Source organism: Ammodytes marinus (genome assembly GCF_949987685.1).
Source record: "Ammodytes marinus genome assembly, chromosome: 4".
In the NCBI taxonomy this organism is placed as follows: Eukaryota; Metazoa; Chordata; class Actinopteri; order Uranoscopiformes; family Ammodytidae; genus Ammodytes; species Ammodytes marinus.
The window spans coordinates 24,078,215-24,221,293 of NC_137233.1; the positions used below are offsets into that span (position 1 = coordinate 24,078,215).

At 41.7% G+C, this 143,079-nt stretch overlaps 9 protein-coding genes across 16 annotated transcripts in view; 2 read left to right on the forward strand and 7 right to left on the reverse strand.

Moving 5' to 3' along the window:
- Positions 1-10,445: 10,445 nt before the first annotated feature.
- tada3l (transcriptional adaptor 3-like) lies at positions 10,446-14,256 on the reverse strand. Of its 2 annotated transcripts, none has more exons than XM_080025557.1 (9): positions 14,235-14,256; positions 13,615-13,865; positions 13,261-13,508; positions 12,953-13,058; positions 12,690-12,825; positions 12,136-12,239; positions 11,908-12,014; positions 11,088-11,279; positions 10,446-10,971 (listed from the first exon to the last, which is right to left on the reverse strand). In XM_080025557.1, exons 2-9 carry the CDS (start codon positions 13,822-13,824, stop codon positions 10,779-10,781), a joined length of 1,296 nt encoding a protein of 431 aa, XP_079881683.1. In that variant the 5' UTR covers positions 13,825-13,865; positions 14,235-14,256; the 3' UTR covers positions 10,446-10,778. The 2 variants fall into 2 exon arrangements, with proteins under 2 accessions (XP_079881683.1, XP_079881682.1); XM_080025556.1 differs by lacking the exon at positions 14,235-14,256 and adding an exon at positions 14,027-14,087.
- A 503-nt stretch (positions 14,257-14,759) lies between these two features.
- Positions 14,760-17,570, forward strand: arpc4l (actin related protein 2/3 complex, subunit 4, like). The gene is made up of 6 exons (XM_080025558.1): positions 14,760-14,876; positions 15,595-15,713; positions 16,120-16,231; positions 16,339-16,434; positions 16,761-16,931; positions 17,039-17,570. Exons 1-6 carry the CDS (start codon positions 14,874-14,876, stop codon positions 17,042-17,044), a joined length of 507 nt encoding a protein of 168 aa, XP_079881684.1. The 5' UTR covers positions 14,760-14,873; the 3' UTR covers positions 17,045-17,570.
- Positions 17,571-19,180: 1,610 nt separating this feature from the next.
- On the reverse strand, positions 19,181-37,742 carry pfkfb4a (6-phosphofructo-2-kinase/fructose-2,6-biphosphatase 4a). Of its 5 annotated transcripts, none has more exons than XM_080026315.1 (14): positions 37,623-37,742; positions 29,766-29,882; positions 27,604-27,700; positions 27,449-27,515; positions 27,269-27,343; positions 27,115-27,171; positions 26,899-27,020; positions 26,403-26,610; positions 25,948-26,094; positions 25,749-25,853; positions 23,537-23,666; positions 21,841-21,903; positions 21,662-21,726; positions 19,181-19,301 (listed from the first exon to the last, which is right to left on the reverse strand). In XM_080026315.1, the coding sequence occupies exons 1-14, from the start codon at positions 37,675-37,677 to the stop codon at positions 19,242-19,244; spliced, it is 1,368 nt and encodes a 455-aa protein (XP_079882441.1). In that variant the 5' UTR covers positions 37,678-37,742; the 3' UTR covers positions 19,181-19,241. The 5 variants fall into 5 exon arrangements, with proteins under 5 accessions (XP_079882441.1, XP_079882438.1, XP_079882440.1 ...); XM_080026312.1 differs by lacking the exon at positions 37,623-37,742 and adding an exon at positions 30,988-31,220; XM_080026314.1 differs by lacking the exon at positions 19,181-19,301 and adding an exon at positions 20,229-21,044.
- Positions 37,743-40,790: 3,048 nt separating this feature from the next.
- mapkapk3 (MAPK activated protein kinase 3) lies at positions 40,791-60,704 on the reverse strand. The gene is made up of 10 exons (XM_080026319.1): positions 59,999-60,704; positions 51,539-51,678; positions 49,061-49,125; positions 48,791-48,870; positions 48,539-48,665; positions 48,252-48,327; positions 47,978-48,102; positions 45,996-46,081; positions 45,747-45,827; positions 40,791-41,869 (listed from the first exon to the last, which is right to left on the reverse strand). The coding sequence occupies exons 1-10, from the start codon at positions 60,299-60,301 to the stop codon at positions 41,714-41,716; spliced, it is 1,239 nt and encodes a 412-aa protein (XP_079882445.1). The 5' UTR covers positions 60,302-60,704; the 3' UTR covers positions 40,791-41,713.
- A 1,068-nt stretch (positions 60,705-61,772) lies between these two features.
- Positions 61,773-97,134, reverse strand: dnah1 (dynein, axonemal, heavy chain 1; the record flags this gene model as incomplete). Its single annotated transcript, XM_080026603.1, has 77 exons — positions 61,773-61,894; positions 62,449-62,683; positions 62,798-63,004; positions 63,466-63,610; positions 64,369-64,499; positions 64,775-64,945; positions 65,777-65,953; positions 66,353-66,532; positions 66,637-66,807; positions 66,922-67,053; positions 68,485-68,643; positions 68,922-69,066; positions 69,180-69,376; positions 69,501-69,652; positions 69,803-69,998; positions 70,126-70,351; positions 70,747-70,907; positions 71,019-71,168; positions 71,487-71,606; positions 71,789-71,914; positions 72,194-72,325; positions 72,539-72,730; positions 72,848-73,015; positions 73,215-73,406; positions 73,499-73,684; positions 76,677-76,787; positions 76,919-77,110; positions 77,386-77,557; positions 77,659-77,867; positions 78,108-78,243; positions 78,642-78,838; positions 79,049-79,279; positions 79,528-79,706; positions 80,126-80,299; positions 80,412-80,569; positions 80,661-80,821; positions 81,001-81,141; positions 81,232-81,333; positions 81,460-81,618; positions 81,816-81,935; positions 82,069-82,263; positions 82,359-82,536; positions 82,640-82,794; positions 82,915-83,006; positions 84,657-84,843; positions 84,978-85,064; positions 85,295-85,444; positions 85,533-85,646; positions 86,139-86,244; positions 86,344-86,532; positions 86,616-86,729; positions 86,835-86,998; positions 87,175-87,315; positions 87,414-87,593; positions 87,697-87,802; positions 88,046-88,167; positions 88,292-88,456; positions 88,557-88,769; positions 89,245-89,498; positions 89,611-89,809; positions 89,964-90,119; positions 90,253-90,394; positions 90,559-90,641; positions 90,729-90,848; positions 91,017-91,242; positions 91,356-91,549; positions 92,742-92,892; positions 93,094-93,392; positions 93,694-93,905; positions 94,033-94,190; positions 94,316-94,550; positions 94,690-94,842; positions 94,944-95,076; positions 95,169-95,319; positions 95,403-95,586; positions 96,767-96,848; positions 96,958-97,134. 77 exons carry the CDS (start codon positions 97,132-97,134, stop codon positions 61,773-61,775), a joined length of 12,582 nt encoding a protein of 4,193 aa, XP_079882729.1.
- A 13,328-nt stretch (positions 97,135-110,462) lies between these two features.
- On the forward strand, positions 110,463-115,418 carry LOC307249539 (netrin-4). 2 transcript variants are annotated; one of them, XM_080026309.1, is made up of 10 exons: positions 110,463-110,547; positions 111,802-112,295; positions 112,389-112,709; positions 113,074-113,200; positions 113,564-113,752; positions 113,975-114,191; positions 114,275-114,402; positions 114,517-114,585; positions 114,702-114,872; positions 115,090-115,418. In XM_080026309.1, exons 2-10 carry the CDS (start codon positions 111,978-111,980, stop codon positions 115,224-115,226), a joined length of 1,677 nt encoding a protein of 558 aa, XP_079882435.1. In that variant the 5' UTR covers positions 110,463-110,547; positions 111,802-111,977; the 3' UTR covers positions 115,227-115,418. The 2 variants fall into 2 exon arrangements, with proteins under 2 accessions (XP_079882435.1, XP_079882434.1); XM_080026308.1 differs by lacking the exon at positions 110,463-110,547 and adding an exon at positions 110,731-111,273.
- Positions 115,419-115,862: 444 nt separating this feature from the next.
- chchd4a (coiled-coil-helix-coiled-coil-helix domain containing 4a) lies at positions 115,863-117,784 on the reverse strand. The gene is made up of 3 exons (XM_080026320.1): positions 117,628-117,784; positions 117,078-117,176; positions 115,863-116,966 (listed from the first exon to the last, which is right to left on the reverse strand). Exons 1-3 carry the CDS (start codon positions 117,647-117,649, stop codon positions 116,596-116,598), a joined length of 492 nt encoding a protein of 163 aa, XP_079882446.1. The 5' UTR covers positions 117,650-117,784; the 3' UTR covers positions 115,863-116,595.
- A 1,906-nt stretch (positions 117,785-119,690) lies between these two features.
- Positions 119,691-124,137, reverse strand: LOC307249543 (protein transport protein Sec61 subunit alpha). Its single transcript, XM_080026318.1, has 12 exons — positions 124,015-124,137; positions 123,065-123,132; positions 122,897-122,962; positions 122,711-122,789; positions 122,353-122,484; positions 122,084-122,193; positions 121,545-121,698; positions 121,287-121,447; positions 120,956-121,153; positions 120,591-120,782; positions 119,995-120,071; positions 119,691-119,891 (listed from the first exon to the last, which is right to left on the reverse strand). Exons 1-12 carry the CDS (start codon positions 124,019-124,021, stop codon positions 119,705-119,707), a joined length of 1,431 nt encoding a protein of 476 aa, XP_079882444.1. The 5' UTR covers positions 124,022-124,137; the 3' UTR covers positions 119,691-119,704.
- A 13,072-nt stretch (positions 124,138-137,209) lies between these two features.
- The window catches only part of LOC307249542 (inositol hexakisphosphate kinase 2-like), a 15,763-nt gene continuing 9,893 nt past the window's right edge, over positions 137,210-143,079 (reverse strand). For both annotated transcript variants that reach the window (XM_080026317.1, XM_080026316.1), the window contains 2 exons: positions 142,653-142,828; positions 137,210-141,061 (listed from right to left, as the gene is read on the reverse strand). In XM_080026317.1, the coding sequence (XP_079882443.1) occupies positions 140,420-141,061; positions 142,653-142,828 (818 nt within the window). In that variant the 3' untranslated portion in view covers positions 137,210-140,419. The remainder of the gene's footprint in view (positions 141,062-142,652; positions 142,829-143,079) is intronic.

Genomic DNA, 143,079 nt, shown 5'->3' on the forward strand with positions numbered 1-143,079 from the left:
GTGTTGAGAAACATTCTCTACATGTGCTCACTGTACTGAGCCCAATTCATAACACCTGGACAATTTAAAGTGTGAGGAGCTTGGTTACGTTTTGTAATGAAATGAAAAATGTTATTGGAAAGTGATTAGGAAGGCAAACAACCCGGGCTGGGGAGTCTGGTGCGTGATAAGGATTGAGATATTTGTGGATCAGTGTGAGTTTTCAGGGCTCTGTCACAAACAAGTGCTTATCCAGCAGCAGGCCTGTCAGCTATCAGCTGCTCTGATGGCCACACTGCTCTAACACCTCTCAGCCCCCTCTGGCACCTCTCTCTGCTGGGGCTAGTGATAATGAGATGAGCCAGAGGAGAGAGCACCATACAAGACCAATACTGGTGCTAAAGTTTATCAAAGTAAAGAGGGTTCAATTAGTTGACGCGACGGAAAAAGAGGGACACAACAACAGCCGGAACAGGTCTGAGTGCAGTGAAGTGATTAGGTGTAGAATTTATTCAGGGCATCTGTGGATTTAAATGTATGTGATCATCTGTATGTATGTGTGTGATTGATTCCATATATCAATCCCATTCGCACACTAGTAGACACATTCCCTCCGACCATCCATTTTCTCCAGCCCTGTGATGTGATCAGAGTTTGGATAAAGGTCCGTCGAAATCCCCTTTTTCAACAGCACCTATTCCACCCCTACATCCTCCCAAAAACCAAGAAGGCAGAGCCCAGGCTTGGTGTGTGTGTGTGTGTGTGTGTGTGTGTGTGTGTGTGTGTGTGTGTGTGTGTGTGTGTGTGTGTGTGTGTGTGTGTGTGTGTGTGTGTGTGTGTGTGTTTTCGTAACATGTACAGCCCAGAGGGTGGTTTTATTGGTCCCGTACCACATTTTCTTATCTCTGGCCAACATGCTCATACAAACAAGCGCCTCCACCTAAAACAGGATCAGCAGAGAAAGAGAGAGAGAGGAGAGGCCCAGCATCTGACAACTACTGACAGCTGAGCTTCCTCTCTCAGCGAGGCTTTCACATCCACAAACTGACACAGTCTGGCACACACACACACACACACACACACACACACACATACTGATCGATCCACTTCAGCCTTGCACATAGCAACTGAGTGGTCGTGCTGGAATTATACCAATTCTCTCTCATTCGGGGTTTGACATTGACTCTGTCAGACTGCGGCGTGGAGTTTTCTGTGTGGAAGAGGAGAGCTCTTATGTAACAAGTGCCGATGTTCAGTGTGCAAGTCTGTATGTGTGTGATGTTATTCTGGGTTCATGTGCTTGCCTTTTGGTGTACGGTCTCAGCTCAGACAGCCACAATGAAACCACTTTGTGTTTTCTACTGTGCACGTTCTGTGTGGGTTTGTGTGTGTGTGTGAGCGCGTGTGCGTGTGTGTGTGTGTGTGTGTGTGTGTGTGTGTGTGTGTGTGTGTGTGTGTGTGTGTGTGTGTGTGTGTGTGTGTGGGTGGGTGCGTGTGTTAGTATGTGTATGTCCCAATGTGTGGCCACGAACACACACACAACAGGAGAAGACAGTAAGCAACAGGTGTAAAAGAGAATTTTAAAAACACACAGTCAACCTCTTCCCCCCCTGTTTGACCTCTGAACTTTTGCTGTCACCACTGGCATACAGGGACAGCTGTGAAAAGGACTTACAGCATTATATCTGTGTTTCTGTGTGTATAAGTGCACTATAAGTGACAAGTCCACCTGTGGCCCGTGTTAACCAGTACATGAACTGTAGAGAACGTGTGTTGTTATTTTATGGTAGTAAGCAGCTGCTGTTATAAAGCAGCACAGATGACAACACAACTGTAGTATTTCAGATCCTTCACTTACTAGTAAAAGTAATAATACAACACTTTGAAAATATTTTACCATTAGGCAGAGCCGGCCCAAGCCTTCAGGGGGCCCTAAGCGAAATATGATTAGGGGCCCCCCCTCCAATGTTAGCGCTGCTGAAACTATAGATCTTTGTTAAATATCATTCACACACCCAGTGTTTTCCGCTAGTGCCTCCACTGTGCGGCTGTGCGAAAATATTAGACAGCCGAGATTCAGACCCTCCTAGGGGGGTCCGGGGGTATGCCCCCCCGGGAGATTTTTTTAACCTTTTTAAAGTGAAATGCATGAATCTGGTGCACTTTGAGAGGAAAATTAAGAGGCTAAATCTGAGAAATTTTGTGTGAACAAATAATTTGGAGACACTGGGTCAGATGAATTAGAAGCTATTGAAGAAGGACACATGGATTTTCCATAAAAATATTAATATAAAATAAAATATTATGGGTTGGGCTTGGAGCTCTTTTTCTTTAACGGGACATATTTCTCTGTAATATAGTGAATGCATTTAAATGCAGTGTGAGGAATGAAGCAGAAGAACTCTGTTGTCCAGCTACTGTATCTTTTTTTCCACAGACAAGGCTGACATAGGCTATAGACTATACACAGTGCATGGGCAACTGAGGGCAGCCCCATTTCCAATTGTTTTTAAATAAACTCAATACACACTGTGCATGGATGTGAACGTGACATGATCAGATAATTTCGGATTTCCTCCCAGATGAACTGATTACATTTTTAGGCTATTAATTATCTAGACCAAAACATTTTATTCCTTTTTTTGTATGATAACTCACATTCGCATAGTATGATGTTAATATCAAACACACAAACAAAAAAAAAAAAAATCTTTTTTTTTTTTTTTAGGGGGCCCCCCAGGCAGTCGGGGGCCCTAAGCGGCCGCTTAGTTCGCTTATGCCTCGGGCCGGCTCTGCCATTAGGTAAAGTAAAAGTACATTAAGTACATTGTGCAGTAAGATGGTCCCTGTCAGTGTTTTCCTTTTATATCTGATACACTGGATTAATATTTATGGTTTGAATAGTTTATTTGGCTTGAGAAAGTAGGAGGAACATAATATCTATAAGAAAATTGTGGTGGTGTAAAAAAGTAAAATAATCGCCCCTTACATGGAGTAGAAGCGTAAAGTAGCAACAAAATGGTGAAAACTCAGGTAATTAATTTGCAGTTAGTAAAAGTACTTATTCTACCACTGTCCGCTGTCACTGATAACTGCACTGCAGACAGACATACAGACAGACAGACAGACAGACAGACAGACAGACAGACAGACAGACAGCAGTGTGTGGGATGTTGAAGTGATCACATTAGTCACTTTCATTGATGACGCAGATTTGTTAATTTGTCAGGAGGGGGAAGGTCCTAAGTGAACAGGTCACCTTTATGCTGCAGCCTGATCCTCTGCAAATGACAAAGCAGCCCCTTTTCATTCTGGATTGGCGTTAATGCAACTGACTAATCCAAATTGCCCAGGCTAGACTTTGTCAAGGCTGGCTTTATCAATAATCCTGGACATCTGAATTCCACTTTCATGCAACAGGCCACAGGTCCCAGTTTTGTTCACAAATATAGTCAAGTCTTACTTTTGGTTCCAGGTGCCTCAAAATAATTTTGTTTTGATGTATGATTTTAGAATTATTCAATACTACATTACATGTCAAGTAAATGCGTTTTGTAAACAAACTACAGGCTCTGTAAATGTAAACATCCCCCCTGCCCTGAAACTGTTTTGTGCACCTTTATGCTATGCCTATTTGCTTTCTCATGTCCATTCAGTAAAGGCCAAAAAATATTGTTACATTTGGACACAGCTGGGCTAACTATTTCCACTCTCAATGCTAAGCTAGGCTAAACAGCAGCTGCTGTCAACTTCATATTTTCTATACAGACAAGAGAGCAGCTTGGAGCATCTCACTTAACTCGTCAAAAAATGAGCTGATAAGCATGTTTGCAAGAGCGTCAAGCTATTCCTTTAAGACTTAGCCAAGTTTCGAAGACCCATCTCTCTCCAGAAAAACACAATGACCATAAGTGAGATGGGATTAAATAAAATAAAGGCTGCCAATTGAAATATCATCCTTCAAGATAAGCTTGGCCATCAATGCGTCCGCATTTTCTTTTCTAATTTCCTGCATCGTCTCAAACTCTCTGACCAGGACCTCCTCTCTCCCTACCCCATCTCTCCTTTCTCCCATCATAGGTCTACTTTTTCGGAGTTCCCTCAGACCTCTCCTAATTTAGTATGTTCCACCAAACATGATTTGCCTTCTGGTGTAAAGGAAAAACTCACTAAGCTCCTTGTCCTCTGTGTGTGTGTGTGTGTGTGTGTGTGTGTGTGTGTGTGTGTGTGTGTGTGCGCTTGAGTTCAAGAGTGTGTGTGTGTGTGTGTGTGTGTGTGTGTGTGTGTGTGTGTGTGTGTGTGTGTGTGTGTGTGTGTGTGTGTGTGTGTGTGTGTGTGTGTGTGTGTGTGTGTGTGTGTGTGTGTGTGTGTGTGTGTGTGTGTGTTTCCATGCACCAGCAGTTATGTTCCCTGATCCTGGAGGGAGTGATCAGATTTTCGGTACAGCGTTAGAGGATCGTCCCTGGATTCACCAGCAGCTCTTTATAAGGACAAGGGGAAAAAGGCCTTGCTGCCTCTATATTTAGATGGGACTTTATTGGGTTTTTTCCCTCCACCCCCCTCCTGTGCTGGCCCTGCTGTTAGAAATCTCTCACCGAAGCCCATGTGGGCGGCGGGCCCTCCTCTTCATCGCAGCGAGGGGAGGGTGAGCTTGCCTGATAATGATCTAGGTGATAATAACAGAGCGGAGCAAAAAAAAACGAAAGAGAGATGGGGAGAGGATAGAGGGAGGATGACAGAGAAGTGGTGGGTGGTGAGAGAAGTATTTTTCATTTGCTCTTCGATGACTATTATCCACTGTGTCCCTAATGCACTGGCATGCACATACTCTCTCTAAGGGGCAGGGGCAAAACATTGAAAAAGGGCACCTTCTCCATGTGAACAAACATGCGACCCCACTGTGGTCAGGAGGCCCGTGCATGGTGAAAGGCTTTCAGATGAAAAAAGGTAGGGGCTCATATGCTATACTTGGGTGACCCTATCGCCTAAATGCCCCTTGTATGACCTTAGGGCGAGTGTAGAAGTCCCATTAGACGAGAGATACACTGGTTTGAATAAAGATTTTAAAAAGGGCATTTAGCAATTCTGAACTGAAGAGGGGACGGTGCCCCCTGCAACTCCTCTGTGCACCCTGCCCTGATGTCTTCTAGGACCTGCCATCCTAGCCTCAGAGGAAGTCCATGTGAGAGGGACATGTAATCCATCTAGACTCCAGACCGGCGGTGGCCCTCTCTGATGTCCCACAACCACTTGATAGGTCTCCTCAAAGTGCAACTACTACAATTTACCCACTACATCTGTATGGAGATATGTGCATGTATCTATATATCCATACATAGCCTTCTTATATGTCCCCTGTGCATACCTCTGCTATCTGCTCTTATCTCCAAAGGAAAGCATGTTTCTCAAGAGCTTTGACCTGCTGTGCTGTCCAAATTTCCTGACAATGACTAACGGTACTCTACCTCTCTCTCTCTCTTTCTTTCTTATCCTGGTTTTTGCCTGGGGATTCTGACAAAGTAGAGTCAAACACTAATGGCACAGAGCCAGCTCTCATTAGACGTGAAAACGAGATAAAAGGCGTTGGTGGACTAGGCATGACTTGAGCCTTTTAAAAAAAGACTCAGGAACCTTTAAACCTTGAGCAAACACAGGCTGAGAATACCCCTTCTGTGGCGCCTCATTACAGTGACTTGTGTTGTAGGTCTTTGGTGTAACAGCATTCACACCCTAATATCCTGATCTCACCAGATGTTGCAAAGAGCATGATCATAATCACTTATATTCCCAACCTTATTAGGCTTACATTACAACACAAAGAGATTACAGCCATGCTAGCAGTTCTCTTCATTTAATTAGGTGCAATGCTGCTTTTAGTTTTAGCTAAATGCTATTTCTAGCCTGGTAACGTGCCAACAAAGGCATAGTGTTTAGGAGCTGTAATTTCAACCACGGTCGCCATCTTAGTGTGGCAGGATAGTATGATAACAATTGCCAATACGCACCGAACACAAGGTTGCTGAGGCTGATGGGTAGGCCTATGTCATTTGTATTGGGCAAATAAAAAATTTGACCTGATGATGTCGTTGGAGAGGAAAAGTCAGGGGATCACCAAACTCATTAGGATGCATCCTTAGGGGAGGTATGAATGTACAAAGCTCCTGGCAACAAATCCAGAAGCAGTTGAAATGACTCAGAGAGGGCCTGTATGGCTAATGACTGCACTTGTCTTGGTTTGTTTTCTTTAACACTGCAGTCAATGGCTAGCCTGTGTGTGACGGTGCTTATCTCGTACACAATACCATGACAGGGGGCATGACTGAAAGGGTTAAAAAGGGGGGTCGGGCCAAGAACTTTTATCTTTACCTCCCCGATGAGCAAAAGCTCAGTCAGGTTGGGTTGGGCAAAGTCAAAATGATTTGCATATGAGCTGCCAAATTCAGGAGGCACACGAGAAAAGGCATCAACTGCCATGCAAATGAGAAGCAAATGAGATTCAAACCAGGACAAGGTAAAGGAGGGGTCGAAGAGGTGAGAGCACAGGGGAGTTTTTATGCATACCATATCATGTCACCATGCACCCATGCAGTCGCTTGCGCGTCCGACTGCGGGCCAAAAGGTCCGTCAAGTTTTACCACAACAGCAGCAGGCCTCAGGGGGGAGGACAAACCGTGACATCAGAATAGTGGAAGCAGCGCTACCCAAAACAATAGTTCTCTGTGAGGGAGTAGAGCCGAGGCGTGGCCTGGCTGGACACAGGGCCTTCTCAGTGGACCAGCGGGCCTCAGCAGCTGTTTCAACCTCTGTCTGTATCTCTGTCACACGCACAATTTCAATTCAGCATGGAAGCTGACATAGCATTAGGACAAAGGGTCGACAGATTTATGACAAATCCCTTTGCCCCCATGTATAACCGTTTGTGTGTGTGTGTGTGTGTGTGTGTGTGTGTGTGTGTGTGTGTGTGTGTGTGTGTGTGTGTGTGTGTGTGTGTGTGTCCATGCTCAATGCCAGCTCATGCAGGAACGCAGGGACGGAGGTGGAGTAGGAGGAGAGAGCCCCGGAGCTCTGGTCAAACAAAGAGCCAATGGACAGAAAGGCCCCCAGTGACAGGAGATGGGGAGTGATAGTAGAATGGCTGTGTATGTTTATGTACAACACACAGCCTGCTGCTTACATGATATCAATGTATTTACACCCTGTTTGTCTTGTGTTGATATGTAGAAAAAGCTTCCAGGCAGACATGAAGCCGCTGCATGTCCTGCGCCACAAATACTGAAGTTCAAGTTATTGAGCCAGACCCTCCAGTGGATCGCCCTCTTCTTAAACAGCTGTAAAGGGTTTACAGGCCATGACAAGGAGGAGTGAAGAAGCTCACCATGTAGCTGAATTTCACACGGTGAGAGGGGATAGACAGAGCCATGTGACCAAGTGGAGCTGAGGCTGAAATGTTAAGGGCCTCATTCAATACAATTCAATTCAATAAGAAAGAAAAAAACTTTTTGTCTATCAGATAGTGACAGAAATGCGCTTTCAGTTAATGGCTCAAACAACATAAATAGATAGACCATTCAGGGACAGGACATTTGGGTTGTCAAAAGGAGTGTGGCTAGCCTTTAAAGAAAGAGAAAAAACAGCTCAATACGGGATATGCAAACAGCAGATGAGCACCATTGAACGTGTATGAGCGGTGTACCAACAAAACCCACCTGCCCTTCGGTTTAGGTCTAATGACAACAAATGCAACAAAAGCGGCGTGTGATACGCCCAGCCTCGAGGGGTCGCCACAGCCATCCATTCAGCCGCTCATTCGCCTGTGAGGGGGGGAATCAATAGGTCTACATGTAATTAAAAGCTTTCACACACATCATGCACACGGGCTGACGTTATAATGAATTTGAGTAGAGGCCTAAACTGATAGGGTTTCACATGATGATTGGTCCTTTGTTCAAGACAATTTTATCATGAGTTTTAATTTCTTTAAACACTCTTCAGATGAGATGTATTCTGTAGTTGTGTTCTTTGTGGATTTGGTCAGTTTTTTACAAAAAGGTCTTGCCATCACTGTATAGTCTTTAGTACACATCTGTATGGACATGATAGGGAATGGTTACTGTGCAGATACAGGCCTGGCTTGTAAAAAAATAATAATAACCTAGTTTTTAAAAGCAGTACTAGGTTTTGACCTTACAAGAAATTTGCTTTGGTTTTTTGGTGCATAACGGTCACAACAAACCGAGCAAGGAAAATATAGTAAAGAAACTAAGTAGACAACGGCAAGACAAGAATCCTAAATATAAAATACTATACAAAAGGTGTAGATTTTTTAAAGGCTTGTGCTATTTCCTGGGCACATGTAGACCTAAAGGAATTTCAACTAACAACTGAGAAGATTGAGGAAAAAACACATTGGAAACTTTGAAATGGACTTTGACATTGGTGAGCATAATGATTTGAATTTATGTTCTGATCCCAGAGGGGGTAAGGTCGGTGCTGTGATGTGATAGATTGGGAAAGAGAAGTGTGTCAGAGTGTTGTGTTGTGTTGTGAACCGGGTGACCCTGACACACAGCTGCACACTGAGAGACACACAGACTCCAGCTTTATCCCGGGATCAAGATCAGAGAAGACTGGACACATGGTACACTCACACACACTGTGAGAACGTTGCTATGGAAATTCAGGGAGCGTAGTCAGTGAGTCAGGGGACAATGACTGCCATCTAGTGGTGGCTCCTTAAAACAGGAGCACTTTCAGGATTTTTTCTCAGAAAGGCTAAATGAACCAGAACTACAGTACTACTTCAATACTTTCATCAAAATATTAGAATAAGGACTTAAAAAAAATTAAACCATAAAAAAAAAATTTACCTACAGCTTCCATAAAACACTTTTAGAATATAAAACAATTACCACAGATGAATGCTCCCTCCTATTATTGAGATTATATCACTGAAATATTATTAATTAATTATTATACACATTATTATATGCTAATAAGTTAACAGTAGGGTGAGATGAACCTCTGGCTCAGTTAAATTCACAGAAAAAAATTTTTTTTCTCCAGGCTTGCTCGCATCCTCAGCTAAATACTTGTTTAAGTCCTTGGTTACAGACCAACATTTACTTCACATGGCTGTAAATGTTGACAAATATGCCCAGAGATAAGAATATCTATACAACTTTCATGAACAATACATTTGAGCATAATGGGGAACACTTTTTCACACATGGCTGTTCCATTAGGTTATTATTATTATTATTTTTTATTCTTTGATTTTTTATTTAACAAAAAAGCATTACATTTTATTGTTTGGTTTATGTATGTCCTGTGAAGAAGAAATTGACACTTTTTAGTTTTTGCAACAAACTCAGTTGCTAGCATGTGACTTGTTTGTGTTACATTTTGTTATGCGAGGGATCTAATATCTATCTCTCCCGAGGGTAGCTTTGCTGTAGTTCAACGTCTTCCAGTGTGAAGTAATTGGTACTTTGAGAACACTGCACATGTGTGTTTAATATCATGTGTATATCATCATCATTCATTACATAGTATAATGGTATCCTATGCAATGCTTATATTCTTAATTATGCATTTTATCCTGGAATATATTTAATCTCATACTGTATCAAAGATATCACCTCATTTTAGACTGTATATCCCCAACTATATACTGTGCACTATATGATATACTACAGTATATCCTGAATAACTTAGATTTTATTCTATTCTTATAATATTCTCTATCATTTCTCTTTTTGCCTGAACTGATTTTTGTGCTTGTGCTGCCGTAACATCCAAATTTCCACCGAGAATCAAGAAAGGATAATCTCTTTTTATAATAATTGCAAAATAATAAATATTACTAGATTCAATGGTGTTTCATGATGATAAGAATTATGTATTTTGCATTGTTTGAATCAGGGTCAGCAGTGTGTACTCAGATGTTTCTGACGCTGGTAACCCAATGTAATCCAGGAGGACCATCGGAGGAAAAGATTACAGTACACTTTAATGGTGTATTGCCATTGAATAGTAGCCTGGAAATCCAGACCTGCCGCTAGGCGCTGGCAAATTAAATGTATGCGCCTGTTGGTCTGGACACTCTCCATTGAAGCTCATTTAATATGTCAAGAAATCCTGAGCTACCAATCAAATCGTTCTTTCTGATATGGGCGGGCCAGAGGCAGAGCCCTATGTATGGTGCTTTGGGGTGGACGTAACCGGATGACAACAGTGCGCCACCGAAGCCGTGATAGTAAACAGAGATGGCTGTGGGTATGTTGTTCGAGTTTGAGACGGCTTGCTTTTGCCTCGACACTTAGCGATTTGGAAGACTGCACTCAAATCTTTAATTAGCACGTAAGAGGAATGTTCTGTCTCTATCGTTCTAGATATGGGTCTGGATTTCCAGGCTAATTTAATAGTGCTTTTCATACAAAAACGTACAAGAACTTCAAGTCTATCAGCGGTACTGATTTATTCATTCACGTGCATTGTTTTACAACATTACAATGGTAAACAAAACAAAAAAACTAAATTAAGATGCACTCAACAAAGAACAAAATCAATAAAAAGGGAAAAGGTCTCTGATGAAAACTAAATATTACAGATCAATTGAGCTTCGTGCTGTACATGAAATAAAACTACAACATAAATGTCACTATTTAAATCATACAGACCTACAGGTAACCATATCATACACACTCATAGAAACAGCTACTCACAGCTGTCCTGTCTGTGTCAATCTTCATTCTTCCAATCCTTTCTGGATAAAAACCAGACACAACAGTTCCTCCCCTCTATCCATCCAGTAACTTGAGGATACTTTCCCTCTCCTTCAGTGCTTTCCAGGCCTGGTCCTTCTCCTTCTTGGTTGGGGTGCGTTTCTTCTGCCTGGCTGCCATGATCCGTCGAAATCCCTCCATTACCTCGTTGTCAGACACCCTGACCCTCTGCCTGAGCTCCTGCTTGCGCATTTCCTCTTTCGCCAACCTGCGAGGCAACAGCAGATAAAAAGGTTCATGTCAGAAGCCGAAGGTGGATCACACGTGATTTAATATACAGTTTATATCATGGAACACATGTGTTTTGTTGGGTTGTGTTCTCACCGGAGCAGCTCCTGCTTACGGGCTCTGTTGTGAGCACTCAGGGCTTTGAGCTCTGCCTGTCTCTTCTGCAGCTCTGCCAGGACCTCGTCCTCAGAGTCTCCTCCGGGTCCAGGTCTCTCCTCAGAGTCCAGCAGGCCCTGGGCCACTAGCTCCTCTTTGATACGAGCCTCCAGGGAACGTGTGTGGGGAACACTGCAAAGGCACAAGGTATGAGGATTGGCATAGCAAGTCAAAAAGTTCAGGATGGCAACTTGATATCTACAATCAAATGTACAAAGTGGATAGAAGACACACAAGACATGAATATGACATGACACTTTTATCTGCACTGTGAACTTGCACTACTGTTGTGTTTTTTTTGTGTCTCAGTAGTTGCGCTCTTCACTTGTGTTTTTTCCTTTTGCATTGTTGAGAGGAGCCTGAGGCCTAAGAATTTAATTCCCAATGACTGCTGCTGTAATTGTTGTGCAAATGACAAATTAGCGTTTGAATCTCTTGAACCAAACACTCAAAGCATGTATCGCACCGTGGCCCAGGCCGACTCACAAAGTGTCATCATCTTTGAGGAAAAACTATTTTATAGATATGTTAGCATCAGAACCAACCAATCAAATCTATTCAAGAAAAGTGATTCAAATAATCTTCATTTTATTACTCCAAAACCCATGACACAGTCTGGTATAAACGCAGGTTGAACATATCCTGCTATTTAATATCCCAGATAACATATTTGGGGTCAGTGTGCCAATGTATCTAGCATTGAGGACTCATCTTAGAGCCAAGGAATGTCTCGTACATTCAGTAGATGTTGCACAAATACCTGAAAGCTTTTCCTTGGCTCCGTGGAGAAGTCCCGGCACCATCGTTAGCATCCTTCCCTGATATGTCTGGTATAGGAGAATCCTCCATGGGGGATATAATGTTCTCCTGGGAAAAAAAACGATAAAAAAAAAAATCACAGATTATGGTCAAGTTTGATTACAATATCTAAACTTGAGTGCTTTTTACCACTGAAACTGCAAGATCACAACATATTTTTTTTTTTTACCTCTACAAGGGCCTGGAGCAGACGCTGTGTGAGCGGACCAAAGGGACATCCGTCTTCTGGAGACTCATGTTGGGACTCTGACTTTTTCAGCAGGGAGTCCACGTCTACAGCATGAAGAGGAGTATGAATACAGTACTTACATCTACAGTCTGGCACTCTTATATCAAAAGGCACACTATTGCCTCATTTCCACGGGTAGGTGCGGTTTGGTTTGTTAGGGTAGTTTACGCATACTTTTTCATTTCCACTGTCAAAAGAGTAAAATGTTGGCGCACTGCTATTGTTTATTGTGTGGCGTTTTTACTCTTCATTGAATTCATTAGCGGGCTACACTGTGTCCCGCTGCTACGACTTCATGATAGTTATGTCGTAGCTGCCACGGCCAGTGTCGCTGAACGGCTTCCGCAATCTGGCATATACTCTGCCCACAAAGTAAGTGTACTGTTGGCAGTTGAAACGCAAACCAGATCTAGCGTTTCCGATGCGTTCTGTACCATACCGTACCAAAATGAACTGTACTGCTCAGTGGAAACGAGGCAAAGGCCATGCCTCACCTTTTGCATCCAGCTCAGACAGTGGACCCCCCATGAGGCTCTTTTTTTTGTCGTTGGCTCGTGCTCCTTCCCTCTGCTCCTCCAGCAGATCTTCCTGGGCCCACCGCTGAGAGTAGTGTTTCCCCAGCACCGGAATCTACAGTTGAGACAGACAGTACAAGGGCGCATCACAATTTTAAGATCAATACAATAAACAAAGCCACAACATTGGTAAATTTTTGAGTCAATAAGGTACAACAAATAACATTATGAACTTTTCATACTTTAAAATACTCTGCTTCGTCCTCCGGTGGTTTCAGAAGCTCCTCTAGCAACCGCGTCTCTTCATTTGTGATATCAGCACAATATGGCTCGACTGATGCCCAAAATCTGAAATAAAAATAAAATTAAAATATGAAGTACAAAAAATGTAGTAACACAGAACAAATTTATATTACCTTCACTCTTACAACAGCACACTTGTGTGAGCCTCACTAATTATATTGAATAAAGTGATTTAAAAGGAAAGCAAAGAAGAGAAACACTGAAGAAAAGCATATGCAGTATAGCAGAAGGAGCTGCTGTTGCTGACCTGTTAGGTGCGTCATTCTTTGGAGTGCGGGGAATGTCTTGTGGGTCGTCTGTGAACTCATACTCTTGGGCTTTGGGCTGCAGGTTTTTGGATTTGGGTCTGCCTGGACCGGGGCCCGGCCCGTGACCGCCTTTGCCGTCCAACTTCTGCTTCTTTGGCTTGTGGCGAGAAGAGGCTGCGGGGTCTGGGTCTTTCCCCATCTTCAGGAAGCGCTTATCTCCCTTCTTGTCCTGCCAGTCTGTGAGGATCTGAGACACAGCACAGGAGAAGAGTTACAAAAAGCAACTAACAAGGGAGGCTTTGTAAACAGTGGTATTATGTGTTGTTGTTTTTTCATCCTTGGTGGTGTCCCACCTGTCTCTGCTCCTCCAGGGCCCGGAGACGGCGGCTGGCTGAGGACAGCAGCGTCTCCAGCTCCAGCTGCAGGGTGTCCAGCTCCTCAATGCCGATGCCATCGTCCTCTGAGCGCCCGAGCACAGCGGTGTAGCGGGGACACACCTTCACATGCTCCACGGGCTTGAAGTCGTAGTATTTGAGTGGGGGGCAGTCCTTTAACTCACTCATGATGCAGTGTGGCAAATTACATCTGACAGTGTCTGTGTAAACTGATGCAGAAAAATGGATAGTGAAAAAGAAAAAAAATAGGATGAGACGTGGTAGCCTATTGGTGTCAAGCTGTGATTGTAACTATCTCTGTTATTCAATTTGTCTGACTCTCTATCACATGCACGTATTAAACACAACACACACTCAAGCACGCACGCACCCAAATGCACGTACACGCAGGTCTGCTTCATAGAGCGCGAGCTCGCTGGGCCCAATCTGCGTAAATTAATTTTACATTCTAATTACGGTAACCATGATTTTTTTACACAAGCGTTTCAAACGAATGAGTTTTAACATTTCATGACATTAAAAGCACTATACCTAGACTGACATATTTATCATTTACGTTTCAGAACAGGGATATTTACCGTCAGTGAATGGCGTCCATGATGGAAAATACCATTATGATTACAGGGGGGAATATATTTACATTAAATGATTGCCTATTTTCGAAAATATAACCAATTGAAGAATACAATTGGAGTTTTTAAAAAACACTACAAAAACAAAGAGCTTTTTAAACACTTACTTTGTGTCACTGTCAGAACAGACAGACCAGAAAGAAATGTTATGAATATGTTACCCTAATGCTAGAGTGGTATCACCGGAACAAACCATTGTGCGTCAAGGTGCATTAAAAAAAAGTGTTTGCCGCTTAACCCGTAAATTCAGTCAAATGTGGGTTGTAAATAAACACATTTTATTGAAAAGCATGTAACAATAATTCAAAACATCTCCTGAACGAACGGTCACTGAGCGACATGTCTCCTGTTTACAGAGCGGAATGGACACATCTTAGGGTTTGCTCGTTTTCTACACACTGTGCCCCGCCTGGGCGGAGTAATACGCGCACAATTAATTATTTCTGTTGTGTGGAGCCAAACCGCTTCCTCAAACGAAGAGCGAGTAGTCAAACCAGCGCACCCTGTCAGTGCTCGACGATGTAGGATTTACGGAAGAAGAGTCCCAGGCGTGGCTGAGGAACTTCCGTCTTTTACGGCACTAAAATGGTAAGTGTCTTGCTCTAAATGTGTCTTTATATTGTATTATTTAGCTATTTACCGCCGCTAACCGGGGCTACATTCGAGATGGGTTATGTTAGCTAGCTCCGTGCTTCTTTTCATATACTGGGTTTTTGGTTGTCTCCAATGAAAATGAGAGGACGGTCGGGCATCCTTACAAGGTTTTGCAGAAACTGAAGTGATCGAGCTGAGCTGTCTTTTCCTCTAGGCATCTTTTTTCTCTTCGTTACTGGGATAGGTAGCGTCACCAAAGCGCTATCATTAAACGGTGTAGATAAGATGTGTTTACTGTTTACCTTTGGCAGAGGTTCAGTGAAGATTAAGATGGGCGTTAATAATTTGGATGAACTTCAATCTATCACCCTCTATCAAATACAAGCAAAATCATTCATGTTTTTTGAAGGTACACAAGGCTTACTTGCATAGGTTACACACTGACTATAAGTGTGTGTTTCTTCATTAGATGAGCGGTAAAGGTGCTATCTTCACAATTTAAAGATGTCAAATTGAATTGGTTAGTAATCACTGAGTAGAAGACACTGTCTCCTTGCATATCATTTTACTTGCTGGTCAAACCTGTCCTCAGGAGGTGACCCTACATGTTGAGTCACACTGGGAGGTTCAGCTGGCCTGATCTAAATAACAAATGCATCGTCCAATAAATACCGATGCATCCGTTCACTAGTCTTATTGGTTTCCTCCTCAGACAGCGACTCTGCGCCCCTACCTAAACGCTGTGAGGGCCACCCTGCAGGCCGCCCTCTGTCTGGAGAACTTCTCCTCGCAGGTGGTGGAGCGTCACAACAAGCCCGAGGTGGAGGTCAGGTATGTTTAATGGCGTGTGTTTGGAATAAGCAGCCTCACTAGTTGCTCCCCAGCTTTTGCTTCTTTCCCTCTTGTTTCTCCAGCCCTTAAGCTGTTTGCAGACCTTCCACAGCTGTCACACAGGTGCAGACTTGTTCAAACTTGCTTAAGAAAATGTAGGAAGGGAAAAATGACACAAGCATGGGCGGGCAAGGCTTTGAGATTGGCTCGTAAGGGACTTGCCGCAGCCTGTTTGCAAGCATGTTCCCATATCAGTGTGAAGCTTCAGAGGTCTTCAACTAATCAATATAACTTCTGAGGTTCTGTGTACAAGCTTACTTATGAATTTCAGTATCTATTGAAAACAGTAGTTTAAAAGTGAGCAGGCCGTTTTTATTTTATTGGATGCATTGCGCTGTGGTTACAGGAGCAGCAAGGAGCTGCTACTTCAGCCCGTGGTGATCAGCCGCAATGACAAGGAGAAGGTCCTCATTGAGGGATCCATCAACTCTGTCAGAGTCAGCATTGCTGTCAAACAGGTGATTTAAAACAACAGAACTGTACTTAATTTTTGACTTTTTGGCATTTTCTAAATTTCTACTAAAGTCTAATATGAATTGAAAACAACCAAAATGATTCTCTGCAGGCCGATGAGATTGAGAAGATCCTTTGCCACAAGTTCATGCGCTTCATGATGATGAGAGCAGAGAACTTCTTCATTCTGAGGAGGAAACCAGTGGAGGTGAGAGACAGAGAGGGGGACGGGTTGTATTCGAATAGAATACACAAGTGACAAAAGAGGAATCAATTCATAATATACAGTGTGAGTCGCACAAGAACAGTAAAAGTAAAAAGATGAAGAACAGGGGAGAACCTGTTAAATGGAAAATATCGTCCGACTCGTCATGCACAGATGCTTTAGGAACTGTACTCAAAAGTAGAAAAAAAATTCAATATTTATTTCCATGATTAAAGGGACAGTAAGTGATATTTTTGTGGTATGTGATTTTTGGTATAGTTCCCTTCATAACAACTCGTCCATTCTTCTCTCCTGTGCTGTGACTACAGGGATACGACATTAGCTTCTTGATCACTAACTTCCACACGGAGCAGATGTACAAGCACAAGCTGGTGGACTATGTCATCCATTTCATGGAGGAGATCGACAAGGAGATCAGCGAGATGAAGCTGTCTGTTAATGCCAGGGCCCGTATTGTTGCAGAGGAATTCCTCAAGAACGTAAGCTAATTTTACTCTGGTTTAATGTATTGGATATGTATGTGTTTGACAGTTGGAATTGTGCCAAATTCTTGAATGGAAAGTAATTTGACTTCTTCCCTCCACAGTTCTGATGACGGTGTTGTCCACTATCAGGCACTATCCGGGAACACGCTCCGAGGGCCAATCAGCACAAGAGAAACTAAAGGAGTGAACAGCCAATCAGTGAGGAGATGAGAGGAACGACCAATCGGCAACGACTCCCTTTGCACCCGCCTCAAGCACTTCCCTGTACTCATGAATATCAATGACTGTATATAATGAAATATTTACCAGTTTCATTTTCAGCCACTGAGAACAAATCCCCAAACAGAGGCGGGTCCTTAAAAGTATTAATCGAGTTGATATCCATGGATACTGGGGAAGTGTGAACGCGTTGTTGCAAATAAAAAAATGACCAGCTTTTTGTATTTTGTGTATGAGAGTCTGTATGTTCTGTCTATGTTGTCTCCAAAATCTCTCTGTTAATGAAAACCCATGAAAGTTTGAGGAAGATAGTATGTGTGGTGTTTAACACAGATATGGAGGAAGAGCTGTCTGTAAAGAATCCATCAAACCCCATGTAGAAAATATCGAAAGATAATAAAACAGTTGTTTATACCTTTTGGCATTGCCTTTTTAAATATTTTCAATCATTGGGTGTCTTTCACAGTGCTACTGCCTTGCCTTTCAGGAAGTTGTGTTTAGCCATCAGTTTAGCCACATTATGCTGAGCTCATTTTGTTATTTCAGCTGTGAGGAAGGGGAAGTTATACCTTCATGCTACAGACAGTGTGTGAACCGTTTTTTGTTGCACAATATTTTTTGTAGTCCACAGAAAAGAAAGAGTCACTTTCCAAAGTTTAATTCACTTTTATTTCCTCAGGACAGGAGCATTTGATTGATAGTAACTAGCTGCTGCGCAAGGCATGTACTGAGGTAACTTGCTTTGCAACGACAGTGAAGTGTTAATGGTTGAAGTATTTTAATCAACTCAAACACTGCAATCATTTAGCAACTTTGGGGACTTTATGGCCTTTTGAATAATGAAAATGGCAAGATAATAGATTTTGGTCAGCTAATAGGCATTCTTTGCTTTTGACAATATATCTTCACTGTGCGGTCCCAGCTCACCCATTTCTATTCTTGTTAGTTGAAGTTTTTTATGTGGAAAAAATCCCCTGTTCACCCAAATGTGACTATATGCTGGTTTGTTGAATCACCAGTGAAAAAAACCCTACATACTTTGAGGTTTTAGACAGTTGACAGTTCGACATTTTTTTAGATTACAAAATTAGTTTAAAAAGCACTGGCAGATAATTTGAAACATTTAAATAATCAGGGCAACCCTAACAAATTATTAAACCCACGACGAGAGAGAACATGACAAGCTGGTTTAAATAAAAAAAATAACATCTTTATTAAGATGGAGGCAGGACGTACATTCTGGAGTCATTTCCCAAATAAACCTCTACAGCTTTGAGCTAATATTAAATTGCTCTCATTTTAAATAACTTTGGCACAAAAGAGCATGTTTTCATTTGCTGAAGAACTTTTCCATTTCCCGTCAGTATAAAATGTAAGGCACAGTTCTTACAATAGACATCTTATAAATAATGATTCAGTCCGATAATTAATTCACTGAATAAGCACTTCTAGTCAAAAATAGTGAGCATTTTAGTATAGTTTTCCACTTAGGTTTGTAACCCTTTTATATACTATCTATGTTTGTAACCTATATACTTCACAAAATCACTGAGGACACCTTCACATAAAACAATGATTGATTGCACAATATGGTAACATGTCAGAGATTAACCACATGGTTTATACTTTTAAAAAACATTACGGTAATCTTCAGTGTTCGTCTGCTGCTGCACAAATACACACACTGTAACCATAGTGAATAATATAGTGGCAAACTAGACAGGAGATGTTTAATTGATTAATAAATATTCACGACCAGCCTTTTTTAAATATGAACACTGAGGCCTAAACACGTCATGGTTTCAAATCCTTGAAAAAGAGATGGACATTGGGTTCACAGAGGTAGGTGTGTGTGTGTGTGTGTGTGTGTGTGTGTGTGTGTGTGTGTGTGTGTGTGTGTGTGTGTGTGTGTGTGTGTGTGTGTGTGTGTGTGTGTGTGTGTGTGTGTGTGTGTGTGTGTGTGACAGAGATGCTGAAAGGAGGCACATCACTTGACAGTCACCACTATAAGAAGATTACACAGACTGGAAAAGTGAAACAACCACGAGAGCCCTCCTGGAGCGACAGATTCAACACAGCAGGTCTTCAGAGGTGAGCAGGGACAGTGTGCAGGGCATCTTGAGGCGTACGATGGATGTTCACATTCTGGAAAGAGGAACGCAGCAGTGTCAGGTGCCTTCTGAAGAAATACTTATAAATACCATAGTTACAAGGACTCTAGAGAACAAGAAAGCTTTGCTATTGTGATTTAGTTACCATTAATTTTTATATACACAGTGGTATACTTTATGATATCCTTGTTGATTGTTGTGGTAACTTCTTGTTGATGCACTATAGCCTTTGTACAGCAGGTGTCATGGTTTCGAAGACAGTTAGTCATTAAAAATGTTTTTACTATTTCACTGATGATCTGATCTCTTTGAAACTGGGCTGTAGGCTTAAGGTTCCTTCCAAAACTCATTATGGTGCACAAATCCAGTCCCATTTCATGGCTGACGGATGCTGCCAGTAACAAAAAATGAGCCATCAGCAGCAGATGTTAATTTAGCATTTTTTTTTAGATGTGTTTATATATTTTTTTTAAACAAACCGTTGCAGCAGGGCTTGATAAACTTGGCTTCTCAAAATTACTGAGCCTTTGAACATGGCACCAGTATTATTAGCTGAGAATAACAATGGTTAATTTTGTTAAAACTCTCAAATCTGGGCAGAAAGAAATGTGACAGAGTTTTGTTCAGGCTAATGAATGGCAGCATTTTATCATGCACCCCCAGTGGAGCCTTTGCATATGAATGAACGGCAAAATCTCTGGTGAGTTTGCAGAGCAGAGTAAGCAGGAAGGGCACTGCACTCGACATTTGATCTGTAGATAGTATGAATAGGAAGGAAGCAATCAGCCTCTTTTGATCTCCACACATATAGCGTGAGTAAGAAATAGGCAGCTAGTTTATCTTCAGAATGACCTTCAGTTAAAACGTTTACAATCGTAGGACAAAGTGCTTTAATGTCAAACTTTCTAAAAAGAAGAACGAGAAGAGTGTGGTAAGGATAGACAAATCGGTTGGGTGGAGTTTATTGAGAAACATTCAACAGAAATATCTTCTTAATTCTGATCAGTGAAATGAATATATACTGTAAGAACCTTCACATTATTAAAAACACAACACAAATCAAACAAAGTAGATGTCTGTATTTCCATGATCTTCATTAGCCATAGTTAGGAATCCTAAAACTACACGTTAACTGTAAAAGAGGACATCTAATAAAGTTGCAAACATGGAGATGATTTCTGTGCAAAATAGAAAAGAAGCACAACCTTTGATTATGTTGTGCAATGCTGTACATAGTGTGTCCTGACCTTGACATCCACCAACAGAAATATAAAGTGATGAGACAAATTCAAATTGCTAAATCAGTTCAACAGACAAGAGATCAATGAGAAAAAATAAAACTACACAATCTCTGCTTCAAAAAATATTAAAGTAAAAGTTTGAAAAAAAAAAAAGGTGCTGAAGATTAATTGCTTCACAGTTGTAACAGCAACAATTAAAAGAAAAGAAAAAAAAATCTTCATGGGTTTTCATTCAGTCTCCAAAAATGGGAGAACACGCACGACACAAAGACCAGTGTCATAGGATTAATAATCAAAATAAGAAAACTGGATTCCAGTTAATAACCACCATCTTAAAAAAAACAAGCAGAGGGAAAAACAGAAGAGCGATTGAATCAGAGGAAGGCGTTTTGGCAGGTACATTGAACTTTAGAAGGGAAACGTGTGCGTAACGGCGGGGAAAGGTAGGTGGGTGGGTAGGGGTGAGGGGTGCTGCATCATTGGTGAGCTGGCACTGTAAGCAAAGCCTCCTTTGACATCCGCGACACTTCTACGTTCTGTTTGATAAAATAACACAAAGAGGGCGAGGGATGAAAAAACATGGGCGATATACACACACTGGGCTAAGACTCGGACACACGTGTTCGTCACCAGTGTCAGCTATATGTTACAAAGATTAATTTTTTTTAAATGCTCATAATGCTTTTTCTTATAAAATCATCATGAAAGCCTTGAGATTCACCAAAGGAGCTTTATTAAACATTACCATAACAGAGTCACTTTTAAGTGGTAATAAATGCTCCTGATATTTGAATAATTTTCTAACCCTAAGAGAACAAATATTCACAAAAATATTATAAAACTATTTTGCTAACATTTGCAATAATATATGATGGGTATATTTCACTTATAGCGATCAGTGACTACTTTTATCAAACCCTGGAACATAATACACTCAGGGGCATATTTATCTGAAAGGGTGTGTGAGGGTTAATCTTTGTTTCGGTTCTACTCCAATAAGAAAGATCTGCTCTTCTCATGCCTTTGCTCATGCTTATTGCCAGAGAAATATCACACGCGACGCCAAGATGTTCAAAACGTGAGACCAACATGTGTGTACACCATCTTCCAAAAAGTGGTCAGTTGTTTGCTGTGCGTGTGTGGTTATACCCACCTCTGGTCGTTCTCTGTGTGTGTTGACGGAATCCACATTTAAGCTGATGGACTCCACCTTACAGCCTGAGAATTCAGACAGGAAGTTGCGTTCATTAGTTCAGAAAGAGTGTTTTATTACAACTCATTAGAAATAGATTGAGTTTGTGCATTATTAGCTAATAGAAGACAGGTTCCTACCGTAGGCCACTGGTGTCAGCTTCAGCACAGTGTGCAGTGGACACTTCAGATATGGCAGCTCTTCTATGTGAAAACAAACACACATGAAACGGGCACTAAATCCTATACATCATGTACAGAGTCTTCTTTTATTCTATCTTTTCTATCTGACGGTAACTTGCAAACGTGGCGATTTCCACGGTGACATCAGCGTTGTCCCATTCACCAGCACTTTGTTTAGGTCACAGCCCACTTATCAGAAGAATGACTGTCACTGATTTCTATGTTCTTTTTAAGAAGTTTCGATTTCAGATATTTGTTTGAAGGGGGATTGCAAGTTAACATGTTGTAAACAGAACACATATTGCTGGTCTACAAAACAAATAAATACATTCTTATCCTGTTCTGAATTGAGTCTTTCTTTGCAATATTTTTCAGTATTAAAGCCACTACGAGTAACTTGGTCCCTTGGTGGCCCCTTTGGACAAAAGCGGTAGTATTTTTACGACGCCAGCTGTTGTGAAGCTGTTTTCTAGCTTGTGCCGGGCGTGCAAGATTAAAATAATCAGGAAGCAATATAGTGCATGTCCGTGTGTTGAAAGTGTGAGGGCACCGGACTCTTTTCGGCTCTGTGAGAGTGGTTAGTGACACAGCATCAACTAATGCCAGTAAGTGCTACACACACCTGATTGCAATGAGTTGATGCAGTGTCACCGAAGTACTCTCACGGAGCTGAAAGACTCCGTGTCCTCACAGAAAGCGAATGAACGAGAGACGGCAGTTAGTATGGATCACGATGAGGTAATGTGTTTATGTTGTTGTAAATAATGACTATTTCAGATGAATAATGGTCGACTCATCTGATGATGGTGAGGCAAAGTAAACTTTGTTTTAGTAGGCTATCGCTCATTAATTTAGGAGTAAACACTGCAGTTCGCTCCCGTGAAATCGTGTATACGTTGCTTGGCAACGCCCTCCCACTCGTCTACCACTCTCCCTTTTAGCTTTTCTTCATTGCATTTTCTTTTCTTTTTTTTTTCTTTGAAGGTTCAGCCCCGTTATCAGTCATTATGACGACAAATAACTGTCTCAAACAAGGCTCCCGCTCCCCTTCCCTCACCTGGAGGCATAGGCTTCTCAAATCGCATTGTAGCGCCACACTGAAATCTGCGACCAATACGGATATGTGACCAAAGAGCCTGCACGCGCGAACCGAACTGGGTGTGCGACCAGACCAAACGCAGTAATAAAAACTATATAAAAACGTCTTTCTTTGCACTGATGGTCTCGTTTGCTGTTAAAGGTCATTTATGATTATCAGAGGAAACATGAGGCTGTTTAAAAGATATTTAAATGTTACTCGGAGCTGCTTTAAAAAAGAAATGTTGTTAGGAGTATTTATACAGTACCTGATCCTGATACTTATCGCTATAGTTGAGATATGCTATAATCAATTGAGTTTTTTTTTTTTTTTTTTTACTAATGAAAGAAAGGGAAATCATCTTCTTATTTTTAAACTGACATATTCTCTACAGTGCTCTGGTCTACAACATGGAAATATGATCAATCAGAAAATAACACTATGAAAGTATTGACATGATGACAGCTGAACGTGTCACCATGTAAAAAACAGTTTATCCAGTAATTTACTCACAATGAGGCATAATACAATTGTTACAGGGAAAATGTAACCTAATGGTCCAGTTAAAGGACTGACCTGCCGTCTTGTCCAGGAAATAGGCCAAGAGGCAGCGCATGACGGCCTGGTGACACACCACCAGCACGTTCTCCTGCCGCTCCAGCTCCATGATGACTGGCTCTAACCGCTGCACCAGGTCCTCATAGGACTGAGACAGAAGGAACACATTAGACAGATGGAAAGCAGAGTACTGCTCTATTAGAAAAGCATTTCAATAAAGACAAACCATGATTTCATCTGAACATCATCATTATAAACTAAGACAGCAACAACTATCAGACATTTGTTTGTTTTTCCTCGATTGCAGATTTAATTTAACAACTTTGTATTTAAAGTTTAAAAAAAAGAACAAAAAAAAGAGCTGTAATTCTGTAAACAATATTTTCTACACTGTTACGCTGAATTATCAATCTCAGGTAAACAGAAGGACATGTCGTACAGGCTGTCTAGACCAACGCATGATTCCCCAATGCCCTTCATCAGCAGTGTCTGCCTGGGCAGCCTACTAATGCTAATACCCATCCTGGGTTAGATTAATGGATAGGTAATGGGATGTAAATACCAGTGGGACATCCTCTTTCTTTCAGTTTCTCTGTCACTCACTCACTAAAGGCGTGATTCCACCGCAGGAACTAGGTCACTATCAATAGACCTTCCAAACTCAAGGGGCGGCTCCTACACATGCATTTTAAATACCACTGCACGCAATTGGATAGCACTACAACCAATCAGAGCAATGAACAAGGTGAAGTATTGAGCCCTGTTCGTTTAGCGAACAGCAGGTTAACTGTTAAATTAAACTTCTGCCGTGGTCGGTCGGCAAAACAGAACATTCCTCTTGCTTGCTAATGAAAGATTTGAGTGCCGTCTTCCAAAGTGGAAGGCCAAAGCTGTCTCAAAGTCAAACAACATATCCACAGCCATCTCTGTTGTTTACCATCACAGCTTCCACTGCGCATGCACAGCAATGTCGTCATCCGGTTACGTCCGCCCAAGAGCACCATACATAGAGCTCTGGCCCACCCATCTCAGATATAACCAATTGAAATGTAGCTCAGAATTTTCTGACATATTTAATGAGCTTCAATGGAGAGTGTCCAGACCAACAGGTGCAGCAAATTTAATTTGCCAGTGGCAGGTCTGGATTTCCAGGCTAGCCGGCTCGCAGCATTTCACCCACAATGTTTAAATCTCCGCTTAGCGAGAGTCTAATTTCCTGGTTTGAATTGCGATTGAATAACAAACGATAAGGAACAGCACGACATGAGCGTCCTCCGTACTATCGCCCAGGCCACACATCATGCATCTAAAAATAGATAGAGAAATAATCTGCTGATTCTGATCACTGATTCCGTCTGAACTCAACATTTATTAAGTGTAGCCTATCAAAAAATTAAGTGGAGTGCAGATACTTGTACTGCTTCTCCATATGTCATCGGCCTGATATGCATAACCTCCCCGGGACTTCAGACTAGAGCTGCAACGATTAATCGATGATTAATCGATTACTAAAATAATCGCCAACTATTTTGGTAATCGATGAATCGTTTCGAGTAATTTTTTAATAAAACATTTCCAAATTCTCTGATTTCAGCTTCTCAAATGTGAATATTTTCTGGTTTCTTTAATCCTATTATGACAGTAAACTGAAATATGTGTTTTGGACATAACAATACATTTGAGGACGTCAACATCGGCTTTGGAAAATTTATCAAAATTTTCACCATTTTCTGACATTTTACGGACCAAAACACTAATCGATAAATCGAGAAAATAATCGACAGATTATCAAAATAATCGTTAGTTGCAGCCCTACTTCAGACGCGGGGGAAACACAATAACGGGCCACAGGAACCTTTAAGTTCCTGGAAGAGGAGTTTGTGGAACCCAAAGTTCCTGGTAGTTTTGGTGGAAAAGCGGCTAAAATGTCTTTGTTTGTGAGCTCTTTGTTAACTGTGATCTGTTAATTAGCCAAATGTGTCTGGAGAGGCTGCTTGCACAAGCCCAGGGTCATTAGCAGAGAGCGAGTGGCCAGTAGCCATCTGGATGACGTTTAACTGTGTTTGTGGTTATGAGTGAGTGAGTGAGTGAGTGAGTGAGTGAGTGAGAGTGTGAGAGATGTCCAAATTTCAAAACAGAGACCCACTGTCCACAAGCTTCCCGTGTTAAATACAAAAGACATTATTTAACAGTTACATAACTAGGTCCGCGTTACACTTTAGCCACTGACCTCTCCTTTGGGGTAGCGATAGCGATATTTGTCCTGGTCCCTCAGAGCAAACTCCAGGGGATAGTGGTCCTGGATCTCCTCATACATCATCTCCTCACACACACCCTAGAATGACACCATACACACATATTCAACTCCAGTAATACCGCACGCACATTAGCAAACAGTTGTGATTGGAAGTCAAAAGATTAGTACTCACTGCATCTATCTCGTTCAGGACCTTCCACTGCTCATAAGGCACACTGAGAGCCTCAGCTGTCTGAATGGTTCTCTTCATCTGACTGGTCCACACCTTCAGGTCACTGATGCCCTGTGACTGGATGAACTGGCTCAGCTTCTTGGCAAACTGCATGGAAGAAGAACAAAAAGGTTAAGTGGTTAAAGTGAGCTAGTTGCATTGAGAAAATAACTGTGAAAGATTTAACTTTTTATTTTATTTTAAAAAGGTAATGCAAGAGATAAAGTTTTGGCAGTTTGGATGCTGTATTACAGAAGATAGAGAGACAGGTTAGAAATGGAGAATGTTCCAGGCTGGAATCAAAACTCGGGACCACTGCAACAAAGACTTGGCCTTAATGGTAGAGTGGTTACTGGGTGCCCCTCGAAAGCATAGCTCGAAAACACCTAACTTGTTGAAAAACAATTTGGATATACCTCTTTGCCTCTGTGTGTGAGGCCTGAGTCTCCTCCAATTCGCCCGTGGACATTGAGCTCACTCTCTCCGTGGCGACACAGGTAGATGGAGCGCGGCGTGATGTGAATGTTCATGAGGTAGTACACGATCCGGCTCTGGACGTGGTCCAACACCCTGTTCACCAAGTAGCGCTGACCCACATCCATGATTTTAATGAAGGAGAGGTCCCTGAGAGGAATACACACACATACACACAATTAGGCCTTCTGGTCAACACTAGATGATGTGACTGAGCCACAACCAGGGAATAGATTCAATGCTTGTAAATCTATCCCTGCTTAAACCTATTGAGAAGAATTATGGTACATATTATACAACATGAGTGTCATCTATCATTTTAGCAACTGTGGAACGACTACAGCAAAAAAGGAAATCTTTTGTTACCATTGTTTAAATAAGCAGACCGGAGTGTGCTTGAAAATGCTAAGCTATATTCTTCTATTTGTTTTTGCTCACCTGTCCAGGACTTCATCCAGTGTCTCGTAGGAGTTTTCATAACACTTGATCCTCTTCATGAAGTCTTCCACTGCTTCTTCTGTGTTACAGTTGGTGTAGTCGGGGCTGCTCAGCTTCACTTGCTATACACACAAACAGAACAATGAGTGAGTACAACGTGGACACAAGTTCATTTCCTCTAGTGATAAAATAAAGCCTTCAACTCAACACACTCACCACTATGTTCTCCTGTATGACATCTGGGTCTTCACACACAGACTCCACAAAGAACACCTGGGTGAAGAGAAGATGAGTGACAAATCAAGCTCAGTGCATATGTCAAATGATAAATACAGTAGCCCCCTCCCAGAATTGTGAGCCAACAAGTTACCTTAAAGCCATTCTGCTCTGCAAACTGGATGATGGTTTCCCGCCTTTCTCTGGTAGTGTTTGTTGCATCAAAAACCTGTTTACACAAACAAAACAAGGAAGATAATATTTAAAGCATTACCTGCTGTATTTGACCTGCCTGAAACTTCTAAACCAATGCAACAAATAACATCTGACCCACCGCGACTTGGCCCCCTTCTTCTGTTAGATACTGCCGCACGTCGTTCAACGCTGCTGAAGCACACTGTCTGTGAAGATCAAAGGGACAAAAGTGTCACACATGGTTGATGGTTGAATAAACTAGTACAATGGTCTGAGACCAGTAGCAAGTCTTACCGTCTGATCTTCAACCCCTCCTCGTTGTCAGGACGGAAGAACTCGAAGGACTTGTAGATCTTCACACAATCTCTCCTGTACTGCCCAACATTGAACTCTAAGGGAAAGAAGGAAGCAAAGGAAGCAAGGATACTTGAGATCACTTTTCTCTGAGGCGCCAAACTCAGGACGCACTTCCTGAACCAATTCGCTTTAACCTCTAGAATCATTGGCTCTCATTTACTTACAAGTACTTGGAAATGTTCTCACTTGCCGTAAATTTAGTTTTTTGAGAAACAAACAACAGTCGGATATGACTTATGCATACCAACCATTTTGGTTCATACCACGGTACGTATACTGTATAAGTAAATCAGAACCATTTTAAACTGACGGGCATATGCCCGGTAATTGCAATCAGCATACTGACATGCACCCATTTCGGTACATGAGGAAATCAGTTTGCCCAGAGTGTCACGGATAAAGCGGTGTAGTTTAGCGTGGGGGTCAATAACGTAGGCAGTAAGCGTTGTTTTGCCTGAGACTGCGGCTCGGGTGAAAAAGAAATGGTTCTATATTAAACAGCGGCGGCTCGCCCATAGAGGGCGACGCCCTCCTTGAGCCATACCAGCAAAAAACAAAAATATAATAAGGATAATAATAGGCTAATGATGAAAAATATATATTTGTTTTGTATTTATAATCATAATTTATTATTTCAATACAGTTTTTACCTGCATCTAAGTCTGAATATCATTGTACAATCAGCGTCTGTGCTCTGTACCGTCACTCCGGGGCGATTTCGGGCTGGTTGAAAATCGCCCTGAGCGCTCTCATAGACTTCAATGTAAAACTTTTTTTTTTTTCAAACTGCAGGCTTCGCAATGTAATCTCTATGGGTTCCGGGGGTGCTCGCCCTAACATGTTGTCGTCATACGTACAGTAAACAATGAACCAATTACAGTGACTGATACAGTCACATGTTTGGTCTGCTACCCAAAGCGGTCATATTCAAGAGTCAAGACCAACATAACTAATATCAACTCAGGCTAGGCTGGCAAGCTACTTGATCATGTCATTAAAAGGACTAGGTCCTTTCCAGACAAAATGTAACCATCAAGCAAGTATCTACCAAGATGGATTGGGGGATCGTATAAACGAGGATTTTCACGGGGCTCGTTTGAACGGCTAACGAGGCTAGCAGGATGCTAAGGAGCTAACGCTCTGTTCTGCTGCCGCTGCATGATGATTATGGACTGTATACTGGCTTTTAATCCATCCTGATGGCAGCACAGACACCGCATGGATAACTTCGGGTGTCACCCCATGCATCATCTCTCAGAAAAGGTAAAACAAACATTAAACATCAATCTGCATATGGACGAGCCTGCGCCGTTCAACAGCTGATCCATAGACTGTTTACTCCGACAGCTGCTGTCCGTCCGAGGCATAGATCCGCCTACCAAGTAACGGTGCTGTAGACAGCATGGACATATAAAGAAAGGTAGACAGTAGTAACGCAAACCAATGTGATGATTGCACATATGCTATGCCAGCATCCATTTTTGTTTAATAAGAACACAACTGTCAAGTCAATCAGATTATTGTGATTAATTGTAGAGCAGGTCTCTTAACTTTTAAAGGAAGCCTATCTGAGGAGCACACTGGTAGATGACAAGTTATCTGTGATGGCCACAGCCGGATAATTAAATCATTTTAGAGCTAAAATAATTTTATTCAAGAAATTAACTAACTTAATGTCCAAAAATACTGTACAGTACAATGCTTGTCTAATGTTGCCAGAGTGGTTATGCCAGACGAACAGGAAAAACAAACTGTTAAATGCAATATGACATTGTCATATTAGCTATCTGATTTAGGTTAATTTTGGGTCATTTTACCCATCATGGCAACAATTGCCCCCCTGAGATTATTGTCAGGAGCCGCCACTGATATTAAAAATATGTAGTTGAAAAGGTGTGTTTATATTTTTTAAGACGGTCAAACCTTTATCATTTGTGTATGCGTATGGTCTTCTGGGGTTTTAAATTTGTTCTCAGAGTAAGAAGAAAGGCAGGTAGGAGAATAATGAGAACTCCTGGATTTGTTTGCACTGTATGTAAATAAGGGCCAAAGTTTCTACAACTGTGCCATATTCATCATACTATCATGAAAAGTCTTACCTCTAGTGGGCACTCCGATCCAGTTAAGATAGCGGGTCAGTTTCTTGGAGATGTAGGTCTTCCCCCTGGCAGGAAGGCCCACCGTCACTATCAGGGTGGGACAGTTGGTCATACATACTGCAATGAGAGAGGGAGAGGGGAAAGATGGCCTCAGTCACGTGCTGATCACACATGGTCATGGAATATGTCAAATTCAATGTAAAACGCTTCAGTTCCTGCAAGTAAACTTCTCAGGGTTTTGTTCAACAAGTATTTTCACAACGTCAACTATGCCACACTCACTTTCAAAATCTGCCTTACACCATCCATCTTAAATATGACATAATAAAATGATTATGTGAAGATGATGTTATATCAACAGTAGATTTTCCTTATTGCAGCAATAACAATTACATCACAGCACCCAGACAATGTTGTCAGTGAGGAGCAGAGGTCAGGGTGGCACCAGGACGTGTCCAAAGGAGTTGTGTAACACTACACTTTCACTCCTCCAGACATCTGGAGAGAGCTGCCAGCTAGTTTCCACACTCAGCTGCTATGTGTACGCAGAGATGACTGGGTCAGAGTGAGATCTTGACTTTCTCCGTGCCACTTCACCAAATGCATTTCCTTATAAGACATACGTCCACGTTTGAACACCGCCTTGCTATAAAAGCAGGGGGAAAATACTTTTGTTTTGCAAACTAACTCATGCTCTTTATTTCACCCAAACAAACCCACCTACTCGTCACCACAAGGTGATTGTTCACTGGCATTTCAGCACTTCTATAGGGCAAATCACTCACATGACTGCAGGGATACAATTCCTGTTTACCAACAGCTGGTGCTTGACTTGGCACACAACAATGAGATGGACACCCCTAGTACCAGTCATTTCTCCTCGATGCGAGCAGCCTTCCTCTGCGGGAGCATCGGGTCTTTACATAACTGCATGAACCAGATGGCTGCATGCACCTGAACCCTGTGAACAACAGTGGTCCCCGCGTTTAAAGCCAGAGCACGGTTAGCTAGCATATTCAGACAGATTGAATGCTAAAGGCAGGGGAGGGAGGGGGTTAGCGTTTAATTATTAAATTCAACACAGTGGGTATTGACAGTGTGAGCTCAAATGCGAACAAACCTCTGACGAAATATGCGAGAAATATCTGCTGATACTAATAAACCACGGTTGAATATATGTGAATACAAATGCTAACGAGTGACGCCACGTTGTTATACGCACCCTTTCTTTGAGAAATGTGCTTTTCAGGAAGGCCATTTTTACACGGCATCCAGATCTTCTTCAGCGGGTTTTGGGTGAGCTCCCGCGGGTTTGACGGTGTTTTGTCGTCCATTCCGTCTGGCGATGAGGTGGAGGCTGCCGCGACGGGAACACGGGGCCTTTTACCGGGATGCTGCTCTGAAGGTGACCGGTGTTTCATCCGCGCTGCTCAGCGGGGATGGAGATAGTCCAAATGCCCGGTGTCTTCTCTAAATATACTGTAGTAGGCTACTGTTGTCACGTGACCCGGACTGGCCACTGTGTCGACCGTAATGACCCCAGTACGTGCGCAGCAAAGCTTTTCAACGAACTTTACCGTAAGTAGGCTAACAATTGCTGTAGGGACCTAGGGACAATGCGAGCGACCGAGGACATTTCGGAGCGGGTAAAATGTAGCGAAATGCGCTAATTGGCTTACATTGTTTCAAATTGTTTGAGCTGCTGCTGCCCTTAGCATAGGCCTACATGACAGGTATGGTTGTAAGTAGACTAGGCTATATTCCTATTGAATTGTGATATTTGTTTTAAGACTTGTAGGCTACTAATTTAAAAGAGACTCTTTTTACAATCACATAGGCTACAGTTAGCCTATGGCACGGCACAGGTAGGCCTATAACTAGGCCTAATAGCCTATAATTTGATTGGCTGCCTGGAACGGGGTCAAATTATTAGTGACATTTTACCACTTTAACAATTATGTCTGTGAGTTTTGAAAATAGTCTATTGTCTTTTTTCAATCTATAGACAAAGATAACAGGTGTTATTTTTCTTTTAAGCTTTTAAAGCAGTATTAGCCTATTTATTTATTTGCCAATTTGAGGCATCACACCAGCCTTAACATAACTATTAGGCTATTGTTCTTCTATTTTCGTTTTTCTCATAGCTAGTATAGGTAGGCCTATAGGCCTAGGTGCAGTTTGGTCTTCAGTAACTTCTTAAGGAGCAGTCTTTCGCTGTTAAGTGCTATACCATTTTAGCAGGTGGCATAGGCTATAGGACTGTCTGCTGTGTGGTTCTGTACCATACAAAGAGTTTCTACAGTTTTTTCCACTAAAAACAGCTGCCTGCTATGGCTGGAAATGGGCTTGGTGAATGCAGTGAGAGTTAACCGAAAAGTTCTAAAAACATTTAGGCTAATCTATGAGCTAAGAGGCACAAAAACGCTCTTTTCATAGATCGGATCAGCAATCGTTAGGGACAAACTATTTAAACAACTTATTGGGGGCATTAAAGGTGAGCCCAGAAACATGTTCTGTGTAGGCTTATAAGAGCCCATAATGTAACAACGACCCATAATGTTATTTAAAAAAATGTAACCCTATAATAACTGGTCGATAATGTAACAAAATGCCCTAAAGTAAAGTAGACCGAGCAACATATTTTTCTCACTCCATAATGTAATAGGTGAAGCAGAAAGAAAACGTTTTTACGTTATGGGCTCAGCAGGGCCGGCGGTAGCCAGGGGCCAGGGTGGGCTGTGCCCACCCAAATGCAGTCCAGTGTTGCCAACTTTTCAGTAAGGAAAGTAGCTATTGGCTGTCCAAAAAGTCACCAATAACACCAGAAAAAAAAGGATTTGTCGCTTGTCGCTGTTTTGAAAAGAAAAAGTCGCCAGGGGGGCTGAAAAGTCGCTAAAAATAGCGACAAAATCGCTAACTTGGCAACACTGCCCAAATGTGGGCTGTGCCCACCCAATCAAATTTAATTTTTAATTTTTTAGGGGGAAGTCTAGGCCCACTAATCGGACAGACCTGTTCATTCGCTGTTCAAGAAAATGTCAAATAAAATTCAGACAATTAATTAATACTAAAGAATATACCATTACCATCCATTGCTTCTAATTGTATTATTGGGTGGGCAGGACAGCCTGCCTCCAAGTTACCCACCCGCTTATATCAGCAGAGCCGGCCCGAGGCATAAGCGAAATGAGCGGTTGCAGTCCCGACTGCCAGGGGGCCCCCCCCAATTTTTTATTTTATTTTTATTTTTTTTTAGTTTGTGTGTTTGTTATCAACATCATATTATGTAAATGTAAATTATCATACAATAAAAGGAATACAATGTTTTGGTAGATTAGTTAGTTAATAGCTTAATAATTGAATCAGTTCATCTGGGAGGTAATCTGAGGTTAACTGATCACGTCACGTTCAAGTCCATGGCATGCACAGTGTGTATTGATTTTATTTAAAAATATTTGAAAATGGGGCTGCCCTCAGTTGTGCATGCATGTACAGGTCCTTCTCATATAATTAGCATATTGTGATAAAGTTGATTATTTTCCATAATGTAATGATAATAATTGAACTTTCATATATTTTAGATTCATTGCACACCAACTGAAATATTTCAGGTCTTTTGTTGTTTTAATACTGATGATTTTGGCATACAGCTCATGAAAACCCCAAATTCCTATCTCAAAAAATTTGCATATCATGAAAAGGTACTCTAAACGAGCTCTTAACCTAATCATCTGAATCAACTAATTAACTCTAAACACCTGCAAAAGATTCCTGAGGCTTTTAAAAACTCCCAGCCTGGTTCATTACTCAAAACCGCAATCATGGGTAAGACTGCCGACCTGACTGCTGTCCAGAAGGCCATCATTGACACCCTCAAGCAAGAGGATAAGACACAGAAAGAAATTTCTGAGCGAATAGGCTGTTCCCAGAGAGCTGTATCAAGGCACCTCAGTGGGAAGTCTGTGGGAAGGAAAAAGTGTGGCAGAAAACGCTGCACAACCAGAAGAGGTGACCGGACCTTGAGGAGGATTGTGGAGAAGGGCCGATTCCAGACCTTGGGGGACCTGCGGAAGCAGTGGACTGAGTCTGGAGTAGAAACATCCAGAGCCACCGTGCACAGGCGTGTGCAGGAAATGGGCTACAGGTGCCGCATTCCCCAGGTCAAGCCACTTTTGAACCAGAAACAGCGGCAGAAGCGCCTGACCTGGGCTACAGAGAAGCAGCACTGGACTGTTGCTCAGTGGTCCAAAGTACTTTTTTCGGATGAAAGAAAATTTTGCATGTCATTCGGAAATCAAGGTGCCAGAGTCTGGAGGAAGACTGGGGAGAAGGAAATGCCAAAATGCCTGAAGTCCAGTGTCAAGTACCCACAGTCAGTGATGGTCTGGGGTGCCATGTCAGCTGCTGGTGTTGGTCCACTGTGTTTTATCAAAGGCAGGGTCAATGCAGCTAGCTATCAGGAGATTTTGGAGCACTTCATGCTTCCATCTGCTGAAAAGCTTTATGGAGATGAAGATTTCATTTTTCAACAAGACCTGGCACCTGCTCACAGTGCCAAAACCACTGGTAAATGGTTTACTGACCATGGTATTACTGTGCTCAATTGGCCTGCCAACTCTCCTGACCTGAACCCCATAGAGAATCTGTGGGATATTGTGAAGAGGAAGTTGAGAGACACCAGACCCAACACTGTGGATGAGCTTAAGGCTGCTATCGAAGCATCCTGGGCCTCCATAACACCTCAGCAGTGCCACAGGCTGATTGCCTCCATGCCACGCCGCATTGAAGCAGTCATTTCTGTGAAAGGATTCCCGACCAAGTATTGAGTGCATAACTGAAAATAATTATTTGAAGGTTGACTTTTTTGTATTAAAAACACTTTTCTTTTATTGGTCGGATGAAATATGCTAATTTTTTGAGATAGGGATTTTTGGTTTTTCTTTACTTTCTTGCCAAAATCATCAATATTAAAACAATAAAAGGCTTGAACTACTTCAGTTGTGTGTAATGAATCTAAAATATATGAAAGTCTAATGTTTATCAGTAGATTACAGAAAATATTGAACTTTATCACAATATGCTAATTATATGAGAAGGACCTGTATACTGTGGTCTATCCTATTTCAGCCTCGTCTGTGGAAACAACAGAGTTCTTCTGCTTCGTTCCTCTCACTGCATTTAAATGAATTCATTATATTACAGAAAAATTTGTCCCGTAAAAGAAAAAGAGCACCAAGCCCATCCCAGAGGACCCTGCATAATATTGTACTTCAAATTTATATTTCTATGGAAAATCCATGTGTCTTTCTTCAATAGCTTCTAATTCATCCGACCCAGTGTCTCTAAATTATTTGTTCACACAAAATTCCTCAGATTTAGCCTCTTAATTTTCCTCTCAAAGTGCACCAGATTCATGCATTTCACTTTAAAAAGGTAAAAAAAAATCTCCCGGGGGTATGCCCCCCCGGACCCCCCTAGCAGGGTTGTGACCTCGGCTGGCTACTATTTTCACCCAGCTGGACATCAGAGGCAATAGTGGAAAGACTATATATCTATATAGTGTGTATAGTATATAGCTCTGGACTACCACCATCCAGGTTGCCCAGTCCCGAAGCTTTCTCTTCAATCAGCTCAGGCTGCCTACAGTTAATACTGCGATAAAAAAAAAAGATAGATGCATTATGTTGTATATAATGTATATTATATGTTATTCATAAACATTTGGGGGAAAAAAACATGCAAGAATAAAATCTCCCCCACAGCAACACTCAAAGTTTATTTGCATATTGTGTTCTACACAAAATAAATGTGCCAAAAAGCAGACGCAGAGATCTTACAAGGGCAAAAAATGCGCGCGCTCGCATCTTCGGTCTCTCTGCCCAGTGTGCCCACCTAAAATTTCTACAGGCCCATCCTAATCTAACTGTCCAGAACCGGGCCTGGGGCTCAGCATGTTTACATGTTACAATATCGAACAGACCTACATTATGGATCATTGTTGTTAGGCTACATTATGGGCCCTTACAAGGCTATTTTTTCATTAATATTTTTTCCATTTATTAATATATTATTGTATACATTATTTTACATACAAATTGACTGTCCACATTTTCTTAGACACAGAAACTAACAATTTAGGCATCCGCTGACAGTGTCCAGTAGGTGGCAGCATTGTGCTCCCTTTTTTTCTGTGTGTGTGTATTGATCAGTCTATGGTGTTGACCCAGGGTCGTTCACTATAGGCCACAGTATCAAAACACCTGTCATGCAGTCCAACTCAACAGCACTGAGAGGTATATTTCATATATGTGATATCATGTTATGTGTTCAGATTTTATTGAGTGAATATGTTTCTGATATTCTGTTCATCTCAGTTGAACTGAGTGCCTTTCAGTACATTACAACAGCGTCATCACAAATATCCTAAGAAATTACAACTGAGATAAATCCATTCAACACCAAAATAGTTTCAACTGAACATCACACACCTTACAAAGACAGGACTTCATTGCTGAGGTGTTATTGGTTTGGATTGGGTTACACAGTGCCGGTATGCCTTACACAGTGGTAAGTCACTGTACACTTCCAGGTTATTATGCCTATCTGTCCATTTTCCTTATGGACTTTCTGATGCACTGAGTAAATCAAGCTTTAGAACTAGTCTTCTTTATTGAGTAACCGGGCCTGTGACCTAAATTTGGTGAGATGGAGGTTTTCTAATTAAAACACTCAAATTCCCTGCCTGCTGGCCTTGACTATAATATGTCGGATTCATCAGGTCCACAGATAAATGACACATTAACTCTTATAGGCTATGTTTAGTTTTTCTAGCTGCATATTAGACCTGCCTATCACACTGCAATGCAAAGCTTTGACAAACCTGTGGCACTAACTGTAAGGGCACATACTGTAAAAGTTGGTAAGGCAACATGTATAGTTTTTTAAAAACCTTATGTTATCTGCATAAAGCCTATATCCTGTTTGAAAACAGTCACAGGCAGGCAACCACTGATATTTGCACTGTATGAAATACGTGAGATAGTTTCCACTGAAGGTGTATGAGGCGTCTTGCATGCTGTGGGACATGAACAGGAAAGAGATCTGTGCTCCTCCTCCCTGCAGCTGCCAGGCTCTGATTGCTACCATCAGCCTTTAGGCTGTGCTAAACTGGACAAGTCATTTCCCATTATAGTAGTCTATAAGCCTATTCATATTACACTCAGCATGCTCAGAGAATGTCTTAACCCAAGAACCACCGTTCACTGTGACTTAAATGTTATGTTGCGTCGTAGCAGCCCCCTATGAGCAACAACATACACACACATAGTCAGATAACGTATGTCATCAATCTCCACAACTCTCCGTCATGATCTGTGTGTGTGTGTGTGTGTGTGTGTGTGTGTGTGTGTGTGTGTGTGTGTGTGTGTGTGTGTGTGTGTGTGTGTGTGTGTGTGTGTGTGTGTGTATTTTGAGAATAGGCTAATAATAGTAACTGAATAGAAACCTGGGAGATCAGCTGCTTCAGCCTGCTCGAAGCGAATAGATTTTAAATTTCGTCAGCAGCCCATAAAACATCCTCTGACTCTTCCACATCTGTGTCAAAGCACAACTGCTGGTCTTATAAAACGAGGCTGGGATCTATAAAAAACAAACACAGATTGCTTGTAGTTTCTATGTAGGGTAAAGGTCTTGATGACAGCGCCAACAAACCCACAGCACGTCGACTCTTGTTTACGTCTGCAAGTGCTGCTCACCCTGCGCCTCGCTGCACGACTTTTTCTCTCAGTCCGGATGCAAACATGTTAATTATGATTTAACCCCGCACATGGACGCGTCTGTTTCAGCAGTGTGTCTTACCCGCTCTGTCCTGGTTCTGTGTGAGCTTGGGTCGGCTGCAGCAGCCTCTCATCATGGGCGACTGTCTGATGGTGCGCGGTGCCTGGCGGTGTGTACGTGCGTCCAACAGCAGCCTGATGAGTGCTAAAGCTGATGCTCACTGTGCTCACACCCACCGTGTGTATGTGTGACCTCGGGCAGGGAGGGAGGCTTTTTCCAAAACTGGATGGGAGCGAGATAGCAGCCTCCCTGCCCATTGCACCCTCCTACACCCCACCCACCCTTTGACAGCTGGGAGACAATCACGCCTGAAGGGGCTTAAGTTGTAGGCTACTGTTTCCCCTTGACTCTGATGATCACATTTTACATTTGATATACAGTGTGTGTATGCTGTACCTAAAATATAAATGTGTCACACATTCAACATTACAATCCCAGACCTCATAGGAATATTCTGTAATTGTGTTATATTTAAATTATAGCCTAGGCCTATAGGCTACTGCTTAAATCATAGCCTAAACATAAAGTGGTTCATGTTAAGGATACCACACATTGGCTGTTGAATAGCCAATTGCAAAAATTGTTTTACATCCGTGCAGGAAGAGAACAGGAAGAGTTGAGAGGTTTTCCAGGTCTAACTTGGAGAACTTGTTTTTCTGCAGTGGCTTTAAACGTATTCACACCACTTTGACCCGGTCCAAGTTTGAATGGTAAACAACTTAGATATCTTAATAATGTCACTTAACAAATTAAGCATTTAATGCAATAATAATCTGAACAGATTCGCTCGTATCAAAGTGAAAGCAGATCTCCAAATATGAAACTGAAAGTGATGTCTAGCTTGATTGCATTCCGCCCATCACTTTGACACATTTAAATCATTACTGGCTCAGCGCAGCCTATGTTGTTCTATCACCTGTGTGTAATTATAGGAACTTTAGCTATCACAGAATATACAGTAACATCAGTCAATAAGAATATAAAGAATATAATCTATAAATATGCAATTAGTGATGGAGGCCACTAACAAAATATTTTCTTCTGTGTGAACAACCCAACTTAATCAATTTATTTAAAGTTGCAAAATAAATAAATAAAAAGTTAGATGTGAATGTCTGTTGCAGTTTTTAAGAACTAAATTTAAATGCTTAACATATTACAGATTTTAGATCATTTACACGTCTGTCTTACCCTGGGTTTATAGTGCTTTGATATGTAAATGTTTTGGGCAGAGGACAGGCACTCTTGATATGAGGCTATTTCCGTGTCAGTAATGACAGCATGTGATAATGATGACACTAATAGTCAAGCACATGTGGATGAAGGAAACAGTCAAACACACACTCACACACACACACACAAACATTGGGGAATGGTTGAGGCTTTCACACCATAAATGTCGCAACTTCAGCCAGAATTCAGTTTTTTATATATATATGTCTGTTTCCTGGTTTTCCATACTAACGCTCCTGTCATTTCAGACCCTGCCACTCCCTCCTGCTCTGCACTAGCTGTTAATTATATTCACCTGGCCTGCCTCATACTCACCTGCTCCTCATCAGCTAATCAGCCCTCAGTATATATCCCAGTCCTTTTCCCTTAGTCATTTGCCAGATTGTCTAGTGTGTTCACCTAGCTCTTCAGCGGTCTGATACTCTCCTGCATCCTACCTACCTACCTACCTACCTACCTACCTACCTACCTACCTACCTGCCTGCCTGCCTGCCTGCCTGTTCGTTCGTTCGTGGTTTGACTCACCCTTTGGACTTTAGATTTCCCCTTTTGCCTGCTCCCCTGGAATTGTTTGCCTCGCCTATTGACAACCTGGTTTGACAAACTACTTCTTATTAAATGCTCTTTCTCAACCTGAACTGTTTCTGTGTCGTGCTATTGGGTTTTCGCCTGCCATTTTGTGTAAACCTGACAATAAAGGTCAAGAATCCAGTGGATCTCAGGGGGGTTCAGTATACGGTCGGATGGCACTGTAACATACTGGGCAGACCTGTCTCCCTCAGCTTTATCCCAGAGCCTAGCATGAGATAACAATTTACATAGTCCTGTGGTGCATTACACTTTATTCAGTGTGAAGAAGTGGGATCTGAACATTACTTTTCATTTAAGAAACAAATATAGGGCTTTATAACAATGTAAAGGTCAGTATTCACAGCTCATTCTATTCCCGACACCACATTATTTCCTACATAGATAGCTGTGTCATCATTGTACAGTTTGGAAAGGTGTGCGCTCACATGCAGTGTTGTCATTGTCTGAAGACTTTATTACAGCAACAGCAGACCTCATAAATCAATAGTAGGCTACTGCACAGGCTGGGACTTGCATTCACACGTCACAGGCAGTGAACAGTTTTTATAACTCAATAGAACTCCCAGAAGAATAAACATATCAAACATGATACTCTATTAATAGTGCTAAAAAACCAGACCCAGGTCTGAACCTGACCTCCGACCCATGACTTAATAAATACTGCAATAAGCCTACTAAGTCTTGATGTCAGTGCCAAGAACTGTGGTGTTGGTAAACTGCCGCAGGGGGAGGATCAGCAAATTATATGGAATAACGCAAGTAGGAATTGCATAAGAGTGTTATGTCAACATCACAGTGAGCTGGATGCATGCTGCAATCATGACTGTGCTCACATACAAAATGGCTGTCAAACAGGAAAAATACCCACCTCCTTATGAGGAAACATGTCATTTGCGACATACTGTAAAATTCCACCCACATAAAATCTCTCAAACTGTCTTATTCGTATGGTCGTATTATTTTAGCCGTATTTGTTTTTACAAAGACATTGAGCGCCTAACACCAGTGGAGAGGTCCTTCCCTATTTGGGACACATGGAAGATGTCCCATATTTACAGCAGGGACGCCAAGTAGCTCTTATTATTACCTTGCCCTAACCTATTCCCTAAATACTACGCAGGGACCATGTGATTGAAGTGGGGGAAAGGTACTTACCTTGTATTCTTAACATAATGATGTTGACCTTTTCCAGTGGAGCATTAAGTCAGATGGCTGCATCCCGAACAACTATTCGACACCTTCTATTTATACCCGGCGTAACTAAGCCTGATAGGCCCCATAACAAAAACAATAGACCCAAGGTCCCATCGAAAAGAAAGAAAACATCCAGCACATGAACACTCCAGCTTTACTTTATACAGTTTTATTTACAACCATATGGACAAAAGCAATCTCTACGAGGAGAGGATGTGCCTTACAGACACACTTTTTATTGTTAAAAGCTGTAACGTCTTCCTCATGTTTTCATGTGATGCGAAACTGTGGCCTCTATTTACCAGAAGCATTTCACTCAACCCACATAAACACACAAGAACTTTCTGAAGTGTCACAACTCATCCATACAGCATAACCGACTATTGCCCCACTGCTGCTTACTTCAAGCCTTCTGTGCTTCCTCTCATAGCTCTATTAAGAGGACACAGATAAATCTACTGCCTGCTTGTACGCATCAGCACACTTAATTGTCGATTCAATCAAGAATACTCCCCTGGGGTTGAACCCCTGGGGTAGGTCATAAAGGGGGCTACATTTTATTGAAGTGTCAGACTTTGTTTTAATTCCTGATGGACAGGCAGCAAATAACTGACAATATTAAGACAACATTGGTAATAATAAATGTTTAGTTTCACAGTCTGTCTGTGGCTTGTCTGTCTGTGTGTATGATTTGGACACAAGTGCATAGTTACAAAGGTGACCTCAAATAGGAAACCCAGTATTCAAACACTGAACAACACATGATCACTGCAAATGCTTCACGTCTGCAAACAGATACTCTTACAAACATGCAAGATCTAAAAATGACATTGAACATAAAAATAACTTCAAAAAAGAGAGCTGGGATCAGAGGCTGTTGATTTCAACCTCTGACAGGTGAAGTCATGTCTTGATATGTCTCATAAATGTCAAGCGCTGACGTTCCTATGTCGTTCCTTAGTTTAACCGTACAATTCCTCAACATCCAGTCTCTCAAGAGTCCAGAGCAGGACTCCAGATGATCCTCTCCTGCAACCAACTTCTGAGCTGCTTTTCTTCACTGCCTGGATTTCCCCCACACAGTTCTCTGTGTCTCACTGACTCTGACAGACTGTGGACCCACCCTTGGTCCCTGCAGCGGCCTTCTTTCTTCTCTTGTTAAGCAGCGGGTTGTTGGAGGTGTCCAGGTCTTTGATCTTCACCTGGTCGTAGTCCACCCGCATGGTGGCTAAGGCGCTGGTCATCTCGTCCTGTGAGACACAGGGCAAAGGATCAGGTCGGTGTAGCAGAGTGTGAAGATGGATGCTAAAGACTACTCGGATTCCAATACAATGCAATGGGGACAGAAAGTATACCACAGTACACATCTGGCATAACCTTTCCTTTTCAAATCCTAATCTGTTTTACTGTTGAAAGGTTCATACTGGTGCTTTAGGAGTATTACCTGCAGCCAGTTACTGTAACTTTTCTGAGCATGTAAACTAGACTAGTCAATTGACCCTGCAGTACACGAAGGTCCCGGATCAACACGCTAATATCTGACGTATCACGCCATGTGTTTAGTAACAAGTAATAAGTCAATTTAGTAATAACGTGTTATATCTCATATGTTACCTTAAATTACTGCTCCTGGCCAAGACATTGGATACGTTTTGGATTGATTTAAAATATTATATGAAACGATATAGAGGTGCTGGAAGGTGGATTAACCTTTTGTTAGAGCAGGGCTACCTGTTTCCATGCAGTATTTATGCTTAACTAAGATAATCTACTTTTGTACTGACATAAATTTGGTATCAATCTTCCTTAACTCTTCACTCTCAGCAAGAAAGCAAATAAGGGTGTTTCCCTAAAAGACAAACTTCTCCTTTAAGTGTTGTTCTATAATACACAGTATTTCACCACATACAGTGGCTTGAAAAAGTATTCATCCCCCTTGAACTTTTCCACATTTTGTCACGTCACAACCACACACGTACATTTATTTTATTGGGATTTCATGTGATAGACCAACACAAAGTGGCGCATACTTGTGAAGTGGAATGAAAATGGAATATGATTTATAATTTTTTTTATAGATAAAAAACTGAAAAGTGTGGCGTGCAAAAGTATTAAGCCCCCCTGAGTAAATACGCTGTGGAACCACCTATCGCTGCAATTACAGCTCCAAGTCTATTTGGGTATGTCTCTACCAGCTTTGTATATCTACAGACTGACATTTTTGCACGTTCATCTTTGCAAAATAGCTCGAGCGTCAGATTCAGCATCAGATTGGATGCATAGTGTCTGTGAACAGCAATTTTCAAGTCTTTCCAGATATTCTCAATTGGATTTAGGTCTGGACTTTGACTGGGCCATTCTAACACATGACTATGCTTTTATCTAAACCATTCCATTGTAGATATGGCTGTATGTTTAGGGTTGTTGTCCTCATTGAAGGTGAACCTCCACCCAGTCTCAAGTGTTTTGCAGACTCGAACAGGTGTTTCTGCCCTGTATTTGGCTCAATCCATCTTCCCATCAACTCTGACCTATTTCCCTGTCCCTGCTGAAGAACAGGACCCCCACAGCATGATGTTGCCACCACCATATTTCACGGTAGGGATGGTGTTTTCAGGGTGATGTGCAGTGTGAGTTTTCCGCCACACATTACATTTTGCATTTAGGCCAGAAACTTCACATTTGGTCTCATCTGAATATGCTGTGTCCACCGACTGGTTTGTGGCAAGGGTTGGAGGAAGGTGCTCAGGTCAGATGAGACCAAAATTGATAGTCTGTAGATTTACAAAGCTGGTAGAGACACACCCAAATAGACTTGGAGCTGTTATTGCAGCAAAAGGTGGTTCTACAACATATTGACTCAGGGGGCTGAATGCTTTTGCACGCCACATGTTTCAGTTTTTTATTTATAAAAAAAAATTGAAAACCATGTTTCATTTTCATTCCACTTCACAATTATGCACCACTTTGTGTTGTTCTATCACATGAAATCCCAATAAAATAAATGTATGTGTGTGGTTGTTACATAACAAAATGTGGAAAAGTTCAAGGGGTATGAATACTTTTTCAAGCCACTGTATTTGGAATGTAGATAAATATAATGAAAAGTGGACAGGATAGAGAAAAACCTGTCGGGGAACATTTTTAACAAGTTGCGAAGAGTCCAAGCAATTACTGACCACGGTCAAGAGAAGCTGCAGAAAAATAAAGGGCTGTTAGAATATGAAGAATGTTAGAAGACCTGGGGTGAAAGAAATGTAAGGTTTATGGTTTGAGGCCAAATGCCAGTCCTTATCTATATGTCCTATGTAGAAATAATGGTACCTCCTGTTTTTCTGCTTTTTGAGAAGTGCAATGGGTGAAATTTTCACGCAACGTAGCATTGTCCAAAATGAACAGTGGCGTATTGAGTGGGTATCATTTTGGAGAAATAGTTTTTCTCGTACATATCGCTTCAAACTTGCTCATTCAGCTGTTGTGAAGGAATGTGCCATTCTGGCTCATGATTTGTGCTCACACTTACACCCACTGAAAAATATTTGATTGCACAAGTGAGACATTTTGTACAGTACTGAGGAATTAACCCCACAGTGACTTGATGAGAGCAAACGGCGTTCTGGGTCTTCAAACACACATTCATTTGTGTAAATCATAGACAAACACTTGCTGAACTCCTTTGGTCTACGTGTGTGTTAAACTGTGTGCGTGTCTGTATGAAATGTTAAAATGGACTCCTAGCATAAGACTAGATAGTGACATTTGCTTCCACCTAGTGGCTTCCAGGGCTCATCAACAGGGTAATACACCCAAAAATTTAATTTTTTAAACTTTTCATTAGTTTTTATTAAAGCAGTTCGGATGGATGTGAGTTTGAGCATTTCAGCACAATCATAATATCCCGCCTTCCTCCAATGCAGCCCCACCCCCTCATTCCTATCCCCGTTTTTTTTGTTTTGTTTTTGAAGAAACTTAATTTAGGCTACACAAGCAGACTTACTTGCTTAATACTGTCTCCGTGCACAAAGTGAGTTATATTGTGGCTGAAGAAACTGGTGGCTGTAGTAGGCTACCGGTACCGCGCTGATCTGCTTGTATCACTGGTTTCACTTCAGATATGTCGGCCAGAACACCACTTATGCTTATAATGAGACTAGGAGAGGAGGAGTAGGGTTTTATCCGCTCTTTATTTTCCTTCTTTCACAGGCACAGCCGCATATAGATCGCGGAAAAAGAACAAAGGCTTAAACTCCGCTCGTGAGGAGACGTTTGAACAGCTGTTGCGACTCGCGAATCGCAGCCGCTAATAACATGCACAAACTATAACTTATAACAGCGATCGGGACTACATGTACATACTCACACACGGGTGATTCACATTTACACTCAGATAAACACGAATGATGGCTTACTGTGGCAACTTGCTCACACACATCTCACCGAGGGAGAAGCGAAAGGAAACTTACTGAACTGGCTCTCTGGCCGACTGACGTCACGGCCCAACACTAAACAAAACACAGCTTAACACACTGTAAGAAATAACAAGAAATAACAACACTGTAACCTTTTCTACAATGGTCGCTACTCGCTAGGCTACTGTCTGCCGTGGAATCAAAACAAACCCTTTCGTTGAGGACGCGCGTGCACGAATGCGCGGTACACAAGCAGACGGCAAACAGACAGGTCTGTCGGCCAATTAAATCGTTCGGTCCGAACGATTTGATTGGTTGTAGTTTTCACCTAATATTATGAGACTGAAATAATTGTTTCTTTTTATTCCTGGTGGGTCTACCATGCATTTTAGAGTGTAAAAACCTTATTTATACCATTTTAAAGTCATTTAAAATAAGTGTAAAAACTCTACAAAGGTAAGAATAGCTTTAAATGAAAAATTGAGTACATTATGGGAAACGTAGGATTCCGCTCATTTGAAGCTTGCCCCTTATCAGGAACTGAAAGTCTCTGCTCCAGTGATTTCAAACAAATTCAAAACAAGTTTTAATTTGCATCTAAACTTCATGCATATGTAATACTAGATGTGGACTGCCCCTGTAACAATGAGGCTGACCTAGAGTAGTAGACAGGTTGTAATGTACATGTGTGACCATAGTGGGTCAGTGTTGTTCTGACCTTGACATCCTCCCACATCTCTCTGTCTTCAGTCAGGACCCGAGTGGTGTGGAGCGGAGTGGAAGGAACCACCATGGACTGCTGCAGAGTGACAACACACACACACACACACACACACACACACACACACACACACACACACACACACACACACACACACACACACACACATAAATATATAAGCAAACAGATGCACAGGCTAACAGGAAGCAGCACAGGAAGTACAGTATATTCTGTACAGATACTCACATTAATCCAGGGGTGGTTCATAAACTGAATGATGGTCATTCTCTCGTTAGGGTCTGTCTTCAGTAGCTGATGGATCAGATCTTTAGCTGAAAGCGCAAAGGCAGATATAATTACATTATTAAAGAAAAAAACATACACACATATATAGAAATCTGTACCTTGAGAAGTGTTTCCCTAGTCTCAGGGACAGACTGGCCTTCTAACACAGTTATCTCATGATAACTTTGGAGTGAAAAATAGACAGAATTGCAGTGTCATTGAAATTGGCTGGTAGGAGGAAGCTCCAGCTGGGGGTTGATCATCATGATCGTTTGTTGTAAGTCCTAAAGCCCTTTGAAACCTGGGCTGCGTTCCAATACCCATACTTTCAGCTATTTAGTATGGTAGAAAAAAGATTTAGGATATTCCAATTCTTGTGAGATTTAATATGATTAAAAGTAACCGGATGTCTACTACATCTAGCTGAGATCTTTTTGTGTTGAAATCAGCATGCTATTCGGGCGATTCTGACCCACAATTTAGTGTGCACTGGAAGTGACGTCACATCCACGGGGCCTCCATATGAAAACAACCGGGGGGGCCTCTGATATAAAAGCAAGAGGCAGGTTCCAAGTGCAATGTTATGATGAAACAAACAAGTAAAAGTATGTCCCAATTGTATGCCTACTGCATGCTAACTAGATTATTTTTATGGTCAGATGTAGTATGTACAATAGAAACAAGAAATAGTATGTGACTTGGAACACAAGGTTAGTAGTAAATATCAATATATGATATCAAAGTTGGTTCTCTCAACAAGCTTTTACAAAAATCTGATTGAAAATAGATGTTCATAAATAATATAAAACTTAGTTAAAAAACTGTTGTTTTACTGTCTTAACCGTTTGATAGGGCTGTGTGGGCATGAGCGTAACAAACGGTCTCCCTGGCAACAGTTATTGTTTTTATAAAAAGCTCAGGCACAGAACTGCCATGATTGGTTCAAAATACTTATTGTCATACTGTAAGAATCAGAGCATAGCCCGCCTCATCTAAACCAAATTTCTGCAAAATCTATCAAAGTTAAATGGAAATGTCTTTAATTTGGAATGATAAATATGCCAAACTCTGTTCAGATGCTTACTATGACTCCCCAAATTAAATAGTTAGGAGGATTTTGTGTATTTGGTTTACAGGGTGCTTTAAGCACCAGCAAAGCACTAATAAATACAGTCGTTGACAGTGGGAGATGAACCAGACTGACCTTCAGGGCACACTATACTTAGAGCAAAGGCAAACACAGTCCATAGTTTACTTAAAACCTAGCTAAAATTCATTGTCTGTTTGAAGAGACTGCACTTAGTAAAGAGGTGATGTGGCACCGCGATGTAAACTGAGAAAAGATCTAAGAGCCAAGTGCAGTGCTCCCCTCACATGATGTGTTTTTTCCAAGCTGTGGCTTTTCATGTAGTGAGGTCGTCCAGCAAACCTGCCTCTTTTTTGGTTTCCTGCTATTGGCAGGGGTGCTGATGCAGCTAAATACTACAGTATATGACAACTCTGTCCCATGGCGACAGGGTTCTTTGAACTAAGCCCTTTGGATCATGTTGTCAAAATTAACTAAGCGTCCACAAGAAAATGGCAAGTGAAAATTTGTAAAAGTTGTATTGTCTGGAAAATCTAAAGTGTCCATTGCCCCCATCATAAAAGACTTGAACTGAACAGACATTTTTGACAGACGGCTTGGTTACATTTTTTAAATGACGGCTGCTTGTCCTCTGCGGGAAAAGTTATTTTTTTCCTCTGACACTAAGTACTAGATAGCGATTCAATTGTCAAGTCAAATAAACCTCTGTCCTAAGACCCTTGATTAAGATTAGGAAAACTCTGTTAACAATCGCATGGAATATTAAACTTTGCATAAATGTGTGGTTGAAAAGACAGGTTCAATAAAACATACAGTACATAACCGGTTGTGTTATTGGGCGGGAGTGAGTCCTCACCTTCCTGTGATACCTCGGCCCACTCTGGGTTGGGGAATTCATACTGGCCCATCCTGATCCTCCTCTTCATCCCTGGAGAAATGGCCTGGCCCGTGTTGGAGTAAAATGGAGGGAAGCCACACAACCTACAGAGACAAATGTGGTGAGACGGACAGGGAAGCTTTAACAAAAAAAGAAATTCAGCTAATTTGGCTTTTAAGTATCTATATACAGAATGCATGACACAAAAAAACTAAAAAAATTGAGGTTACATCCACCCAAATCCAGGACTCACAGGATGTACATGATGACGCCAAGAGCCCACATGTCACAAGACTTGTCATATTTTTCTGGACCCAAAACCTCAGGAGCTTATCGACAAAACACACACACACACACACACACACACACACACACACACACACACACACACACACACACACACACACACACACATACACAGGAATAGTTACAAATTATAAATGAAGATCAGTGGCAAAAATGTACTTCTGTAAATATATTTCCTTATTAGAAAATCCGTGTATCCAATCATCCGCCAGGAAATAAGGGATAGCAACTTACCTACATAGTACGGTGTATAACATGGGGTCTGTAGAGGGTTGTGTAGCGTGGTCTCCTTAGCAAAGCCAAAGTCTGTTAATTTGAGGACCATGTTTTTTTCTAAATTGGTGTACAGCAGGTTCTCCGGCTGGTAGAAGAAGGAAGAAAAAATATGAAAACGTTTCCTTTACTGACCCAAAACTGGGTCAGTCAATACTGTATATTAATATATAATGTTCCATGACTCGGGTGGTGCTCTTAATCTCTCTGCACCTTGATGTCTCTGTGTGCGATGTCAATCTTGTGGAGAAAGTCAATGGCCGTGCCGATGTCCCTCATAATCTCAGAAGCCTCTGGTAAGAATAGAGCAAAAAAAAAACACTCTCTCAAACCAGAAGCTATTCCACTAACACAAGACACAGTGATCATGGTATAGAAGAGACATTTCTTTTCGGTTCTTGTCTGATTTTATCCAATGTGTATGCTTTATATTGCTCTCTCTGTGCCATGCTGTGATGCGTTTATAACACAGCCTATCCTCACCTCTCTCAGTGAAGGCCTGGTCTCCTCTAGCCTGGATGCGGCTGAACAGCTCTCCTCCCTCCATACTGGTGACACACGCACAAACGCAGACACACACAAACACAAATAAACACAATAAACAAAATGCATATATTAACCTCTAGGGCATAATGTCACCTGTACTGAATATCACACGCATCAACCGTTATTAATTTTAATATACATTTCTGAGCATTTCTGAAAACATGTGATCGGGGATCAGATGTACACAGTGTGAACTGTTTTCATCCTCTGCAGGACAAACGTAGGAAGAACCCTTTTTCAAAATGTTTTACCAAAATAAAAGTTAAATGTTTTCTACATTGAATTGAAGTAATTTCCTCTTAACGCAATACAGGGATGATACTGTGAAACAATTATGCGCATCTAATAGATAATTTTAAACATTACAGTAACAGCATAACAGGTGCAAAGAATGTGGTATTGTGCATACCAAAACAATAAGTCATTACCGCAATATGTTTCCTCTTTTCTGCCTTCTCTATACTGTGCCACTGGATTGGAATTCTGTAGAATTCTGTTGTGTTTTTTTACAGCCCAAACCAAGGTCTTAAAGGGAAATGATAACGGAAACGGAAATTCTAAAAATACTGCATGAAAGTCCACTTCGGTAGAACAGAGAAGATTGGATCAAAAATGCAAGAAGGGAAAAGTAGCCTCTTGTTGAGAACAACAATAGCGGTAAAGTGGCATGATACAGCATTTTCATTATAACAAGCAACTCTAACATTTGGTCCTGTAGGACCTGTATGGTCCAGACACCAAACGTGTTTCCGAAATCAGATGTTTGAGCTTTCCACTCCCCACTTTCACAATAAATTCTCCCTCCCGGTCCTCCAAAAAATGTGTGTGCTCATGGTGATATGGATGTACATTTGGTAAGAGTGACTGTGCTTTATGTGGGTTGTGAGCACACCGATGAACATATAGCTGATAAACAGAGATGCGTGTGTTACTGTGTTACCCTCGCTCACACAGGAAGCAGCTCTCAGCAGTGACACATTACTGAACACACACACACAAACACACACACACACACACACACACACACACACACACACACACACAAGGTCACTACATACACTGACACAAAAAACTGTTGCTGTGTCAATAAATGTGGTGATGAGAACCAGATAGTCACTATTGAAAATTCCCATGAACAGAGGACAGAGAGTTTCTCCCCTTTCCTCTCAATCTTTATTGTTTCTTTCCATTCACATGTGGACAATAAAAAGTACAAAGCTCAACTACCTGAATGCAAGTCGAAGCGCACACACACACACACACACACACACACACACACACACACAGTGCTTTAGCGGCGTCACTGAAGTCCCTTGGGCTATGATTATGAACGGGTTGCCATGACATGTGAAGCCCAGATGGAATCCCGGCCCTCCATCTTTGTCTCATGCGGCCTTATGACCGGCCTTTAGCGTGTGTTCAAATGTTCTGCCCTTAGTGGAACAAAGCCCGTTGCTTGTCACTGTTGACGCAAATGAAAATATACAAGCATGTGAGATGTATTTGGAAAATGTGTTTTCTTCATACAATACTAATCAGGAGAATAGCTTTAATTGAGAGACGTCAGCCTTCTCATTATGGTGGAACAACAACAAAAAAAATATTAGTTGGCAGGAGGAAAATGCTTAATGGAAAGTTAGTGTTAATATTAGAGGAAACATTCCCCAAAATAGTTTTCTTTTTACTAGACCTTCAAAGCTTTTTAATCCCTCATTCACATTAAAGTTAACACGTGGTTCACATCAGCCTATTCTTGAAACCTTTTCGGTTTACACTGAAGCACTTTGAGCTTGAAATGTTGGTTATGATGTGATTTGAAGTGTGTTGTTTTGCGGAGGTGTCACTGTCTTGTTGACAGAAGTATATGCTGTTCCAAGTCTTCATTCATGACAGAGCTTGTGTTCTTTATTTATCACAAAGCAAATACACAGCTTCCAGTGGAAACTGAGCAGAGTGACTGTAACTTCCCATTTTATGCTCAACTGTCGACACAAGTTCAAAAAAGCGTCTCCACCAATCCACTGCCTTCTTCTAGAGAGCTGTGCTCCTATACTGAGCTGTGACTTGTGGGGCTTCGTGATCACTGTAAGCTCCGTTTCCAGTGGAGACTGACTCCTCACTGTCCAATAGAAATCATTCATCTACTCAACTTCTCAAAAAGAAACTAACAATAACAATAACAACAATAATAATAATAATAATAACAATAATAACAACAATAATAATAATAATAATAATAATAATAATAATAATAATAATAATAATAATAATAATAATAATAATAATAATAATAATAATAATAATAATAAACACCAAATATGGCAAAATAAAAAGCATCTACATGGTTGTGGAGGCAAGTGTTCAGACAGGTCTTAGCATGTGAAACTTAGTAGTGTGGTGAGGTTTGAATCCTACCACTCCATAATGATGAGCAGGCACTTCTTCCCATGATGCATGTTCTCATACAGGCTGATGATGCGAACGATGTACGGCCCTCTCGACACTCGCCAGTGGAGCTCCACCTCTCGTCTGGCTTTGGGGCTGTCGTAGAGAATCTGGGAGACACAGAGAGAGACCATACAAATTGAATGAATGATTAGTAAACATCCATTTATTACATGACATGATGATACATTCAATATATTCATTTCTGTTTTTATACCAATTTCATCTATTTATGGTAGTGTTAAGAAAAGTGCTATACAAAATAATAATATAAATAACCCGAAACATGAACATGTCAATTTAGGCCATTTAAAATAAATGTAAAATATAAAAGTATTAATCAAGAAAACAATAGGTATATTAATCTGCTAGTTACATCGATGAGGTTGATATGAGAAAGACTCCTTATTTACACCGTTATGATAATCACAGCCTCTAACATGCCTAAAATCTACAGCCCCATCTTAAATATTATGCTCATTTGGTCAAGAATTTTTTTTTTCTATAACGTATATCATAAATTCATAAAAACTGTTAACATGTTTAAAAAATTATTACATTTTATTATTTTTTTAGTGTGGACCCAGTAAGAGAAAAAAAGTACTACTACTAACTACTGATGGCCTTTACTGACTCACCACACTCATATAGTCTTTAAGGCAGCCTTGTCACACAATAACATGTGTGCTTGACATAAGAAGATGCACGCAACACACACGCACGCGCGCACACGCAGACAGACACACACACACACACACACGCACACACACACACACACACACACACACACACACACACACACACACACACACACACACACACACACACACGCACACATGCAGCAGGTGGTGGACTTTGGCATAACATACATCTTTGGTCAGAATATATTCTTGGATGTGACAGTGATGGATTGGTCTCCTTCTGGTCACAAGGCCAGTTCACAGAGGCTGACTCATTGACGTCTGACACACACAAACACACACACACACACACACACACACACACACACACACACACACACACACACACACACACACACACACACACACACACACACACACACACACACACACACACACACACACACACACACTAAACCCATTTTCTGTAACAGGTGAATCAAAATGTGACAAGAACATTTTTAACATTTCTGCTTGAATTCTACCATTGGTAGGGGAGAGTGGCCTAAGTTGTGCATTTTGGAAGTTGTTCCACCCCTTGTTTCTAGAAAACCGTGGAAGAAATTGGAAATGTGACCACATATTTAAGAAGAGCCATCCATTTGACTCATCCTGTAAAGAAGGGAGACACAAGGAATAAGATATAAGCACATTTAAGCTAAAAAAAACTGTGTTTTGCCTTTCAAAGTAAAATTTCCATGATCAAGGTTTTTTGATTATTGTGTCTGAACAATTATAGACAAGTTTGAAAACATTTGACACATGTTTTAGTGCTTTGGTATGCTACATTTTGAGTCTATACAGTTAGCACGATGTCAGCCCTAAACTGCTGCATCATGCTCATTATCCAAAATTCTGGGGATGGGGTGATTTGTGCCAAAGGGCCTGGGTGAGTTATAAGTAAGTAAGTAAGTAAAATGTATTTATAAAAGCACATTTATGACAGTTTGCACTGTCCAAAGTGCTGTACATAGTGCATTCAGTAGGTAAACAATGAAGGTAAAATAACAATAACCAAAATAAAAGACGTAAAGCCCATACATCCACATAAACACAGATAGTAGTGCAGAGGTAAGATAGTTAATGGGGAGGAAACACCAGGGTGTACATATGGGTTTTGAGCCTTGATTTAAAGGCAGAAATGTAGGGGAATCACATTTGTCAGGTGGTAGTTGGTTCCACAAGCACGGAGCAACTAGTGCAAAGTACATTTCTGAGAGTTGTGCCAGTGGCATGGCTGTATACGCTGGTCACCAAAAGAAAGTGATTGTCTACAGTAGCTCAGAAGAGAGTGACATCTCAATTCCACTTAACGACACCACTGATGAGAGTTCAGATGGCCAGAAAGAAGATGATGGTGACTTTGTCATTGTGAGCTTTGCAGGTAAAACCATTAGATCTGCTAGGCCTTGTTTAAGAAAATTGTCCTTCAATCTTTGTCAACTATTTACTTTAAATAAACCTTAAATAAGTAATTGTCTAATGGATTTGTCTTGCATTACAGTTTATGAGATATATAGCAATGGCACAATTCACCCCATGGTATTCTCTCCAACCGCACAACTTACACCACACCGGGGGCAAGTTGTGCATCAAGACAACTTTTTTTCCGAAAGCTATATTTCTTCAACAGTTTATTCCAGATCCAAAGTTTTTATTGCCAGGGATGCACAACACCCTGAAATATATGTACATATTTGAGTTGGAGACTTTACTGTCAAGGCCTTACTTTAAAGTCACTTTGAGTGAAAAGTTGCACAACTTAGGCCACTCTCCCCTATAATAATTATAATTTCACATTTCTTGGAAACTTCAAATGTCAGAGCAGATGGAAATGTGGTGTTTTTTATTTTGCTAAAGGGAAAGAGGAAGTGAGGGCCGAGTGTTTCAGAGCAGCATGATGTTGAAATCAGAAGTTGAGGGTTTCCGGTGACTTATTTGTCTGATCCACTACTACGTGTGCCCTATTTTGTAAAACAAGGCATTGTGCAGGTTTGTTTTGCTATGTGCTTTATAGATTTTAGGGCTTTAATCAGAGCCCACAGCATGTGAGCTACTTTACTTAATTTCCTGCTAAGAACCAGAATTGGCTACAATAAAAGAGGACTGTGTCAAATCCACTTATACTAGAACCCTCAGAGAGAGACGAACACAGTAAATCAACGGATGGACTCTTTTCTTGTGTTAGGCGACATCGTGGAGACTAAATGCACTCTTGACCCTGATCTTGCTGTAAACCTGTCAGCCACTTCCTCAAACTACTCTAAACCAATAAGATCTGTCCATAGACACACACACACACACACACACACACACACACACACACACACACACACACACACACACACACACACACACACACACACACACACACATAAACACACACACACCCCTGATAATGTCACTGAGTTGACCAACTCTCACCTGCTCAGTCATCATTACACACAATGCACTCCATCCTTGGTGGCTGTCAGAGAGCGTCTGTAAATCTTGATAAAAAGGGTGGTTTATCTTTACAACTTCTAACAATAAAGCGCTGCTCATACTGTCCACCACAAAGTGGTCTAAGAAGTGGTAAACAGTTAAACAACTGGTGTTAACATACATTGTGTTCTCACGGTTGTCTACCTTGTCAACAATAACAGAATAGCATTAGCGTTACTAATGAAAATGCTAAGATGCTGAAGTTTAGTCCAGAAAATGTTTACCATGTTCTCTAGCTTGGTTTAACATGCATGCAAGCTAACACTTGCTTATTAGCACTTAACACAGAGTAGCCTACAGCTGAGAATGATGGACATGTCATTCATTTTGCAGAAGTGTTGGACTAATAGAACTTTAGGACATTGTCGTGTAAATTCAGACTTTAAAAAAAAGGAAAGACCGGGGCTCATGGCAATACAACTGAATGTTAGGTTATTGTCAGGTCTGGAATGGGTCATCCCTATATTCCCACAGCCCTTTGGTACCACAGCCTGTTGGTCCCACAGCCCTATGTTCCTGAAAGTAGCGATTAGTTTCAGGCATCACAGCTGGGTGGTTAGGGTAAGTGTGACACACATAGACACCCACAGGCACACAGACATACTATTCTATATTATATAGTTAGATTACTTCGAAATGTGGGAACCTAGGACTGTGGGACCAACCGGCAGTGGGAACATAGACACACTCACTGTTGCATTCATTCCAGATGTCCATAGAGCTTCAATACTGCTGCATGTCTCCTCCGTGCTACAGTCAAATCTGATAATGAGCTTGAGTTGCACAACAAGTAGCTGAATCCCTAGAGTCAGTGGCAACTTAAAGGCCCATCTCCATGAGACTAATTAACTTGTTTAACAGCACTGTTGCCTGCAGCCAACCTTCACCAGGCCTGAGTGCAGTATTCAGCCATGTTGTTTGAACAAATGAATGAGTTTTTATGGCAGTTTGGTTTCTGTGGTCCCAAAGGACACCCATGTGTCACCAGAATAGAATAGAATACTTTATTGTCATTGTACAATACATTGACAATGTACAACAAGATTAAAATGAGCTTTTCCTTTAAGGTGCATAGAAAGACAGACATCCACAAACAACATTCAAAATACTGTACATTATACCAATTAGTTATAAGGTGATATGCCAGTGTTTCTTCATATGAATATAAATGTGTAAAATATATAAATATGTAAATATTGCACTTCAAAGGTATTGCACAGGTAGTACGAGGTAGGAGGAGGGGGGTGAATGATGATGCGTTGGACATTGTGAGTGTTGTGGTTCAGTGCATGTTTGAGTTTAGAGTGGCTATTGCTCTGGGGAAGAAGCTGTCAAAAGGCCGGCCACAGAATTGAACACACACTAAAATGTTGAAGGGAAGATGCTGACTATGAACGGAAGCCTGTAAACAGACGTGTAGCTTTCCGATACACCTAGCTGGAACTGGAACGTTAAAATGAAACAATCGCCGCTCAAATATAGGCTTCCACGGTATAAACAGTCAAGAGGACTGCCCCTTACCGCCCAGGCCCCACTCCTGCCAGGAGTCAGACAAGTTCAAATCATTCTCAAGACTGTAATAGAATTACATTAAAAGGATCATGGCTCCCGTCCAGCTCTGCTGCAAAAGTGGATTAAACCTACACCCATTCATTACGTTTAGCACACTTTATTAAAAAGCCAGTGAGCTGGTCCATCACCCTCCTCAACCCCCTCCACAACAAACACTCCCTATTTGCCTTGAGATTAAAAAACATGCACACACAGGGATAGTCATAAATTAGCTAAAAAGGCAATAAAGCACAATGAAAACTTTGTCAGGCAAAGTTGTCACTTTTTCCTATAGCAAACCCACACACACAGCAGTCAGAGCTACAATAGATGACATCAGGAGTTTTTCCTCCGCTGGCTGAATACCCTGTTAAAAGGCCTGAGAGATGACAAAGTGGATTCAGAGGCAGAGAGTGGTGGGTTATTGGTGCTTTGGTCGCCCTGACCGGCTGATGGCTTTTCCCTGCTGCTGGAAGCTCTAATGTGTCATGCTCCAGGTGATGCTGTCAAACGTAACACAACTACATACAAAATAATTTTCACAGATTAACACAAAAATGTCTTAATATTATACAGTATAGGCAACAAAAACCTTCTGATATGAAACACTGTTGTGCTGTAGTGTGACGTAAACAACTCATTTGACACTGTTCTTCCTTAGTAGTAAATGTGTTATTCTTGGCGTTTTCTTTTTGTTTTTTTTAACTCCTTATTTTCAGAGGTGCAATGGCAAAAAGCTTGGCTTTTGCCTCTCAAATGTTGTGTCAATAACAAAGTAAAAGAGAAACATCTGAAAATATTATCACTTATCCTAATACACAGAGATAGACACCAAATGTGTTTTTGTCTCATCCTCTGTCTCTCTTTCTACCTCAGGGCCTGGGTACACAGCTCTGCCTATGACACCATTGCTGTCTGGTTTGGCTGCTCACACCCAGATGGTTTACAGTAAGCCAGTAAACCTCTCAGAGTCTGTGTCCCAGTGATGACAGGTGACAGCCTGGTGACCCCTGCCCACGTTTCCACTGCTCCCGGAACAAAATGTAACATGTCAGAAACCCACGTGCCTCTATGAAGCAGCGTAACATGGTGGCATATGGCTGGGTGGGTAACCGCACACCATCTGATACATAGATATAGATTCCACGAAAGCCAGCAGTGCCATGACCACATCCAGACCTGTCCACATGTCAGTGGGCGACATGTACAGCACATGTCCAACCCAATGTGAGACGAGCAAGGACAAGCTTCAGTGTTATCCTGAGTCCCGTCAGTGTGCGACAGAAATCTGACCCCAACTCTATAGAGGTCAAAGTTTGGGAATCTTGGCCACAGACTGTAAGGAGACCCACCTTCCAATACTCAGATCTTTCCAACAAAGAGACCAAACACATTTCCATCTTTGACACGTCACCCACCTTCATAACTTTCAATTGTTTCATGATCTAAATCTAAACAAATTATTAATTCAACCAAAGTCAATAATACTCATGAGGCCTGTTATTCCAAACTGATGAGCAGTTCAGACAATGGACAGTATCAGAAAGATTCCCAGTCACTGTCAACATATCTAAAATAAACTATGTGTTTAACACAAAGGTAAAAAAGGGCTATGTTTTAAAGCTATATCCGTAACTTCTGTTGCCCCCATGAGGAATTCTGAGTAATTACAACAACACTGTGTATCTACATGAGGTAGGCCTTCATGCATGGCTTTTATACCTTCTGCTCTACATCCAGTTTGTTGTATCACCAGTAGAATCAACAACTGAAACATTTCGTGGATGCGTCTTGAGCCTCACAGTGTCAGGGAGAGGCAGGGGCGTTGCACCAAATTCTGGGCCCCTATACAGGAAGTCCTGATGGGCCCTCTGAGAGGCGGTCTCTATGTTTGTCTATAGTCCAAAACGTATGAGTGACTGGTCCCTCTCTGAGCCAGATAACAACACAATGTTTCTATTGATGAATGACCAAATCATTACGCGTACTTGAACACAACCCCTGGTCTAATGACTCTTAATAAACATGCACACACACAGTGTTTCTCACAGGAATTTGGGAGACTGTGTCGTGGACCCTGGACCTTCTAGGGGGGTCCGGGGGAATGCTCCCCCGGAAGATTTTTTTTTAAATGTTTAAGTAAAATTCATTAATCTGGTGCACTTTGAGAAGAAAACTAAGGCTAAATCAACTGTTCCTATGTAAGCTATTTAGTACTATTTTCTGGAATAATTTATAGACACAGAATGACCAAAAAGCAGAAAGAAGAAATGTACATGTTTAAAAAATCCAGTCAGCTTTGGGAATTTTCCCTTCGTTTGTATTTATTAATGGCCCAATATAGGCCCCTGATCTTCGTAGCCCCGAACAATGTTATTTAAAAAATAGCAAAAATGTACTGACGAATGAAAGGCCCCTGATATATTTTTTTTTTTCCTAAATAAAATTTTTCGGGGCCTAAATTGAGCCAGTAAAAAAAATTAAATAAAAAAAATACGTTTTTATATTTTTTGGGTGCAGCCCCCCTCTGCCTTGGGCCCCCCAAGCCTGTTCGCAGTCCTACGGCCCTGAACGGAACTGACCATCGTCAGATGCTCATAATTACCGAGTAGAAGTTGAATGAGTCATAATACAATACAATGCAGCCTCTGAATGGGCGCATAGGCTACTGGAGCACTGTCAGACAGTAATATGTGTAAAACACATAGTCACTGTAGTAGTAACGTTCAGTTATTATAACTACAGTAGGAACCGTTGCTCTACAATGAACTGGCGACTTTTTTTTTTTTTTTCTTAAATGAACTGGCGACTTGATCAGAGTGTAGCGCGGCCAGATGACAGCTAACGTAGGCTCCAGCCTGCGCCCCGTCAAAGGTAATGTTATGAATAAACAAGTAGTAGGGTAGGCCTAATTGTTTCAGCCTCCCTCTGTAGTTTTACTCTCACCATTCTTAGAAAAACTGTTTTTGATGTCCTGGGCCCCTGCTCTGCTGCTCATAGCCTACTCTCTCCTTCTCATCTCTTTTCTGGTGTGCGAGCTTGTGCTTTTTTGGGGGCATCCTCGCCTGCTGGAGTTCACTTCGCTCGCGCTCACTTAATTCCAATGAGGAAGAACGAACCGCGGGGTGGACCAAACCATTTTTTAAGAAGGGGCCAAGGGGGTTATTGAAATGATTACAATTAGAATATTGTATGACTTGTGGCTTTGTTCTAATTCGGACTCATTCGTATGATTATATATTAGTTCACTGTATAGGCCTACACAATAATTTTGTCATAGATTCTACTGGGGGCTGTGTGGGCCCTAGCTGGCTGTGGGCCCTTATAATCGTCATAACCTTTACCCCCTTAACGACGGCGCTGGGGAGAGACACCAGTTTGTAAACGCTGCCATACTGAGAAATGCAGACAGTTTTGTAGAGCTGATAGGCTTAATCAACTTTGTGTTAACTTATTTGGCAAAAGGTTGAAAAAGACCGACAGTCATTTATATGAAAGTCACGCACTGTAGCTTTAATTTCATCATTTAGAAAACACTAAATGCAGAATTCTTCAGTTATGCTGTAAACGAATACACATCTTTAACTTGTATGGTAAAGTACTGCCTGGGCTATATAAAGTTTACATGCGACGTGAGGTGTGCAGCTAAACTGTGCTGGGGGGTTCTCCTCTACTAACATGGTTATAACATGTGTGTCAGGTGACAGTAGCCTACCTTGAGCGCGCACTTCTCTCTAGTCTTCTTGTTGAAGCACTGAAGGACTTTGCCATTGACCCCTAAGCCCAGGACCTGACTTGAGATCTTATAATCGTCCGTCACTGCGTTGCGCTTTATCTCCAGTTTGGGATACTCGGGTAAGGGGAAGTGTGTGGACTCGCCACCGCCCGCCGCGTCCCGTCCGTGGGCAGCGAGGGGGTGAGGCTGCTGGTCCTTCGGGTCGTGAGCCGGGGAGACCGGCTCTGCCTCAGCCTTTGGGGCTCGCACCGGGTTTTCATTTTCGTTTCCATTTTGGAGCATGTTCACACCTGCTTGTGGTTCACCAGCAGCAGAGAGAGTGAATGATTCACCGAAGTAATGCAATGACTCCCGCTGCCCTCCGGTAAATGCGTAAAGCTGGGTGGAAACCTTGAGCACCGCTGGCGCGTCTGGTTATCCTGGGCACCTCAGCCCGGTACGGACTCAACGTTCCCACAGTATCTACGATGTAACTTATAAAACAAATTACATTTGTTTAAACTTTAGCAAATACTTTTTCTGACTGGACTTAAATACACGCCTATTTATGATTAACTCCACAACGCCACCAAGTCGCTCTTAAAAAAATCCAAAATACAGAAGATCTGAATGTCACAACAACAAAAAAATCACATAGAGAGAAGTCTCTAACAGACAGAAGCCGTAGCCTTAGGATACTCTGTTGATCCCGGTGATCTCAGCTTCCCGGTGATTTGGAGTCCTTTGGTTGACGATCCAATGGCCAATCACTGTCACTGTTTGTTTAAGCACCACCCTCCTACAGTTCAGTCATATTTCTCCACTAGCCTCGTGTAGCCGCCTTAAAGGAGCAGGACGCACGCTCAGCTCAAAGTCAAAGGAAGTTGAGCTGGTTGTTGGCTTGTTATAAGCGAAGGTGGAGATATATGTGGATGTATTGTCCCAGACAGTTACAGCATAATATGTTAAAGGTGTAGTTAGTGATCCTGGAAAATGCTTGTTGTCAAAATCACTTTTTGTCAAAATCAGTGACTATCTCCTCATAATGAGCTACCTGTCTGAAGCTATTGTGTCATCATCCCTATGTTGGTCCCACAGCCCCATGTTCCTGAAATTGGCGATTCGGTTCAGGCTGGGTGGTTAGGGTTAGGGTTACGGTAAGGGGACAGGGATAGGTTAGACTAGGAATGAAACACACCCAATCAAACATACAGACATACCATTCTCTATTATAGAGTTTGATTACTTCAAAATGTGGGACCAACGGGCTATGGGAACATAGACACTCTCCCGTGGGTGCATGCTGAAATAAAATCCAGTGTGAATATACACAGCCATATGCTCTGTTGGGAAAGTTGCTAGCTACAGTGGCCCCCCTTTGTTTACTTACCAGTTTACAAGGGCTAGGCTGTGTATTAACACAGGATTATGTTTTTTTTCAGAACACACACAGTACGGAAAGGTAGCAGATAGTGAGGATATTTTGACTGATTTTGAAAATAATCATTCTCCAGAATCGCTGAATTCGCCTTTAATGTTGGATCCCCCTGACTGAGTTATTTTATCAGTAAATTATCGAACATAACAATATGACACTAGTATGGCATTGGGAAGAACAGTTTATTTAAAGGAGAGTTCCAGTGAGCTCAGTTTTGGTGTTATTTTTCAAGTGTCTATTTGATTCTTTCCGAGCTTCCACAGCTGCAATCACCATCACTGTGGGCTGTAAAACAAATCTGCAGTTTAAAGACAGGTGTTTTTTTTTTGTCTATGTTCAGTAGTCCAGTGCACAGATGAGAGCAACTCCCCGTTTGATCCAGTGTCCCTGTCTTTGATCTGTCGGCAGCTCCACGGCGATCACATAGTTGGTGGAGTGACCGGTTGTAGACAGAGTACCTACGAAAGCACACAAAAACAGTTTAGAGACATGACGAGACGACATTGTGACTGTTTGTACTTTTCCGTCGCTGTGCTGACTGAAGTTTGTCTATGTGTTCCCCCGAAACCAACACAAGTTGTTGGCTTTGGGCTGCGGGTGGAAAATCCTGAGCTGCACTTTCAGACGCATCGTGAAACTGGACACTTGCTGGTATCTATTTTGGGTGAGTAATAAAACCACAAACAGGAGACGTGCACAAACAGTGAGTAGCAGCTCAACACCCAGTCCCTCTGAAGAACAAGGTTAATACCCTGAATACAATGGATTTCACCAATCTGGAAGTAAGATACTTTGGGCCAGATCCACTAAGAATAGATTGCGTGCGCTACTAGCTCCATGATTTTCAGCGAAATAACACCCGCAATCTGCCCCTTGAGTGCAGTTTGAGCGCATTTCCCCCTTTGCACTTCCTTTGTGAATTGGACACTATCTTTTCTCTCATTTGCACAGGTTTAGCCTATCGCAAAAAGCGGCGCAATCCTTTAGTGGAACTGGCCCTTTGTGTACTAACCAGCACGTGTGATGGTCTTGTAGATGGGACAGACGTAGATCCCAGAAGTGGGAGGTTTACGATTGGGTTTTGGGGTCAGCCAGATGACTGACATTTCTGTGTAGAGCTCCTTGGGCCTGGACTCTGTGAGCTGACCTGCCTCGGTATCCCAGCGAGCCCCCTCCAGGAATAGACCGTGAATGTAGCAGCCTGTGTCTGGTTTCTCTGTTATCTCTGATACTGACTTCAATATTACCTGAGGAAGAAGAGATTTCACAAGAGATGAGGAGGAAACAGAAACCGATCTTAAAAGCAGTTCCAACACAAATTGACAGTATACTGTATGTCGATATTCAGCTTACTGTCTTACCTCAAAGTCAAATTCAATTGTGTCGATGGAGGTGCCGGTGCGACGGGCGTAATTCTGGAGGGTTCCAGTGAGAAAAGCCTGGGGGAAGAAGAAGCCGCTAATCCAGAAGACAGGTGGAATGCTACTATAGATCCATCTATGCATGAAATTAATCCTCTGAATCAGGTCTGACACCCAAGAGGCCAGAGGCTTCAGGGACGGGTAGGCCTGGAGGGAGAGAGACACACGGCCAGTCAAAAAGCTATGTATTCTTAGACAGCAAAGCAGGGGATTATTAGAGTGGGACAGAAATGTCACAAAGGTTCACATGGTGCCCTCTAAACTGAAATCACTCACAAATGTCAAATGTCCAAGTCACATCCTCAACTTAAAAACAATAAAACAGTTTGGATTACCTCATAATAATAACCTAAAAGAATGTGTAATTTTGTGGCTTAGTGTTTGTGGGTCAAGGTTTCTCTTAAAAAAATATCCAGGATGAGCCATCCTTCCTAGAACTTGCTAAATGTATTAAAGTACAAGAAGGTTTTTTGTTTAAAAATGTTGTGTTTTTTGTTTGTTTTTAGGATTTTCAGACAATAGATAGATAATACATTTGAATAAATGTTGCATGGTGTGATAAATCCGTTAGTATTCAATTGTCTCTGGTGACGGTTGTGTTAACTTGCCTTGGCCTTCCACATATTAGGCACCATGTTGAGGAACAGGCTGTTGGCCATAAGCTCCAGTTCTGATGACATCACCACTAAACCCTTCAGAGCCTTCACAATATCATTGAGACTCCGAGAGATGACCACCAACAACGTGTTATATCTGAGAGACAAAAGATACAAACACCAATTACTGAAGTCCTGTGATTTAAGGTCATTCATGTATCCTACTTTAAGCCAGCTATTAACAAAATTACAAGAGCATGTGCTCCACTCTTGTATATGCGTTTAATCAAGTTGTGCAAATTTTGCCTGAAACGACTTGAATATGAATTCTTATACTGTAATGGCCTGTATTGATGTAGTCAAAAATGTAAATGAGTAATAGGTTAATTACTAAGAAGTACATTTCCAGATGGAGTTCATGAAAATAAAATGAAATCTTTGAATAACAGGAACACACTGTACACAAAACTTGATCAAAATACGATCACAGACCCACATCAGAAGCTACAGCAGATTAGACACAAATTCATGTAAAAGTTCATTTTAAAAGTTAACCAGATAATTATGGTTGGTGGTAGTAACTTCTGAATGGTACAATTTCAGAGACTGGTCTCAAATTAGATTGGTTACTCTTTTATTTGCTATTTTGACCTTACAAATGAAATAATTTGACATTAACATTGGACAGAATTGAGATCCATTTTCCCCAGATGCTTTCAGTACAGCACAGTAAACTGTAAACATTTGATCCCCTGCTGGATGAGTATTATCTTTCAATGTTTTGCTTGGGAGTGTGTATCAAAGCACTGCTAACACAGACAGAACATGAAAAAAGTGACTCATACCACCTGATCATGAGTGATATGTGTTATTATATCAAGTGGACCTGCAGTGTGGTTTGGTCTGCTATGTTACCTGATGACCTCCTGGATGAGCACTGTGTTCATGGACTCTTCATAGAGGACAGGGTACTTTTCCATCACCTCCTGGATATTGAAAGGTTTAGGAATCTTTTCAAGGACGCTTCCCACTATCTCCTCCACTATCTATGGTAGGGAAAGGGGAAAACCATCAATGAAACATTACATGCCTCAGCCTGAGTCCAGGCATTTAGAAAAGCCAATGACAGAAGAGGTGATCCTGATGGGCTCCATTTTCTGAGCTAAGTATGATTGGCTAAAAAGTAATTAATGGAAGTACTAGTTGTGTTTTTTTTCTCTGTTGTCCTACATCTCTCTATCTACATGTTATAGGTATACATGTTACGATATGATGCAAGTGTTACTAAAAAGAGGAAATGCGAATCACTAGATATTTGTACCTCCTCCAAAGTTTTGCCCCCAGACGCTGCAGCTCGAGGCTGGAGACAAACCACGGCTCCCAGCAGGGCGAATGTCTCATTCTGGGCAAAGCTGATGTTAGCGTTGTCATGGAGACCGAAGATCTCAGGTGTATCATTGATGGGCAAACCACGAAAGTATGCCAAGTAACCCTAGGGTCAGAATTGAAAAGACAACAGGTGGTCACTTGTTGCTGACAACAAATGGCATCAATTAGTTTGATAGTCAGAATTGGATATGCACTGATTTATATGTGACAATTTGCATAATAAAGCATAAAACATTCAGTTGTGTTAATAAAATCTTATACACAACCTGCCCAGAAACCACAGTTTTTTTAACTTCCCTTCAGACTTTTGATTTGATAACATTAGAATTATAATTTTGACCTTTTTAGGATCTGCAGGCACCCTGAATCTACATGTGAAAAGCCTACACCTGTGTAACTGACAATATAAAGGGTTGACAACAAGTCTCACTTCCTACGAGTCTCACTTCTTGCATTTCCTTATTTGTGAAAGGAAGCAAGAACAGAGAATTTTTTCAAACCGTGTGATAACTGGCAATTCAACATTTGATCATGGCTTCTTTATATTTGAATGATCTGTGAATGATGGCACACAGGCCGGTGTGGCTTTGTCTTATAGAGGTGTTTCAACCTTTATTTGAGCACCCAATCTTTATGTATTTACTCTTTAATATAATGAATAACTGTTTTACTTTATTGTTTTCTTTTTTTAAAGAATAATCTTCCTATCCTAGTTGTATGTTGTTTAGTTACACAGATATCGTCAGAGATGACTGCCTTGCAATGTATCACCTATAGGAGACTCACCATTAAAGTATACTGGACACTGAGTTAGCCTGTGATTCCCAAATCTATACAATAAATGCAGTTTTGTATACGACCTGATGCAGAAAAAGGTCAAGTCTAATGCACTACTCTTATCACACTCTTTTGAAGGCTATTGCCTTTATCGCACCTTGACATCCAGAGTTGTGTCTATCTGCCGGTACACGCCAGACGCAGAGTAGAAGTAATTATCAACAAGCACATTGGGACAGTAGAAATCCTCTAGCACGCTGAGGAGACATCGTCTGTCCCAGTCGTCGGTCACACGGCCTCCATAATTAATCTGGCCTGCAGTGTATGTTAACACCTGGATAGGGGGAGGACAACATGGAGAGACAGTAAGTTGAAGTAAGATGAACAACACACACACACACACACACACACACACACACACACACACACACACACACACACACACACACACACACACACTGTCTGATACCAAAAGTTATGTTTCTTACTAAAATGCCTGTAAGCATAGATCTCAACTATCTAGTGATAATAAACATTTTACAACAACAATGAACTGTGAGCAATGGTTGTGTAATCAGAGTGGATCAGGATAAGGATCAGAGTGATGATAACAAACGAATAAGGGGGAAAAGAACAGCAAGATAAGGACAAAACATGAGAGGAAAGGTTGCAAAAAACTAACTTAACAGATATTTGGGTATATCTGTTAAGTAACCTGCCTTTTCTCCCTCACCTTGTATGGGGTGTCCTGGTACTCGTCCAGGAACATTTTGAGTTGGCTGATGCAGATGTTCAGATCCCCGTCTGTAAAATCGTATGGAATGTTAAAGCCCAGTGGGCCGAACTTCCTTCGCTCCAGAGCAATTCCATGGAAAAGACACAGAGACAGCAGCAAAGACTTGAGGTTTGCTACCTGGAGAGGAGAGGAGAAATAAGTCAAAAAGTCGGCAGATTTTCTAAGCAAAAGTATGAGGAGGTAATTATTCCAAGCAGTATTGTGATTGAAACTAGGCAGACCTTGGTGGAAGTTGAGATAAAATCATTGTTGAGCCTCATGTAAGTTTTCTGTAGATTTGCCTTGATTCCCTTGGGAGGCTCGATGGTCATCTTTGACCCGTTTTGGAGAATGGCCACTGGGAACTTATTGCTGGGAAGACTCGTGAGCCACATACGGAAGTCCTTGTGCACCTGTTTGAGGGTTAAGGGGGCCACATGATGACAGTGGTTGTAAAGTCAATAAAAAGGCCTGTCTAACATATATTATTACTACAGTGTATAGTGCGTGGTTGCATATGACCTGACCTTTATTGGATCGATGTTCTCAATCAGTTTTTCCAGGGAAGGCATCCAGCTAGGTGCCAGGTGACAGTTCTGTAAGAAAACCCACTGCCCTCTTTCCATGGCAGCATGCATCAATCTCTCAGCCAAGGGGCCCTGAAAAACACAAACAGCAGCAGAAGAAAAGACAGAAGTTAGAACAACACATGGTCAAAACAGTAAGATTGTTATGAGGCTTTTATTTAAGAGAAAATATTCACATTAATTGACCCTTATTTAAGGAGTGAGTAACATAATACTTTGTTTTAATGACTGCTGCATACAGTTATATATTTTTTGACATTCTAGCAAGGTATGAAATTAGCGGGGGCTCGGGGCAAAGTGCCCCTGAAAAATTTAAAATTACCTTTCAAATTCATCTGACAGGGGCTTTTATTCTCCCCATAAAATAGATAATAATTGTTTGGGGATGTTAACGGCATTTATATGCATTTGCAAAGCCAGAGTAGAAAATGGCCAGCTAGGCATCTGACCCACTTTCCTGCAATCACAACTCCTCTCAACTTGTATGGGAGTGCAGTTGGCATTACATTTAATTCTCAGTGATATTAAAAAGTCTTACATTTATTTAGAGAACCCTTGTGATAGGCTACACTAAAAGAGGAAACAAGGTATTTCCCAAAATTTGATAAAATTGGAAATTATCCACAATGCCTCCGAAATATATTTAAAGCTGGGGTATATGATTTGGGGAGAAAATAGCAGTTGGGATAAAGATTCGAATCCAATACCTCAACCGCTCCACTTGTTCTCTTTGGTCCCTCCCCTATGGTCCCTCCCTGACACGCTCTACACCAACAACGTCGGTGCCAAAGTGAATGGACAGTCCCAACAGCCAATAAGAACGGAGAATCGGAGCCTCGCTCTGATTGGTCAAAGTGTACGCTCATGTTAACTTTGACCAATCAGAAATCATATACCCCAGCTTTAACAGGGCAAAAAAAGCCTGTGGTAAAAAAGTTAATTTCATACCATGCATTCTAGAAGTTTTCAGTTCAATGTAGATAAAAATTGAGGAAAAGGTGATGCAACAGCGCAGCATGAGTCACAACTAACAAAATTGGAAGTAATGTGTTAAAATCCCATGTAAAACCTATCGAAGCGCTAGAGGGGAAGAGTATTGCTCGGATAAATGTTTGGTCGGCCACTAGGTTCAGGTTTGTGTACATTGAGACTGCCTTTATCATGAAGCCTGTATGTGATGTTAATATCACTGCGGCCTGAACTCGTTCATAGTGTCCTGGAATCTAGCATCTGTCAAAGTACTATGGTACATTGTCCTGGACTATGGTCAGAAATAGAGAAAACAATTAGCACCGAGGTGGCCATTCTTAACAAGACGAATGAGAATGGCCTCGTTCTTTGAGAAAGTGATTTCCTCCAAGGTCAGACAGTCAGACGGAGAGAGAGAGAGTGAAAGTGTGTGTGTGTGTGTGAGAGAGAGAGAGAGAGAGAGAGAGAGAGAGCTACAGAGAGAGACAGAGAGACATAGAAAGAAAAAATTCCCAGCGTCCTTCTGGTCCTGACCTGGCCCTGGCCCAGAGAGATGGAAGTCATTTTCTTGGAGAACTGCATGACGTCAGCAAACTTGTAGAGGTCAGCAGCGGGGTCAGTGCCAGGGGACAAGACAAAGATGAGGGGAGTGGAGAGGGACGACTCCTTGAAGACCACAGACAGGTCAGATGTCTGGTGAAGAGATGGAGAACGAAGAAGTAAAAGCTGTGAATACTGGTGGCATGCACTGTAGGGCTAACAAACATCTTCAGCTGGATTCAGAATTATGTTTATAATGTTTTTACAGCTGCAGACCAAGTCATATAGTAACAAAGTGAGCCATTGCTGTCATGTTATTATTACCACACTTCTTAGTCACTTACATACGTATATAAGAAAAATGTTGTGTGAAAACATACTAATCGTTCATAATATCAACAGTGAGGCAAGCTGGAGTAAAGAGACTCTACCTGATGTTCTATGAAGCGCTGTCCCATCTGAGCTGAGAGAAAGTCCTGCAGGCCTTGTATGAGACAGTCACCCCTCAGACAGCGCAGGGTCAACAGCTTCTGGAATGAGTCCAGCTTTGTGTCCCACTCTCCTGGGAGGGGCTCCCTGTAGGCAAACATCCACACCTTGTTAGATATTGGCAACTTCTACACATACTGTAACAGTAAAAATGAAGTAAACAAGTGTGCACATGTCTACAAAGTGGTTATCATGCATGCCTTTGAGGCTGGTTACTGTCAAAAATCCTCCTGAAACCCTGAATATGTTCCTGGAAGCTCTCAGCCAGGTTGCTGAAGTGCTCCAGAGCGCTGAGGCCCAGGATGTCCTGCCATGCACGCTCCGACAGCCAACTAACTGCCGGGTTGGTCAGCTCTTGGACAGGCATCCCTCCAGATAGCAGGAAGCGCCACTCAACCTGCCACAGCGACCCAACAAAGATTCATCAAACGCATCTGAATTAAGTTGACTTCCGTATTATATAAGATCTTACAGGTCATTAAAAAGTGGAGAGAGAGATGCCAAACTCCTCTGTTGCTCACCATATCAATTTGGTTCCGATTCATCATGATGCGAGCACACAGGAGGAAGGCGAACATGAGTTTGTGCTTCTCAAACAAGCTGCGGCACACGTTGCAGTACAGGCTGAAGGTGAAAAATTCATTGATGTTGGTGATCCTCTGCTCCACTGTGTCTGTGAGACACAGGTCAAGAAAGTCAGTGGATTTTTACATCTGGTTTCAATGATATAAGCCAGTCTTAATGATTTTTCCATCTGCACAGGCATAACTCTTTGGCTAATCTTGGAATCAGAGATGATAATAACTGTGGAATGTATTTGTACCTGCTCTCTCAGAGTTTGCAATGCCAGCCATGAAGATGCCAAGGAACCACTCTAGTGAGTACTGGTACATTGGGTCAACATTGGACAGGTCCGACACACAGAAGAAGAGGATCTGTGTGCGCACAGCCACCGGCACATACTCCAGGCGGGTGAGGTCAATGTCCTTCTCCGTCTTCTCTGCCGCCCTCACTTTTGCCTTCACGTCAAACCAGATTGTGTTAGTATAAAAACCTGACAATAGCAGCTGAGTATGAGTTTGATAGCAAAGTAGCATATATGAGGTTTTGGAAGGTGTTATATGTGAGAAAAGAAAATTGGCTGACCTGGATCTCTCCAGCTTTGATCTTGGAAGCCCCTAACACTTGGATGAGTTCCTCATTGTCCACAGGATTTCCCTCTGTGGAGCTCAGTCTGAACAGGATCTCATCCTCAATTTCTTTCAGCTCCTGTTTCATCTTGGCGTTGCTGATGATCAGTTGGTTCTTAGCCTCCTCCAGGTCTGGACGTTCCTCAGCCACCACCTGGCCCAGCAACTGGTCCTCTAGACCACTGCAAACAAGCAAAACGCATATTTACACAAACAAATAATTTTTTGTATAACCCTATTATAAATGTTACTTAGTATTGCATGCTTTGCACTTATAACATTTCAATAATAACACCACTTGTGTATTTTGGATCCAGTCCATCAAAAAAAAAAAAAAGTGAAAGCTATTAAATCAAATCTTAAGGAACATGTCACTTTATATCTTTTATAATACAGTTTTATTCAAGATTTTGGGTCGAAGCCAGGGTCCATTAAGAGGGGCAAAACAGTGTGTCTGCCAGATTTCCACATTGAAGGAGTAAACTTTGATCATAACCACTACAATTAACAACAACAAAATAAGATTGTCATTGAATAACTGAATTTAGCTTTTATCGGTTGTTACCGGATGTGTTACCTGGGTGACAGGGTGAAGTTAATGAGCGTGACGTTGGTGGAGACCTCTGGAGAGTAGTGTGGGTTAGGCAGCTTGGTGGTGATGTACATCTTGAAGGCTTCATGATAAGGGATGACTGAATCACCTAGCTTCAGCACTGTGCTGCCTTGTTGCTTGAATGTCTATGGGCCAAACATTTGAGACAAGCAGATGAGTGATCAGTAGCTATTTGCACAACAGTGCCATACAGTATATAGGTGATGGCTGAGTGTAATAGATGTGTGCGTCTTCACCTGTTGCAACAAGACAGGTTCTAGAGCAGGATCTAACTCCTCTCCTACATTCTCCAGCAGGCACGGTTTACCAAAGCGAATGGCATTCTCAAGGCTACGGAGGAAGTCCCGGTCACTAAGCTTCATAGCCTCCAATGCATTGTCTTTCTCCTGGATGACAACAGGAAGCAAGTATGAATGAGCAGTGTATCAAATACAAATACTGGAATATGGATGACCTAAAATAATGTCACCTCAACCATTTACCCATGGTGCATAACTACTGAACCTAGTTAAGCACCATATAAAACATCTGCAATGAATACTCTGCTCAACTCTTGATAGTAGCAAATAAAGCATAAATACAAACTAAAGATTTGATGTCATGTGATAAGTTAAAATCTTTATCTTGCTACTTAACATGTCTTTCTGTCTCACAGGCACCCTCTGCAGTTATGTTCAGATCAGCACACAGAGGAGTGCCCTCACCATGTTTTTGATCCAAGTGTTGGCCTGTCCCTGGGGATCAATGAATAGAGGCCAGCGCAGCGAGTACTGGGTAATCACACCATTCTCCACCGAAAGGTTATCCTTGGGCAAACCTGATATCTTTGTACATAGAAATTATAAAGTGTCATTACAATAAAGGTACATGACTAAGTCAGTTTAGGTATAAAAGCTCACTAAGTCAGTCTTATGGTCTGACTATTGCAATTATTATATTATAATAATTAAAATCTGTTTTAAGTGGCTTAACCCAGAAGGTCAGTTGGTGAAAGGTTGGTTCTGACCTGCCACGAGCGGACTTTGACTGGATCTCCTAGGGTACTGATCAGGTTGGGTGCGTCAGTGTGTGGAACACTTAGCTCTTTGAAACAATGCAGCCAGTCCTCTGCCATGGCTGCCCTGTACTCTCCCTAAACACAAAAACAATGCACCTTAATGTAGATCAAACAATAAAACTGTACTGACTTGCAAAAATACAGTATATGAACTGTAGGTATAGGAACACAGAGAAAAACTATGGCCAAACTACCAACAATTTTTTTTACAATACTAATGTTTTTAGGCATACTTTCATGCCCGGAATGTACGATTGTAATAGGTCAGATTTTGAGTTGAGTCAAGAAAAGTAAAATTTCTTTTTAATTTGGCAACTATCATGCCCCGCACGCGCTGACGTACAAGCCACTTACTGTGAAGGGTCCCAGGTATGCTATGTATCCTGCAGATAAAAGCACATCGCCTGCAACATTATTAACCATGTAATCCAGATGCTGCACGGTTTCCTTCCAACGCACCTTCTCATCTGCCAGTCCACCAATAAGCTGGAGAAGATAAATGCATCATCATCAATATGAGTTTTTTTGTTTATTTGTTTATTGTCTGCAAATATGTTGAAATTAATGATTTTTTTTCGTATCCTCTTCCTTACCACGTCCCTGGTCTGTGTAATGCACAACTGTAATGCTTATAATAATAATTTGCCTCCCCGGGATAAATTCCGTGCTGCCTTATTTAATCTTAGCCCTCATTCTGACCTTGTCTGCTCGGACGAGACGGGCCTCGCACAGTTGATACTTGTTTTCCAGCTCCTCTTTCTTAGCCACACAGGCCTGGTACGTGGCCTGCAAAGTGGCAATGCCGCCCTCCACTGCTGCCAGCTGTGCATTGGCATTATCCAGGATGATCTGCGTTGCAGCTAAATCCTCCTGGGCTTCCTGGAGAGCTAGCTGAACAAATATCAAATATTTAATGTTTAGATCACCTTTTAAGTTAGAAAACATGTACAGTGGTATCTTACACTGATAACCAAGATAATGGCTCAAATGTGGATTTCCAGTTTTTACCCTTTTAGGTTCCACAGCTCTGGCCACAAAGTGATATACGTGCATGGCTCGCACCCACTGGCAAATGGAGGTACAGGCTTTGGAAACTTTGGCAATGTTGGCTGGCTGGAACTCCTCATTATCTATGTAGGGCTGAACTAAATGTATGACACTGTCTGGGATGTTTTCCTGCAGAAGTGATAAGTGTCAAAAACAAACAAAAAAAGCTGCTTTAATACATACCAGAGATCTCAAACAAGAAATGACCAAAGTAGCATTAAAGTCTGAAATTTAGAGAAGCTTAAATCCAATCTGAAAGAGACAATACTCATGTGCTGGAGAGACAATGACACCATACACTGTAATTACAATGGCATTTATGTTCTACCTTATCATACTTGAAGAGACTCTCCAGAAACTTGGCAGGATCTTGTAGCAGACCCTTACCAGGTTCCCAGTAGTCATCGATCTTGGTGCCAGGCTTCTCTCCAGGTACCCTTTTGGGTTTGACACCCCTCATAATGCACATGGCTTCAATAACCAGCTTCACCCCGTTGGGAGGTCGCTGCATGGCTCGCACCTATAGGGAGAGAGAGTCATATTCTACACATTAACTTACAAGGCCGTACCATTTGAAAAATATATTGAGAAATTACCAACACAATCCCTGACCTCAGTGACATCATTCTTGTTGAGTGACTTGAGGCTGGTGAGGGCTAATTCCAGGGCTGGCAGAGCCTCATCCAAGTCTCTCTGGGCGTCTGTTGCGATGGCTCCTGCAAAACGGGCTTTCTCTGAAGCTTTGGCTTCCTCTGCTTGCACTGACTTCCGGGTCTCTTCTGCAACTACTGTGTCTTTCTGGCAATGTAAAGTAGAAGTTACATGCAAGGTCCATAGGTTATGAGTTGGCAAGCTTTCCATTAAAAAAAAAACATTGGCCTCCATTTTTGTTCCAGTATCACTAACTTTTTGTATTGTGGTCAAGAAAACAAAAGCATCTATTTCAACATTTGTATAAAGAACAAAAGACACTAAATGCAATTTATATTAATGTAGGGGAGAGTGGGGTGAGATGTGCCACTGTTTACTCAAAGTTATTTTAAAGTGAGACCTTGACAGTGAAGTCTCCAACTCAAATATGTACATATATTTCAGGACGTTGTGCATCCCTGGCAATAAAAACTTTTGATCTGGAATAAACTGTTTAAGAAATATAGCTTTCGGAAAAAAAGTTGTCTTGTGGCACAACTTGCCCCCGGTGTGGTGTAAGCTGTGCCACAAGAGAGAATACCATGGGGTAAATTGTGCCATTGATCAGAGGTGGGCAGAGTAGCCAAAAAATGTACTCAAGTAAAAGTAAGTTACTTTAAGATTATAATTACTCAAGTAGAAGTAAAAGTACTCATAAAAATAATTACTCAAGTAAGAGTAAAAAAGTATGTAGTGAAAAGACTACTCAAGTACTCAAGAGTAGTAGTAGTCACAAGTAGGCCTACTGAATTAGGCCTACTCCGGATTTATTTTTGAAATATACAGAGCAACACAAACGGTACAGAATAGACACGAACATAATATTAAACAGCAATGCTCAAATAAAGATATGTTAAATAACATTATTTTAAATAAAACAATAAATAAGGTCTTTAAAAATCAAATGAATAACCCTTGAACTCAAACAATAATAAATTAATTATCTGCCAAATTAAATATATCACCCTTCAAATAAAATTATAATAAATTAGGCTTGTCCAAAATTATATTAATTAAAACCAATACACTTATAACACTGTTGCAATTGTTTTGCACATACACATTTTAAAACTAATTCCTACAATATGTCACTGGCCCTGAGAAAATTATCTAGGTTGGGTTTAGCCCCAAAATTATAAAACACACTAAATTAAACTTCGTTACACATCAAAACCTGCTGGCACACTCACTTAACGTATGAAACTACAGAGTGGCTGAACAAAGAGACCACTCTCAGACTCTCACACAGCCAGACTGGGGCATGCGAAGTGAGTAGGCTACAGGGAGAACAGGACATGTGTCAAAGAAGAACAGTGTCTCTGTAATTGCGAGTGTGTGGGAGTCTGTGTCAATGCGATTGTGAGTGTGTGATTGTTATTTTGTGAGTTAGTGTGATTGAGAGCTTGCGAGTGTGTGAGTTTGTATTTGAGGCCAGGGGTGTGGCTATTGCTCCTCGGAATCAGCGGTTTCTTCCATTTTCTCGACTCACCCAGATAGTCGGTAAAATATGCGTTTAACCTACATGGCACGGCCACGGACACAACATCGGTGCGGAACCGGAGCCTTTAAAAAAGTCCGCGGACATTGTTCAGCCCATGGTTGAGCCCTATGACAACATGACAACACTTGTCATGTGACTGAAGTAGCTGCATTTGATTGGCAAGCTTTTGTAATGTGGTTTTTATTGGTTGAAATAGACACGTGATAGGGATGTTGGCTGAAGACGTCCCCGGGGAGAGAAATCACGAGAGAAATAGATCTCGCATGTAATAAATAAAATATATAAAAAAATAAGGTAACGACCGTCACGTAGCCAAATGGAACGGCGTAAAAGTACCGTTCTTTCTTCAAATATTTACTCAAGTAAAAGTAAAAGTATGTTGCAATAAAACTACTCCTAAAATTACAATTTATTCAAAAAGTTACTCAAGTATTTGTAACGGAGTAAATGTAGCGCATTACGACCCACCTCTGCCATTGATATATATCTCATAAACTGTAATGCAAGACAAATCCATAAAACAATTACTTATGTAAGGTTTATTTAGATTAAATAAAGTAAATATTGTACAAAGATTGAAGGTCAATTTTCTTAAACAAGGCCTAGCAGATCTAGGTGGTTAGGTGGTCTAGGTGTCTTAACTTAAGACACTTAAAAAAACAATCTCTGCCCATACAAAAAGTTCTGACTTGGATTACTTGATGGAGCGATCGATGTGTATAACCATCCGGTACGTATGGTCTGATGACGGGCCGTTATATTAATAATAAACAGCGTGCTGCACAGATATGAGACTGTTCACCGCGACCTTTACGTCAAGGCTACATTAAAAAAAATAATAAAATAGCTTAAGGATTCTCGTTGCTCTAATGTGGAAGTGGAATATATGATGCAAATTTGGCCAGTCGTATAAACAGTCGTATAGCCTACAAGTAGACTACGCTCCAAATCCTAAACGCGCACGGTGACGTAGGCAAGGTGCAATCGTGCCAAGGCCACGAGCAGTGTGACTACAGCCCAGCGGGGGGAGTGGGGAGGGGGGAATCGTGCTGAATCTTCCTGCAGCACGGAACAGGCAAACGGCCCTAGTGTGAGTGGGCCCTTACTTACTTATTTACTTACTTACTTATAACCCACCTAGGCCCTTTGGCACAAATCACCCCAACCCCAGAATTTTGGATAATTAGCATGATGCAGCAGTTTAGGGCTGACATCGTGCTAACTGTATAGACTCAAAGTGTAGCATACTAAGCACTCAAACATGTGTCAAATGTTTTCAAACTTGTCTATAATTGTTCAGACACAATAATCAAAAAACGTGATCATGGAAATTTTACTTTGAAAGGCAAAACACAGTTTGTTTCGCTTAAATGTGCTTATATCTTATTCCTTGTATCTCCCTTCTTTACAGGATGAGTCAAATGGATGGCTCTTCTTAAATATATGGTCACATTTCCAATTTCTTCCACGGTTTTCTAGAAACAAGGGGTGGCACAACTTCCCCACTGGCACAACTCAGGCCACTAAATTGAATTCAGTTACAATTACAAATATTTTGCATTGGCTCCAACATTTCTGTCTCTGTTCATTCTTCCTTACTTTGATGGTCTCCATAGTGACTTCTGTGTCCCTGGCAGCTTCTTTCAAAAGAGGTCTCATCGTCTCCAGCTCCTCCTGCATCTTACTCACATCCTCTGCTGTGCTCAGCAGCTACAGAATCACAGAACAGCAAGGAGTCAAATAAGAGTGCTAATCGAGCACATATACACAAATAACAAAATCATTTGAATTGTATTGTATTTATTATATAGTTTTTTTTCCAGTCCAGTCTAGTGCCTTGCCTTGTCCAGACCAGTCTTCATGCGCTGACGAGCACCGCACAGCTCTTGCTTCTTGCGTCCAGTGAGATGTGAGAAGATTTTGAGCAGTTCCAAGTAGCTCTTGGGTGTGACATAGTTGTGTCGAGAAAGCTCAGCCAGGTATTGTACACATTTCTGGGCTACCAACTCGTGGATCCTCACACACATCAATGTCTAGAGAAGGGAATCAATTAGGGGGGGGTTTCATTTTTCCAAAATTATTTAATGTAAAACGTTTGAGGCAGATAGGTTGAACTGAATTTTCACACACTTTGACAATTACACCTTCATACCAATAAATCACACACACACACACACACACACACACACACACACACACACACACACACACACACACACACACACACACACACACACACACACACACACACACACACACACACACACACACACACACACACACACACACACACACACACAATCCTCACCAGTCCCCTCATGGCTATAGGGCTGGCTTCCAGCTCAGGCAGCTCATTAAGGAACGATGTGGCCACAGCCTGCAGAGCTTCCTCTGGCCAGGCGCTGAACCAGTCAATTGTACAACATGTCACCAGGGAGGGAAACTGCCTCAGTCGTGCACGAAACACCTCACCCATAGGACTGCAGAGGAAGAAATGAGAAGCAGTGATTAGGGGAAAAAGAGAGAAAAGGGAGATGATAAAGAAATTTGCTTTCGAACACAACTTTGTACAATTACGAACCTCATGCAGAGCACAGTGTGGATGTTGCAGCGGACCCTCTTGATGTAGGCAGCCATAAGGTTGGATTTAGTTTGCTCTTGACCCAGGTCTTGCACAACTGGCTTCATGGCTGCCAGGATGCGCTCCTGCTCATCTGACGCATACAGGTTTGGAACATCCCCAGAGTTTAAAATGCTGTTGATATCCTCTAAGAATGACTCACTCTTAATCTGGGGGATAAACACAATGGTTATTATGAGAAAAATACTGCCTTGTCTTCTGGAGAGAACACAGGTACATTACTACATTTTGCATTTTTGTTTCTGCTGTGCTACTGCCAACAGTACAGCAGCATTCCTACCTCATGGCAGTCCTAGTACAGTGTGTAGTAAGGTGTGTTAGTGATGCTGTTAAACTACCACTCACATGTAGTATACTGTAGCTTGTGATAAGAGATTGCTATTGTATACCTGTGTGTCTACAAAGAGGAAGGTGATCTGCTGGTTCAGCAGGCCGGCCTTCATCATGATGCCTTTAATATCTTCTCTCCACTCTGCCTGACCGTAGTTCTTCGCCAGCTCAATCTGGAAACACTCAAATTCTGACCTGATGTGGACAAACGCACAATGAAGATCACAATATGATTCAAATACCATACTGGTGCATGCTTTAGAACTTTAACAGTAACTTGTGTATACTGTACTACATGGCGGAAAAATCGTAAAGGAACTTAATTTTTTTTTATTTTATTAAAAAATTAAACTGGCTGGTATCTGAACTATCACGTACTTAAAATAAATAATGCAACTTTGAAATCAAACAAAAGCAATACTTATTTAGATAGTGTGCTAAAATCAATAGAAACAAACAGCTTCCTATAATCATTACAAAAAGTCATCAATGACATAACTGTATAGAAAACATGCAAAAACCAGCCGTGTGGAAAAATCTAAACAATAAATTGTATTGTGGAATGGGAGGTGTGCAAAATGTGAGAATCTCACATATATGATGCCAGCTTGGTTAGTGACTGGCGCCCGCTCCCACCCACTCCAAGCAGCAGGGCATTGCCCAGGGGCTGGCGCAGGATGCGACCGATACGACACACGTGTTCAATGGCATCCATGAAGAGCACCAGCTTCATCTTGGCGGTACTGACCTGGTTATAGTCGTCCATGTATTCCTCCATCACTTTCATCAACTACATGATATAATATAGGGGTAAAAACAAACAAAAACACAATCATTATGTGAATCATACAGTCCCTCCATTTATGATGTAGAGCGAAAATTTAAAAAAAAACAGATCAATGGGGAAAGTTAAGCATATGAACTACAATGTACTGTAACTACCCAACTGTGTAGCAAAATGTACCTTAAAATGTTTCCGACAAAGGTTGGCACAACTCACTTTTTTTTTATCGTCAATGAGTGTGTAGAGTTTTTGGTCAGCTCCAGGAATCATAAAATCTCCATACAAAACAGGTCGACAGGGCACAACCTTTTCAAAGCTGCAGTCAAACTGCTCAATACAGTCCTTCAGGAGATCGTTGAACCAGTCCCTGTCCTCAGCACACACCAGGCGGTCCTGGAAAATCCGGCAGCTTTCGTGGTACCACAGCTGCAGCAGCTGCTCTTTGTCCTAAATTCACCAAAGTAACACTACTTTTACATAGGGGATTTTATGATGTCACACCTATTGTCAAGGCCTCAAAAGCCATACAGTGCACTGCTTATACTTCTTGCTTCTTATGGTATTCAGACAGACATTCCACTGTGGCACAAACTGTATGTATCTAATGGATAATGTGATTTATAATCTGAGAGGATATTCCAACAATCTCCGTCATTATAGTGATAAAGTAATTTGATTCTGTTAAATCTGGCAACCTCTATCATTCCAGCTTCAGCCATGAGGATGCCCTGAAAGACTTTAGAAAGGTCTCTGAGGTTGAAGGTGTAGTGAGACTTGGATGGAGTTGGGAGGAGCTGGACGGTAATGGTGGAGTAGACTCGAATAGTAGCATCTACAAGAGCCTCATTCAGTGGCTGGATTATTGGCACAGGTCCTGGTGAAAATCATCAGCATTGAAGAGTGAATAACATTAAAACACGAAACTTAAGTGAAAATCAGTTTACAGTAGGATTTTGAGAAAATACTTAATCGGAAGACACTTCAACATGTGTTGTTTATATATGCTCTTTAAATTTGTTCTTTGAGTAATACAACTGAAATTGACAATTATTCAGTCTTGTTTTGTGTCTCCTTATAACATACAAGCTACACTAACTTACAGGGGCTTTTAAATGATTTACACTATTTGTCTACTTCCATTCTCTGTGTCCTTGACTTACTGCCTGGTTCTTTTTTACTCATATTTCCATCTGAAAGAGAACAAAGATAAAGTTAGTTACAAAATGTATTCTGTACCCTACTAGTCCTATCAGTACACTCAAATCCATTTTTATTATTAAAGCTCAGACTCACCCATCCAATTGCCCAGAATGGTAGAGAAAATCTTTTTCTTGCTGGCATCGTCCATTTCAGTGAAGGACAGGAAGTTGAAGTGGCGTGTGAAGCGCTGGGTGAGCGGGTTCCGGCCTCCTCCTGGGGGTCCCATGGCACAGGAGAAATTGATGTCCACTATGTGCTTGAATGTCCCTGTGGATAAAGGACAGGAAAACAGAACACAAAACCTAAATTTATGTAGACAACAGGCAAGAAGGAGTTAACATTAAATAATAAAAGCATAAAGGAACAACATAATTCTCACCTATCTGTTTCCTGTCATACCAGCCTCCATGGTCCATCCACTGTCTCAGAAGTTCAATAGGAGGCTGAGCACCATAGGTCTCCAACATTGGCATGTTGAGGTCATCAATGAAGAAGATAAAGTACTTTCCTATTGGAGGTCCAAACACACCTTTCCGCCTGACACACAGGCACACGGATCATTGAAATTGTCAGATGTCTTGTAAACAACACGTAGTTGTATGGAAAGTGTACAGTCGAGAAGACATACCTTTTGTCTAGTTTACTATCAATGTAATCTTGAGTCTGATTGGCTGAGGTGCGGGCAGAGAACATGAGGAAATATGTGATGTATTCAGAGGACATGTTCTTCAGCAGCTTGTCTGCCATGGTCAGGGTCTTTCCTGTGCCAGTTGGTCCAATACAGAGTACCTGGACAACACACACAGACAAATATGAATCTAGTTTAATGGTGCCTTTTCAAAGGAATAAAGCATTTATTATTGGATTCTGAAGTGCTATATCTGAATGATATAGTTTGACCTTAGTTTATTTTAAATAAAATGTATGTAGACAGATGTTTGAACTTCAACTACAGTCAAAGTACTCACAGGTTTTTTGTTGGTCAAAAGCATATCCATGAGGAAGGACATTCTCATTGTGTCAGGAGTGGGAACGATGATATCAGAATAACTTGTCTCTGGGGTAATTGTAACACTCTTCGCAGATTTCATCCAGCTGACCCACTGGACCTGGAGCAAAGGAAAAAAAGATGATGCAAGCAAAAATGCATGTGGAGGTCTCAGAGAAATCTGAATGATTATGCATAATCATCTATTTACTTTTCTTTCCTCCTCTTGTTCTTCATCCTCAAAGTTACTAATCCCTGCATCATCAAGCCTGTAGTCATACACCAAGGCCTCTTCTGGGAAACATAACTGAATCTAAAGGACAAACACATTTATGTTAATGAAAAATATAACTTGATCAAGAAATCCTCTATCTATCAATAAAAATAACATAAGAAATACATTGATGTTGGGATGCTAAAGCAGAGATGCTGATATGACCTTTTCTTCTGCCATTTTGTTCTTGAACCAGTGACTGAAGCGCTTGCAGCTGGCAGCGTCTCCTGTGGCTCCAACGCTCCACACCAGAGAGAAAAAGAACCAGGGCTCAATCAGCTCCTTTAGACGGTCCAGTTTCTTTTGGGCCGGGGGCTTCTCACCCTACAGAACAATTAAGGTTTTAGGACTTAGGGCATCACAATCACATTTACAGAAGTACTGTTTTTTCATTAACTTCGAGGAGAAATCAATGAATTCCTGCCCATTCATTTAAACATAGGACGTTGTTGGAATTGATTGACTGAATTTAAACAAAATTGCAGTTTTTACAGTAGCCCAAAACAAAAAGCTGCACACACTTCTTTGACCTCAAAGGGGTTAAAGAAACAGTCCATCAGTTTAAGCAGACTACAGGCAAGGTTGCTGTCCAGGGATGTGATGACCTCTTTTACTGATGTTCGGACAAATGCGATGGAGTCCTGGATAAAAGTACAGAAAAAAAGAAAGAAAAAAAGCAGTAGGCTACATTGTTTATATTATCACAATCCACTATAACAAAAAAAGACTAAAGATTCCCTGCTGGTCTCTTTCAGTTTATGTCTCCCCTCTCACCTGCAAGAACCTGGCAAACAGGGAGTTCAGATGTTCTGTGTAGGGTTTTAGGACATCAGGGATGCGCTTCAGCCAGCACTCTGTAAAAGGGACGAGGCCCAGGATACTTGGCTCCAGGTAGACCATACCACAGCGGGAGACTGTGGCTGGAGATGCCACCGCCAGGTCTTGCACCTCAAACATCATGGTCATCACCTGCAGATAGGAAAACACAAAATGTCTGGATGCACATGGGATGGAGGACGACGAAATGGGGGAAATATCAGGACTGTGAAGAGACTCAACCTTACATCAGAGAGCTTGATGATTTCCCCAGAGCTGAGGCAGAGTTTTTTGTTGTCATCCAGCACAGTGTTCATGTTCTCAATCCATACAGCATCCACTGGCCCATCAAACATGTACCACATTTTCTCTTTGCTCATGGTTATTGCACCTCCACGGATAAGAGATGAGAGGATACCATCTGTCCTATAGGGGTGGAGAGAACAGCAAAGAGTGTGTGTGTGTATCATATAAGTCTGACTGTAGCTGTGCGTGTTCTGTAGATTGTGTGGATCATAGCTTCACTTACCACTCGTGTGTGAGCAGGTCATACTCCCCGTAGAGCTGTCCCATGGTTATAGACTTGGGGTTGAGGACGAATGTGTGAACCGTCTCATACAAGTCACCACTCACAGAGGGTTGGCCTTTCAGAGCTGTTATTGCCGCACCTAGTATCTCATAACACTAACATATGCAAAACGTAAAACTTACATACACGACTCTGCAACGCAAGGCAAAAATAGATTTTCAACTTTGGAGAGCTGTGAATAAAAAGTTAAAAAACAAAAGTTTAAAAACACTCACCTTTGTTTTGCCTGATCCAGAGGGTCCCACCAACATAAGGCCATGTCTCACCACAGTGGTCTCATACAGCTGAATACACTTACTTATATACCCTGCAATCACCACAATAAAGTCAGCTACTCATCTGAAAGACAGGTCCATGTATAGTTTGGTAATTCGATTTTCATTTCAGAAAAGGATATTGAAAAACCAAAAACGAGAGGTTATTTGATTTTCGTTTTAAAATACCAAAATGAAAATTGAAATACAAGGTGTTTTTGTTAATCAGGGACAAAAAGGGACAAGCTTATCTAAACAAAACTGAAACGAAAAACGGCCCGTTTATTCATTTTCTGCGACAGGAAGTTGCCATTTACGGGGACTAGTAGGAGAGCGGGTAAAAAGTGCAGTTTTAATGAATGGGTCTGGATGAAATTTATAATATTAATCGAAAATAAATTAGGATTTGTGTGTGTGTGTGTGTGTGTGTGTGTGTGTGTGTGTGTGTGTGTGTGTGTGTGTGTGTGTGTGTGTGTTATAAAATGGCAGGGAGACTTCAGGTAAAGTTATTTATTTCATGTAGCATGTTTAAGGAATAAATTTTAACTTCAAAAAGACCGCTTCACCGGAAGAGTAAGTACAATTTTATGTTGTATTTTTTGCGTGCATTTCCTGTCCATGTCCTGAGATTGGCGCTGTCCTCTGTTTTAGACAGACAGAGTGGCAGCAACTAACTGCCTTTTCCTCTCTCCTACACAGTCCCGTCCCGTATTTAAGATGCACGCATGCACAATTTATGAAGAAAAACGTGGAGCCTCTTGAATTAAATAATTTTAGATGAAGCCACCCTGCCATCTCATAACACACAGACACGCAGGCACGCACGCACGCGCACGCACACACACACACACACACACACAAAAACACACACACACATGCTAGGACCGCACTTTTTCACACTCTCCTACACACAGTCCTCGTAAGCGCTCTTACTTTGTAGGCTAAATGGCAACTTCCTGACGCAGACAATGAATAAACGGGCCATTTTTCGTTTCAGTTTTGTTTAGATTAGTTTGTCCCTTTTTGTCCCTGATAACCAAAATACCCTTGTATTTTACAGGTGAAGTAAGCGGTTTATTTATGTTAATATAAGTGTAAAATCGCTCTTTATTCATACAGTGATCACTTACATAATGTGTGCGTTTCATAAAGCCAATCTCTCTGTCAGCTGCTCTGCATGTAATCGGCAAAATAAACTTTTAGGGGATCCCGAAATTAATATCCAATCACAAGAGAGAGAACGCTACAAACCGACACCCGTCTCACTCATGGTCTCAGTGCCGGTGCACGCCAGAGCGACAGATGGGTGAATGTTTATGCGCCTACAATGGCGGAGCAGGTAAAAATCCTTCCCAATGTCTGTTTTGATGGTTTTTATCATGTTTTATCACACTTATGGTTCTGAGATGATGCTAGATAACTCGCTGCTTAAAGACCGCAGTGCATTAATGTGGTGACGTAGGGACGAGCGAGGGGACTGCTAACTGCAGTAACTGACAGGAAGTTAGCTAAAAGAACCATTCCGCTTACAGCACCTTTAATTTTCATTTTGGTATTTCAAAACGAAAATCAAATAACCTCTCATTTTACGTTTTTCAATATCCTTTTCTGAAATGCACATCGAATTACCAAAAAATACACGGACCGACACAGGTTACTGCATCACCTGAAAACAAATGTTCTGTGCTTCCAGAAACACTGACCATTCACATCTTTGAGGCCTTTCTTGGTGCAGACATTACGCATGGACTCTTCTAGTTTGCCATAGTCGATTGGCTCCTGTTTTGTCTTAGGGAAAAGATCTGAGACGATACCGTGGAAGAGCTTCAGGTCGTCCTGTAAAAACTTTGGTACATTGACATCTTGAATGGCCCGCAGACAGATCAACTCCTGGAAAACATTGAGATTGCAGAAGAATAAGAAATGAATTGGACCGATTGAGTTTTTTCTAAATTCCATTCCGAATGTGTGTCATGTTTTCTTATACTTTTTTTCCATCATGAACAGAAGGAAAAATGTCTGACCTCATCCATTTGAGGATTTTCTCTCTTCAGGTTTCCAGCAGCTGAGATCACAGTCTTCACAGCTCTCATACCAAAATCATAATGATCCTACATATAAACAATATCACAAGTCAGCACATCTTTATATATTTTTTTCTTAAATACACATGTATTTCTCAATTTTCTACATATGTTAACAGTGTAAATCTGTGTTAAAGAAATACATTTGTAACAATACAAACACGTCAGATTAACTTGCTTTTTCAATTTTATATTTGAAATGTGTGTGCAGATTCAAACTTATTCTAGATCTGACCTCCTCTGAATCCAAACAGTACCTGAGCGCTAAGCTGCTCAGAAGAGAGCTTGAACGTGGTGGTGATCTTTTTTGAAAGGACTTTGGCATCATTGAAGCCAAATGAGTACAAGGAGATCTCAGCTATCATGGCATAGTCAGGTACCATCATGGCCACAGGACGAAACAGGGCCTGTAAAAGATATAATCTCATTTGTTGAGCCCTGTCTACTTGTGATTTGTGTTATACAGTTATTCAAAACCAAATGATCATTTCAAACCTTGAGATTGTCAGGAAGCTCAGTGCGTCCTGCGTAGCCAGGATTCATAGTGATGAATACAGCACAAGAAGGCACAAGAGGGATCTCTGAACCTTCAAAAATAAACCTCTCTGCCTAAAAACACAACAAACACATAAACATTTTTTATAGACACTTCAGATTTAATTTATACAAAAACAATATAGGAATTGTGCAACTTCATCATAGAAAAGAACTCAATTCAAAATAAAGGTTGATTCAAAATATTGACACATAAGACGTACTGTCCTTTTTGAAGTAATATGACCATGTTTGATGCTTGATTCATATAAGTGTAACACTCATTTGTCAGCTTTTTTGGTCTCTATATAACAATATACAATTATGCTTCTGTAATGGCTCCAGGGTGTGAGATGTATCCAACCTTCATATATGAATAAGGTCAAATTTGCAAAAGGCTTTTAAACATCTTTGTTTTTCGTGAAATGCAGAAGAATAAGAGACAAAAAAAACGTAGGTCAACATTCTTAAACAAAATGGAAATGCTCACTGTACTTTCTCTACTCTACTTTGTTGATAAGCACAGCAAATACCAAAATGTACATTTCTAGTTAATCAGCTGCTCACCTTTTCCATTTGGGCCTTTTGTATAGTGGTGATCTGTTGTGCCACCACAGAAAGCACTTCCACATCAATACGATTGAACTCATCAAAGCATGCCCAGGCTCCAGAGCTGTAGAATGGAAGACGAAGAAAAAAAAAAAAAAAATTAATGTGATTGATGGAAGATTTGTGGTTGTTATTTTATCACACTTTAATAACTGCCTCTCACCTGGCCAGTCCTTTGAGAAACTTGCCCATAGCAATAAAGTCCAGCTGATCAGAGCAGTTGAAAACAACTGTCTGGATAGCCAGAGCCTTCCCCAGATCTTTTGTGGTTTCTGTTTTTCCTGTCCCTGCTGGACCCGCAGGAGCCCCTCCAAACTTCAGATGCAAAGCTCCAGTAAGGGTCAGGTAGCATCTGAAAGATGATGTGGTATTTTAAAAAGCGTTTATGAAATGCAGGAGAAAAACAGAATGGACATTATTAGGCTCAACAACTACCTGTCAGTGAGCGGAGTGATGACCAGACGTCCAGAGTTACCAAGGTACTCATATCCATACAAAAACTCTGCATTCACTGCACGGATGTACAGGTCATCTCTTGCCCAGTAATATCTACAAATATTAACAGATCAGCAACAAACTCTTTCTCTCAGCATTGTAGAATTATCCCCGTCACAGCCAACAATCAAAATGTTCAGAAAACAACTAACGGATAACCTGAGTTGGCTGATCCACTCAAAGGCATTGACGCTTGAGACCTTCTGCTCCACCAGTTTGGCTGCAACTTCCTTAGCATGCACCTCTATGACGATGAGGGCAGACAGCACAGCTCTTTGCATCCTGGAAAGGCCTCCTCTCACCAAATGCACCAAGTCAGTTAACTTCAGAAATATAAGGGGAAATGATGAGAATATCAGTATACGGTACACTGTACTGTGTACATTGTTCAATGCAATCGTCAGCAATACATAATAGAATTTACATATTTTTCACCAATTATGGATATTTAAAGGCATATTCAGTTTGAATATTGGCCAGACTAAAACCAAGTCTCCACCTGTTTCTGTAGTGCAGGATAAAGACGGTCGGCCATGTCTCCCTGCTCCAAGGCCTCAGACACCTCAGTAGTCCAGAAGACCTGGCAGCCAGCTATCACCACCTGACCAGGCCACTCTAACACCCACTCCGTACGAGGGAACTGAGGGGTCAAGGGGAGTAGACACAGGTCTTACAATAACTGGTAAAGTTAAATACTATAATATTTAAACAACAAAGTGAGCGTATGGGGTAGCGGACCTCAGGGTAAGCATTGAGTGAGCGGTCAATGTTATCCCTCAGTGTGGCTTTCATGGATTTCTCCACATCCCTAAGCCAGTCCTCCACACTTCCAGTAGGCCACACTGGCACGAACAGCTTCACCTCCTCCCCCTCTCCAGAGTACATATGAGTGATCTTAAGATCTGACTGGAATTGAAGCTGAGGACCAACACAAGTCACAGTCAAAAGTGGTTTGAATATTATACTTCCAGTAATATATATGAGCTGAGTAATTGTAAAGAAAGAACCAGCCAGAACAAACCTGTGCGATGTTCTCAAAGCATTTGCGCAAATGTGGTTGTACAGCAGTAGGATCTCTGGTCTGGGACAGAATCTCCAGGAGTTCATCATCTGACAGGAAGTAAAACCTGCAAACAAATATCCACTGGAAACTAATATCTGGCAAAAAATCATCCACTGACCACTTACTATCTGGTTGTTTGTATTTATCATTGTCGATTCACGTAGCTTTAACTTTTTCAAGATATTTGCTTATTTCCTTCCTGGTATCATGACTTCCCCTATTAATAGCAAATAAAGCTAGTGTATTTGACCACTCAATGTTAGTGAGATGCTCGAATAATATTAAAAGTATTTTCAGTGAAGCTTACCTGGGGAAGGAGCCTCGTTTTGTCTCCAGGTACTCAGTGAGACCCTTTTGCACCAGCTCCAACAGTGCATTACATTCTTTCAGTTTTTCTAGCAGAACAGCATCTGGACACACCTCAATCACCTAGATATTAAAGCAGAAATACACATCAACAGTTTACAACTAACAAATGATCTTAATGTAGCTCTACACTCAGCTAAAAAACAAGCCCTTGTCCTTTGATATGAAGTGTTGTGGAAGATCTGACCTTTCGATTATTAAAGGCAGTTTTCATGACTCTCCTCCATGTTTGCTCCATTTGTTGGTATCTTTTTCCTTCCACAGGCAGCTGCTTGTTAATATCATCAGAGCAGAAGATGGGTTCCAAGTACAGCCAGGAGCCCTGGCACCTCAGCCACTCATCAAGTACATCCTGCAAGCACCAGAGGAGGGCAGTAGCACAACATGAACACAAGACAGGGAATCATAATGATACAAGACATACAACCTTAAATGACTGTGTGTGTGTGTACTTGAGTCATTCTGAGCTTGCCCTCCCAGATGTTGATGGGGCCTGCAAAGGCTTTAATGAAGGGAGAGAAGGACATGCTCTGCGTCATGACAATGTGGTCGTCCAGCAACTGGGAGGCTTCATCTGGGCTCTTCAAGATATAGGTGCCTGTGTCCTTGTAGGGCAGCACATCAAAGACTATGGTAGACCACTCAAATTCCATCTTTTCTAGGGCCTGAGTGCAAAAGGAAAGTAACAGCAACCATCATTTAGTGGGTGTAAAACCCCTCACCTATTGTGAAGATTGCATTTTATGTTAAATATTTGATTCATGCAGTGAATACAAATAAGCTGCTCAAAGAAGAAGGCACTTAATATTAATTTCCATGTGCAGCAGCAACCATATTTGGTTTAACAGATTAAAAAAAATCTATAACAAAGAAAAGTCATAAAAACACCATTGCTTTTATGACACTGCTTGCATGCAGATCATGAATATTATAATATTGGAAATGATCAAATCCACTTAAAATATCTACGTGATTAAGGTACCTGATGCAATTCGTATGCTTAGATAAATTAAAGTATGTAACTATGGGGTGAAGGGGCAAATTCTTCTCCATCTGGGTATTGGTTTGACATAATCATGTAAATATTTTTCACATTTAATAAAACACTGTATGAAGAGTATGACTCCTGTTCAAAGGCACCTGCTCAATTGTGTACTCTTTCCCAGCAACCTCAGCCACATGAGTTATGTCATCCATGTGGTTCTGAAGGCCAAGCTCCAGGCAGCGAGAGAAGGTCAGGTTGGCTTTGGGCTTGACATTCATCTGAATGCGTCCTGAAAGCAACTCCCAGTGGCGGGTCCTCATCCCCGGGTTCCTCAGACTCTGAATCAGAGGGATATAAGGACGGAAGTCCTCAATCTTGTTTTTGATCACAGTTGCCACCATCTGACAGTCTAGTGGTTTGGAAGACAAGGGAAGAGGGCCAAGAAAAAAACAAGTCACACATAATAATGATCTCACTTCACTTTGCCAAGTTTGAATGGTGTTGGTAGGTGGATCACCTACCAGGAATATCCTTGAACTGTTTGATGCATTTATGCATGCTCTTGTGGGCATCTGCAACACTGCGCTCCAGCTGTTCGGGGTCAATGGAGGCCAGTGGGTCATTGAGCCAGCTCTCATGCCAACGTAGCCAATCTGAGGTGGTAGTCCATAGGTCTTTATAAGGCTGGAAGTCCTTTAATAGCTTCTGCAGTCGATCATACTGTAAAACACATGTACATTACATTGTCAGAAAAAGCAAGATAATGTTAATATATATTCTTTCCCTGGATTGTTTTACAGGTCAAAACAAGGGGGCTTTTGTAATGTAAAACTGTGTCATCATTATTTTTCTTAACGCATTCACTTTCACTTACATTTGTGACAGGAGTACCAAACAGACGTTCCCTGGCATTGTATGTTTGAGCCATTTTCTGGCACTCCTTAAGCTGCTTGCTTGTACGCCTCACCTCGTTGGCCACCTCATGGGCATGATCGACGTCTGCATGGCCTGCAAACCCAGCAACCAGCATCTATAAAAACAGTGTATTTAGAATCAAATTACATCATCTAATGTTGAATAAATTAAAACCCAACAGAGTAAGGTCTGTCTAGACTCAATGATTTCTGTAAATGTATCTGAAAATCATCTGGTAAGTTGCTGACCTGTAAAGAGTCTAGATGCTCCTCAAAGTTGTTCTGGTCAACTTGCTGGATCTTTTGGAAGCGCGTCTCATCCTCCACATTCTGGACAACTACCACTTCCATCTGGGTGACTATCTTTTGTGGCCATCCCAGCGCTGTCCACCTTCACAGTTAAGTGACCATAGCAATCACTATAATAGCTTCCAACTTCCCTCTATTCACTCCAACCACTATCAAGACGTCAAATCAATCTGAATCTCACTTGACAAAATACAATTCTAATTCAGATCAGTTTTCTAAAATTAGCATGATGATTTTTACACTTACTTTTTTCTAACATCCTCATCTGAAAGACAGTAGCAAAATTCTTCTATGACCTCATAGTCTGTCAGGGTCTTGACAACAAGTTCCTGTTGTGGAAAATTCAGAATCAGACAAATGATCCACTTTACGTGACACATAACAGAAAGTAGCTAGTTCATGCCCTCAACAAGCACCTTATAACTTTTCATCTGTTCTGGGATTTGCTTCATCCAGTCCCTCTTTTCAGTCAGTTCCTCAATGCTGTTGGGCCTCTCACGTAGCTTTCTACTTACTGTGTTGCCTTCTTCACATGCCTGCACACAAACAAGATAAAAACTTAGAAAAGGTCAATTCCTGAATTATGTTCTGCTTTAAAAAAAAATATCAAAACACTTAAATACATAACACTCTTACTGCATATACTGTATATTAAGTACTTGTTAAGTGTGTGTTAATTGGACGGTTATCTGAGGATGACTTACATCCTCAACCTGCTTGCGTAGCTTCAAAACAAGGTGGTCCAGCACTGCATTGGCTAAAGCTTTTCTTTTGTTAGAGAGAGCTTGACGAACAGCCTCCACACGGACAATAAATGGACCGATGACGATGGAGGATGGCAGTGAGTGGTCGAGAATTTCCTTTTCTTTGAGATGCTGTTCCACTTCTTTCTTCACTTCTTGGGATGTCTGTTCTGCATTAGTATGGGATCTGACAGAGAAGATATATAAAACGACTCCATTTCATGAGAATAGCATGCAAAGTGACCACACATCTGACTGACCCATGTCCTTAAACCTGTGGGTAATTTTAAACAGACTTACTTGAGAAGGATTCCTATGTCCACGTTGTGCAGCTCTAAGTATTTCTCATATTCGGCAGCATAAGCCCTGAGAGGTATGGTTGCTTGTATCAGAGCATTGGAGACCTTTTCCCTCAACTCAATTACTTCTGGTTCCCACAAACTCACTGACTCCAGCAAGGGTTCGCCACCGATGAACAACTTCTGCATCACCAACTGGAACAGGAAAGAAAGGATCTTCAACATCTTTGTCAATTTCAGTGTTTTAATCATCATAAATCCTTGCATTTCCATTTTAACTTTTATGCACTGGGATTCAGGTGGACTGTAGATTTTGTTTTTAATACTTTATTTTGGGATTTTTTTTATAAGAACAAAAACACACAACTGTAAAAGTGAACACACAAACAAAAGACAAAATAAAATAAACAACTAACATGGCGTAATCTACTTAGAAGGTTTCTAAAGACATTGTTTTATGGAAGTAAATGAGTGTCATCGGATTTTGAAAATAAAAAGCCATTGAATTTTAAGCACTGAATATTTATCTGAATTTTTTGCCGCATTGAAATAATGTATCTGAATTTTTTGCCTCTGAATTTACTCATTGAATTTTAAACAACAAATGTTCACCTTTATTTTACAATGTTCTCAAATTCAAAATCAAATCTTCAACGTTAAAAAATTCAACGTGCCAAATTCAACTGTAAAATCCCATGTATGAAATTCAGAGTAAAAGAGACAAGAGAGGGGCCATGTCATTTGCATATGCCTTATAAAACTCTATACCAAGGCCATCAGGGCCAGCTCTCCTTCCATTTGGAAATTATTTTATTGCTGTAAGCACTTGTGACGATATTTCTGAGTTAAGCTCCGTTTGGGCATTTGAATCTAGTTTTGGAAGTGGGAGAGAATGCAAAAATGTAAGGATATCCTAGTCCTGTGCAAGATTTTGGGAGGAGTACAATTCTTCATAAAACTTCCTGAAACAGTAATTTATTTTAACAGTGTCTGTGACTAAAGAGCTTGAATGAGGGTTACATTTTGGGAATAGCCCTACTGGCTTGTGCACCTCTCAGCTGACACGAGAGCAAACGTCCAGGTTTCTCTCCTAATTCAAACTGCTTATGCTTAATTTTCAGAAGTAAAGTACTAACTTGTTTAGAAAGAATGATGTTATATTCATGTTTCAGTTTGACAATGTCCTTAAGTACAGGTGAGGACGGAGCCTCTCTATACTGTTTTTCAAGCAAAGTGAGCTGTTAATCTAATTCTGACAGCCTTTGTCTCCTTTGCTTTTTTAGTGCAGCTTCATATGATATCACAAATCCTCTTAGTACTACTTTGAAAGCTTCCCACAGAGTTGAATCTGAAACATCACCTGTGTGGAATGTAGATTTAATTTTACCTTATTAAGCTGTGGTACGTTGTATGTGGCCAGAATGCCCTTATCAAACAGGTTAATGATGGATCTCTCAAAATTCTCCAGGGAAGTGCTGAAATGAACCCCAGTCTGATCCAGAACCAAGTCCAACAAAAACAAAGGGTTCTTCTTTGGCCTGGTGATAGAAAATGGAGCCAAATCACCGAGACAATACTGGATATACAGTATATATAGAGAGAGTATATAATGCATAACTGACTCCAAATATAGTCACAGAAAAAAAAAATATGGATGCATATGAGCACAAACTTGTGTGCAAATGTGAATGTGTGCTTATGTGTGCTTAAAATATATTCATAAGTGCATGCAATCCTACTTGTAGGGGCTGGTGGTGAGGTTGTTCCCCCAGACCAGGTCCTGGGGACATGTCAACACAGTGTGGCAAGCGTCCATCAGCAACTTAGTCAGACCGAACAGTGAATCCTGCACGAGATAGCGCAGGGAATCCTGCAGGTTGAAGCGCACTACAGCCATCAGTCTGCAAAGCTTAGAAATCTTGTAAATCTCCCAGCGCGACTCGTCTAGGTTGTATGCACCTGGGCCACTGGTCCCCAGGTTAGAACGAATGATGTTGCTCAGCGTGACCATCCATGCCTCCCTTAGGAACAAGTTTATCTAGAGGTGGAGGAGGAGAACAATGTATGCCTCTTTTTTCATGTGAAATTCAAGTATCTTTTTTGTCTGCAAGGATTTTCTTTCGGATAATTCCCAATTACTAGTTATCAGCAATAATAAAATATTTTTTTCTGTCATTCTTTATGTTGTAACCACAAACAAGCCAAAATTGCCCTGATTGGGTCATCAGGGCAATATTGTTAGCCCAGGAGTACTTGTTACATTTCATTTATAGACAATCAAATTTTGAATTCAGATACTTCGTACTTGCAGAAGAATAGCTGCCTCAGTTCTACAATACCTGAGTATGCATTTGAGACTGAATGACTTCAAACTCGTCCAGTCGCAGTGGTTTGATGGAGGTGACATTGAAAAGTCTCATGGTTGCTACTTTGTTGCACTCAGACCATATCTCGGATAACAGACAGATCACCTCTGGCTTTGATAGCAGGGAACTGAAGAAAAAAGCAGCTTGCCTCTTCTTATAGGGAAAGTGAGGAACTGGAACAATCCCTGTACATAGATAAAACAAACCTGTGCTTAGATTTCGATGGTTACTGTCAGGGTTTGGATGGCAACCCCTTTATTTAGTATTTGACCCCATTGACAAAAGCAAATGCATACATGGCTTATGTTTTACCTGTTTGCGGAACACACTCTGGATCCTTCTGTGGTAGGGTGATGTGTGAAAATTCCTCTGGCAGGCTCAACACTACTTTGTCAAAGCTCATGCGGTTCATAGTACGGTCGTATTCCAGTTTGAGCTCCTTCTCCAGGTTCAGGACACAGTTCTCCAAACTGCACACGTAATAATAATTACTTAATTTGACCTATACGTTAGCATTTAAACTCAGATGGATATACCATAAAACAGAACACAGTGAACAAGGAGAAAATGACAGCCGTAATGAGACATTACTCACATTTTCAGCCTGAGCCCAGGGGCTGAAAGGGCATTCCTTTTGATACACTGGAGACTGTTGGTATCAAAAGATGGAGTTCCCCTCCAGATGGGCATGCAGTCCACAGACAAGTGGTAAAGAAGCAGAGCTTCTGTGTTCTCCCTCCAGTGCAGGGCAAACTGGATCCGTTCGACAAATTCCCGTGGGTCCTCAGCGATGAACAACAATCTGATCCTGGGTACCCAGTACTTACAACCTTCTAGCATGGAGTTTACTCGTATGCAATAAAGGGAGATGGAAAGCATACACACACAGTTAGCATGAAAAACAGAGGGGGATAGAAACAAGAAGAAATTATGAGACAATACTGTGATGTAATAGACGTAAATACCAACCAGGAGATTTGCTAGGATTAGTGTTTCCTCCTTCATGTGACGATTTGGTAATAAGGTGGACCTTCTGTACCAGGTACTCGCCATGCTCCTTACTATAGTCAAGAACCCCAACTAAATGCCAGCTGTACACCAGGGAGGAGCTTCTTGGGTTTTCTTCAAAAGAAAGGGAGAAATGTAAACCATCAAAAAACAGAAAATAAGGTAATCTCCTTTCACAGCAGAATATATGTCTGAGAAATTTAACACAAATTAACCAGAAGCAATCTTGTCATCTGTAGGCAGCAGGGCTTTTGCAGGAATAGGTTTTCGATCAGGTGATCCTTCCGCATTGCCAAGTGCAAGCCAGTCTTCTGGAGTCCGGCAGTCATACTCCTCGTTGTCAAATATCTAAGGGAGAAATACAGGAAAGATTAATGTGGGGTGTACTGTAATAATAAATGGGAACCCAAATTCCACAGAAAATATTGCAGCAGATTCACCTCCAGAGGGAGGTAGGGTGACACAGGATTGTCTGGTGCAGTCACATCCTCAACACTGCTGCTCTGATGTCTTGGCATTAGGAGATTAGAGTATATACCCTTTTCCTCCAGGAGCTCATCCAGGTCTAGCTTTAAGTATTCCCTTCGACGTCTGTAAGTAAAGTACAGAGAGCCCCACAACACTGGATAAAGTGTCCTCTTCTGTCATACATGGTGCATACAAACAGTACATACCTCTCTATATCTAACTTGCGAGGGACATGGCCAGGAACGGTTCGGAAGGGTTTCTGGACTTTGGGTTTATCTCCACCTTGGCAGAAGTAAGAATTCTGTATTTGCTGTGAGATTGGTTCATGCTTTTTCTTTTCATCGAGCTTGCACTGTTCAGGTGGAGCTTCGACAGCTGTATCGAAGGAAACTGTGCAGAGGGAACAATGCATTTTAAAGGGGTAGTTCAGGATTTTAGACATAGGGCCTTATTCCCAAGTTAGCCTTGGTGTTCTTTATCAGTGGAGACAGTTTTCAACACATTTAATTCAGTCCTTCTAGTTGCAGAGTGCGCTCGTGCTAAGCTAGCGCACGGCATCGGGGGGATACCTAGCCTGCTACTAAAACAGTCTTACACACTCCACAGTACACCCGAGGCCAATCAATTATAACGCCAGACTATCGATGTAAATGTCTGTGTTGATAGAATAATTTTAGAAATAAAACCAACCTCGCATATTGCATTTTGAGGGACTTTATTCCTGGTAGGCTGCGGCAGCGGCGGACTAATACCTAGGTTACAGGCTCTATAATAGTTTGTTTACCTGCTGCTGTCTTACAGACGCAGAGTACAGTGCACAAAGGAGTTGTATTAGCCTATGCAATAAACAAGATATGGCCACGTTTGGAGGACTTACCAATGCGTCTGCTTTTGAAGACGATTATGAGGAATTTGTTGTATCCAATGAACCGTACCTGTACGAGCCGGAATACACTGATGAAGAATTGAGAGGGATGCTCAAAGGGCAGAAAGAGAAAGAGCGTCTGTAGAGACAGCCCCCGCTGGAGCTGCAGCAGAGAACCGGGACAGAATGACGGTAGACTGGTGGCAGTGCAGTTTCAGTTTCTGTCCCACGCTGCTCTGTTTACTTTCTGCTGTAGTGATTCGGTTACACAGCAAAGTAAAAGTCCGCTGCTGCTAAGAAAGTAGTCCCTCAAAATGCGATAATTGATGCGATGCGAGGTTGGTTTTATTTCTAAAATGATTCTATCAACACAGACATTTACATCGATAGTCTGGCGTTATAATTGATTGGCCTCGGGTGTACTGTGGAGTGGATAAGACTGTTTTAGTAGCAGGCTAGGTATCCCCCCGATGCCGTGCGCTAGCTTAGCACGAGCGCACTCTGCAACTAGAAGGACTGAATTAAATGTGTTGAAAACTGTCTCCACTGATAAAGAACACCAAGGCTAACTTGGGAATAAGGCCCTATGTCTAAAATCCTGAACTACCCCTTTAAAGGCTTGTTTTATGAATATTTTGTCATATTAGAAAAAATATGTTTTTAATGCCTACATTGCCCATAAAATGTAATGTTACGGTAACTCACCTCGTCTTGTGTTGAAATCACTGAACTCGGATATGGGTTGGCCCTGTGACCTCTGCTGGATGTCAGGTCCCACTCTACAAGACTAATTAATAAACAGTTACATAACACAAATTGAGTATTTGACATAGGCTTCATAATGAGGTATCTGTCAGAATTTGAAGAAATTGATTCTTGAATTTATGGGCCTTTACCTGGAATTTGAATGCAGCAATGACATCTGAGTAGATGCCAATCTGTTCATTAACAGCGCATTTTCTGACTGAGGGGTGTTTGCGCCTGTGACTTAGAGCTGGAGGTTCGGGCTCTGGAGGTTTGCTGGGAAGGTGAGGAACCAGTACACCAAAACCTGGCAAACATTTCCCTTCCATCTTCAAGCAGAATACAACTATTAGTTCAGTATGTGAACATTGAAGCGTGGGAATTATGATAAATAATCCTGTTAGCCTACCTGTAGCCTATCTAAAATAACTATGTAGACTTTTGCTGCTACAGTAAAAATCCCATTATGGATACATACAAAATGCAAAATGTAGATAAGAACTCTTAAGTTTGTGTTGTTGTTTGTTTCATAGTTTTTTCTGACCAAGGAGCAACGTAGCTTTATTTTGAAAAGTGAGCTAAACACAACAACATAAGAAGATATGTAACTTCTGTGGACATTTTATAATTACTTTACTACGAAGCCTAACCAGCAAAATAAGATATACAAACCATACGCTAGTTGTTAACGCTAACAACATGCTAATTCCCTTTTGTAGCTACAAGCGTTTCCGTTTGCCAGAGCACTTGAATGATTCACCATGACAAACGTAGGCCTACGTACCATTTGTTACTTTAAATTAGTAAACAACAGAACACAAACATTTTGACATATCCTACCTTGTTTTAAATGCAACTGCAAGTTGTAAGGTACCTTTAAAGTATACACAGCTATAACGTTGGCAAACTGAACTTCTGTAATCTCAGTTTCCAAGTGGAAGTTACAGGCGAATGTTGGACGCGGTAACGGTTGTCATGGAGATTAAAAGATGTATCGCTCCGCCGACGGCAGAGTGAAATCAGAGCACCACGACTGCAGCTCTGCGACAGACTGGAGCTAGAAGCAGCGAACTATGAACATGACTGTTTGGCACGAAAATAAATCAATGATTTGGAGAGAAAAAAAATAATGGCAAAGTAGGGAAGAAGAGTTAGTTGGTGTGGAATGTTACTGGTTAAGAATAGGCCTACATTTAGGCCTGGTTAGGCTGTAGGCTAGCCTTCTAAACGCTCAAAATGAATAGGCCTAATAGGCTATTAGGCCCATTTATTTATTTTATCTTTTTAATTAGGCTAATAAAAAAATATATTATCCCATAAGGACCCATGGTGACACCCACGTAACACACACTTTGAATGTCCTACAATCTTCCATATACAGCTTTTTTGTTGACTTTTACTCATTAAGTCCCTAAGTGACATATACTCAACGTCCTGGTGTGGTGGTAATGTGACAGTCATGTGACTATGTCAGGAAGTGACTTCCCAAAAATTGCATTGTGACATGTGCACACAAGTGAAGGACCCAGCTCATTTTAAAAATCTTTTTTTTTGTTACTAAAGGTGAGTTTAAACCCATTTAACAATTATAATGCGTTAATAAGGTGTCCTTTATTACATTTAACTTAGTCTGACCATATTTCATGAATAAATTAATGTAGAACAAGTTAGGTAAATATCGCTGTGACGTATACGTCACATCGGGTTTTAGCCTTAAAATATTCTTGGAAATTCTGATGTGACATATTTGTCACAATAACAAGAATGGTAATAAGCCGCTCAATTAGTTACGCTGTTTCAATTATTTTTAATTAATATATGTTCTTTTGTGCAATTCAAAGTACATTTGAACATATATAATAAAAAAATAATGATAAATTATTATGTTATTGATCAAATATATTACAAAACTATTTTTGCATATCTGTAAATAAAACAAACACAATTCACTGTCCTATGCTGGTCCCATTTGAATGTAGAAGGCTAATTGTTTTATTTTTTCTTATGTATGACTGAGAATAAGCACTACACTGTTGAGAATGCACTTGAGATCATCATGGGAGATGAAAGTGAATTTGAAGGCTGTGACGACAATTGCTTGGATGAAGACCCAGAGGACCCTGATTACACTCCCAACAAAAAAGAAATGGAGAGGGAGTGGTGTGGCGATTCAGACTCTAGTGAATCAAGTGATGTAGATAGATGAAGTGCCACAACCAAACACAACAATTTTCTTGGAGAAAAGCAGGCCTCCCCTGGCAGGCCTAGAGGGCGGGTCCCCTCAAGAAAGTGTGTAGTGGGCTCAGGAACTGGACAGTGTTTGTGTGGTTGCTTGAGCGCCTTCAGGAGCTGGTAGCTAGCATGCTGGGGCTGGTAGCTAGCATGCTGGTTGCTGGAGGCCGGGGACTGGAGCTTGCTGCTGGAAGCCAGCGACTGGAGCTTGCTGCTGGAGGCCGAGGTCGACTCGGAAGCTGGAGAGCATTGTGGTAATGGAAGGCAATCCAAACTCACCAGAGGCAGAGGCTTGAAGCTGGGGACCGGGGGCAAAGGCTTGTAGCTGGGGACCGGGGGCAAAGGCTTGTAGCTGGGGACCGGGGGCAGAGGCTTGAAGCTGTGGACCGGGGGCAGAGGCTTGGGCTTGTGCTGGCAGCTGGGAGACCAAAACTCAGGAGGGTATAAAAAGCTCTTTGCCCACTCTGGTAGGGACTCCCCAAGCCAAGGCTGTAGCTCCACAGCTCGGTGTGCCAGTGTCAAGGCTGCCTCTCGGTGGTCGAGTGTGGGGCCTTTCTCCCAGGCTTTCTTGAGGCAAGAAATGGTTAATGTTACCTCCTCAAGCTCGACCTCAAAATATCTGTCTGCTGGGTCCATACTTGGTCTGAGTATTCTGTTACGGTGAGTGGCAGACAGGCAGGCAAGGAGGACTCAGATGCAGACAGTTTCACTAGAAGACTATTTATTCCTTCCAAAAACTCCAAGAGGCGCAAAAAGGCTAGGCACATGGAACACAGGGACAGACTCACCAACAGGTACAATACTCAGACAGGGAACAAAGACACACAGGGATATACACACACAAGACAGGGCAGACAACGAGGGACAGGTGCAACACATTAGGGGAGGGAGCAGTAATCAAACAAGAGGGAAACTTGACAGGACATGGGAAGGAACAAGACAGACATACCAAAATAAAACAGGAAACACAGGTAACCACCAAAACAAGACAGGACAAAGACAGACCATGACAACAGTAGCTTGTTGAGAGGTGCTCCAATGAGGCAATGTTATGTGATTCTATTCAGTTTGCGCAGTGGCGAAGTGGGTAGGGAGTTCGCCTCTGGTGTGCAGGGTCGGTAGCCTGGCTCCGCCCGCCCGCCTACTTCCGGCCAAATTTTATTTTCCCTTCAGTAGTCAGTCTGGATGTACAGCCCATTTCCCAGTTTTGCCGGAGATTCGACAGCCGGTCCAATCAGCGAACAGAGCGAGTGGCTGAGAACGATGACGTCAAAGTCGCGCTCCAGTTTCAGTTGCCAGAAGCCGGCTCATGACACACGTGACGACCAAACGTTATGCGATTGGTTGGCTAATCCAGAGTGGCACTGGGCAGATCCAATAGTTTTAAACTTTAACAGACACCTGCCTCCATGAGTGAACGTTTGCCAATTACAGCACTGCCAGACCTTCTGTACAAATGAAATGAAGTACAATGGTCTGGTAGCACCAGGCTACAGGGTCGGAGGTTCGATCCCCCGTCTCCCCGCCACATGTCAAAGTGTCCCTGGGCAAGACATTGAACCCCAAATTGCTCCCGATAGTTAGCTTAGTAGTAGTTAGCGTAGTTACCCTGCGTGGTAGCTGCTGCTATCGGTGTGTGATTGGGTGAATGTGTACAAAACAATGTAAAGCGCTTTGAGTCTGTGAAAAATGGAGATAAAGCGCTATATAAGTCCATTTACCATACCATAAAACAAATCTTCAAAATAATTTGTTGTTAAACAGAACTGTTAAAGTCACAATATTGATATATGTTGTGGAAATGCAAATAAAAATGCAAATGTGGGTTACTAAGCAGAAAAAACTGTCATGTTGATTCATTCTCAATTAAGGAATACATTTACCATAAACGCCCAATGTGACATATGTGTCACATCACAGATCTTTGACATTATGGGGTAGTATTTGAAAAAAAACTTCAGAAATGTGTTCTTTGTGGTCCACTTGGTCTGTGTTATATCTGCCATATTTTTCCTTTAAGGAGAAATGGGTCTGGGTTCTTATGGGTTATATCAGCTACCTAAATATAGGCCTAGGCTTACTAGGGGGACTATCTAGTTTAGGCTACTATAGTTTAGCTTTTCAAATGTTGATCATTTATAGCCTAGGCTACTCCCAGTGCACTAGGCTACATTATTTAACAGAGTAGCCCTGGCTAAGTTTGCCTAAAAGGCTAGTTAATTGAAGCTGATAGGCTAATAGCCGATAGTCCGCCTCCAGCAGGTAGGCCTACAACAAATAGCATAAAGTAGGCTAATTATTTACTCATCCAATAATAACTTAGGCCTATAGGCCACAATCATATATTTGATGGGTCATTTTGTTCCATAATGAGCCCTTTTGATAAATTGTCACACATAGCTACATTTTGCTATTAGTAGGCCATAATGTTTTTATATGTTGCAATCTTTTTAAAAGATCTAACCACTGAGAATCTTCTTGAAATAGTGATGTGGAAGAACAACTCAGTAGGCTATGGAAGAAGAAAATTAAGACTGAGACGTTTAAGTAGCATACTTTGGAGAATTAGGCTAAGTAGACTATCAAAATAAACTAGAACTGCAAGCAGTTGTGAACGGGGGCCAAGCCTCCCACGCGACTCGGGATTGGGGGTCGTCGTCCGCGGCGCCGGCCCCTCGTTTCACGGAATCCGGGGATGTAAAGTTTTTGAATGTGGGATGTTCGGTGTGGGAGTTATAGCCCCAAACGCGTTTTCTTTGCTTTTTGCGGTTTTGGTGCCCCCTATGGATGACATTCGCAAAACTGTGTTATGTAGAAAGATGCAGCTGACTTGTGGGCATCTGTGGATATTAAGTGTTTGACTGTGGGATGTTCGGTGTGGAAGTTATAGCCCCAAACGCGTTTCCTTTGCTTTTTGTGGTTTTGGCGCCCCCTATGGATGACATTCGCAAAACTACGTTAGATGGAAAGATGCAGCTCAATGTACCAAACAAGTGGATGTCAAGTTTTTGAATGTGCGATGTTCGGTTGGGGAGTTATAGCAAAATCAAATTGTCAACCTCTCCATTTTAAAGACACTTTTTTGAATTTTCCCATTTTCCCGCCGAAAGACTTAGGAAATGGCGAAAACAGGCAAAAAAATTGAAAAACTCTTTTTTTTAATAAGTCCGGCCCACAAAGGAATTTCTTGCCCATATTTTTGCCATAGGCTCAGGTATGCCCCATGATAGTCTCCCTTCAGTTTCAAGAAAATCCCCCCTTTTTTTTTTTTTAAGGAATTTTCGCGAATCTTTAAAGCGCTACCGTTTGGTCTTCCAATGGTCGTAGAAAAAGTATTTGACCCACTTTTGCTCGTGGGAGTCGGTAGAGTATAATGCTTTTGGTTTTGTCCAAATCGGGCAAAAACTGTAGGAGGAGTATGTTTTGGTGACTGACACAGTTTTTGCGACGTAGCAAAAAATCTATCCTATCGCAAATGGGCGTGGCCTATCTCAAAAGATGCAGCTGACTTGTGGGCATCTGTGGATATAAAGTTTTTGACTGTCGGACTTTCGGTGCGGATGTTATAGCCCAAAACGCCTTTTCCTTTGTTGTAGCGCCACCTAGTGGCTGGCATGTCTGAATTTTTTTGTCTGCGTACCAGGCACGGACCTGGATAAGCCCTGCAAGTGGCATGTCCCAACCCTTTACGGTTTGGGCTGCAGCACCACTTTTACGTAAGGAAAAATAATAATAATAATAATAATAACTAGAACTGCAAGCAGTTGTGAACGGGGGCCAAGCCTCCCACGCGACTCGGGGTCGGGCGTCGTCGTCCGCGTCGCCGGCCCCTCGCTTCACGGAATCCGGGGAAGTAAAGATTTTGAATGTGGGATGTTCGGTGTGGAAGTTATAGCCCCAAACGCGTTTTCTTTGCTTTTTGTGGTTTTGGCGCCCCCTATGGATGACATTCGCAAAACTACGTTAGATGGAAAGAAGCAGCTCAATGTACCAAACAAGTGGATGTCAAGTTTTTGAATGTGCGATGTTCGGTTGGGGAGTTATAGCAAAATCAAATTGTCAACCTCTCCATTGTAAAGACACTTTTTTGAATTTTCCCATTTTCCCGCCTAAAGACTTAGAAAATGGCGAAAACAGGCAAAAAATTAGAAAAACTATTTTTTTTAATAAGTGCGGCCCACATAGGAATTTCTTGCCCATATTTTTGCCATAGGCTCAGGTATGCCCCATGATAGTCTCCCTTGAGTTTCAGGAAAATCCCTTTTTTTTTTTTTTTTTTACGGATTTGCGCGAATCTTTAAAGCGCTACTGTTTGGTCTTCCGATGGTTGTTGAACAATTATTTGACCAACTTTTGCTCGTGGGAGTCAGTAGAGCATAATGCTTTTGGTTTCGTCCAAATCGGGCGAAAACTGTAGGAGGAGTATGTTTTGGTGACTGACACAGGTTTTGCGATGTAGCAAAAAATGTATCCTATCGCAAATGGGCGTGGCCTATCTCAAAAGATGCAGCTTACTTGTGGGCATCTGTGGATGTGAAGTTTTTGACTGTCGGACTTTCGGTGCGGAAGTTATAGCCCAAAACGCCTTTTCCTTTGTTGTAGCGCCACCTAGTGGCTGGCATGTCTGAATTTTTTTGTATGCTGAGAGACCGGGGGTCTGAACTAGTGATGCAAGTGGCATGTCCCAACCCTTTACGGTTTGGGCTGCAGCACCACTTTTACGTAAGGAATAGGAATAATAATAATCCCTACAAGAACAATAGGGTTCCCTGCCCCGCAGGGCTTGGGAACCGCGTTGCTCTGCAAAACGCGGTCCCAGCCCTTCTCGGGCTTGGCCCCCTAATAATCCCTACAAGAACAATAGGGTTCCCTGCCCCGCAGGGCTTGGGAACCGCGTTGCTCTGCAAAACGCGGTCCCAGCCCTACTCGGGCTTGGCCCCCTAATGAGTCAATTACTAGGCTATGATTTGTTCATTTAAGCCACTCCCAATCCCCAAAAAGTCCTAGTTGAAAATGATTTTCATTTACACATTACTGTACATGTAGGCCTATCTTTGACAATTGTAGTCGCTCAAATCTGCTAGTAAATTGACATTACCACCACAGAGACATCACATGTCACTATTCTCCATAGGTAAGCACCGGACCACTCACATCCCATGCTGTTCTTGGTGAAGCTGGTGACAGTAATGGAAGTAATGATAAACTAATGGAATTTGATTGGAATGCACACATTGCTGTGCGCAAATTTCCAATCTTCTCCTTTCACACTCATGACAGCTTGACTGTGTCCACAAGGGGGGAAACCCCAATGACCCGTGCGATCCCCACACTCCTAGGTCACAAGGGCGTCATAACCTCGACTGTTTCCCATGGCAGATCACAGGCATCATCCACTGCGGCCCCTGCTCCTGCCCCTGGCCTCATCAGTTGAAACCCATCAGAGCAGCCTGAGATTGGGTAGCCAAGCACAAGGGAATAGTCTCATGTGTCTGAACCCTCACGTGTCACTTGAGAAGGACATGCTGCCTCGCAGATAGGGATAAAATAAGGTCGAGAGGCAACCGGAGAGTAGCTGAAGAGGGGCAGTCTGATTGGAAATCAAATCTGAGAGTAGCAGGAGGTCATACGTGGCTGGGGTCATGAGTACAAGGGGATCAGAGATTTAAAATGCACCACTGTACTCTGCTCTGTGAGGGGCTCGTGAACAAAAAGTTTTACATTGGAACAAGAGAACGAAGGACAAACAGACAAAGGGCATCGACATGGATCTTATGGGTGAGACAATTCTATGCAGCCTTCATTACTCAAGAAGATATGCCTGTTGAAATGTTTAGTAAGTGGCCTTTAGCTTCGTTGGCTTACTCTCAATGGAGCTCAGTCTCAAAGCAATGACCTCACCCAATGAGGAAGCCTATACTAAATTAAAGACTTCCCCCAAGGGTCCACACAACCCACATCTAAAATTGGCATTATCATATCAGAGTGGCCTCAGCTCTCAGAGCCTCCTGACAGCAGCAATGTATTAATCATTTGCACATGTCTAATCATATTGATTAAACCAGCGAAGGGATCCAGGCCAGAGAGTGTTCCAAAGAAAACCTCACACATGGAACCACAAGTCTCTGATGAGGTGGTGGTCCCTCAGAAACACAGTCGCCTACCAGTGTTTGGTGGCAGCAGTAGAGCCATCTCTGGAGCCAGGAGCCCACCATGGTGTTGGGACTTGATACGACAGATGTGGCCAGCAGCCCTGGGTGCGTGGAACTGATTAAACCCCCTAACAAGCTTTGTTACAGCTTTGATCCACCCTGCACTCTTCTTTCTCTCTCACTTCTCATTCTGACAGGCCAGTCACAGATATGCTCATGTGCAGGATCTATATATACTATAGCCAGAAAAAAAACATCAATATTACCCCCTTACATAATGGCCCAGGTGTGTAATCTATCCTCTTCCCTCTTCTTCCTGAAATCTACATTCATATTGTTTATCCATTTATCTTCCTTCCCTTTCTCCTTCTTTTACTGTATTGGGATGTTTTGAAGGTCATGCCTTTGTGAATACAACTCCCATTTTACGCTAATGACATCAGCATGTGCTGCTAACTTTAGCTCCTACTGAGGGCCAGATGTTGGCTGATAGGATCAAACACTGGATATCCCCCCCTCATACTGTCACATAGTTGGGCAAGCCAGGAGGGTTTACATGTAGCAGTTCCATACAGTACATTCCCACATACCTCTTTTCTCCTGCGGAAAGCCACAATCCAACCACAAATGTGGGCACACCCTTAAGTTACCGTATGATTCTAGTTTTGCATTTGCACACACAAGAATACCAACATACTAAAGGCATGTGTAATTTCCTTAGGCTCATTAGACTTTTTGTTTTGTTCTTTCCTTAAAGTATGTACAACGTGTGGAATCATATGCCAAATAGTTATAAAGTATTCCTTGTGATTTGCACATTGAAACTATGGAGCTATGAATGAATAGAACACCTCGACACATTGTAAAAATAATTTACACCTATCGCTTACAAAATAAACCCCATCACTTCATCCCATTTTCAAAGCAAGTTTTCTTTTTTAAAGGGCTCCTGATCTGAGCGACAACACTGCTGAGGGTCAATGAACGTCACTTGTGTCGGTTCAAAGATGAAACAGAACCACCATGAGGCCAGCAAATGTCACACACACATCACAGCGCTTCGTGGCCGTGCATTTTACGAGAGCAAAGCAGAGACCAGCAGCAAAAATGTGAGTGCAGATTTGATTTTCGACTTTGCCCAGTCATTCGAGGTGCTGTTGTTTAATGGTGACCCTCTGTGCTTGGCAATACATTGAAGTTGCCATCATGGCTTCGGTGACTCACAGGTGGACGCTTGGCATGCCAATAAAGTCTTTTTTAATGGGTTGAGAAAGGGCCTCAAAGCAGAAAAGTGGCCAGACATGAGAGACATACTGGAACCCCCAACCTGTGGCCCAGGACCTGAAACAGCTGCATTCGATTTTTCCTCTTATTTGCTCCATTTCTCAGTGTGACATTTAGGAGGGTTCAGACGCTATGGGTCACAAATATATTTCAACATAATGGGAGAATTGCAGTGATGTAAAAGTAAAGCACTAAAACTGTATGTGTGTTAATGGGAGAAGTAAACTTAGTATGTTTGTGGCTCCCTGCATGTTACTGATATTAAACTCCAATGTGCATCCAATATTTATCCCAGCATCATCATGCTGACCTCTGACCCCCAGCACACTTGATGGCAGTTAGCTTTGTCAATCCTCTTTTTTACATCACCTTCCTTAAGTGCAAAAACCATTGGAAATGGAAACCACTTGGAAGCCATTGAAGTTCCTAAGACAGTGACAAGTGGGTGTGCGAATACGAGCTGGAAGAATGAGAGAGTGGAATCTGTAACACATGTGTTTTTTGTTGTTGTGATAGAAAAACAAACAGTGTGTGTGCTAGCATTTCTGTTTGCTTATGTGGATGGGCAGTGGAAAGCAAAAAAATATTTTTTCAAGAAATTTGTGTGTCATTGTGAAAATGTGTTTATGTGACTGAGTTGGTGATGCACAAAAGTAAATCTTGAGCTTGCTAGTTTAGAACATCATAAACAGAAGTGTGGTTTTGGTGGGATATCAATTTGTTTTCCAATTTTAAATAGGAGTTTCAGCTATAGACAAGTGGTCACTCACATGAGGCCTCCTAAACTGAGCCGCTCTTAAACGTTCCTGACATTCCTCTTCGTTAAGAATGAGTGAAGAATAAATGATAACACTTTGCATAGTTTGCCATCACTTAGGCACATGTGAGAGTTTTGGGAACATAACTCTTCGATGGAAAAACACCCACAAATCCATACAAAAGCTAGCAGTTGCACACGTGTATTGGTTTGGCAAGCTGCCCGATGCTTCACAGAGCCCCTTGATTTGTCATCCAGCCTCATCTGGCCTCTATCAGGTCCTGCTCTGACAGTTTAATCTGTGTCATTCATCCTCTCACATGAAAGGGCCAACATGCAAACTATCGTGCTTGTGCATAGTGCGCTCACACAAAAACTAGACACACAAGCAAGATGTCCACTCGCACATGTTAACATACTAACTTTAAACCGTCACTGTGTGCTCTTTAAAAAATCCCTCCGTGACATGAAGATCATAGCAAACATCCGCAGTGAGGGGACTTTCTTTGTTGGCTGTCCACATTGATTATGGTGCTTGCAGTGATAATACATTCAAGCAGCAGACCAACTCGAGCTATCCAAAAGAGAAACAGCACTATTGGATTTATTGGACTTGAACTATAGACCTTTGCTGTTGACCTTTTGACTTGACCTTTTAACTTCAAACTGACATGCTTGCGGGTAAAGTATTCAGCAAGGATTTTTATTAATTCCAAGGGTGAAAACTGTATATAACCTGGAACTCTTTTGGATCCATAAATCAGACATAGATAGACAGTTTTGACTTCATTGTCCACCTTGGTGGAAATTTGTCTTTGGCCTCTCCCAATGAAAACAAATATACATCTGAGACTGAATGTAGTGTGAATAAACAAGTAGAAGCAAATTAGTTAAATAAATATCAAAAATAACAAGTGTTCTCAGTAAAATCTGACTGTGTTCAATGCCTGAATGGCTGAGGGAATAAAATACTTATTAAAGATGTTGAGGCTGGCCCTACAGGGACCCTGAATCTATGTCCAGATGGGAGCAGCTCAAATGCTGCATATAGTGGGGCAGTGCTACTATGAGCCTTTCTTTACAAATTCAGCAGGATAAGTACCTCTGACGGATCAACCATGGCAATTGCTATCGTGGCTAGTGGATCAAATCAAATGAGATCCTACAGCGTGCCATTAAGGTTTCTAAAACAAAAACTAAATACCTGTGGTACTTGTAGAAACAAATCATCAAAAATGTCATGCCTAAATTTACGAAAGTGATGTGAACCTAATCCACTTCAACCCATGTGAGAAGACATGAAGGGAGAAAGATGGAAAAGTGTGGATTGGCACCATGCAAGTGCTCGAGTGGACACACATACATGTATGAGCAGCCTGGACAAACACTGAGGATTATAAGGGTGGGAAGGGGGAGCCCCTGTTCATCTGACCTCAGCTCTCTAACCCCCGGCCCCCATTAAGCCCTGTAAACGAGAGAATGAGGAGCAATTAGAGAGGCAGTCATGGAGCAGGTAGGAGATCCCTGTGACCTTGCCTGGCTGGTATTTTACCTCTCACAGCTGGGGGGGGGGGGGGGGGGGTGGGGGTTAGTGAGATTATATGCTGAACATTGAGATAATGTATTTCGCATAAAGAAACTGGAGGAAAAGAAAATTCCCTTGGACTCTGAGAATGTTGCACGTGTTAGGAACTGCGGTGTGGATTCCGTCGTTTATTTTCCTCGATACCCCCACGTTCTAAACAAGCACTTTATTGGATGTGGGGAGCTCTGCATTCCTATAAATTCCACACAAAATTGCCCTTAATTACAGTTTATTCAATTAAGAAATTCAACGCGTCTTGTCTTGCATTTCGAAGCCAAAATGAGCAACCAAACATAGTTTACTTGCACTTGAAAATGTTTTATGGCTCTGCCGCAAACCTTGACCTCAAACCTCAGTGACTTAATTTCACTGGAACCTATAGTTTTGCTGCCTTTTCCAGAGCGCAGATATCATACAGTAAGCTTTATCCAGAACCAACCTGATTTCATTAATAAAATGCAAAAAACACAGTGCTGCCTGGGCCACACTGATGAATTGTCTTTCTGTTTAATCCATCAGCCCTCCTCTTCGGAAACACAAATGTTGCACAGATCCCATGGAGCCAGAACTAGCCATGAATCAGTCCAAAGCACCAGATAACAGCTAATCCCCCATAACTGGCATCACCCTAATCTCCTATGAAGCTATTCTTAGCATATACTGCACCATTGGAGTGAGACGGAAGGAGACACTGTGAGATGAGAGAAGATTGAGAGCCTCAGGGTTTTATTATGTGGATACTCTATATCTGGTGTTAGAGAAGGAGGACGGAAATGAAAGGAAAGACCATGAAGGGTGATTGAAAGCAAATGTAAAGCAGATAGAGATGGAGTGAGGTACAAGCTGAGCAATGGGGAAAAGGAGTAAAAACATTTAAGTTTCTTTTAAAATCAACAAAGGAAAAATGTCAGATTAATTACCAATTGATGACGGGGGAAAAGGTTATCGTATTTTGTGTAAGAACAAAAAAAAACATTGTCATTGGCCAATATGACATTCCTTAGTGATTTTGCTTTTGCAAGCATGCAGGTCTGTAAACAATTTGTATGGTACTACAGAGCTTTATGGAAACCAATCCAATTCTGTGTGTCTATTCCAATTTTCTGAGCCTGCTGTATTTGAAGTAGAGCCATCAAAGAGACAGAGTGTTTATTTTATAAAGAGAGTGGGGGCACCAGTGACAGAAAGTACACCAGGCTCAGCAAAAGTGTATAATTGTGGTTAAACCGAATGTCAAAGGGACTGTCAGTGGCATGTATCAGGCCATGTGTGTATTATCTAGTGATATCATAATGCATGGGGAGTTATCCTTCAAGTCAGGTGAGACAGATGAAAGATATGCCTTTATATCGTAATTTGCATGAAACTACAAGCTGTCGGATTCTTTTTTTGGCCACAATGCGCCATCAAACCGCAAATAACTGCAACGAGGACTATTTTTGTCTCTCTTCTCAAGTTTCTTCCTGCTAGACTTCAAAGAAAACCTGTAACTTGGAATAACTGCATCTTAAAAGTAGGAGGGCAGAGGCAGATAAACTAATTTCCGCGCTCTATTACGAGGCCCTTGTTAGTGGAGGGACCTGGTTTAGCTGGTATGTGCAGTGCGGCTGGTTCACATTAAATGCGGCGAGGAGACCGTGAAAGTCGCAAGTCTCCTCTGCCGAATCCCAATGGATGGAACTTGGTCAGAGTACAGAGAAAATACACCTAAACTACATCCTCTTCTTCTAGGGTAGTTTTGGTGTGTTGTTAATGCACCACAACGTCCTCGGTGTGTGTGTGTGTGTGTGTGTGTGTGTGTGTGTGTGTGTGTGTGTGTGTGTGTGTGTGTGTGTGGGCGGGGTGGACCGTGGATAAATAGAGCGCGCATTCTCCTGTGCGTAAACGACGCATATAGAGCATTGGACCTGGCAGAGACACGGAACTCTCGGGTTGGCTGTGAATGAATGGAAATATTTACATGAATTTATTAGCATAAAAGAGACCTTGATTAAGTGACACCATCTATCAAATAGAAATCAGTAGCCTTTAATGTGTATGTCAAAAGTGGAGCGTTTATTCTTGGACTAACCAATTATCTTTTTTTTTCTTTTTCTTTTTTTTTCAACGGGGGTCCACTTCTGCCACGGAGGTGCCCTTAACATTCCCGAAGATTCTTTGAACTTTATCAAGGATTTTCTTTTTCAACATTGTCTCTTAGAGGATAACGGAAAATACTCATGGATTAATCTGGACGCTTTGCGCATTACGTAATTGACAAAGGAATGCGATTATGCGATATAGATAGGTTACACATAATGTTGGGACTAATTTCTGCTGGAAGGGTTTTTTCGCAGCATGTATTTTGTAAACACGGCCAAAACAAGGATGGGGGTGTTTAGTATCCTCGCGAAAGGTCGACATCGGGTGCTGGTGGCGCTCTGTTGGATATTGTCGGTGCTGCCGAGGAGCGGAGCAGGTGAGGTGCATTACCATCTCTGATGCTGTTTATGCTGTTCCACTGAGACAGTTGCGTCACTGCGGTTAAGCTATCATATGATTGGGCAGACAGTTTTGGTGAACTGCATTAAAGTATGTCCATGCAATGAACCGATGTTGACATTAAATTAGCTTATTTGCCCTTCTGAAAGTGAAATTATGGACTCACTGTTGGTGATAAATGCTAGAGCGAGGCTGTCTTGTCTTACATTCCATGTAACCTGAGAGTATCAAAGCTGTCCAAACGGGAAAGTGGAAACATCAGAGCAAAGCATTAATGGCACAATGGTCAGGCAAATGAAATATTCATGGAATGGCAAACACAATGGAGAGGACCTTGCTGGCTTTGTCCATGATGTCAGAGCTGCGGAGTGCTTCTTTCTGAAGGCTTTTCCAGATACAATGTTAAAGCCCTGCATCTGAATACCTGCACTGTCTTTACACTTAATAAATTACCTCTGCTGTGGAATAAGATACTAACTGATTCTCCATCTGCTTTCTGTGTTAGTTTCCAGATGTGTGGACCGTGCCTGTAGCCCACCCATAGGGAACCTGGCTAGTGGCAGGACCCTCCTCACCCTCTCTAACTGTTGTGGATACACCTCTATCATCCACGGCCCTTGTCCCCATCCTCCTGAGACCCCCCAACTCTGCCCCGGGGACCACCACCACCCATCTGCTCACATGACAGACGACCCGTTCATGCATCCGGGCACCTGGTGGGCATCGTCTGCAGGCACAGCCATGCAGGAGCAGCAGGACCAGATCCGGTTGGACCTGGAGACACAGTTTTGTCTGTCCCATGTGGTTTTGGTGTTCAGGTCCCCCCGGCCCGCTGCCATGGCGATCGAACGTTCGGCTGACTTTGGAGAGACCTGGGAAGCTCTTAAGCTCTTTGCGCACAATTGCAGCAAGGAGTTTGGTTTGCAGGATGATTTTACTGAGCCAGGCTCTTTGTGTACATCCCGTTATACCAGCCCTACACCCTGCAGCAGGGGGGAGGTAAGAGAACATGCACAGAGATGGATTATATTTTAGAACAATGTCCACAATGTTTGATTCTTGGCTGATTGGTGCTCTGTTTTTAACTCCCAGGTAATATTAAGGACACTGGACCCGAGCAGTATCAAAACCCTGGACCCTTACAGCCCCGAGGCCCTTGCCCGCCTCACCCTCACTAACCTCCGCATCAGACTGCTTAGAGCTCAGACCTGCCCCACACCTCTACACCCCACAGCAGAATGGACAAGCCCCACAGACTCAGCGTCTACCTCCACACCCACCACAGAAAGCCCAGCCTCAGCACATTATGCTATTTATACTTTACTGGCGAAAGGCACCTGCCTGTGCTATGGGCATGCTGAGCATTGTGGACCACACAACGTCAGCCAAGAGACAAGACAAGACAGTGAGATGGTGAGCCGGTTTTCCCGTGTGTGTGTGTGTGTGTGTGTGTGTGTGTGTGTGTGTGTGTGTGTGTGTGTGTGTGTGTGTGTGAGTGTGTGTGTGTGTGTGTGGTGCACGTCAAAGTAAGAGAGAGAAAAGTGAGTCAGTTTTTGCATTAGCCTGTTTTGTATTACAGTCTTGTATAACAAACGTGTCAGGATGTTAGGTCCAGATGTAAAATGATGGGAAAATCGTCAAGCGGTTATAAATAGCTCGATTTAATCTTTACACCACCTGCCTGGTTCTGTTTTTATAGCTGTCTCTAGGCATCCGGCGACTGTAACGTCTGCTTATGTAGCTGAGGTAACTGAACAAATCCAGATGTGTCTTCCAGGTGTCCGGTCGCTGTCTGTGTACTCACCACACAGCAGGGGATCACTGTGAGAAGTGCGCCCCGCTCTACAATGATCGTCCCTGGAGGCCAGCCAACAGCAGCAGTGGGGAGTCCAACCCATGCCAGAGTAAGTTGGACTGTGTTAGTCCATACTCATGTTGCTAAAGGCCAGAGAAAGGCTTACAGGTAACAGGCAGTGAGATTCAGGGCCAATCAAAACAGACTTGGCTTTTTAAAGAAACAAGCTCTAAAATAGAGCGATTCAGACAGAGGCTGATGAAAAACTTTTTCTAGTAGAAACCAAAATTACAATACATTGTTTACTTGAAAATGAGCATAACATGTGACTTGAAAGTGTGGCGGGAGAATAAAAAGGAGATGTGTGTTTTGAGTCGATTATCTGCTCCACTTCACTCTACTTCTCACCCCACTGTCCTTACTATGTCTCTCTCTCTCATCTCCGTGACATCACCTACCTCGGTGACATCAGAGTGCCAGTGCCACGGGCATGCAGAGAGCTGTCACTTCTCTCAGCGGGCTTGGTTTTCTTCCGGTGGCACCAGTGGGGGCGTCTGTGACGACTGCAAACACAACACTGTCGGGCGCAGGTGCCAGCGCTGTCATCACGGCTACCACCGCCACCCGTACCTGCCCCTCAACTCCCCCCACGCCTGCACACGTAAGACACACAGAAGAGTTGGGAAAAGGCAAAATGAAGCAGGTTTAATGATTGATTTGATCTTAGTGGGACTCATTCAAAGTTAAGGGGATGTTTGCTGATTAAATGAAACATAACCTTTATGTATTTAACTCCACCTGCTGGCATGTGTGTGTAAATTTAAAGAGATGAAGTAAATGTTCTGGCAGCCCACAGAACTGTGTCTGTGTCTCTGTTTCTCAGGCTGCTGGTGTGATCCACGGGGCACGTTGCCTCCCCGTACTGGAGAGGACGGACCTTGGTGCAACCCTAGAAGTGGGCAGTGCCACTGCAAATCTGGTGTAGGAGGCATAAGCTGCAGCCACTGCCTGCCTGGCTATTGGGGTTTCAGAGAGGAGGGTTGTAACCCCTGTGACTGCCCTCACATCTGTGACCCAACCACTGGGCAGTGTGTGGACAGGTTAGCCATGTGCCTCATCCATAACCAAATCCTTCACACGCCAACACACAAGCAAAAATTGGTTTTTAATTCCTCTTTCGCAGCTACTCAAATAACCAGGCGTTCAGTGTGCCTATTGGTGGAAAAATTCCCGATCTGGATCACAGGTTCCCAATCGAAGAAGAGGTACAGTGGTCGAAGGAGCTTGCTATCTCTGCTCTGCATTACACAGGTAGGTGTTATATCAATTTACTATGAATTATTGTTGTGGTGCACACTAAAGATCATATGCTTTGCAAGGCTTCAAACTGTGGAATTAAATGTTGCATACTGTGTCCACACACAGGAAAGTGTAGCTGTAAGGAGAAAAAGCTGAGAAGTATATCCGACCTCTGTAAAAGCAAACATGATTATGGTAAGAAATCAAAAGTTAAATTTTTACTTGTGTAAACACTGTTGTGTGATAAATACTTTGGCCGATTCTTCAAAATGCCTTCTCAGTGCTCTGTTTTTCTGTTTGGCCCACAACAGTGATCAAGGCCAGTGTTATGTCTGCTCATGACAAAGGCAGCCACGCAGAAGTGCAGGTCAAAGTCCGCAAGGTCTTTCAATCAGGCCAAGTGTCACTCAACTTGGGGACCATTAGCATCTATCCTCTGACATGGACCAGCCGCGGCTGCACCTGCCCCATTCTGAACCCAGGTTAGTAAAGTTCCAAACATGACCAAGGAAAGGAATTTGTGATCCAGTACATGAAGCACAGTACTGTTTAGTTTGTAGTTTCAAGGTTAGCAAAGACATTAAGAAATTAATATTCAAGGTGTTCAACCAGTGACACTAAAGTTAGAAAATGTCTGGCAAGGACAAAAGGGATGGATTCACCATTGGATTAAAGCCCATGTCTTACTCTCCTCACCAGGTATGGATTACCTGCTAACAGGCCCGGAGGAGGCCGGGACAGGCCGTCTGTTGGTCACCATGCAGAGTGTGGTGGCCCCATGGACACCCCGATTAGGTCTACTTATATCAGAGGGCCTGAGGAATGACTGTCCATGAACTGTACCATCCAAAGACAGGACATACTTCAGAGGATTCCGCAGAGAAATGTATGAGTCAGCGGACAATTCAGGAAAGGGACTGAAACTCATGGGACAACATGCTGTGTCACCAGGGGGAAAATCATACAAGAGGCTGACTCATGATCAGTCTCAAATTTGAAGAGAGGTACTCACGATGTGTGGGTGACGTGCAACACAAAATAAAGGCAGAAATGAATGATTGGGTGGTGACATTTAATAAGCTGTGTGCAAGTGTGATTTATCTAACATTAAAGGCTCTTTTTTTGCTTATTTATTTCACTCCCGATTTAAAGTTGATATCAGGATTGGTTCAGATCTCTTATTCAGTGTTTTATCTTATGTCATATACACAGTGCCATTTTCCTCAGCCGGTAAATCGCAGAGTTTTGCGTGAGCTCACATTTAACTTGTCAGCCTTTCAGTGTGTGACCGGTTCTATGACTTCAGAAGGACAAAAGGAAAATGGAAGTTGAAATTGTTCAATCAGTTTAATCTGGACATGTTTGACAAAACCCATCAAGTCTTATGAGGCCTGATTGACACATAGTTGACAGTATTATCCAACTGGAGACCATATACTGTGTTAAGACAAACAAAAAGTTTTTTTTCAGACTCAGAGGCAGAGGACAAACCACTTTGGTCTAGGCCAAATACAGTGTCCATAGACAGAAATGACGTCCAGTGTCCATACGAGAACAGATGTAGATGGAGACCCTAAAGTTCCTACAAGATCCACAAACAGTTAAAAAACATCAGTGTTAATAGCATTGTAACAGAAGCTGTAACGCTAGCTTTGTTTCCTTACAGTCACCTGCGTTTTGGTCTCAAGTGATGGAACACAACAGTTCAACTGTTACGTTGAAGTAAGAGTCAAAATTGTTGAACATTGCTCAAATCAAAATATATTGTGATAACGGTTTAAATTTCCATCAAACTGTATGATTAGTGATAGATGGATATATGTGACCCGTCAACATGAACAGGACGACGCACGTAAACTACGCTAACAAACAGCTCTTCTGATTGACATTGAAGCATATTAAATTTTCATTGCATATAAAGTGAAACTATCGGCTAATGTCCCTGCAGTAAAATCAGAGCTGGGCCCGCGGTCATTAAATTATAAAAGGCCTGTTCAATGATTTTTTTAGTGCTCAGCATACAAAGCAGCCTGGTCTTTTCTACATACGGTACGTTCCTCTGCATTCACAAAGTCCTTCACTCACGGCCTGGAAATATTGCCGATTAGGAGTTATGTCAGTGAGCCCTCCCTATAGGCTTGAACAGGAGAGTGGACCAATCAGAGCTCATCATGTAGAGTCATTTATGATGGGCAGTGATTAATCTTAGCTGGCTTCCTGGCTGTCTGTAGGTGGCGTGCTATCAGATGAGACCTCAGAATCGGATGCTGAAGCTGCCGGGGTAGAGTCACTGTCAGGGGGTAAGGCCTCAGTTTGGGCTGTGGAGACGGTGCCGGAGTTGGCCTCCTCTTGGGGCGTGTTCTCCTTATCTTCCTCCTGAGGATAGAGCTCAGGGTACTTCTGCATGCACTCTTGCATGCCACGGAAGTTATCGATGCACTCTGAGCCCTTCACCTCTTCCTGGCTGTAGTGGAAGCAGGAAAAAGCCTCTTTGAACTGAGAGCCACACGGTCCACTGGCCATGCCGCCCAGGCACGGGCAGTTCCAGTTGATGTCTCCATTTGGAAGGATCAGGCCTGAAGAAACAACAAACCAGATTAACACATGCATACAGAAAACCATTATGGAGGTAAAGAATGGTGTGGTAAAGCCATGTCCCCTGTTCTCTTTAAAGACTTTTGACTGACCCTGCTCCTCGTAAGGATCATTGGGGTCCTCTGCAATGAGCTCAGCATTGCTGGGTGTCTCATGGTCTTCTTTGGTCACAAAGATGATGCGATCTTTACCTTATATGAAAAACAAAAGCAAAACATGGATTTTAATAACTTCTTTAAGTAGAAATCTTGGTCTTAGATTAACTTCCATTACTACAACAAACACACAGGATAAATGTACTATGTGATTAGCAGTGCCTCCTGCAGGCGGACTGTAGTAGCTTCGACTTGAGTTTCACAGCCCTGACGGTATCATCGGAGCTAACGTTAGCCGTCTGAGAGCTCTTCCCATTTGTGACTTGTGCAATGACTGCAGCTACTAGCTTATTAAGTCGCTTCTATGGCAAAGCCTTATGTAAACCTATCTTTACCATAGCTGGAGATATCGTTTTATTTGCATCGAACTAACTCCCCGTTTCGAACGGTAAGGTAAGGCTGTCTCTAAGTTAGCCTAGCCCGGTTGATCGCTCGATGACATTGCTCTGCCGTAGAGCGAAAATGAATTAAACAAGAATCCAATTACCCTCTTGCTTGCAGTATGACATGTCTGCTGGTGTTGTTGTCCGTCGAGCCTCGTTCTCTGCGTTAAAAGATTAATCGCTTGAGAGAAATTACCCAACGACTGCGAGGATTTCATTTGACAAGCTACCCGGCATCCAACAGCACTGCTAACCCCTCTGACCTGTCCATGGACGGTCCACACATGTGGGCGCACGAAAATGACGTCACAAGGACTTTTTTTAAAATAATAAATCCGAAAGAATCGATATATAAATACGTTCAAATTAAATAAAAAAGCCATAACATTTTATGCATTTTCTGTTTTATAAATGTAACATAAATTGAAATTAAAAATTCGCAATCATATTGTTTAAGTGAAATTAAAATATTTTTAAGTGAAGTTTAAATATATTGTGAATACTTTTAAATAAACTTAAACGACAAATAAATTATATTTAATATTTATATATATTTCTTTTTCATTTGGACTCGTCCAATTTTCCTCCTATTTACCAGTCCAATCCGATTTACATGACCTTGAAGGGTCTCGATGCAGTATTGATAACCTGAACACCTATACAGCACCACTTTCACACCCTTATGGAGGTTTTCTTTACCGAAGTGTACAGGTGTCATGGTGTGTTTACGCCCTGCTCCATTCCTCGCCACGTGGTCAATTTCTTGTAAACCAGTGTACATCTCATAGTCTTGAAGCTCCAAGGCCCAAGATTTTCATGCAGAGCTAGCAGATTGATAAATTAATTTAGGAGAAAATGGTTAAATGCAACCTGAAAAAAGTATTGTTGATCATCCAATTAAATATCCATCAACAAACTGCTAATGCCTTTGCTTAAGATATCTAGAAATGCTAGTCAAATTAAATCCATATTAAGCAGCATTTAATAGTCTAGTAATAGTTTACTGTCAGTTAAATTATTTATTGAGAAGTTTATGTGAAACCTCAGATTCAATGTGACCTCTAGTGGAAGTTTGGAGGTAAGTACTGACATAAACTTGAATAAGCGCTAGAGGCTAATACCACAGAAACAGCCATAATAAGAATAACAAAGTTGAAGCTTATTGCTGTTTCAGAAAAAACCTGCACTTAAATGTCAAATCTAGCTTATAATATCATTAACTTGTGCTAAGAACATTTGGTTGCTATGCTATTATGAGTTATTCATCATCATTTGAAGCACAAATACTATCCTGTAGTCATCACAGAACATGCCAGCACAAACCACACCAAGGAGACAATGGAAATCAAACCATACAAGTGTGTTGGAAAAAAAAATCCTGTTTTTTTTAATAACACAATTATGTCTGTTACATAAAGTAAAAACCAAAATGAAACCCCTTTTCGTCCCTATCAAACCCACCCTCATCCCGACCATCTCGGCAGTATTGTGCAGCGACTCAGTCTGGGAGTAAAAGAGCATGACGACACAGACAAACAGTTTCCTTTGAGGACCCAGAGACAAACACTGCGTCCTACATAAGACCAGAGTGAATATAAACATAGTCCATCATTTCGAATATCAAAATAAAAAAGGTAAATAAAAACCACCAACAGCTTGTATGAGATTCCCAGAAACCTAAAAGGAATACAAGTATATTTTATGTATACTTTTCACATCCTACAATAGGCCCCAAGAAAGCATGATTGTTACCTGTGATTGACATGACATGGCTTTCTTTCAATTCCCCCAAAATGTCCAGGCACAGTGCTTTCAGCTTTGAATGAAGCACTTGCATGTTGTTGCTGTCTTAGTATTCCTCCAACATTGTGCAATGAACAATACCTAAGGTAAATCGCAGACAGCACCTCACACTTGTGTTAGGCATTCTTCAGCTGATAAGACAGTCAAGTGGGGACATAGGCAGCCTGCAGCGAGATGGGTAGTAGCTATTGGGAGTAAATGAACTGAACTGAGTGGTATGGTGGGAAAACAAAATGTGGTGGCGAGAAATTACCTATCCCAGCAGCGAAATGTACTGATTGCGCAAATTGCAAGAAATGCAAAATAACAAAATGATGGAAGGGGTGTGGATGCTTTGTGTCTGCTGTCTGTCAGAAGGTTGGCATTTCTTTTTTCTTTTTAGAAGAGCAGTGCTCCCATGCTGCCCATTTCACTTTGCTCCTTCACAAAGATTTCAAAGTACTGGTAGATGATGGTAACGGCTAAGAGGATTCCTGTGCCTGAACCAATGGCGCCCAGGAAGTCAGCCATGACAGACAGGCCTCCTATGCAGAGGCCACCAAAGGCAGCAGCTGTGGGGATGTACCTGTAAATACCAAAAGCAATTATAAATACATTCACAACGTGGAAGACAGCTTTCAAAATGCTGCCGTGACAAACCTGAGTGCGTTTACAACGTTTCTTCGTACCTGTTAAGCTCATGCACCATAGAGGTTTCTCTGTGTCCCCTCATCACCATCTGCTGCTCCTTCAGCTGCTTTGCCACCTGAGACACACAAAACCATGTACTCAAGTTAGCTTCACGTGGAACTGACACCATTTTATTATGATATTCTGATCTTGACTTGAGGGGTATTTAGGATGGAGCTTTAATTGAATTTCTTAGGATAATGTTTTTGCATTTTCACAAATATTTCTCTAAAGCCCGGCACAGGAGGAGAAAAGTAATGTTCGAGAGATAAATTCCTAAGACTCATCAGTTTATTTTATTTGTTATGTCTTGTTTGAATTATTGCATTGTGTCATATGTGTGTGTTTGTGCATCTGTTGTCATTTTAGTTTTTGCTTGGTTTCTGTTCAAATGTATTTTTGGCTGATGTGGATGTATTGTGTGGTTGGATGAGATGACGCGCCGGAAGGTTTGGTTTGATTTTTGTTATTGTAACTGTATAATTCCATGTGGGATAGATCATGTGAATGACCAGAAACAATAAATAAAATGTTCTTTCATTCATTCATTCAACACAAATCACGCTGCTTATAGCTTTTGCAAACACAGGCTTACATCTTTGGCAGAGGATCCTGAGACCTCAATCCAGGTCTTGGAGAAGAAGGCGCAGGAGCCCAGCATGAAGACAATGTAGATACAGGCGTGGACCGGGTCATCCAGTACAGAACCAAATGACTCTGGAGGAGAAAGGTAGTAGCAGAGACCTCCCACCGGATAGGCCCGAGCTGGTCCACTAGTCGTGGCGTCCTTAAGAGAATACAAAGATTTTGTTGTTAGGAAGATGCTGCATGTTCATTTCACTAGAACACAAGAGGCAGAACCTGAGTGTTCCCTTTTGAGAAAACAACAAAGGCCAGTTTTTAAATAATGTCGCAAACGCTGAGAGTGGACGTGCTTGAGGCCATACAAAGCATACTTACAGACCAGGTTCCCAGGAGGTTGACGATGAAGTTCCCGCTGAAACGCGTCGAGAGCATCTGAGAAATGACGTAGAGATTGGAGACCAGGGCAGACTGCAGGATGATGGGGATGTTGGAGGTGTAGAACAGTTTGATGGGGTAGGTGTTGTATTGGCCACGGTAGCGGGCTGACTTGATGGGCAGGTCTACTCTGAAGCCCTGGTGTGGAAACAAAGGGTGCCAATGCGTAAGCCGATATTAGGTTCAAAGCCCACAGCCCAAATTCCTTAAGTGCAATAAAAGCAGGAAAGACTCTTTTGGAATTTGCGCATAAGTTTTGTTGTCAGCTCACCTGGAAGTATATGACCACAGCAAACACGAAGACGGTGGCGATGAGGTTCATGAGGTTAGGCAGGTTCTGTCTGTAGAAGGCCTCTCTCAGGGCACGCACCTTGTCCGTGCGGGTGGCGATAAGATGAAAGAGAGCGATGATGGCTCCCTCAAACTCAGTACCTGGAGGCACAACAGGATTCACAGGGTTACATTGTATAATAGATATGATGATCATCAGTATTCTGCTTTAAAATGTGTTCATTCACAGTAGCCATACCTCTGCCAGTGTTGACAGTGGTGGGGCTGAAGGCCTTCCAGACGATGGTCTCACAGATGTTGGTAGCAATGAAGAGAGAGATACCAGAGCCCAGACCATAGCCCTTCTGGAGCAGCTCATCCAGCAGCAGCACAATCAGACCTGCAACAAAGAGCTGAAGAAACAGGCAAGAGGTTTGTAATGAGCCAATTCAAGCAAAACCACCAGCTGTTTTTTTTTTATGACAGCCACAATGAACTAGTCAGGGTTTGCCATTTCTAATGTCTATCTAAACCATGAAGGGAGATTATTATCCATCTACTATCTTCATCTAAATTGGTCTGCACGCCATGAAAAACTAATTAATGGCAAGGAAAACATACAATATACAGAACCTGACTCTATACATGACACACCATTAAAACCAGGTTCAGTGACAAGCTACTTTAGAAAAAGGGAATTCAATATTTTTTAACAGCGGATAGATCAATACGCTGTTTTAAGATACACACATTTCTAAAGTTTCTGATAGAGAGCAGTAGTTAAGAGTTTTTATTAACCTGGATGATGATGAGCAAGCATATGCCAGCACCCATCTCTGAAGGGTCTCCGTACATGCCAGTCATAACATAAACGATGGCCTGTCCAATGGTGATGATCATTCCAAACACTGCGAAAAGACAAAGAAAATAATGATTTGCGGGGAGTGATTACTGATGTTACTGAACATTGATAATGTGTATTGTGTTTATCTTCAAAGCAAATAAAAAAATCTCACTGTTTCAAGTTCTGACACGTTCTCAAATATAGCAGAGAATGGTAGACCTACATTTCTGTGCTCCATTGAAGAGGGCTCTGTCTTTGGGAGTGTCTCCCACCTCAATGATCTTGGCACCAGCCAGCAGCTGCATGATAAGGCCTGAGGTGACAATGGGTGAGATACCCAGCTCCATCAGAGTGCCTGCAGGACAAAATGAACAGCATCAGTGTCACTGAAAGCCTGAGTTAGTGCATGGAACAACAGTCCATAGGGCCCACAACAACTGTTGACCTTTAACTTATGTGATAGTAGGATTGTGTCGCGCCTGATAACAACACTGGAGTTAGATTATTCCTCCTTGTAAGAGCTGCACAGGGAATGAAAGAGTTCTGTGATTAAGCTTGTTCGACATGTTTAATTCAAGCACCTCTGTTGGAAGCTAGGATTACTCTCATCCAGTAGAAGGGATCTGCTGAATCTGAAGACATGATGCCAAAGAGAGGGATCTGGAAATAAAAGAGATCAAAAAGGGTTACAAACCACTCTCACCAATATAAGAACAAGTAGGTTCAGGTTGGTTGTCATTAAAGGTGATTCATCAACACACACTAACCTGGCAGCACACTAGAAAGATGAATAGTGTGATGGCGGTCCATAGTACTTTTTCTCTAAATTGAATCTGTCAGGATCAAGAAAAAAGCAGCTAATGTTATTCACATTGATTAATGTACTCCATAAATAATACAACTTAATAACGTATGTCCAAAGACTTTTGGCTTACCTTTCTTTCTGGTTTCTGAATTTCTGGCAAGACCGCACAGAACGGCTTGATGACCTCCAGAAATTTAACTGCAGAAAGGGAAGTTAAAGAGACAACAGTGTCAATGCTTTAGAACAACTAATAACTCTCCTGACAGAAGCAGCAGCAATACGAATATGTCATTTCGAGCTATTGGTCATCTTGAACCAGGTTAGCGTAGATGCTACGTCGTCACTAACTGCAGGATTAACAGCTGCCAGCGATCGACTGGCCAAGGCAGCAACAGGCAACATCTTGATATACAATCACAACAACTCAAACAAAATAAATAGTAAATGGTATTCTGTCTATGGTCCGTTTAAGACATAGGTTTAGACCGCTTGCGGCCTTGCTGCTTATTATTTCGTCTTGGTGTTGATCCGCTGTGTCAAATCACTGAAATTGAATTTGACAGCATCTGATTAAAGATAATGCCAATGAGTTGCCTTCATGTACTATAATAACACCCTTTGGTATGGTAAACATATAAATGCACCTACATGAAATGCGAGAAGAAACCAGTTTCAGCAAAGTCTTTGCAGAAAACTGTCCTTAGTGTACAGTTCATACAGCTAGCGTTGACTACCGTTAGCTCGATGCTAACTAGCGTTCAATCCCAACACGACCGAGCAATCACTTTAAAACAAGAAGCTTTCACGGTCATTTTTAAAACGCAGGCAATATGTAAGAAATTGCGTCTGACTGTGAAACAACTCTGGTTGTTGTGATTTAATCCCAGCCAAACGAAGTAGAAATTTCTGATTACCTCTCCCGTTATAAGATAGCTTCAACTTGCCACCTAACCTACCTACCCTACATTAGCTTATTAGCCGAAGAGCGCGTTGTGTTCGTTATTGCCGGAGATTAAAAAGACAGCGAGTATTTCAGAAGAGCCCTCAACACGTGAAAACAAGATAACAAAAGTCACATACTCCCCATGGTGTCCGTAGGTCGACTCCTGCCGTGTTATTGGTACTAATGTAAGTGCTCAGAGAGTACGGTGTGGCTCCATACAGCCGCTCCGTCAGGAAAGAGAGAACCACCGGAGAGACACGTCACCAGACAATCGGCTAACACACGTCACTGCTCTGAGAGAGGCGCGAGGACCTTTTTACTGCTCCGGGCCGTGCAGCTCTCGATGGGAAGTGACCATGCATTTAACCAGATAAACGAATCCAGTTCACACGGAAAACGAACAGGTTTTTATTATTTACATTTATAGTATTTATAATGCTGCAAGACAGAGCTCTCCCGTCCTCGAGAGGGCGCCCTATTTCCAGACTCATCAGTAGGCTACACACGACCCCCCCCCCCCTTCAGTTCTATAACCACAGTAGGTAGACTACACAAGGGCATTTATTATTGTTTATTTAAAACAAATTAAGAATAATGTTAATAATATTTTTTTTCCTTAGAAAGAGTGTATGTAAATAAATTCCTTGACAATAGACCATAAGATCGATCAGCTGGAGATCTCACATAAAACATGTTAAATCTAAACTGTCACGAAGCATCTTAGTCCTGTGTAAAGCAAAGCATATATTGGATCAAAAATCATTGCATATTCTTTACTGCTCAATGATCTTACCTTATTTAAATTACTGTGTGGAGGTCTGGGGGGCCACTTACAAAAGCTCACTGCTACCATTAGTCACATTACAAAAACGAGCCATAAGAATAATCAATAAAGCTGGATATTATGATCACACCAACCTCTTTTTACATTCCCGTATCATAAAGTTCAATGACCTGGTTGAATATCAAGTTGCACAAATCATGTTCAAAGCTAGAAATAAGCTGCTACCAGGTAACATTCAAAAACTTTTCTTTGACCGAGAGGGGGGGTTACAATTTGAGGCAACAGTTAAACTTTAAGACACTGGCTGTACGCATGACTTTAAAAAGTCATTGCATCTCAATTGGGGGTGTGAAACTGTGGAATGGGATGAGCATGGAGCTAAAGCAATGTCCAAACATGATCCAGTTTAAAAAAAGGTTCAAAGCAATGATTTTCGAAAGGTACAGGGATGAGGAATATATATATATATATATATATATATATATATATATATATATATATATATATATATATATGTCACATCAATACAGATATTTTTTTTTCTCTTTTTTTTTCTTTTTGTGAAGTCTTTTAAACATAAATTTTGTTTATTGTATTTTTATGCTTTTCATTTAGTTTTGTATTGTTTTTGATATGTCTGAAATAAAAAAAAATTAAATGAAATGAAATCCCCCTGGGTCTGAAATAAAGAATGATATATTACTGAAAACACAAACTGAAAATCAACAATGCATGAACACAAGGTTCAAGGTATCTTTATTATCCCCAATGGGCAATTTGTTGTACAGCCAGCAGTAGAGAAAGATGGCAACATATAACATATAAGACAACAAATAACACAAACAGATCACATATTTACACAGGTGATGGGGGAAGGTAACAAATGATTAGTTACTTGAGTATTTTACCTAACTATTTTTACTGGACTACATTTATTTTTGACATCAATTGTGTTACTTTCAATAGCCTACTTTAAGCTGATTTGATGAAAATACTTATGTTTTTTTTAATGGACTTCAACAAAAACACTGTGTGGTCTAACAGACAGACAGGATGTAGGCCTACTTGTATTTTGACAGTGCTGTAAGAGCCTTTGCAAAGAAGCTTCCTGTTCATGGGACTACATTTGGTTTCCCTTTTCTTTATTAGGCCAACAAGTATGGTAGCACCAGAAGTGTATGTCACAGGTTATATAAATGCACCATTACCGTCACTTAGATTAAGTCTGGCTGCAGAGTAGGCCTACATCGGCATCTTATTTATGATAAAGATTTACTGTAAAATGTTTCAGCAGTACAGTGTTACATTTTAAGGTGCAAAGATAGCAACTATTATTTAGATTATTGTATAGTGCTGTGTAACAATTTATATTGCAATTAATTACTTAGTTAAACAGAATTATGCAGGAGAAAAATCAAAGTTTCCTCATGTTGTGATTTCTCTTGATACGTTTTCACCACTAGAGTTCAGTGTTGTTGCAGTGGTGATGTTTGGCCACGCATGCTTTGTGTGTGTGTGTGTGTGTGTGTGTGTGTGTGTGTGTGTGTGTGTGTGTGTGTGTGTGTGTGTGTGTGTGTGTGTAGTGGTTTTGTTGGATGTGTGATGGTATGGATACACAATGTGAAGTGGACCCATAATTATAATTCAATAGCACGATGATGACTGGAGCTGTCAGCCATCCTTGAACAAACACACACACACACACACACACACACACACACACACACACACACACACACACACACACACACACACACACACACACACACACACACACACACACACACACACACACACACACACACACTTGCTGAGGTAGTGGAGGGTGGTTAGGAGCCTGCTCATCTGCCCTCAGTTAAAGAGATATTGTTCATGTGGTTGCATAATGACCTCAGAGGTGAGGACAAGCAAATACCAAACAGGTCCCCTCCAGTTGCTGCTTTTCACCTAGAGGTTTTCAATAGCCAGCCGTTTTGAAGATCTATTCAATAATTTTTCCTTTTCACAAGTCACAAGAAAACTGGGATCAACTTTGGCCTGGATATGTGATACTATATACAGAAGTTATTATTATTAGTTAGAAGGAATTTATTTTCCAAATTATTTATTCTCAAGTTTGAATGTTAACTGAGTGACCAAGAATTATTGTTTACAGTTTTTTACGATTGCTAAACCACAGTGGGCACAACTGGAGCGACATGTGCAAAACTCTAACAACAGTATGCAGAGCAGCGGTTCATTCGGACCAAACTGTAGCTCGTTTTTCATCGCTCAAACACAATTTTCAAAACTCTAAACACCTATCTCATGGCTTAACCACAGCCTGCACAACTCTGTGGATTTCTAGCACTTTTTTCAAATGCTAACACACTGCTGCCACAACTGTAAACCACACATTCAAAACAGAATGAATGCCTAGTGCATTTCAAACACTGCGGATTGCAATTTCAATTGAAACACTAAGATGTCTTGTTTTAGACTTGTTAGTGAACATATATACAGTGTAAAGGGAAAGCTCGAAAATATATATTTTTTTGGAAATTGACCAAGGAAGACAGGTTGTTGGAGGGAGAAGAGTGGCAGTGAGAGTGTGGAGGAAGACCTAGAAGACATAGAGCTGTAATGTCTGATGAAATACAGTAAGGGCTACACTGATAGACCCTGTTGTGAATCATGGTCTCTCATTGAGAGAAGCAGGGTTGAGAGTGCAACCCAATCTGCAAAAATCTAAAGTTGCATCTGTAAAGCGAATTTTCCAGCATACAAAAAGCTTAGAGTTGCATCCTTACAGTAAATGACAACATTACAGGCATTTATTTCTGTATTACAATTATAGAATATTTACACAGATAAATACTACATTTGGAAATGTTTTCAATAAAATATACAAACTGTGTATCTATTGAAGCAAATTTCTGATTTTAATTTATTTTAGTTTTCCTAAAAAAAATGGTATGTTATAAAATCAACAATTTCATGTGAAAGAATTTCACTTTTTCATCAAAGAAAATATTACCTAATTTGTGTGAAATAACTCAAATTATTCAAACTGTAAAGATAAAAAGTTTGAAATTGTGTATTGGGGTTTGATGTGCTGGTGTTTGTACTCCGAGCATGTTCTGAGTGACAGTGTGTGTTATCTCAATGAGGCTGGTTCATAGTGTTTGCTGCAGTGAGCCTGTTTTGCAGGTGAAGTGAACTGTTCAGCTCCAATGACTGTTGGTAGTGCAGACGGTAGTTAGAGTTTTGCACATTGAGCTAGAGTTGTGCCCACTGTGGTTTAGCGATCGAAAAAAACTGTAATATGCAGTTCTTCAATGATCCAAGAAAGATAATGCAGCCTAATATGCCATGTGCAAACAGTCCTTTGGATCCACATAATGGAAATTGACTTTGGCAATGCACAAATAAAGAGATATATCCATGCAAATGAAAAACAAATGCGTCAAAAAAATGTTGATGAGTAATGTTACCCTTGCAGCACAGCTGTTCACCTTGTGTACCTGAGGAGGACATTGTGTCTGTGTGCAACCTTCAGTTATGTAAACTCAGCAATTAATCAGTGTACACTCAGTACATGGAACCCCGAGCCATGGAAATAGAACCAGGATCACACTATTTAAATTATATATTTGCCTATAGTCTAAAACACATAAATGTTGTGACATGACTAAAACTAGCCTGGATTACTTACTCTGTTAGGAGTCAGAGTCAAGTCCTTCAAATGATCTGTACAGCGATAAGGTTTGCCGTGTAGCAAACTCATAAAGATGCCATTAGCTTTAACATTCCATATAAACCTTCTTAATGATTAAACTATCACAGATGAGATCAATCACTGAATTAAAATGTTTCAATTGTATTTTAATGACAAGGTAGTTAATCAGTGCAGTTATAGTAACAAAAGGTCAATATGGAACTGCTGTGTTAAAAAATAAACAAAAGTATTGTTTGTCAGTTCAGCTTTTGAAGGTGATCTGAACAATGTTCAACCCATTGCGGTTCATTGTGTCTTTAAACCAGGTGAAATTGTGCATGGCAAAGGGAAACTGTGGTATGTAGTGTTGTCTGTTAAACAGCATACTTTATGTCAGGTTGGACAATAATATTAAAATGTCTCCATTTGTATATGCAGTAGGCCTATATAAAAAAAACTATGTGCATTCCTACAAATGGGCAAAAAAACAGGAGTTATATTTAAAGATGACATCCTCTTAAAGCGGAGATTAATGTCCCTTGGGACTATTGATTAATCTGTTGTTATTTTTTCTATTACATTTCAAAGATATATAAAAAAAAAACAATGCCCATCACAATTTTCCAGACCCTAAAGTTAAGTCTCTAAATTACTTGGTTTGTTTGGCCTTTAGTCCAGCGTTTATATACATGCCATTACAACCATATGTATTTAGGTAAATTCCTAAATTTAAGAATATATGGCTTGTTTATCTTCTTCTTTTGTATTCTCTTGAATTGAATAGTTGACTAACTGTTTTGTATTTGCTAATATTTTGTCTTGCTTTGGTCATTTCTAGGTTAAAGAAAGTCACTAATGAAGAAAAGTTTTAAGAAGTTTTTATCGAAAAGCACAGTTGACAACTATGGATAGAAGAATAAGAGACAGGTTTTAAAACCCAAAGGAAACTCGGCGACCACTGATTAAAATGAGTTGCTGACAGAGTGCATTCATCAAATGGCTATTATTATGTCAGTAACTTCACTTTATTCAAATGCTCCGCTTCCAGAAAGAGGATTAACCGGCAGAAGCAAACTCATTTGATATGTTGTTAGTGCCGCTTCTCCCTCATACCGCTGCGGTCATACAATTCATCACTTATCACTTTATCCAACCATTGCCAGAGGAAAAACACACCACGATGATCTTCAGTTACACTTGACCAGACACATCTGCCTCCTCATAGGGAGTGACACAGACAGCCTGCCTGAGGTATGGGAGGCTGATAGTGGATCACGGTGATGTCAGCAAATGAGTCACACATTTACTTTTAGAGATGAATAAATGAAAATAGTTGAGTGCTACTGTGGGTGTTGAGAAGGGGCATGATTTAGTCAGCCAGCGGGTCGTTTTATCAGCAGATAATGGATGGACTTGTAGTAAATCAACGATGAGCCCAGGCATTATATATCTACCCGATGCCTCATTCATACACGGCCGATTAATAATCATAATAATCTTTATTTGTATAGCAATTTTCAAAACAAAGTTACAAAGTCCTTTACAGAGCAGATTAAAACTATACACAACATCAAAGAAAGAACTGCAGGAAATTAATTAGAACAACGTTCTTATTACCATGACAAAGTGTGTTAAAAGCGTAAACACAAAATCAAAGTAAAACAAGACATTGATTGAAACAAAGTTCTAAAGTAAAAAGGCCTTCTGATAAATTAATTCTTAAATTAGATTTAAAAGAAGTTAGGGAGTTTGCTGACCTAATTTCCATGGATAAAGAGTTCCAAAGGCTCTGGATTCTGACAGAAAATGCTCTGTGACCTTTTGTAGTTAATTTGGTGGAGGGAATAGTCAGGAGGGTCATACCCAAAGATCTTTAGTTCATATGGCGTGAGTAAGTCGGAGATATAAGTTGGAGCGAGGCCTTGCAGGGCTTGAAAAGCTAAAAAAAAATTAAAGTTTGAAAACAATTAAAATTCTGACCGGGAGCCTGTGATTAATTTTACCATCATATCAATAACAAAATGAAAACACCCAGATATCATATCACATTTGCTGTCCATCAGCCTTCTCAGGATAACATGAGTCATGAGCTGTTCACCAGCTGGAAATGAGCATTAACACACACACACACACACACACACACACACACACACACACACACACACACACACACACACACACACACACACACACACACACTTACATACACACACATGCATACAAATGCTATTTATGTTCAGTAAATAAAGGGCTTCTAAAAACCCACCCCTGAGGATAGAAGGGCAAGGGGACAGATATACTATGAAGAGCAGCAGGGTGGTATAAAATAGAGAAAATTATAATCCTTTTATATTTGTCACAATGTCTGACACCTGCCAGGCAGTCACTAAAACAATGTCAGACTATGAACAGCAGAGGCTCTGTTTTGAAAACACAGCCCCAAACTGTTTCACAATGGTTTTATACATTCACTGTATACTGATCTATTTTTCAACCCTAAACTCAAAATGACCGTAATCCTCACTAATCCAATCGAGTCCTGGCAGTGTGAATGGAGCCAGAGTGACACCCATGGACTCAAGAGGGCAGGAAGTCTCCCTTCATTTAAACTTCATGGCTGAGCTTGAATAAAGGGTGTGCTAGGTGTTAATCTGTGCCTCTGGTGCTTAATGAAGCGGTCAGTGTAAATGAGTTTGACAGAGTGGACTGGCACGCAATGGGCTAGGCAGGGGCCTCAGGCCAACTCGAGGCCGGACGCCTGCTCTACAACGTCACTGCCGTTGTTATACAACACTGTAATTACATCTTGGCTTGTTTTGGCTTTTCCTCTGCTCCCTTTTCTCCGCCTATCTCTGCTTCTGTGACTGGACACGCATGCAGAGCATCCATGCATTGTGCTTTCAAATGAGCATGCTGAAAACAGAAGAGTTGGGAATTTACGAACTGAATTGTTGAGATTGGATTGGGGTTATAGCATGATTTTATATTCCAGTGATAAATAATCTATCACATAATTTTATAAATATTTGCTCTGATCATTTCATAAATCCTTCCTGAAAGCATTGATAGTCATTCATTTTGAAACTGTCTTTTTGTACAGCTTTATTGATATAATATAGAGTTTTTATACACGGTATCTTGTGCTTGAAATGTCCCCAAAATATTCATTTTAGTCCAGGTGCCCTTCCAGGTTGCTTTTTTATACTATCTTTGGTTGCTTTCCAGCTTTACAAATAGATCCTTTGTACAAAATGAGAACATACAATGTCTTTATTTAACATCTTTAATCACACTGTGTGTGTATGGAAAAGCCAAAGGAGGGAAATTTGTGTTCTTCTGATAGGGAGGCTAGAGTTTAGTAATGAATGTCAGTGAACATCCATTCTATTTAAATCAATCATTTAGAAATTGAAAGAGTGTGGCTCAGTCTGTGTTTAAATACCTAATAATCTGTTTCCACTTTGACATTATAGATTTTTTATTGTCATAAAAGCAACAAAACATGGAAAGAGTGCATGGGATAAACATTTTTTATATAGGCTCTGTCCATACAACCAGATGCACTGGGAAAAAGTGTGCCAGGACGCAACCAAGCCATCAGTATTCACGCACACCCATCAGTATTGTAGGTTTATCTGTACTAACTGACCTTAAAAAGCGACTTTGCGTGAGAGGATGGGTGCACTTGTTCACACGCTCTTATACACTTCATTGGTGGTTGAACTCTAATCAAATCATATGCAGATTCTTAAGCAGGTCAGGAGTTTAATCCTCCCATCACCATCTCAGCCTTAATCATTTTCTTTCTGTGTAATCTTTACAAGCGAGAATGAGCAGAGAGGCATTTTCTTTCTGTCCTCCATCTCTACCCCCGGTTATATTATTGACCCGTTTATGTAACTTCGTGCGCAGTGCTTGTCACCATTGTGTAAGCTCAATGTAGCACCTGTCCAAACAGGCTTGGCCATATTTCTGATTCATGCAGTTCTTGTTTTATGTCGGTTCAAATCTACCAACATCTGATAGCTTCCCTTCCCGTAACTAAATTCAGGTCCTTCTCATATAATTAGCATATTGTGATAAAGTTCAATATTTTCTGTAATGTACTAATGAACATTAGACTTTCATATATTTTAGATTCATTACACACACAACTGAAGTAGTTCAAGCCTTTTATTGTTTTAATATTGATGATTTTGGCAAAAAAGTAAAGAAAAACCAAAAATCTAAAAAAATTAGCATATTTCATCCGACCAATAAAAGAAAAGTGTTTTTAATACAAAAAAGTCAACCTTCAAATAATTATGTTCAGTTATGCACTCAATACTTGGTCGGGAATCCTTTCGCAGAAATGACTGCTTCAATGCGGCGTGGCATGGAGGCAATCAGCCTGTGGCACTGCTGAGGTGTTATGGAGGCCCAGGATGCTTCGATAGCGGCCTTAAGCTCATCCACAGTGTTGGGTCTGGTGTCTCTCAACTTCCTCTTCACAATATCCCACAGATTCTCTATGGGGTTCAGGTCAGGAGAGTTGGCAGGCCAATTGAGCACAGTAATACCATGGTCAGTAAACCATTTACCAGTGGTTTTGGCACTGTGAGCAGGTGCCAGGTCTTGTTGAAAAATGAAATCTTCATCTCCATAAAGCTTTTCAGCAGATGGAAGCATGAAGTGCTCCAAAATCTCCTGATAGCTAGCTGCATTGACCCTGCCTTTGATAAAACACAGTGGACCAACACCAGCAGCTGACATGGCACCCCAGACCATCACTGACTATGGGTACTTGACACTGGACTTCAGGCATTTTGGCATTTCCTTCTCCCCAGTCTTCCTCCAGACTCTGGCACCTTGATTTCCGAATGACATGGAAAATTTGCTTTCATCCGAAAAAAGTACTTTGGACCACTGATCAACAGTCCTGTGCTGCTTCTCTGTAGCCCAGGTCAGGCGCTTCTGCCGCTGTTTCTGGTTCAAAAGTGGCTTGACCTGGGGAATGCGGCACCTGTAGCCCATTTCCTGCACACGCCTGTGCACAGTGGCTCTGGATGTTTCTACTCCAGACTCAGTCCACTGCTTCCGCAGGTCCCCCAAGGTCTGGAATCGGCCCTTCTCCACAATCCTCCTCAGGGTCCGGTCACCTCTTCTGGTTGTGCAGCGTTTTCTGCCACACTTTTTCCTTCCCACAGACTTCCCACTGAGGTGCCTTGATACAGCACTCTGGGAACAGCCTATTCGCTCAGAAATTTCTTTCTGTGTCTTACCCTCTTGCTTGAGGGTGTCAATGATGGCCTTCTGGACAGCAGTCAGGTCGGCAGTCTTACCCATGATTGCGGTTTTGAGTAATGAACCAGGCTGGGAGTTTTTAAAAGCCTCAGGAATCTTTTGCAGGTGTTAAGAGTTAATTAGTTGATTCAGATGATTAGGTTAAGAGCTCGTTTAGAGTACCTTTTCATGATATGCAAATTTTTTGAGATAGGAATTTGGGGTTTTCATGAGCTGTATGCTAAAATCATCAGTATTAAAACAACGAAAGACCTGAAATATTTCAGTTGGTGTGCAATGAATCTAAAATGTATGAAAGTTCAATTATTATCATTACATTATGGAAAATAATCAACTTTATCACAATATGCTAATTATATGAGAAGGACCTGTATAACAACTGTACAATACTGTCTCTGAGTACTCAATGCACAGCTCATTATTGCGGTAACCTTTAAACAATGCTGTTAATCGAGTTGGAGGCACGCACAGGTGGTGTCTTAAATAAGCCAAATGAAACCCTGACTGATAGGTCTAAGAAAAGGTTATTATTGCTATTTATAGGAAATTATTATATAATAGGTTTTTATTTGACTGATTAGTGCTGTCTTCTATAAATATGAAGTACTGAATAGAACTTTGGCAACACCATGCTGGCTGGTTTCAACCCCCACTTTGTGTTCACAGGCTGAGGCAGCAGCGTCTACTGTATGCCTGTACGCTAAATACTGTGACAGACAATTGGACGATTCTCAGATTGCAGAGAGACATGTGGGGCTGGGGATCACATATAGGTGACAGTAAGCATGCAGACCACATACACTAGTAATTCATTTTACTTTTCTTACCCTAAAAAGTTGAATATCTGTGTGATATTTTAGGCTGTGTTCGTGTGTGTCTATAGACACGGGTTGTGTTCATTTTGTCACATCATTGTTAAGAGTGTATAAATCATGTGAAATAGAAAGAGGATGTGGGCGTCTTGATGCAAAAGGGAATTAGGCCTCAGTTATGTAGCATCATGGAATGGTTCACAACACGAACTCACAGACAATCAACCAACAAGGCTACCAAGCAGGAACAAAAATAGAAAACACTGTGCAATTTGCTTTTCCTGACGTATGTGTCGTGTCATATCCCTATTTGAGAGGCAGTCATGGTCAAGGTCAAGTCTCATGAACATCAAATAGCCGAGAGGAAAAGGATGCTGTCGTGGTCAAAAGTCAAATTTGGTCTTTCTTGACACTCCCCCATATGCAGAGGAACAAGACAGAAGGGCATTGAGCTACCTTTCAAATGTGTAATAAGTGAAAGGGATACACAGTTATAAGATACTGCTCATTGTGGTGCACATAATGAGTGAACTGCTGAGATGAAACTAAACTTCAGTTGGTATAGTAGGACTTGTTTTACAATGCAAAGTAATGGAATAATTGTTTTGGTGATGACATGAAATAATCATGAGACTGCGTTCATTGCATGAAAGCATTCAATTAACAAAACTAAATAATTTTCGCCGTACAATGACTGGCTAAATGTTCATGAGGTGATGGAGAAGATTTGATGAATGAACAGTAGTGACAGAGTTTACAGAGCGAAAGGAGGGGGCGTGAATCCCGTGGTCCAAAAAAAAACTATGACACTATTTTATTCCCAGCAAAGGCTGCTGTTGCCATAGTGATTTTAACCGCTGTTATGCAACTGTTCCACTTGCAGGGGCAACCTTCACAAAGCATAGTGCTACGAGGACACACGTGCTATGCACAGACATCATGGTGCAGAATAACATAGAATCACCAGTATGCATGTGGATATGTGCACATGCATACACACAATACGATGACAGAATGGGATCAATCGGATGGTTAACAGCAGCACACTGACCCAGAGGCTGTTACAAAACACCCCTGCCCCCCCCCCCCACCCCACCCCACCCACACACACACACACACACACACACACACACACACACACACACACACACACACACACACACACACACACACACACACACACACACACACACACACAGTGGAGTGGAGTGGAGATGGAAGAGCTTATCTTCTTCCTCTCAATCTATCAATCTTTTCTCCCGCAGTAATTAGGCGCAGACCCATCACATTCGAGTAATGCCTCAGGACAGGCTCTGCAGCTGATCACTGGCTGCCAATGACCATGGCAGCTATGAAGGTGGTGTGTATTAGAGTGTTTACTCATAACCCCCACCACTGACCCTGCTCTGACTTAGACTTCTTGAAGGTTAAAGTGTCTGTCTGCACAGCCAAAGCCTCCACTAGGTCACTACAAAAGGTTCTGACTTTTTATTTTACTGTCCAAATCCCATGAGGATTATAATCAAGCTATTTGACTGTGAATGGCACACAGTTTATAATAGCTTAATGTGCTATATGTCAACCATTGACCTCAATGAGAATTCTGTTGTTGTGAAGTATATTGCATGTTACACTTACAGCTTTAGGACCACTTTTGTTCTAATAATTAAAGTATGGGAAATGTATTAGTTCTCTGAGAGGATGATAATTCATCAACTGTATCTCTCTCTCTCTCTCTCTCTCTCTCTCTCTCTCTCTCTCTCATACATACAGTTTACTTTAAATGTTGATTACTTATTTTAGATTTTTTGTGTGGCTACTCGTTATTGGCCATATGAATGTGGGACAATCTATTCCTTACTACTATTCCAAAAGTCCAGCGAGCATAGAGCTCATGGTAACATGTAGCAGGGCAATATTTTAACCATTTACACAGCCTATATAATAATATGATGTGCTGTAACCAATATGTAAGAAAAAAAACAGGATATAAAACAGTCTTAGAGTGTTTTCAAATTAATATTTGAGATAAAATTAAGAAAAAATAATGGGATTGTGTAGCTGTAGAGAACACCATGCACTAAAATCAAACATCATAATGTGTTAGATGGATGTCTGTGCCGGCGTTACAGCACATTCCAGAGAGAGGACACTGAAGTATAGCATTGGCCTGTGCTCTCTATTGACACAAGCCTGTCTGCCTGACAGCTCTTCTCCACGCAGACCTCCAGTACTCTTCACATCACATGCAGCCTGTGACTGTGAGAGCAGATTGTTCAGCTCTGCTCTGTCTGCCTCAGACCGGTTTGAGATGACCAAGACTGGCTAAGGCAGCCCGGGGTGCCGTCACCCTCTTCTTGCCAGTATGAACCTTTGTCTGTATTGTATTTCTGCGACAGTGAAGTTCTTCCAGACTAAAGGCAACATGTCCATAGATGTGGTGTATTTTGTGTCGTGGCACACCACAAAATTACAGGGTTTATCTAATAGCAAACCTCAGGCTCGGCATGTGCTCTACTTATTCTTCTGCACATATTGAGTTGCAGTCTTATCATACTCACAACACCTCCCATCTATGATATTTACATGAAACTTGACTGCTGAGACATTTAAACAGCATGGAAGCAAGAAGCCTGTGGTTTCTTTCTTTAAGAATGATTAAAAAGCCACTGACCTTGTCTACAAGCAACACAGAAATATGAAAGAAGACACAGATGTAGTACAAACCCCAGTCTTTAATTTCTCTCCCAACATATACATTCAAGACCGTGGGCGACTGTGGCTTGGGTGGTAGAGCGGTTCGGGCAATGATCGGAGGGTTGGCGGTTCGATCCCCGACCTGCCACTTGTGTCCTTGGGCAAGACACTTCACCAACCTTGCCGTGTGTGAATGTGTATGACTGCTGTATGTTTGAGGTGGTGATCGGAGGGGCTGTCGGCGTGAATTGGCAGCCACGATTCCGTCAGTCTGCCCCAGGGCAGCTGTGGTTACTAACGTAGCTCACCACCACCAGTATGACAGTGTGAATGAATGATATCTGGAACCCTGTAAAGCACTTTGAGTGCGAGAAAAGCGCTAAATAAATCCAACCCATTATCATTAAGATAGGGGTAACCCAACATTTCAGACAACAATATCAATTCATATCCTTATTGTAACATTAACAACATGGAATGTAGTAGGGGAGAGTGGGGTGAGATGTGCCACTTTTTACCTTTAAAGTGAGGCCTTGACAGTAAAGTCTCCAACTCAAATTTGTACATATATTTCAGGATGTTGTACATCCCTGGCAATAAAAACTTTGGATCTGGAATAAACTGTTGAAGAAATATAGCTTTAGGAAAAAAAGTTGTCTTGTGGCACAACTTGCCCCCGGTGTGGTGTAAGTTGTGCCGTTGGAGAGAATACCATTGGGTAAATTGTGCCATTGATATATATATACTGTATATATATCTCATAAACTGTAATGCAAGACAAATCCATTAGACAATCACTTATTTAAGGTTTATTTAAAGTAAATAAAGTAAATATTTTACAAAGATTGAAGGACAATTTTCTTAAACAAGGCCTAGCAGATCTAATGGTTTTACCTGCAAAGCTCATAATGACCAAGTCACCATCATCATCTTTCTTTTGGTGACCAGCGTATACAGCCATGCCACTGGCACAACTCTCAGAAATTTACTTTGCACTAGCTGCTACGCCCTTGTAGAACCAACTGCCACCTGGCATATGCGATTCCCCCTTTCTGCCTTTAAATCAAGGCTCAAAACCCATCTGTACACCCTGGTTTTTCCTCCCCATTAACTATCTTACCTCTGCAATACTATCTTTGTTTATATGTGGATGTCTGGGCTTTATGTCTTTTATTTTTTACCTACTGAATGCACTATGTACAGCACTTTGGACAGTGCAAACTGTTATAAATGTGCTTTTATAAATAAATTTTACTTACTTACTCACTAATGGCGCTTTTCCACCGCACATGTAGCTCGACTCGACTCAACTCGACTCGACTCAACTTGGTTTGATAGCAGCACGGGTCGTTTTCCACCGCAAATAGTACCTGCTGAACGTGGGCGGGGTCGTCGTAAGGGGCTGAAAGCCTACTCCGGAGCAAAGTAGCGAAGCAGAAATTACGAGCAGTTGTTGCACTATTAACTGAACAAACCGCCAAAAACACGGATGAAAAATGTTTAAGAAATACCCCCCTTGTATCTGTTTGCTAAAAGAAGTAGAAGAATATTGCTACGGGCCATTAAAAGGGATGGTTGTTGTCCCGATGTGTGACTCTGCCACACAGTCAGCTGTAGGGATGCGTCACGTACATCCCTATGTACGTAAACACGGGCATGATAAAGTTGACTGTTTAGTGCTTGTTTCAGGATACGTGTTTTCAAATGCAAGCCGTGTCTCAGCCTGAATATTTTATTGAGGTAATCAGTTCAGTCCGAGGCTTGTAATGTAATCGCTCGCTATCATGTCTGTCCCAGCTGGCTACTATTTAGCCTAGCTGCTAGCTGCCCTACATGTCTCCTCTCGTATGTAAGTAACTTCCCCAACAACCAACACTGGGTGAGCTTAGCGAATATATGGAAAATAAATTCGGATCTGTGATGCAAATCAAATGAAAGAGAGCCAGAGAAGGCTGCACGCGGCGTAAATACACTCAAAAGTCCCGGAGAGTTGGGGAGAATAAACAACAGAATGAAGCCGGTAGTCTCTGGCCACTGATTGGCCAGACAATAGTCTCTGGCCAATCAGTGGCCGGCCGTCTGCCGACGTCACCTTTTAGCATCGGCTCAGCTCGCTTGGAACCTAGAGCGAGGCGATACCAAAAAAGCAGCCGCTACCAGGTACCAGGTACCATGAAATTGCGGTGGAAACGCCAAAAATGCGAGTTGAGTCGAGTCGAGTTGAGCTGATACCATGCGGTGGAAAAGCGCCATTATAACTCACCCCAGGCCCTCTGGTACAAATCACACCAACCCCAGAATTTTGGATAATAAGCATGATGCAGCAGTTTAGGGCTGACTATATAGACACAAAGTGTAGCATACTAAAGCACTCAAACATGTGTCAAATGTTTTCAAACGTGTCTATAATTGTTCAGATAATCAAAAACCCTTGATCATGGAAATTTTATTTTGAAAGGCATGAGCTTAAATGTGCTTATATCTTATTCCATGTGTCTCCCTTATTTACAGGATGAGTTAAATGGATGGCTCTTCTTAAATATGTGGTCACATTTCCAATTTTTTCTATGGTTTTCTAGAAAAAAGGGGTGGCACAACTTCCCCACCGGCACAACTCAGGCCACTCTCCCCTACTCTCCATTCACATTCTTTTTTGAACCTCTAGTTTATTTTATGAAACATGTCAAATAAAGAAATAACTCTATACATCTGTCTCTGATAAGTCTAGGAATATAGTCTCTTTGAGTGGAGATGAACAGGGAAGGAAGGATGGCAGAATGAACAGGCAAAAGAGAAGTATGGAGGGCGTGAGCTCACTACCTCTCCTCCCGTGGATGCTGTCCTCGTACCCATTCAACTCCCAGCTCTCTCACATAGCCCTGTCTCGGTGGAAACACACACGCTTGTTCATGTGTGTGCAAAGATGCAGACACTTTCTTTGGAATCAGAAACAAGAAAACATTTCTATACTGTCTCAACACCTCAAACTGCTTTTATCTGCTCCCTGGCCTTTAGTCCTTTGCGGTGAACTGGGGTTAAACAGAATGATGACGATGGGTAAATCACTGCATCAGTCACACAAGATGGCTTCCTCTACTACAGTATGTTACGTGCAGATCTGTTTCAATATCCCGAAAAGACAGACGGACACAAGAACATCGAGAAGCACCAATTGGCCAAAAAAAACAGGAACGGCGTCCAATGAGAAGGCCAGCTACAACAGTAGAAATGTCTCTCCACGCTTCCATAGTCCAAGTCCTCTCATCTCCTCAGTCTTCACAGTGTGTGCTGCTGTTCTCTAGCTCGGAAATGATGGTGATCAAGTTCTGGAGACCAAAGATGTAGCCTCTGTCCAGGCCCTCGTACACCACGTTTTCCCCCTGGTAATGTCTGCAGGTGGTATGGGCAAAGTCTATCATCCTTACATCTACCATCGGGCTGCGGGGGCCTGAGCGGGACACGCGAGCCGGGTGGACACCTGAACTCACACCACTGCAGCTGCTGCTACTTTCGCTAGGCTTGGAGGGGCTGTGAGGAAAACCAAGCACACCTGCTACGTCACCCACCTCGTCCCCGTGCTCAATGTCTGGTTGAGCTTCCACCTCCTCATCCTCTTCTTCTCCTTCATCATCGGAGAGGCCGTCCTCGGTGTGTTGGCTCGTGTGTTTTTGGGGGGGGGCTCCGTCGTAAATGATGAGCAGGGAGCTGGCGTAGAAGCGGTAGGATTCACAGGCTCCCAGGGCAGCTTGCATTTCTCTGAGCCGACACAGAACCGGGGACAAGAGTTCCTGGCGTAAGCGCCGTCCTGTGTGGAAGAACTGAAACAAAACCTCCTTGAAGTCCGCCATGGTCAGCCGGCGGCCTTGGATCTTCGTCATGAACATCAGCTTGCCCGTGTCAGACCTGTACAACTGAAAGGGATGGAGACACATTGAGAAGTTGGAAAAGTTGAGCAGTAACTGGTTACTACTTCTACACCCAAGATCTGTTTGACTTTATTATTAAAGATTTAAAATTTGCCTACAACTCTGTTTCATCTGAACTGATCTTTGCCAGCAAAGGAGTTTCTGTGTCAATATACAGTTAAAGCCACTACGAGTAACATGGCACGTTAGCGTAGTAGCGGTAGTATTTTTACGACGCCCGCTGTCGCAAAGCTGTTTTCTAGCTCGTGCCAGGCGTGCAAGTTTGAACTGAGAAGGGTGCAATATAGTGCATGTCCATGTGTTGAAAGTGTGAGGACTCTTTTCGGCTCCGTGAGAGTAGTTTTGACACTGCATCAACGAATGCCAGTCAGTGCTACATACACCTGATCGCAATGAGTTGATGCAGCAGCGTCACCTAACTACTCTCTCTCACGGAGCTGAAAGATTACGTGTCCTCACAGAAAGCAAATGAACGAGAGACAGCAGTTAGTATGGATCACGATGAGGTAATGTGTTTGTGTTGTTGATGTAAATAATGACTATTTCAGATAATGGTTATCTGATGATGGTGAAGCAAAGCAAACTTTGTGTTAGTACCAGCCGCTCATTCATTTAGGAGTAAACACTGCAGTCTAGTTTCGCTCTCGTGAAATTGTATACACGTTGCTTGGCAACGCCCTCGTCCCGCCCGTAGCCTATATCACTCTCCCTTTTAGCTTTTCTTCATTGCATTATCTTTTTTTTCTTTGATGGTTCAGCCCCGTTATCAGTCATTATGACGACAAATAACTGTCTCAAACAAGGCTCCCGCTCCCCTTCCCTCACCTGGAGGGATAGGCTTCTCAAATCGCGTTGCAGCGCCACACTGAAATCTGCGACCAATACTGATATGTGACCAGACCAAAAGCAGTAATAAAAACTATATAAAAACGTCTTTCTTTGCACTGATGGTCTCTGGTTTGCTGTTAAAGGTAATTTATGATTATCAGAGGAAACATGAGGCTGTTTAAAAGATATTTAAATGTTACTCGTAGCCGCTTTAAATGTACAAATAATGTTTTGTTTTTGTTAGAACTCTTTTCTAGTTTGTAAGTATTCCCAAAAATGTACAGAGCCCCTGTTTTGATTTGATTGAGATAGGTCATAGTCAAAGTCAGAGGAGGTGAACAGATCAATCATCTATTTTTCTCAAACATTTAAGGGTGGTTGGACACCTTCACATATTTAACGACTAAACTCCAACTTTCACTGCCATTTTGTTTCAGGGTAGATTGTAGTCAAGATATAACAAGAATATTTTGTATGATATAATGTGTTAATCGAACTATAGAGGTGCTGTTAGGTTAATTGTGTAACTGTTCGAAAGAGCCAGGCTAGCTGTTTTCCCCAGTTTCCAGTCTTTGTGCTGCTAAGCTATGATAACCAGCTGCTGGCTGTAGCCTTATATTTAAAAAAAAAAGATGTGAGAATTCTATAGATCTCCTTAACTAACTTTCAGAAAGAAATTTAAAAAGTGGATATTTCTCCAAATGTCCAACTTTTCCCCTAAGACAGAGCTATGAACATTGAGGCCCACCTGCATGCCTGCGAGGCAGACTCCTAACGACGAGGCCGTGCTCTCCATGCACTTGCGCATCTTCTCGGTCTTCTTCTCCTCCGGGTCGTCATCCCCATGTATCCGTGTGCCCATTTTCAGGTCCAGCACACACGGCATTGTGTGCCGCCATGTCAGGTTCTCCAGCAGGATGAATTCTGGGAAACTGAGTCAAGGAAGCCAGAGTCGAAAAACACAATGTGTTCTTCTACTACACGTATCAGCTTACAACTTGTACAACATAAGTGCTTGACAAGGTTAGATAAAAACATGTGGATCAAAGTTTTTCCTTCACTGCATTTGTCTTAATGCTATTCATAGGCACAGGTACAGTAGGTCAGAGCAATATCAAGTTACCAATGCTTTGGAGGGGCAAAACCACAGGACAGAGACATTCATAGCTAGGCAT

Excerpts from the sequence above, each read along its gene's own strand:
- tada3l (XM_080025556.1), bottom strand. The coding sequence starts at position 14,057 with ATGAAGCAGACCTGCGTGTACGTGCATTTGG. Across the intron at positions 13,509-13,614 it reads CCCTGGAGGAGCAGAGACAG|ATCCTCACAGACTGGCAGGA; the intron begins GTGGGACACCAC and ends GCTGTGTCTCAG. Across the intron at positions 11,280-11,907 it reads AGCCAAGGAAAAGCTTTCAG|TGTTCCCCACACACGTTCCC; the intron begins GTATTTGTGCAA and ends GTGCCTTTGCAG.
- arpc4l (XM_080025558.1), top strand. Across the intron at positions 15,714-16,119 it reads AAGCCCGAGGTGGAGGTCAG|GAGCAGCAAGGAGCTGCTAC; the intron begins GTATGTTTAATG and ends CTGTGGTTACAG. Across the intron at positions 16,435-16,760 it reads TGAGGAGGAAACCAGTGGAG|GGATACGACATTAGCTTCTT; the intron begins GTGAGAGACAGA and ends CTGTGACTACAG.
- pfkfb4a (XM_080026312.1), bottom strand. The coding sequence starts at position 31,186 with ATGAAACACCGGTCACCTTCAGAGCAGCATCCCGGTAAAAGGCCCCGT. Across the intron at positions 23,667-25,748 it reads ATCGCTACCCCAAAGGAGAG|TCCTATGAGGACCTGGTGCA; the intron begins GTCAGTGGCTAA and ends CTTCTGTCTCAG. Across the intron at positions 19,302-21,661 it reads CACACAGAGAACGACCAGAG|AATGTGAACATCCATCGTAC; the intron begins GTGGGTATAACC and ends TCCTCTTTCCAG.
- mapkapk3 (XM_080026319.1), bottom strand. The coding sequence starts at position 60,301 with ATGCTCCAAAATGGAAACGAAAATGAAAACCCGGTGCGAGCCCCAAAG. Across the intron at positions 48,103-48,251 it reads GGCGTCATCATGTACATCCT|GTTGTGTGGCTTCCCTCCAT; the intron begins GTGAGTCCTGGA and ends TTGTCTCTGTAG. Across the intron at positions 41,870-45,746 it reads AGATGTGGGAGGATGTCAAG|GACGAGATGACCAGCGCCTT; the intron begins GTCAGAACAACA and ends TGTGTCTCACAG.
- LOC307249539 (XM_080026308.1), top strand. The coding sequence starts at position 111,153 with ATGTATTTTGTAAACACGGCCAAAACAAGGATGGGGGTGTTTAGTATC. Across the intron at positions 113,201-113,563 it reads GGAGTCCAACCCATGCCAGA|AGTGCCAGTGCCACGGGCAT; the intron begins GTAAGTTGGACT and ends CGGTGACATCAG. Across the intron at positions 114,586-114,701 it reads TAAAAGCAAACATGATTATG|TGATCAAGGCCAGTGTTATG; the intron begins GTAAGAAATCAA and ends GGCCCACAACAG.
- chchd4a (XM_080026320.1), bottom strand. The coding sequence starts at position 117,649 with ATGTCATACTGCAAGCAAGAGG. Across the intron at positions 117,177-117,627 it reads GTCATACTGCAAGCAAGAGG|GTAAAGATCGCATCATCTTT; the intron begins GTAATTGGATTC and ends TTTTCATATAAG. Across the intron at positions 116,967-117,077 it reads TGATCCTTACGAGGAGCAGG|GCCTGATCCTTCCAAATGGA; the intron begins GTCAGTCAAAAG and ends TTGTTTCTTCAG.
- LOC307249543 (XM_080026318.1), bottom strand. Across the intron at positions 121,154-121,286 it reads CTGTGGTCATATACTTCCAG|GGCTTCAGAGTAGACCTGCC; the intron begins GTGAGCTGACAA and ends TTTCCACACCAG. Across the intron at positions 119,892-119,994 it reads ATGGTGCATGAGCTTAACAG|GTACATCCCCACAGCTGCTG; the intron begins GTACGAAGAAAC and ends TGGTATTTACAG.